The sequence below is a fragment of the Papio anubis genome, chromosome 18 (genome assembly GCF_008728515.1).
Source record: "Papio anubis isolate 15944 chromosome 18, Panubis1.0, whole genome shotgun sequence".
In the NCBI taxonomy this organism is placed as follows: domain Eukaryota; kingdom Metazoa; phylum Chordata; class Mammalia; order Primates; family Cercopithecidae; genus Papio; species Papio anubis.
The window spans coordinates 5,232,431-5,375,182 of record NC_044993.1 but is presented as its reverse complement, the minus strand read 5'-3'; the positions used below and the strand labels follow the sequence as shown (position 1 = coordinate 5,375,182).

Below are 142,752 nucleotides of genomic sequence, written 5' to 3'. Positions count from 1 at the left end.
CTCTATTGTAACCCTCACCTCACAGAGGAGGAAAGGGAGACACAGAGAGGCTTTGTAACTTGCCCAAGGCCACACAGCTGGCAAGCAGCAGAAGCAAGGGTCGATCTCAGACCGTCTTTACACCGTGTGTCATTCCAGCATGCTGTACTGAACAAATGACTGAATGAATGCAACCAGAAACGCCAAAATGATGCAAGATCTAGAGAGAAGAGAGCCCTACTGAGCCAGTTCCTGCAGCAGGAGAGAAGGTCCCGGATGGGCAGTTAAAGGGTCTGGCTGCAGATGGAGATGGCAGTCCAGGGTGGGCACCCCCTGTGGGAAGCAGGTTCCCAGGGCCCTGTAGTTCTTCCTCCCTTGGGTTCCCATGGCCAAGGGCCAGCCTCTGCCCTCCTGTATCTCACGATACTGCAATTGCATGTTCATGCGCCTGCCTCTCCCACCTCAGACACAGGGCCAGGATTCCACTTAACCTTTTCAGCCAGGACTGTGCCTCGCCTAGAGACAATCCATCTTTCTTTCTTCCTCCCTCCCTCCTTCCTCTCTTTCTCTCTTTCTCTCTTTCTTCTTTCTTGATGGAGTCTCGCTCTTGTCACCCAGGCTGGAAAGCAATGGTGCGATCTCGGCTGACTGCAACGACCACCTCCCAGGCTCAAGCGATTCTACTGCCTCAGTCTCCCAAGTAGTTGGGATTATGGGTACCTGCCACCATGCCCAGCTAATTTTTGTATTTTTAGTAGAAACGGAGTTTCACCATGTTGGCCAGGCTGGTCTCGAACTCCTGACCTCAGGCAATCCACCTGCTGCGGCCTCCCAAAGTGTGGGATTACAGGCATGAGACACCATGCTGGGCCCCATTTCTCTTTTGTGACTTTTCTTTTTTTTTTTTTTTGAGACAGAGTCTCACTCTGTTGCACAGGCTGGAGTGCAGTGGCATGATCTCGGCTCACTGCAACCTCCACCTCCCGAGTAGCTGGGATTACAGGCATGCACCACCATGCGCAGCTAATTTTTTTTTTTTTTTGTATTTTTAGTAGAGATGGGGTTTCACCATGTTGGTCAGGCTGGTCTTGAACTCCTGGCCTTGTGATCTGCCCACCTCGGCCTCCCAAAGTGTTGGGATTACGGGCATGAGCCACCGTGCCTGGCCCCCATTTTTCTTAAATAAAGGAGAGAACAGGATTCAAGATTTTAGGAGCTCTGGTGAGAACACAGCCAGATCCACTCCAGAGGCAGCCGAGCGAGAAGCCACTTCCTGGCAGCAGGTCAACGTGAGGGCAGCTTCTCAAGAAAGCTGATGAGGAACTGACCATGCCCTTGCTATTTCCCCAAGAAGAGGTAGGCCTGGCCTGGAGTTCCAGCTTGAACTCTGCAGACAGGACCTAAGGGGTCCCAGCCTCCAGAGTTGTGTGGGACAGGCAGCTTGTCAGGGAAGGTGATACAGGAGGTGACGGTGAAGAGGGTGACTGTGAGTTCTGAGAGGATGTGTCTGTTAGTGCTGCCTGCTGCTCTGCTCCTAGAATCCCCTGGGGATCTCTGAGCTTGGGGGCTGCTGTGATCAACTAGCAATGGCTTCCATGGGCATGGGATGGACAGTGAAGGCATGCATGTTAACTGTCCCCCGTCCTGAGTAGCAGAGCCGCGGGAGAAGGGAGCTGGGCAAATTACTAGCAATCAGCAGCTTATTAAGCACTTAGAATATGCTAGGCACCATGTTAAATGCTTTTCCTGCTCTATCTCATTTAATCCTTAAACTAACCCTAGCAGAGAAATGCTATTGTTATTCCTCCTTTAGAAGGTCAGCACCATGAGGGCCATAATTTTCTAATCTGCACTGATGAATGCTGTGTCAGCACCTAAAATAGTTCCTAGCACATGGCAGACACTCAGGCAGTATTTGCTGGCAAGTAGATTAACTCTCATTTTGCAGATGAGGAAACTGAGGCCCAGAGTGGTAAGTAACTTACTATCTCAGAGCAAAACCGAAAAGTCTCCAGGATACAGAGACGTGTGTGTAGCTGACAGTGGCAGCAAGTAACCGGAATGAATCTGCAAGCAGCTGCGTGTGTGCCCTTCCTACTGCCACAATGCTGGGAGCGCTTTGATCCCAGTTGCCTTGTTTTATATATGAGAGATCTGATGGGTGCAAAGGAAACGTGGCTCCCACAGGGTTACCTGCTGAGCCTGGAGTCCAGCCAGGTTTGCAACCTTGAAATGTGAAGTCCCTGAGCCACTTCATTTCCACAGTTGACAGAAAGAGAGACACGCAGTCAGGTCCAGCGTGCCTCGGAGGAACAGGCTGTGGGCAATGCCAGCTGGCTGGACACCTCAGTGGCCATTCTGTCTGACCCAACAGACCCCACGACAAGAGTCAGCTCAGGTGAAACTGATGCACAGGGAGCCTCCTACCTGTTTCCCTCCCTCCTTCTCCAGCGCTCTGTCTAGGGGGCTACTATCTTCCTTTCATTCCAATCAAAACACAGTCTCTAAAAAGTGCCTGAACCTGATGGACGCTATGGTCTAAGTGACTAGGAAAAGCTATTCATTTCTGAATGATTTCTATTTTAACAGGAATCAAAGGCTCAAGACAAAGAACATCTCTCTAAATGGCAGCGTGTCCACCACCATCAGCACAAGCTACCATGTGCAGGGCTTTACGCACCAGGCACTGATCAGAGTAGTCAGCGTGTATTCATTCATGTAATTCTCACGGCAGCTCCATGAGACAGGAATAAGGGCTTCATTTAGAGATGGAGAAACTGAGGCACAAAGGAGCTAAGTTGCTGGCCCAGTTCACACGGCTGGGGAGTAGCCAGGTCAGGACTCCAATCCAGGCAGAGCGAAGAGAAAAATACTGGTGAGGAGGAGGGAGGAGGAAGTGGGACGTTCCAACTGAGGGGAGGTCTTTTTTCCTTAATCTGATGTTAGGGGCCACCCAAGCACTGGGCCCAGATGCCCGCCGTGGCTCTGTGCATTTGCTGGTCTGATGATCTGAGGACATCTGTTGCTTCTTGTCCTCTGCTCTAACAGTCAGAGGCATACAGGAGCGTGTGGGCCAAGCATCCCGCGTGTGGACGTGATCCGGCTTGGCCTGCAGGCCTGCTCTTTCATGCCAGGCTGCAATTTTTTGAGATTACTCAACCTTTGGAAGGGAAGCTGGGCCAAGGACAGACCTTCGGTAAGAAGCACGGGGCGTTTAGAGAATCAGCCCTCCTCCTCCTCCTCCTCCTCCCAGCCTCCTTCCCCAGGAGACTCGGACATGGAAACCCCCACAGGGAAAATTGCTGCAGCAGCAGGTAGCAGTTATTATGGAACCTGGACCGCCCCTTCCAGGCCCAGCTGTTCTCTGGGGAAGCCTGGAGACAGCTCTCACACCTCCTTCCAAATGGTCTTCAGAGGGAGACAGAGATGCTCCTCGCCCCGCCTGTTAGTAAACACTGCAACCTCCAGTGTCCCAGGCGTGGTCAGCTTGCCGCCCCCGGGGGCGGCTTCCGGTGTGCTAGTGAACTGGTTAACTGGGCACTGGCATAGACAACCTGAGTTTCTCATCCTGGTTCACATGCTTACCAGCTGTGTGATATTGGGTGAGTCACCTAATCATTCAGAACCTCAGTTTCCTCATCTGTAAAGTGGGGAGAACAATAGCACTGACCATAGGTTACTGTGAGGATTAGACAGGGGAGGGAGCAGAGCAGTTAGCACAGGGCCTGAACGTGAATTACCATCAAACTAGGCCTAACTTGCCCAGGCCCTGCCCCATGTTTTTGACATTCTGGGCTTCCAGATGGCGTGCCTCTTTCACTGGGTACTCTTCTGTGACATTTGTTTCTGGACAGAGGTATTGAGGATGAAGATAACCTGAGCCTGCAGTCATCGTCTTTGGTGACAGTGGCAATTGTTCCACCCAGGAAAGAAAGAGAGAGAGAGAGACAAGGAGGGAGGGAACAGAAAGAAAGGCACCATGTTGGGGAGAGAGTCTGCAGAAGAAAGGAACAAGCTTTTCTCCTGCTTTTGGGACAAGAGGTGGCCCACATTTTCATTCTGCCCTGGGCCGTGCAAAACATGTAGCTAGCTGGCTCCATTGGATGGTGCCTGAATCTCAGAAGTGACAGTGTTGAGCCACTGTTGGGGGCACCAATTAGGACAGGCTTTCAGGGGAGAGGCATGGTTTGGGGTCTTACAAATATGCAGTCCTTCAGAGCCAGCAATTCCCCTTCACTGTCAGAGATGTGCACATGGGTGTGTGTGGAAGGATGTTCACCATGGCATGGTTCATCATAGAGACGCCAGATGGATGCCCAACAATGCGGGGAGGTCAAGGGCACAATCCATGCTGAAGGATCAGGCACAGCCATTAAACATCGTATCATAGATGAGAACTTACTGACATGTGAAAAACTCATGACATTTGCAAAATGGGGAAAAAGTCAGCTAAAAAGGAGCGTGCACCACAGGATCTCATTTGCATAGACATGCAGGGAATATACGCAGGAGAAAAATATTGAGCTGGTTTATCCTTAAATGCCAACAGCTGTTCTCCTCAGGTGGGTGATACTTTCCTTTTCTGGGCCTGTTTTCCAGCTCTCTGCACTGAGCACACATTACTGTCATCAGTGCACTGAGGTACTGTGGGGCAGTGGCCAAGGCTAGGGCTGCAGACACTGGAGGCAGACTCCCTGGGTTCAAAGCCTAGCTCTGCTCCTTACGAGTTCTGGCACCTTGAGCAAGGGATTTAACTTCTCCAGGACTCAGCTTCCCCATCTGCAAACAGGGAAGGTAGTGATACCTTCCTTAAAGATCAAGGTATTAACTCACCACGATAGGGTCATCGCTGATTGACTTGTTTGACTCTCTTCCTAAAACCCCTGAAAAGTTTCTTCTTAATATCCCTGGCACCTACCACAGTGCCAAGCACACAGCAGGTGTTCCTGAAAAGTCTGCTGAATGAATGAAGGAGGGAATGTATGAATGCATGTAAGGACGGAGATCCACATCCCAGGGTACAGAGATAGTATCAAATGAGTTAATACATGCAGAGGGCTTAGAGCACTGTCTAGTTCATTATGGCAAAGAAATGATGTAAGAGGAAAATATCAAGAGAAAAATATGAACCAATTTTTTGAATGATGTAGAAATGAGTGTTTGTTTTGTTTTGTTTTGTTTTTGAGACAAGGTCTTGCTCCGTCACCCAGGCTGGAGTACAGCGGCACAACCACAGCCCACTGCAGCCTTGACCTCGTGGGCTCAAGCGATCCTCACACCTTAGCCTCCCAAGTAGCTGGGACTAAAGACGCATGCAGCCATGACTGGCTAATTTTTAATTTTTTTGTACAGACGAGGGTCTTGCTATGTTGCCGAGGATGGTCTCGAACTCCTGAACTCAAGTGATCCTTCTTCCTCCCAAAGTGCTGGAATTACTGGCGTGAGCCACTACACTCGGCTGTTTGAACTTCTCTGTATTGAGAGTAGTTGAGTAAAGTATGCATTACTTTTATAATTTGGGAGGACAAAAACGTTACTGAAAGAAAAAGAGTGAGAGGGTGATTCACAAAGTACCGTTGGGGAACGCAGGGTGAAGCCAAGTTAGCCAAGTCCACACCCTTTTCATGTCAAGGTCATGTGTGGATGAGCTTGTCTTAGGCGCTTACTCTGGCCCCCATACACCAGGTTGCACGTCTTCTCATTCATAATGAACACAACACCCGGAAGGCCGATGTCGATGCTGAGTTATACGCTCTTAAAATATCTACAGAGAAATCTCTTGTTAGATAGATAACATAGATACCCATATATAGAGGCGCATGTATCTATTTATCTATGTAAGAGTTATAGGCTCTTAAAATACAGCTAAATCTCTTGTTAGATAGATAAAGAGATATGATAGATACCCATATATACAGGAGCATGTATCTGTTTATCTACCTGTATCTATCTATCAAGAGAATCTTTAGCTGTAAAAACGAATATGTACAACTCATGGTGCTCCATGTATCGCCCCAACACAGGACTCACCATGATAGGACCATCGCTGATTGACTTGTTTCCCTCTCTTCCTAAAAGCCCTGAAAGTTTCTTCTTTGTATCCCTTGCACCTACCACAGTGCCGGCCACACAGCAGGTGTTCCTGAAAAGTCTGTTGGATGAAGGAGAGGCAGTGCCTGAATTCATGTTGGAACAGAGATCCACATGTCAGGGAACAGAGATAGAACAACATGAGGATTAGCTTTGTCTGTGGTGGGGACAGGTCCAGGAAGGGTCAAAGATGGGCAAGTAAGGCTTGGAAGGGTGAATGTGTACAGTCCCCAAAGAAAAGGGGAGAGAGAGAGATGGGGGATAGCAATCCAGTGAGAACATCATTTAAAGGTCCTTGGCTCACACCTGTAATCCCAGCACCTTGGGAGGCTGAGGCAGGCAGATCACCTGAGGTCAGGAGTTTGAGACCATCCTGGCCAACATGATGAACCCCATCTCTGCTAAAACTACAAAAATTAGCCAGGCGTGTGGTGGGTGCCTGTAACCCCAGCTACTCAGGAGGCTGAGGCAGGAGAATCACTTGAACCCAGGAAGTGGAGATTGCAGTGAGCTGAGATTGAGCCATTGCACTCCAGCCTGGGTGATAGAGAGACTCTGTCTCAAAAAATAAATAAAATCAATAACTAAAAAACAAAGATCCTGTAAGTGGGCTGGGTGTGCTGGCTCACACATGTCATCCCAGCACTTTGGGAGACCGAGGGAGGAGGATCGCTTGCGCCTAGGGGTTCAAGACCAGCTCGGACAACAAACTGAAACCCTGTCTCTATAAAAATCAAAGAAAAAAAATAGCCAAAAAATAGCCGGTTGTGGCAGCCGGCACCTGTGATCCCAGCTGCATGAGAGACTGAGGCAGGAGGATCACTTGAGCCTGGGAGGTGGAGGCTGTAGTGAGTACTACACAAAAGAAATTGCTGATCCTTCAGCAGCCATTTCCCACTCCAGCAACTCCCCGCCCCTGGCAACCACTCATCTACTTTCTGTCTCTATGGATTGGCTTCTTCTGGATATTTCACATGCACGGAATCATGCAATGTGTGGTCTTTCGTGTCGGGCTTCTTTCTCTAAGTATTACATCCTCAAGGGTTATCTCGCTGTAGCATGAGCGAAGTGTGACGATAGATTGATCGATGAAGGTTACGTTCATTCATTCCACACGTATTTACTGAGCACCTACTGTGTGCCAGTCTGGGGGGTCCAGTCAGGAATAGAACTGACAGTAAACCCTGCCCTGGGGGTTTCTGATAGGAAGGAGAGACAATAAACCGAATAAACCAGTACATTCTTTGGAATATTAGACGCTGATAAAAGCTCAAGTGAAGCGTGGGGTTGGAAGTTGGGGTGGAGAGAGAGGGGGGATGTGACTTTAAGCAGAGTGGTTAGCAAAGGCCTCCCCACAGGGTGGCCGCAGGGACGCTCCAGCTCAGCCCGGAAGGAGGCGAGAGGCGCGGTGCCCGTCCCGGCGACTCCGGGCCAGCAAGGAGGTCCCAGCGCACGCGTCGGTGCCTCGAGGCCCGGGACCCTGCGTGTCCCGTCCCCGCCGTGGCCCTGCGTCCGTGACGGTGGGTGGCACCAGGGCGCATTTCGCGCGGCGGGGCTGCGGCCTGCCCTTGAAGGGACGGAATCGGGCGTCGTGGTGGGGTGGACACCGGGGATCCCCGGGGCGCGGACGAGGGGCGCGTCCACCCCGCGAGCTCACCCCACGGCCCCCGCGCCCCGCCCTCGGCCGCAGGCCCCGCCCCGCGCCGCCCGGCCCCGCCTCCCCGCGGCCGCCGCCATTGGCCACGCGCGCCGCCTCCGCCCTCGGCCTCGCACTTCCTGGCGGAGCCATGGCTGCGCAGCGGGCCGGCCGGGGGGCTCCTGAACCCGGGCCCCGCAGCCCCGACCGCCCGGCCCCGCCGCCGGGGCTGTCCCCGCCGCGATCGTAGCGCGTCCTGCCAGGTGGGCCTACGCGCGCGCCCACCCTTCAGCCCGGGACCGCCGGGAAGCCGCGCCCGGCAGGGGCGGGGGGCGGGCGGCGATCGGAAGGGTCCCCGGCCCCCGCTAGCCGCGAGCCCCCTGCGCCCCTTGGTGCCCGGGGCGGGCGGGCGGGTGGGTGAGTGGGGCGCCGCGACTGGGGGAAGAGGCCAGGGGAGGGGCCGCCGCCCCCGCAAGTGACACAGGTGCGGCCTGTGCGTTCCGCCCCGCGCGTGGCAGGTGAGTGGCCCCCGCCCCGGGCGGTCCCGACTCCGCCTCCGCCTCCTCGCCTCCGGCTGGAGCCTGCCTGGGCGGCCGTTGCGCTGAGTTCCGCCTGGGCTGCGGGGTCCGAGTGAACGACAGCGGCGTCCCCGGAGACCCCGCGGGCGAGCCGGTGTCAGCAGCGTCGCTTTCTCCAACGCTGAGGTCGGGAGGGAGCTTGGGAAGGAGGCTCCCTGGGAGCCCCCCCCCCCCCCCGTCCGGACGGGGCCTGCGTTCCCATGTTTACTGGAAGACCTTTTCCAGTGACTTGGGATTGTCACTGTGTGTGTGGGTGGCCTTGACCCTTCACCTGCTTCCAAAAAGCGTCGGAGGCCGCTGACATCCAACATGCGTGGAAGTCAGCCCCCACCTCCACGCACTTGCAGGAGACAGCAGGGAGCCTCCGCCCCGGGAACTCTCTAGGTATCTTGGCCTAGAAAAGAAAGCGTTGAGCGTTAGAGGGCCTGGCTGAGCCCGGGCAGGCTGCCTGGGGCGGTGGAGAGAGAGGCACCTGCTGCTTGCTGCTCTGTGACCTTGGGCAACCCCCCCGGGGCACCCGAGCGCCGGGTCTCACTGTGGGAACGACGGTGGCACCTGTCTCAAAGGGTGAAGGTGGAATGAAGTCGGGTCCGCGGTGGGCACTGCCCGAAAGCTGCGTTTCTTCTCTTCCCTCTCTGGGCTCTCCAGCATCCTAGGGGTAGTCAGGAGGGCCGGGAATGGGAACAGCTTGTCGTTGTCACAAAGTTTCTAGTTTGTCAAGAGGAATCTTGTTGTCCCTTCTCTCCCTAGGGGAGTTGCACAGGACGGACGGTGCCCGAATTCATTCCTTCCATGGGAACACTGGAGTGCCCTGCCTGTGTCCCCAATTATCTAAGAACAGTGCTGACTTCTTGTCACTTTGTTCTTTATTAGTAAAGACAGTGTGTTCAATAGGTAACAAACTCTTCTCCTGAACTCAAATAGCAGGGGGAAAAATCCTCTTTAAAACCTTAGTCTCAGTGTGTCACTTGTACTAATATTAGTTGGCAAAGTCCCTTCTCTGTGTTCCCCTCCATCCTTGAAGCATCTGCCCACTGCGCCCCGCCCCCCCCCCCCCCCCCCCCCCCCCCCCCCCCCCACCCCCATCCCCCACCACACCAAAGCCTAACACTGCCTGCAGTGATCCCCCCTCCAAGAGCCAGGCAGTGTAGCCTAAGAGTTAAGAGCATGGACTTTTCCCTGACCTGGAATCCCATTTCTGCCAGTTCCCGCTGTGTGACACGGAGCAGGTTATTTCACCTCACTGCTGTCAGCATCCTCCAGTCACAGTGCTGGCCTCATGGGGTTGCAATGGGGACTAAGTGAGTGAAGCCACAGAGAAGCACTTGGGGACAGTGTGTCTGGAATGTACTGTGTACATGGTAGTCATCACTGTACCACATCCTCACCTGTATCATATTTTCAAAGTGTGATGCTCTCGAACCCCGGGCCTCATTCAGCATCGTGTCATGGTGATGGATCCAGGTTTTGAAGCTGGACAGACCCAGGTGTGATTCTCAGCCACTTACTAGCTTTGTGACCATGAGATCAGTATCCTCATGTGTGAAATGGGATAAGCAATATCAGCCTGGCCAAGTGTAATCTTTGTGGGGGTTAAATGAGATGGCACATGTAAGTCCCTTAGTTTGGTTCTAGGACTGTAGTCTGGGCTCCGAAATTATAACTTATCATTTTAACCTCGGTGTAGCCAAAAGGTAATTATTTGTAGGAAGTGAACTAAATGACATGATGTCAGATTTTAGATGATAAAGGAATGCAAGTTACATGTTCTGTCCAATTCTAACAACCCGATGAGCTCTCAACTCAGTGTAAAAGAGTTCTTTGTAGCGCACGGTCCTCCCTCCCTCCTTCCTCCGTGTGACTGTTTTCACTGTCGTCCTTGGTATCTGCTAGCAGAGCCTGAAATTAATGAATGAGCTAGAGTTATGACTGCATGCTCAGAAATCCTGTTCTTCTCCTAGGGCTGAGATCTCTTTAATGATGGAGGGAAGCAGGCAGACGCGAGTGTCTCGGCCATACAAGATCAGCGAATCATCCAAGGTCTGTGAATGTTCACTCACCACCTGTGCAAATTGCCTAAGAAGTGTGATCCTTTTTCTGATTCACTCATTTCTAATCACAGACTGATTTTTTTGTCATTGGTGTTGTCAGTCTCCTTAATGACAAGTAAAGGTGGAAATGGGCAAGGAGCGGAAATTGTCATAAAATCAGAGAGTGGGAAGTGTGAGGGATGTTAGAGACACTGTGGCCAGACGTCTTCGTTTTTCAGTGTGACATCCCAGAGCTTTCTCTTTGTGACAGCTTGACCCATTCATCAACCCAAGGAGGTGGATGGGACAGGAAGAAAACTGGGGTTCCCATGCCCGCTTTAGGGCTCAAAAACTCCAAGGACAGGTGCATTGAGAACTCAGCCTTCTATCTTAGGGTGAGGGCAACACATTGTGTACCTGTACCCCAAGGGCCTGGAGTCCTCTTCCCTGGTCATGATTCCCTGGAACCCAAGAGCAAGTGAGGGTGAGTTCCCCAGAGCCAGGCTGCTGTGGGAATTCTAATTAGAAATATGTAGCCTGTTCCCATCTGCCACATTAAAATCCAAGAGCAAGACCCGGCTGCTATACTTTCCACAAACTCCTGTCCCCACAGCTGCTGTTGGTAAAGATGGGGGGAGCCATTGGTTCAAGGTTCCTGGTAACCTGTCTCCTCATTGTAGATACTCGTAATGCCCTCAGTTCTTTAGAGGTGTCACTTTTGGAGGTTAAATCTTATGGTTACCTCAGATCATGGATTCTCAATGAGTATGATACTGCCCTGAAGTGGGAGAAAATTGGTTCTTGGGAGGGTGGAAGGAATTTTACTCCTTTTGTGCATAAGACACAATTATACATACAGTCCATGAGCAGACATACAATGCATCTGTGATGTTAAAATTTTGCTGGGGAGGCTATGAGTGAAAAAAATCTTAAAAAGCCTTCTTGGGGGGCAATAATGAAAAAGGTACAGAAACGCTTCTTTAGATGAAGGGAGCTGGGAGCAGCCTATAGAGTTGAGACAAAGGAGGAAAAGAGATTCTACAGATTCTAAAAGAAAAACCAGCTGTCATTTTCAAGAGAGGTTGGTTCTCCTGAGAAATGACCTCCTATTCTCACGTGAGTTCCCCAGGAAGGTTCCTGCCAAGCCCAGCTTCATCGAATGTGAAAACCCGGCGAGGTCTCGCCGCTTGCTCAAAAGGGCTTTGTTTTGGAGCTTGGCTTGGGAGACACTGCTGCTTTCTAAGTTTGACAGCACTGGAAATCTTTGTCCCCTAACGCCAGGACCCTGAGTTTGTTTTTCTCTGAACTGAATCTCTTAGGACTAGGGTTCTGTATCACTGGATTATGTTTCTAACTCTTTTTTTTCTTTTTCTTTTTCTTTTTCTTTTTTTTTTTTTTTTTTTTTTTTTTTTGAGACAGAGTCTCGCTCTGTTGCCCAGGCTGGAGTGCAGTGGTGTGATCTTGGCTCGCTACAACCTCTGCCTCCCAGGTTCAAGTGATTCTGCTGCCTCAGCTTCCCGAGCAGCTGGGACTACAGGTGCGTGCCACCACGCCCAGCTAATTTTTGTATTTTTAATAGAGACGGGGTTTCACCATGTTGGCCAGGATGGTCTTGATCTCTTGACCTCGTGACCTGCCCGCCTCAGCCTCCCAAAGTGCTGGGATTACAGGGGTGAGCCACCATGATTGGCCTGTTTCTAACTTTTTATTTTTAAAAAGTGTACCCATGAATTTCTAGACATTAAACACACCTATGTCACCAGCACCCAGATGGGCAAGAAACAATACTACCAAACCCTCCCAGTTGTTACACTCAAGATAGTCACTGTCGCAACCCCACCGCTGTGGTTTGGTCTGCTTTAGAACTTTATCTAAATGGGATCCGAGGTTGGGTACTCTCCTGTGTGGTTTCTTTTGCACGACGTTGTGCCTGTGAGCCTCACCCGTGTTGCTGCTTTAGTTTGTAGAGGTAGACTGTGTATTCCAGCATGTTGGCGTCTTCCCACTGTGTGACCACACTGTTCACCTGTCTGCCCTAAGACGTGTTGCTCAGCCAGGCACAGTGGCTCACGCCTGGAATCCCAGCACCTTGGGAGGCCAAGGCGGGAGGATCTCATAAGCTCAGGAGTTTGAGACCAGCTTGGACAACATGGCTAAACCCCATCTCTACAAAAGATACAAAAATTAGCCGGGCCTGGTGGCATACACCTGTAGTCTCAGCTCTTCAGGAGGCTGAGGTGGGAGGCTCACTTGAGCCCAGGAGGTAGAGGTTGCAGTGAGCTATGATCGCACCACTGTACTCCAACCTAAGTGACAGAGCAAGACCCTGTCTCAAAAAAAAAAAGTGTTGTTCCATGTTAATACTAAATTCTTTTTCCACATCTAATACCCTGTACCTGCTGCCTCCTCCCAGGTATAAGCCCCTGACAACCTGAGTTTCTCCCTCTGCTCGGCCTTGCATTTGATTAAGGCACTAAAATAGGAAATAGAGAAATGAACAGGACTCATATCATCAGAGAATGCTGTAGGTTGGAGCTTCTAAGTTACCTGAAATGCGGAAACTTTGTTACCAATGTCCCTTTAAAATTGATACACTGGCCAGGCGCAGTGGCTCATGCCTGGAATCCTAGAACTTTGGGAGGCTGAGGTGGGTGGATCACTTGAGGTCAGGAGTTCGAGACCAACCTGGCCAACATGGTGAAACCCCGTCTCTACTGAAATAAATAAATATATGTACGCTGGGAGCAGCGGCTCATGCCCGTAATCCCAGCACTTTGGGAGGCCGAGGCAGGCAGATCACCTGAGGTCAGGAGTTAAAGACCAGCCTGGCCAAAATGGCAAAACCCTGTCTCTGCTAAAAATACAAAATTAGCCAGGTATGGTGGTATATGCCGGTAGTCCTAGCTACTCAGGAGGCTGAGGCAGGAGAATCGCCTGAACCTGGGAGGCGGAGGTTGCAGTGAGCCGAGATCACACCATTGCACTCCAGCCTGGGCAACAAGAGTGAAACTCTGTCTAAAAAAAAATTAAAAATTAGCCGGGGGTGGCATGTGCCTGTAATCCTAGCTACTTGAGAGGCTGAGGCAGGAGAATCGCTTGAACTCGGGAGGTGGAGGTTGCAGTGAGCTGAGATCGAGCCACTGCACTCCAGCCTGGGCAACAGAGGGAGTCTCTGTATCCCCCCCGAAAAAAAATAAAAATAAAAAAATAAAGGAAATCATGTGCCTTTGTTTTTGGAAAGTTGTCATCTATGCAGCTGTGCTAAAACACCAGAAGCAGATTGCAGCTGATTGTACCCGGGTGCAGCATCATTCCAGCCCACTTAGAACAGAAACCCAGTTTTGGAAATAACACTGCTCTTGCCCCCTGCCCCAGCTAACTGGAGCTGGTGGCTCCCCGCCGCAGCCATTAACTGGGGCTGTCGCCAGTCCCACCCTCTGGGCTCTTTCCCTTTTTACACTGCAGTCTGGGGTTGTGCGTATCTCCATCTAAGCGTGGTAGGTCAGCACTCTCACCAGCGTGGAGACAGCCAGGGGCCCCGGGTGGCAGATAGCCGCCTCATGCCCTCACTTGCGTCTCTCAGGCCACTAAGCCTGTACTGTGACTTGATCACCAGCCACTGTAGTACTTTTTAATTTCCTTCCTTCAGCTCGCACCCAAGAGGGGCCTCCGTCAGTGTCTGTAGAAGCACAGACCATTCCTGCATAATTAGAAGCTGAGACCTGGCACGCTGGCTTATACCTGGAATCCCAGAACATTGGGAGGCTGAGGCAGGAGGATTGTTTGAACTCAGGAGCTCAAGACCAGCCTGGGCAATGTAGTGAGATCCCATTTCTACAAAAAATAAAAGTAAAAAGTAGCTGGACATGGCGGCACATACCTGTAGTCCCAGCTGCCAAGGAGGCTGAAGCGGAGGGATTGCTTGAGACTAGGAGTTTTTTTGTTTTGTTTTGTTTTGTTTTGTTTTGCTTTTGAGATAGCGTTTTGCTCTTGTTGCCCAGGCTGGAGTGCAATGGCTCATTGCAACCTCCGCCTCTGGAATTCAAGCGATTCTTCTGCCTCAGCCTCCCGAGTAACTGGGATGACAGGCGCCCACCACCACACTCAGCTAATTTTGTATTTTTGGTAGAGACGGGGTTTCACCATGTTGGTCAGGCTAGTCTCGAACTCCTGACCTCAGGTGACCCGCCCATCCCGGCCTCCCAAAGTGCTGGAATTCCAGGCATGACCACCATGCCCGGCCAAGCCTAGGAGTTTCAGGCTGCAGTGATCTCTGATCTACTGTTGCATGCCAGCCTGGGCAACAGAGCAAGACCCTGTTTCTAAAAATGAGAAAGACTTTAAAAACCCGGTGTAGGCCAGCCTGGCTGTCTCTGCGAGTAACCAGGATAAATAGAGATCTCCATGCATGTGACCTATGAACAGAAAAGCCAGCCTAGAGTGGAAGAGCGGGTCAGCCTGGCCCTCTGAACTCGGAAGGAAATGCCAGGTCGTATCTGTGTAGCATCCTCTACAGGTTGTGAGAACGTGGCCTGCTCCTGTAACATGGACGGAGACGTTGCTGTTTGAATTGACTGGACGTGGAAATAACCACAGGGAAATAAAGGGTCTCAGTGACAAATGTATGCATGGCAACAAAAAGAAGATTAGAAAGAGAAGAAAAAAATAAAACCCACTGCTGTAGGACACATGCTAAGAAGTAACTTTTAAGAATTCAGAGCCTGGGCAGCTTAGGGAGACCCTGTCCCTCCAAATTATAAAAATCAGACGGGCGTGGGAGTGTGTGCCTGTAGTCCTAGTTACTCAGGAGGCTAAGGCGGAAGGATCACTTGAGCCCAGGAGGTCAAGGGCAACATAGTGAGACCTCGTCTCTACAAAAAATTTTTTTGATTAGCCAGGCGTGGTGGCACACACCTGTAGTCCCAGCTATTCAGGAGGCTGAGGTGGGGGAATCACCTGAGCCCAGGAGGTCCAGGGTGCAGTGAGCTGTGATCGTGCCACTGCACTCCAGCCTGGGCAACAGAGTGAGACCCCATCTCAAAAAAATAAATAAATAAGTTGAACCACATAGTTGCTAATACCTAATAGCCCTCGGTCAATTTTCCTCCTCCCACCACATTTCCCGTCTTCAGGCTTAGTGCCCAGCCAGTCCTTTACCTCAGTCACCCTGGAATAGACCGGCTAACTATCTATGTGATAGTTTTCAGTTATCTGTTTCTCCCTATGTTGAATTAATTAATTAATTAATTTAGAGACAGGATTTGTTTTTGTTGCCCAGGCTGGAGTACAGTGGTGCAATCATGACTCACTGCAGCCTCAAGCTCCTGGGCTTGAGCGATCCTTCTGCCTCAGCCTCCTGAGTAGCTGGGTCTACAGACAAATGCCACCATGCCCGGCTAATTTTAAAATATTTTGTAAAGACAGGAATCTCGCTATGTTGCCCAGGGGGGTCTTGAACTTCCTGGCCTCAAGCGATTCTCCCATCTCAGCCTCACAAAGCGTTGAGATCACAGGCAGGAGCCACCATGCCTGGCTTGAATTGTTGTCTTGTTTGGTTTTGGGGTTTTGTTTGTTTGTTTGTTGGTTTGTTTTGTTTGTTGTTTGTTTGTTTTGTTTTTTGGTTTTTCGTTTTTGAGATGGAGTTCTTGCTCTGTCTCCCAGGCTGGAGTGTAGTGGTGTGATCTCGGCTCACTGCAACCTCCACCTCCTGGGTTCAAGCAATTCTCCTGCCTCAGCTTCCTGAGTAGCCAGGATTACAGGCACATGCCACCATGCCTGGCTAAATTTTGTATTTTTAGTAGGACAAGGTTTCACCATGTTGGCCAGGCTGGTCTCAAACCCGGAGCCGGGCACAGTGGCTCACACCTGTAATCCCAGCACTTTGGGAGGTCAAGGCGGGCGGATCACGAGGTCAGGAGATTGAGACCATCCTGGCTAACACAGTGAAACCCCGTCTCTACTAAAAATACAAAAAAATTAGCGGGGCGTGGTGGCGGGCGCCTGTAGTCCCAGCTACTCAAGAGGCTGAGGCAGGAGAATGGCATGAACCCGGGAGGTGGAGTGAGCTTGCAGTGAACCGAGACTGCACGGTACCGCACTGCCGCCTGGGCGACAGAGCCAGACTCCGTCTCAAAAAAAAAAAAAAAAAAAAAAGAAACACCTGTACTTCCTGCAATGCCCTCTGATGCAGCATTTTATTTCTTGTTTTCTTCAATTTCATTTTGTTGAAAATACTGGTCAGGACCCACTGGGTTGGAACAGGGCTGAGCAGGCTGCTGTGCCCTTTCTGATGTGTCTTCTCTGGCCAGGTATACCGCTGGGCCGACCACTCAAGCACGGTGCTGCAGCGGCTGAACGAGCAGCGACTCCGCGGCCTCTTCTGCGACATTGTCCTGGTGGCCGATGAGCAGCGTGTGCCAGCCCACCGCAACCTGCTGGCCGTGTGCAGCGACTACTTCAACTCCATGTTCACCATTGGCATGCGGGAAGCTTTCCAGAAGGAGGTGGAGCTGATCGGCGCCTCCTACATCGGGCTCAAAGCCGTGGTGGACTTCCTGTATGGCGGGGAGCTGGTGCTGGATGGCGGCAACATTGACTACGTCCTGGAGACGGCCCACCTGCTGCAGATCTGGACGGTGGTAGATTTCTGCTGTGAGTACCTGGAGCAGGAGGTGAGCGAGGACAACTACCTGTACCTGCAGGAGCTGGCCTCCATCTACAGCCTCAAGCGGCTTGACGCCTTCATCGATGGCTTCATCCTGAACCACTTCGGCACGCTGTCCTTCACGCCCGACTTCCTGCAGAACGTCTCCATGCAGAAGCTGTGTGTCTACCTGAGCAGCAGCGAGGTGCAGCGGGAGTGTGAGCACGACCTCCTGCAGGCCGCCCTGCAGTGGCTGACGCAGCAGCCCGAGCGCGAGGCCCACGCCCGCCAGGTGCTGGAGAACATCCACTTCCCGCTCATCCCCAAGAACGACCTGCTGCACCGCGTCAAGCCAGCCGTGTGCTCGCTGCTGCCCAAGGAGGCCAACTGCGAGGGCTTCATCGAGGAGGCCGTGCGCTACCACAACAACCTGGCGGCCCAGCCCGTCATGCAGACCAAGCGCACGGCGCTGCGCACCAACCAGGAGCGCCTGCTGTTCGTGGGCGGCGAGGTCTCCGAGCGGTGTCTGGAGCTCAGTGACGACACCTGCTACCTGGACGCCAAGAGCGAGCAGTGGGTCAAAGAGACGCCGCTGCCCGCCCGGCGGAGCCACCACTGTGTCGCGGTGCTGGGGGGCTTCATCTTCATCGCCGGCGGCAGCTTCTCACGGGACAACGGAGGGGACGCGGCCTCCAATCTTCTTTATAGGTATGACCCCCGCTGTAAACAGTGGATCAAGGTGAGATTAAAGCCGGATTATTTCTTTTCTCTTGAGGACTCTCTCGGTTTCCTTAACCTAGCCTTGACTTTCCTTACCTCTCTGGGGCCTTGACAGCCACTATCCTGCTTCTGAATGAGGTGTGACGATAAAGTGGCGAGCAGCATACCGTGGGCCTACACCCTGGACAGGGAGAGGGAGAGCTGACCCACGCCCTTCGAGGGGTCCGTCGTGGTTCAGAGCTGCGCTGCCTGGTGGGGCTTTCTGTGCAGATGGAAGGGTCTGTGTCTGTACTTCCCCATATGGTAGCCACAGCCACATGTGGCGACTGAGCGCTTGAAATGTGGCCAGTGCGACTGAAGAAGCCAATTTTCAATTTCATTTCACTTTACCTGATTGGTGTGCAAGTGTGTGTGGCCACACGAGGCGTGGCTACTCTGTTGGACAGTAGCATGGGTCTAGATGTTTGATCCGTGGTTCAAGGTCCCCGGGTCCTGGAGTCTCTGGGGGGCTCCTCTGGAAGCATTTTGGGAGATAGTTTAAGGAGGCCACCAGGGCTCACACCTGGCCCTTGGGCATGCATTGTGGCCTGATTCTGGGAAGAGCGTGGGCCTTGATGTCAGACCTGAGATCTCATCCCAGCCTGGCTAAGTCATAGCTAGGATATTTTAGATTCTTGTCCTCTCCACATTTTGGATTCCCCTTCTGGGAATACATGGGGGACAGGGAGTGCAGTAGCTCATGTTGATTGGCAAGCCCCTGGCATAGGGAAGGTGTCTCCTTTCTGCTGGGAGCACTCTCCAGCCACCCGCTCCCCCGGGACAGTCGTGTCAGCCTTTATTCTCACACCTCAGCGTCGCGCCCAACTCAGTGCTGTTCTTAGCTCAAAACACAGTCAGGATGGACTCCAGCTGACCTTTTGATTTTACTCTCAGAAATCTGAGACCGCCCTCCAAGGTCGAAGTCTCACCACTGGACAGGGTCCCTGGCTTTGGACCCTCCTCCCCGAGGCCTGGCAGCAGCGGCGGCCTGAACCTCGCCTCCCGCGGGGACTTGTTCTTGCTCCCTGTGTGTTTGGCTTGGATTCGTTTAAAAAAAAAAAAAAAGTTTCTACTTTTATTTATTTATTTATTTTTGAGACAGAGTTGTTCCGTTGCCCAGGCTGGAGTGCAGTGGCACAGTCGGCTCATTGCAACCTCCGCCTCCCAGGTTCAAACAATTCTGGTGCCTCAACCTACCTAGTAGCTGGAGTTACAACCTACCACCACGCCTGCCTAATTTTTATATTTTTAGTAGAGACAGGGTTTCACCCTGTTGGCCAGGCTGGTCTCAAACTCCATGACCTCAGGTGATCCATCCACCTCGGCCTCCCAAAGTGCCAGGATTACAGGTGTGAGCCACTGCACCTGGCCTCTTCTGTTTAATTTCCTGTGGAATGCCACATCCTGCTCTGTTAACACAGAGTGGCAGAGCAGCACTAACTTTACAGATCTGATGCCGGGGGGGGGGGAAAGATGAATTTTTATTTCAGAAAGCCACTAGATCAGCAATTCTGACCCGTGACCCACAGAGTTCCCGTCCACGAGGCTGACCATATGACAAGTGTGGGGGTTCAGAGCGTCTCCATCCCACTTTTGGGGATTCAGAGCATCTTGGGGAAACTTCAGGGGCTCAGAGCTCCCGCCTGAAGAAGCCCCCTTTATTCAGGTGCAGTTCCCTTTCCCAAACATTCTCCGGGACTGTGTGTTCCGCAGACACATTTGGGAAACGCAGCGCCAGATGTTGATGCTGTCCCGGGTTCGGGGAAGGGAAGGTACAGGTATCTCACCTCCACAGGTGGCCTCCATGAACCAGCGCCGTGTGGATTTCTACCTTGCTTCCATCGAAGACATGCTGGTGGCCGTCGGCGGCCGGAATGAGAACGGAGCACTCTCTTCGGTAGAGACGTACAGTCCGAAGACCGACTCCTGGTCCTATGTGGCGGGCTTGCCAAGGTGATCTGGGGTTTGGTGGAAGGCTCTCCAAATGGGATGTTTTTATGGGACATAGTTCAGTCCACGTGCCTCACTTTCTGGGCATGTCGGCCTCCAATTCCAGGAGCGAAATCTTCTGGCTTGTCAGGAAGAGTGGGTACACCGTGAGGGGCAGAGGGCGTGGTGGAGCACAGTCTGGGCTCCGGTTTCAGACTTAGGGCAAGGGTCAGCTCTGCCGCCACGACGGACATCACTCCGTGGCTGAGTCTGTGCAGTCGCTGAGTTTCAGAGGGTGAGGGCCTGACCTGAGGATCTCCCTGAGCTTGGGCAAGAGGAGCTCGAAGAGATAGGGGTATCTGCTAGATCTAAGCCGCAAGCACGGGTCTTCACCCCTCTCAGCCTTTAGTTCCTCATCTGTAGAGGGAGACGATAATCGTACCCACCCCACAGCACTGTTTGCAGAGCAGATGTGGTGCTGCTCGGAAAACCTGCGCCCACATGCAGGGAGTGCCCCAGGGTGGCCGCCTCACCCTCCTCAGTCTCACCTGCCTTCCGGTGTGCATGTATCGAGCATTTATTATCTCCATGGGATTAGCAGCAGGTGCACACCATTTTTTCCACCAGTTCCCTGTTGCCACACCCAGCAGTGCACTTTCTGAACCAGTCTTTGCTGTGGAATACATCCAGGTGCCCCCAAGAGTTAGAAGTGTGCAGGGTAAGCGCTCGTGTTTTTGTTTTTCTAAGACGGAGTCTCTCTCTGTCGCCCAGACTGGAGTGCAGTGGCACAGTCTCGACTCACTGCAATCTCCGCCTCCTGAGCTCAAGCAATTCTCCTGCCTCAGCCTCCTGAGTAGCTAGGACTGCAGGCGCCCGCCACCACACTGAGCTAATTTTTGTATTTTTAGCAGAGACAGGATTTCACCATGTTCGCCAGGCTGGTCTCGAACTTCTGGCCTCAAGTGATCCACCTGCCTAGGCCTCACAAAGCACTGGGATTGCAGGCGTGAGCCACTGCACCTGGCCATATTGATCCTTTCTTATTCACTAAAGGCCCTGGTTTACATCAGGGTTCCCACTTCCTGGCACAGTTCTGTGGATTTTGAGGAACACAAAGCAACATGAATCCACCATTACAGCCTCACACAGAATCATTTCACTGCCCTAAACCCCCTCTGTGCACGCCCTGTCCATCCCTCCCTCCCCTCTCCCCACAGCCCCTGGCAGCCACTGATTTTGCTGTCTCTACGGTTTTAAGCAAAACTTTTCCTGAGTGCCAGCGCAGTTAGAATTGGACTGTATGTCATTATTCCTCTTTGATGTGCGATTCATTGGGTGCGTGTGTGCCTGCTGGCTCATTGCTCTAGTCATTTCCAGCCATTGTGAAAGGGGTGATGGTCCTGTGATTATTCCCATTTCCCAGATGGGGCAAGGGAGATTCAGAGAGAGTGGAGCTGGGTTCTGGCCCAGGCGGCCTGACTGCAAAGCTGTCCGCTTCCCCGCCCTGCCCGCCATTTCTTTGCTAGTGACGTCTGCTGTCTATAGAGTGTTCGTGGGGTGCCCACTGCCTGTGTTCTTAAATCCTCATGGCTCCCTAAGACGGCAGGCTGTTCCCTGGCTCGGGGAGGGTAAGCCTGGCACAGCCCTGAGCTCTCTCTCTGTCTCCGCCCGTCGACCCTGCAGGTTCACATACGGCCACGCGGGCACCATCTACAAAGACTTCGTGTACATCTCTGGGGGCCACGACTACCAAATCGGCCCCTACCGCAAGAACCTGCTGTGCTACGACCACCGGACAGACGTGTGGGAGGAGCGGCGGCCCATGACCACGGCGCGCGGCTGGCACAGCATGTGCAGCCTGGGCGACAGCATCTACTCCATCGGGGGCAGCGACGACAACATTGAGTCCATGGAGCGCTTCGACGTGCTGGGCGTGGAGGCCTACAGCCCGCAGTGCAACCAGTGGACCCGCGTGGCGCCGCTGCTGCACGCCAACAGCGAGTCGGGCGTGGCAGTGTGGGAGGGCCGCATCTACATCCTGGGCGGCTACAGCTGGGAGAACACCGCCTTCTCCAAGACCGTGCAGGTGTACGACCGAGAGGCCGACAAGTGGAGCAGGGGCGTCGACCTGCCCAAGGCCATCGCTGGCGGGTCCGCCTGTGTCTGCGCCCTGGAGCCGAGGCCAGAGGACAAAAAGAAGAAAGGCAAAGGCAAGAGGCACCAGGACCGGGGCCAGTGACCCCAGCTGCGCCTCCTGGGACCATCCTCACCATCATATCCCAGGGCTCTGTAGACCAGCAGCAACTTCTTAGTATTCCGGAAACATTATGTACAACTTAGCAGCTTTTTTTACTTTTATGATTCTTGGTATTTCTATGATATCACAGTAACCAATTAAATACTCTCTGTAACTTTACATATCTTGCTCGAATAACTAACCCAGGCAGTGAGCAACCCCTTGTATCTTTGCAGTTCTTTGCCCCATGTTACAATTCCTCATGGGTCCTTGCTAACCGTCTCCCTGAGAGTAGCTGGCATGGGGGTTACACAGAAATTTCTGTAGTGAAGCTTGGGGCCTCAAAGGGATCTCTTAGATCACCTAGTCCAAGCCTCCCCAAACCTGGCTGAGCTTTTAAGAATACAGATTCCTGAGCCCGCTCAGAATTATGGAATCCAAAACCACCAGGAACGGGGATGAGGTGGTGCCCAGAAACTGTATTCTAACTGGTTCTTGGAATTCTGGGCTTCAGCCACATCTGGGAATGACTGGCAAGGTCGAATGTGTTTGTTTTATAAATGACTGCACAGAGACCCCCACGAGGGTGAATGAGTGAGTGACCAGGGGCCACGCAGCTCGCTGGACTGTCAGGTGAGACGTGGTGACTTCCTACTGGGGAGCTGTTCTCCGTATCCGGTGAACGTTGTTTCTGAATAATTCCATCTTTCCTCATTGGAAACCTTCTTGAATTGTAAAACATTACAGGTAACCAAAAACGAAAAAAGGTGTGAAGCTCGTTATGAATATTTTTCTGTAATTTGTGCATTTTTTTTCCTTTTCTTTTCTGAACCCACTGTCTTTTATATTACTGATGTACTCAGCTCCCAAATCTGTTTATTTATCAGGAAAGAAAAAGCGAGTGCTGTGGAATTTGCCGTTGTTCTCTATGACTCTATCTTGAGGAGCTGTTGAAAGCTCCTGCTCAGAGGACAACGTGTGGATCCCTGAGAAGGCAGTGGAGGTCTCCCTGACTCCCATGCCAGGTCCTGCCCCAGTTTTCTGCTTCTAAGGAGTTTTGTGCTGCTGGGAAAATTCTCGAACAAATCCATGTGTTCCCTCATCCCCCCTCCCCCCGGCTTTAGCCACAGGGTTAGATGGAATACCCTCCAGGCTCCTCCCGGGTGATAGGGCCATTCAGCCTCTGAGCTGTTCATACCTGGATGGCATCCCCTTCAGGATGCGGAGCTGGCCTGCACTGACTCCTGCAAACAGTTCCTAGAGCAGGTATCAGGGTCGCTTGCCCTTTAAGAGGGCTCCTAGCTGCCCGAGCGGATGAGAAATGCGCAGAACTATGGGAGGATAGGAGTGTGATGGGCTTTAAGCATGAGCCAAGGAAGGCATGAATGAGCTGTACCTCACCCAAGATCTGACGGCAGAGATCAGTAAACTTCACGATGTGCTTAATCTCAAACCCTAGTCTAACGCCAGTCTTCCTGCAGACAGTTCCGAGAGCAGGTCTCGACGTCGCTTGCCCTTTAAGAGGGCTCTCGGCTGCTCGAGTGGGTGAGGATCAGTGTGTTAAGATTGACATTAGACTAGGAAAACAAACCTTAGTTAACTTTTATTTTCATTTCTGCTGCTGCTTTGCTGCACCTCCTTTCTCTTCCCTTCAGGGTTTACCGTGGTTCTCACTGGTCTGTTTCTGTAGCCTTCCAGGAGAGAGGAGAGCATTTTGGGGACTGAAAGCTTCAAGTTCCTGCCAAGGAACTGGTTCCTGCCCTCCGTGGTTGGTGAGGAGGGTAGTCTGCATATTTAGCTAGCTAGTTATTTGCATGTGAAGTCCCCGGAGGCTTACAGACTGTTGAGAGGTTCTGCAAGGCATGCAAACAAACAGACCAACAGGCTGCAAAGTTCTTGGAGCTCTGCAGCATTCCGGTGTGTGAAAGGCTCTGAGAAGTCTCATCCCAGCATTTCCAAACTTCTTTGAGCCTAAAACTCTTTTCTCTCATACCTGGTCCCAGACCCCCACAAAACATGTTTTGCAGAACTTCTGCCAACTTTGGGATAGCTTACCCCCTTCCTATTCTGGGAAAGGTTTTATTGCTTGTAGACCCCTCAGAAGCTAGCGTGTGGTGTACGTGGGCTGTTTTCCCCAGCTCAGCCTGGGTCATGAACAAATGGGCAGTTTGGCCTGAATCTTGGGGCAGGTTGGGGAGAGCACATAGACTCTGTGATTTGGGGAGTGGGAGAGCTTTGACCTTGGGGAGAGGAGAGCCATTGGTTTTTAGCCTAAGCCAGCTCTTTTACGTTTTGCTTCTGGGACTTGTCCCTGGAAATGTGTGAGCTACTGGCCTCTATTCTGATTTTCTTGTGCCTCGTGAGTTACATACGACATCCTGCGCCTAATATTTTGTGATGTCTCTCCCGATACTATTAAGGTGGTTTTGTAATTTACATGGCTTAAAATCTAATGTTACTAAGGTTGGGAGCACTCCTTTGAAGGGAGGATAAACAAGTTTCATCTTGTGAGCCAATTTCTAATATTTGATGGTGGCTACACTGTGACAAGAAAGGTTTTTGAGCTTGTTTGGGGTCAATGGATGGGCACAAGAGTGCCCAGTGGCGGTACCTGGGACAGGTTTTTGTTACTTGTCTTTTTAAGTTGAAAATTCACCCTTCTGTGCAGTCTAACTGAAAATGAAAGAGACCGCGCCTGGGCAACATGGCAAAAACCCATCTCTACAAAAAAACTACAAAAGATTAGCCAGGGATGGTGGGGCATGCAGTAGTCCCAGCTACTTGGGAGGCTGAGGTGGGAGAATCACCTGAGCCTGGCAGGTTGAGGCTGCAGTGAGCTATGATCACACCACTGCACTCTAACCTGGGTAACAGAGTGAGACCCTGTCTCAAAAGAAAAAAAAATGGTTTTTAACTCAAATGGGCAGAGTTTGGGCTGTACCTCTGCAGTGGCCATTTGAACCTCACAACAGTGGGGTTTTAAACTAGTGACAAAGGCACAGGTGCTTGCAGGCTGCCATGTTGAGATGGAAACGGCCATATGTGTCATCATGTTAAACTGTCAAGTGTTTCAAGCTGTTCTGCTTGAATTTTGAAGACACCTGGATCTTTTTTTTTTTTTTCAATATTTCAAAATAAGCATGGCAGGCTTCTATTGAGGTTTGAACTTTTCTCATTTCTAAAGAATTAGAGTTGTAACTTCGTGTTAGTTGTAAGTTTGGAGTTTGGTCGTCACCCAATTTGGAAAGCTGTTTGCTTAAGACATAACTGTATTATAATAATAGAAGGGAGGGAGTAGAAAGCTGATGAACCCTTGTTGCTTATAGCAAACTTCCTGCTGTTTAAAATGCACAGAGACTATTTTATCAACTGACTGTACTTAGCACGCAATTGGTATTTTCATTGTTCTACCATTTTATTGAGGCTATCAAGTGGGACTTCAGACCTTGCTCTGAGCGGAACCACGTGTGTATTTATACCTACGGGATATTCAGCTTTGAGATGGGCACCCAAATGCTGAGGGGAAGTGGGGTCCATCCTCTGAGGTCCAGGGTCCTACTTCGTGAGCTCAGGTGTGTTCACCTGTGGTTCAGTGTACCTCGACCCCTAAGCCAAGTGATCGTTCAGTGACTTGCAGCAATGTGGGAAGTGAGGGGACCCCTGCCATACCCCCCAACATCCGCTGTAGAGCACCGACCTTCATCCCTCACCCTGGTCCTCCATGGTGCAGCAGCATCTCATGGGCCTTGCGGCTCTCAGAGCTCGTGGTTGGAACCCTGTCCACTTGTCCCAAACCTGGCGGGGCAGCTGCAGATAAGGTTTGGACCCCCTGGTGTCTCTATGGATTCTGAGTGCCCGGGAGGGGAGGGGAGTGGGAAGGGTGGCATCCTGGCCTCCAGGATAAATGCCTGGAATATAGGGCAGCGCCACGGGCACTTGGAGACCCTGTCCTGCGCATCTGCCAAGCCTGGCAATTTTTAGAGTTTTTTGAAATGTTTTGATACTTTTTGATACAATTTGCTAATAACTGTTTTATAGAATGCCTGACGGGGGTTTTCCACCTCATCCCCTTCCTCCGGCCCCTTGATTTGTGCTGGACAACAGATGGCCAGTGGTCAGCACCAGGACCTCGCCTCGTGTGGCTTTGTCTTGGATCTTGCCCTTCTCCGTCGCTGATGCGATGCAGCTCTAGAATTTCGTGAAGCTGCATGCAAAGTTGCACGCAGCCCATGGGTATGACTGTCTCAGGCCCCCAGCTGATTTGCCAAGAGGAAACCTTAACTCCCTTGAGAGGGTCTGCATTTCTTCCAGAGCTCCTACCTCAGTGGTGTGCACAGAGTTGGAGAGACACCTGAGGGCCGGTCCACGTCTCACCTTTGCCATACGGGTCATTTCTTGATCAAATATATGACTGAGGTCCTGGTTTACTCCCGTCCACCCTTTCTTTTAAAGTATTCTTAACATGAAATCCACAAAAGCAGAAACAATGAACCATTCTTGCACTTTACAGAATCATTGTCCTTAGCTTTAGAGGTTGTTAATTTCTTGTTGTTTTTAACATGAATAGAATGTGTGGTTCTGAAGGTGTGTGGGGGTCTCAAGAAATTGTCCTTTGGGGCTGGGCACGGTGGCTCACACCTGTAATCCCAGCACTTTGGGAGGCCAAGGGGGGCGGATCACCTGAGGCCAAGAGTTCGAGACCATCCTGACCAACATGGTGAAACCCCATCTCTCCTAAAATACAAAAATTAGACAGTCGTGGTCACCTGTAATCTCAGCTCTTCGGGAGGCTGAGGCAGGAGAATCATTTGAACCCAGGAGGCAGAGGTTACAGTGAGCCGAGATTGCACCACTGCAGTCCAGCCTGGGTGACAGAGTAAGACTCTGTCTCAAAAAAAGAAAAGAAAAGAAATTGTCCTTTGGTTGCCTAAGTTACCAGAGTTGAATGAATGTACACATTTCGGTAGTTGGGGGGAGGGCAGAGCGGATAACGCCTTCCTTGTCTATTTCCTTTGAGAAAAGACGCTCCACCTTTTCTCAGTTACTTAAAGCCATCTTTACAGATTGCTTGTAATGTAAGGAAAGAGTCCTGTCCTTTGGATTGATTGAGGTTAAGTCATCAACCACTAGCCCCCTTTCAAAATCAGCGAGATATTTGATGATTAAGTGATTCATTGGGTATGTTCTGGCTACTGATGTTACTGAAATCTGCAATTGTGTATGTTTTTTAATTTGTTGCTTTTGTATTTGTAATTTTATGACATTCGAAGTTTCTGTGTCTTAACTCTTTTTAATTAATTTTCTGCACGTTGCTTTTTTCTCTGTTTTTAATTCCATACAGAGTATTCAATTCTTGAAACACATTAAAATAATTTGCTTGCTAGGGTATGGTTTATTTTATAATTACATTCCTAGTCTTGTGTGGTTATTGTAATGATCTCTGGTCCTAATTTCTCTGCCCGTATGAAAAAGAACCCCTTGCATGTTGATCCTAAATATAATTTGGAAATTAACCAGACTTCCTTTTAGTGTTGTGGGGAGGCTGGGACATTTCAATTCTGCTTTCATTGTGTGTCTAATTACTGTATTTTGCCAGGAATTTCATTCAGATCCTTGATTGCAGCGCTAAGTCCCCGTGACCTGAAATGAAACTATTTGCTTAAATGTGTGTCAACTGGGGTAATTTGATTAGAAAAGAAACACAGAAAGCAAGGAAAACAGCTTATGACAAAAGGTGTGCTATCTTTATCAGAAAAAATGCAATCACTATACTATAAGAACCAGCTCTGTTTTCCTTCGGGTGCTTCCCTGTCTTGCTGGGGTTTTGCAAGGCCACCAGCAGACAAGCCAAGGCACGGCTGTGCACCCTTTCCTTGTCCCTTCGGCAGGTCAGCATCGGGAGGGTGTAGGAGGGGTACCTACGCAGCCATAACACCTGGTAAGGTAACGGTTAGAATTTGCCTCTGAGCCAGTGAGCCCCAAACAGGACCCACTGCCAGGTGCTGACTTCCTCACCTGGATTCTTTCGCATCCGCTTCAGAAGCATCTCAGGTTAGGTTGATAGTCTCCCGATTTTCCAGGTGAAGAATCCTAAGCTCAGGTTAATTACCTTACCCCAGCTGAATTGTCTTCCCCAACACCCGCCAGCCAGTCAGTCGTTGCCTTGGTTTGGGTTCTCTTCAATGCAGAACCTTAGACAAGGACTTGGACACAGGTAGGGTGGAGAGGTGGTCGCCTGGAAGCCAGAATGTCACGAGGAAGGGAAGAAGGCCCACGAGAAGGTGATTTATTGTGAAGTAACAAACCCCAAGCCACAGCTCCCAACAATATTTATCATTGCGGATGACTCTGTGGGTTGACTGGGCTTGGCTCAGAGGCTCTCCACTGAGGCTCCTGCACGGTCACATGGTCATGGACGGGTAGTGGCTCTTGAAGGCGTGAGTGAGAACACACAGCTCCTCCAGCATCTCCCTCTCCCTTTCTTCTCTCTCCCTCTCTCCCTGCCTTCTCACTTCCCCTTCTCTTCCCCGCCCCCCAATCTCTTTCTCTCTCTTTTTCTCCTTGTTCACTTTGGTCTTGCTCTCTCTGGTCTCTTCACTTGACCTCACCTAGATTTCTTACATGGCAGCCAAAGGCTCCCAGAGCAAACGTGACAGGTGTAATGAGCAGAGGCCACGTGGCTTCTTCCAGCACCTCCTGGGAAGTCAGGGACTCAGGTTTGCTGCATTTCACCCCTTGAGGCCATCAGAAAGAGTCCCCCAGGTTCAGGTTGCTGGCCCTGCGAGAGGTGTCAGCTGTGTCTCCTCCCTGACCCTGGAACCCTGTCTGCAAACCACGGGAGGAGCTGGGTGCAATGGCTCGCGCCTGTAATTCCAGCACTTGTGGAGATCTAGGTAGGTGGATCACTTGGGCCCAGGAGTTTGAGACCAGCCTGGGCAACACAGGGAGACCTCTGACTCTATTTTTTTAAAAAAATTATTTTTTTGAGACAGTCTTGCTGTGTCACCCAGGCTGGAATACAGTGGCAGGATCTCAGCTCGCTACAACCTCCACCTCCTGGATTCAAGCGATTCTCCTGTCTCAGCCTCCTGAGTAGCTGAGATTACAGGCACGTGCCACCACACCCAGCTAATTTTTGTATTTTCTTAGTAGGGATGGGTTTTCACCATGTTGGCCAGGCTGGTCTTGAACTCCTGACCTCAGGTGATCTGCCCATATCAGCCTCCCAAAGTGTTAAGATTACAGGCATGAGCCACCGCGCCTGGCCCTTTTTTTTTTTTTTTTTTGAAACGGAGTCTAGCTCTGTCACCCAGGCTGGAGTGCAGTGGCGCGATCTTGGCTCACTGCAAGCTCCACCTCCCAGGTTCAAGTGATTCTCGTGCCTCAGCCTCCCGAGTTGCTGGGATTACAGGCGCCGACACCACACCTGGCTAATTTTTGTATTTTTAGTAGAAACGGGGTTTCACCATGTTGGCCAGGATGGTGTCAAACTCCTGACCTCAAGTGATCCACCCCCCTCAGCCTCCCAAAGTGCTGGGATTACAGGTGTGAGCCTCAGTGCCCAACCTACGTTGTATACTTTCAGTGTATACAAGTCAGTGGGTTTTAGTACATTCATTTGTGAAATATCTCAAAATACAACTTTTTTGAAAAAGCTCTGCAGGGGAAGGATGTGCAGCAAGTTAGAGGAGCAAAGTGCTGAGAATGTGGTGAGAAATGGGAGCTGGCATATCACAGAAGTCTGTGAGCTCAGGAAGGAGGTGATCTGATTCATTTTCAAAGGAGAGCTTTGGCAGCTGCTGCGTGTGCGTGTGTGTGTGTTCACGTCTATGAATTTTAACAAATAACCAATTATTCACAGAAATCAAAGCCCATTAATGGATGCATGGATAAACACAATGTGGTCTGTCCATGCAACGGACTATTATCCAGTCCATAATACAGAATTAAATTCTGATCCACGCTACAACATAGATGAACCTTGGAAACGTGATGCTGAGTGAAAGAAGCCAGACACAAAAGGTCACATGATGTATGATTCCATTTCTGTGAACTGTCCAGAATTTGTCAGAACAGGCAAATTCAGAGACAAAGTAGATTCGTGGTTGCTTAGGGCTGGCATGGGGACGAGGATGGATGGGGAGCAACAGCTCAAGGGCACGGTATTTATCTCTGTGATGATGAAAATGTTCTAAAACTAGGTGATGGTTGCACACATCTGTGACTGTACAAAAAATTGAATCGTACACTTTGGGTGAAATGTATAGTATGCGAATGATATCTCAATAAAGTTGTTTAAAAAGCAATATTTCCCTCCATTCTCGGAATTCTGTGTATTGGTCTCCTAGATAGCTACAGGGTGAGAGGCAGAATTCAACTTCCCTGCTTAGATTCTAAAACTGGGATTAAAACGGTGAGATGAGACTAGAAGGCAACTTTCATCTCAGGTCTGCGTGAGAGCAGAGCTCAGGGCATCCTCTAGGGGGCGCCCTAGAGCAGCAGTCCTGAAAATGTGGTCCCTAGAACAGTAGCTAAGTACCGGTGGGAACTTAGCAATGCAAACTGTCAGGTCCACCCCACACCAGCTGAATCAGCCGCTCCTGGGGTGGGGGCCTGGCAATGTGTGTGTTTAGAAGCCCTCCTGGTGATTCTTGTTTTTTTTTTTCTTTTTCTTTTTGAGATGGAGTCTTGCCCTGTTGCCCAGGCTGGAGTGCAGTGGCGTGACTTCTGCTCCCTGCAACCTCCACCTCCCAGGTTCAAGTGATTCTCCTGCTTCAGCCTTCCAAATAGCTAGGATTACAGGCGTGCGCCACCGCGCCCAGCCAATTTTCATATTTTTAGTAGAGACAGGGGATTTCACCAAGTTGGACAGGCTGGTCTTGAACTCCTGACCTCAAGTGATCCACCCACCTTTGCCTCCCAAAGTGCTGGCATTACAGGTGTGAACCACCTTGCTTGGTCATCTCCTGGTGATTCTGATGGCTGCTCAAGTCTGAGAACCACTGTTCTCCAAAGGTATCTGTCTCCATTCTCTACCCACAGACCTTCCTAAGCTAGGAGTCCCTGCCCATAGCCAACAGCTGTGCCTGGCTTGCTCTGGCCGAAACCTGAACCATGGGGCTGCTTTCAGATTAAGCACAGCCTGGTCTGAATCTTCTGCCTTGGGAAGCCTGGGAAAGGCCTTGGAGTCAGCCTCTGCAGGGGCACGCACCTGTTGCCTCCCTGAGAAAGTCACCTCCTCTGTGCCCCTCCTGTTGATGGCAGCAGGAAGCCTGGGGTGTGGCCCAACTCTTTAACTAGTCTCTAGCATCCGCTGGCTGTGTGCTCAGAGCATGCTCTGAGCATGGCCTCATGCTCTATTCAGATGGGATCCTTTTACCAGGCATGCTGCAATAGTGTGATTCATGCCCCAGGGGCCCCGGCCCCACTCTTGCAGGCATCCAAAGGTGCTAAAAATATGTAACTCCTAAATGTGGTTCTGTATTTCTGACTGTACCAGTGTTGTGGGCCTTTTTATGCTCCAAGCTGAAATTCAAGAGGCCTGGATTCCAATATAAGGCCCATGATTAATGGGCCTCCAGCAAGGCCTCACTCAGCATCTCCTGTATTTAGATGAGGCCTAAATCAAGTCTCTGTGATGTGGACCGAGCACGGGGCTGTGAGTCAGGGAGTGTGAGTTGTAGCCTTGGCTCTGTCACATGCACCTGGGCCAGGGCTTCATCTCATTCAATTTCAGTTCCTCACACTACGGGATAAGATGGTTGGAGATTAGTGTTCCTCTGGGTGTGATCTGCAGAGCCCTGGTCCACCAAGCAGCTGCCTAAAGGAGTTTGTGGTAAGGCAACATTTGGGGAGCTCTGGAGATACTTTCCCCCTCTGGGAGACTCACATTAGAGAACACATTCACATTTCTTTTTTGTTTTTTTGTTTTGTTTTGTTTTGAGATGGAGTCCTGCTCTGTCACTCAGGCTAGAGTGTACTGCAACCTCCGCCTCCTGGGTTCAAGTGATTCTCCTGCCTCAACCTCCCAAATAGCTGGGACTATAGGTGCCTGCCACCATGCCAGGCTTATTTTTGTATTTTTAGTAAAGATGAGATTTCACCATGTTGGCCAGGCTGGTCTCAAATTCCTGACCTCAAGTGATCAGCCCTCCTCGGCCTCCCAAAGTGCTGGGATTACAGGTGTGAGCCATCGTGCCCCGACCAACACATTTGTATTTCACAGCCTCTAAACGTCCCATCAAAGACACCTATTTCACTTTTCTTAAACCAGGATTTCTCAAGCTTGTTTGGCCCTGGCTCCCTGCCCATGTTTTCCTCTGTCAATGAATACAGAGATTGTGTATCTATGTACATAAAACTCTAGGAAATCAGCCAGGCACGGTGGCTCACGCCTGTAATCCCAGCACTTTGGGAGGCCAAGGTGGGCAGATTACCTGAGGTTAGGAGTTTGAGAACAGCCTGGCCAACGTGGCGAAACCCCGTCTCTACTAAAGGTACAAAAAAATTAGCCAGGCATGGTGGTGCGCACTTATAGTCCCAGCTACTCGGGAGGCTGGGGCAGGACAGTCACTTGAACCGGAGGCAGAGGTTGCAGTGAGCCAAGATCGTGCCACTGCACTCCAGCCTGGGCGACAGAGCAAGACTCTGTCTCAAGAAAAAAGAAAGAAAAAAAAACCTCTGGGAAATCAGAAGCTAAGAGGTTTCTGTGTCCCACCAACACTGACCACCAAAGATTCAGTGATTGTCCTGCCACTGAAAGATGCCATGAGCGTATCATACAGCATGGCCAGCTGGCTTTTCGGTGTCCATTCCCCCTGGAGGACAGTGGCATGATATGCTTGCTATGTTTCAAGGCCTGACTTTTTTTTTTCTTTTGAGACAGAGTCTTGCTTTGCTGCCCAGGCTGGAGTTCAGTGGCGTGATCTCTGCTCACTGCAACCTACACCTCCCGGGTTCAAGCGATTCTCCTGCCTCAGTCTCCCGAGTGGCTGGGATTCCAGGCACGTGCCACCACACCCAGCTAAATTTTGTATTTTTAGTGGAGACAGCCAACACTATGTTGGCCAGGCTGGTCTCGAACTTCTGACCTCAGGTGATCTTCCCACCTCAGCTCCCAAAGTGCTGAGATTACAGGCATGAACCACAGCGCCTAGCCCAAGGCCTGGCTTTTGATTTTGCAGATCTAAAATCTCGATTTGGTTCGTGCATCTGTAGTGATTAAGTTGCGTGTAACTTGGCTGGGCCATGGCACACAGCTCTGTGTTTGGACATTATTGTAGATGTTTCTGTGAAAGCGTTTTTGGATGTGATTAACATTGAAATAGATGGATTTTGAGATTGCCCTCCAGTATGTGGGTGGGCCTTTTCCAATCGGTTGTAGGCAGTAAGAGAAAAAAGTCTGAGCTTCCTGAGCAAGAGGGAGCAGCAGACAGCCTTCAGACATCAACTGCAGCATCAGCTCTTCCCTGGGTCTCTAGCCTGCCAGCTGACTTAAAGTCAGTCTCTCTATCTCTCCCTCTCACTGTGTGTGTGTGTGCATACGTGTGAGTGTGTGCATCTGGCCATGATGGTCAATGCCTATAATCCTAGCTACTCCAGAGGCTGAGGTGGAAGGTTCGCTTGAGTCCAGGAGTTAAAGTCTATAGTGAGCTTTGATTGAGTCACTGCACTCCAGCTTGTACAACAGAGCAAGTTTCCATCTCTCAACTATCTATCTGTATATAAACACACACACAATTGATCCTTGAACAATATGGGTATGAACTGCGTGGTCCACTTTTACATGAATTTTCTTTTGTTTCTGTCGCCCCCGAGACAGCAAAACCAACCTCTCCTCTTCATTCTTCTCCTCAGTCTATGCAACATGAAGGCAACCAAGACGAAGACCTTTATGATGATCCATTTCTACTTAATGAATAATAAATATAGTTTCTCTTTCTTTTTTTTAAGAGATAGAGTCAGGCTGCAGTGCAGTGGTGTAATCATAGCTCACTGTAGCTGCAAACTCCTAGGCTTAAGTGATCCTCCTACCTCAGTCTCCCAAGTGCCTGGGACTACAGGCACACAACATCACACCTGGCTAATTAAAAAAAAAATTTTGTAGAGATGGGATCTCACTATGTTGCCCAGACTGGTCTCAGACTCCTGGACTCAAGCGATCCTCCCACCCTGGCCTTCCAAAGCATTGGGATGACAGGCATGAGCCACCATCATGCATTATGATTTTCTTAATAACATTTCTTTTCTTTGGGTCACATTATTGTAAGAATACAGTATATAATACATGTTACATACAAAACATGTGTTAATCGACTGTTGATGTTATTGGTAAGACTTCCGGTCAACAGTAGGCTATCAGTAGTTAAGTTTTGGGGGAGCCAAAAGTTATACTAAAATTTTTGACGGTGTGGGGGGTCAACGCCCAACCCCTGCATCGTTCAAGAGTTAACTGTCCACATGCACACTCATGCACACACAAACACGCATGCACACACACATGCACACATACACACATGCACACACACGCACACATACCCACACATGCACGCACATGCACACATGCACACATACATGCACACACATTCTACTGGTCTGTTTCTCTGGAGAAATCTGACTAGTACAAACTTCCACAGAACAGACTCACAAACTTCCACCCAGGAACTGGACCAAACCCTAGAAGACAGCAGTAAGGGCAGCTCCTCCCAAGAGGCAGGGCTTTGCCTCATGCACCTGCTCACCCACTTTACATGGAGAGACAAGTGGGTTGAGATTAGAACATACATTTACATGTACATATACATATGCACATGCATATGCATACACACATACATACACACATATACATATACATATATACATATGCATACAGATGTACATATACATTCACATATGCATATACATACACATATGCATGCACATATATAAATACATGCACACATACACATATCCATATCTACACACATATCCATACACATACACATATGCATGCACATATACATAAATCCATGCACACATACACATATGCATAGAGATACACATATATATGTACATAGATCCTTGGGCAGGGCCAGTGGCTTGTCTGCTTGGTAAGAAACTGGAAGACTGTGTCCAGGACAGGGAGGACTGGGGAAGAGACACGTGGATGGGCTCACTCACACGGCCTGGAGTGTGAAGGTCTTTCAATCCATGTTAATGTTCGCTAGAGAGCAGTCACCACGCAGGAGGCACTCAGTGGCTAAGCAAGCAGAATGACTGCCCGCAGATGTCAGCCAGCCTCTGAAATTACCACCCTGCCGCTGGTACAGTGGGCACATGAACAGAATAGCCGAGGTGGCAGGGATGGGGGCTGTGCCCGGGCTCAGCAGCACACACACCACAGCTCACCTAACTGCTCCCACCCACAACACAGCAATGCTGAGCTGCCCATACGGCACCATTCCTCGAGACCCACCTACCACTCAGTGGCCAATTGGTTCCACTGAGCCCCTTCTACCCTGCAAGGCTCAGCAGATCCTGTTGCCCCGAACCGACGCTGTTCCAGATCGTGTTGCCCCCAACCAACGCTGTTCCAGATCGTGTTGCCCTGAACCGACGCTGTTCCAGAACCGAGGCTGTTCCAGATGATGTTGCCCCGAACCGATGCTGTTCCAGCACCGACGCTGTTTCAGATCGTGTTGCCCCAAACCGACGCTGTTCCGGATCGTGTTGCCCCGAACCCACGCTGCTCCATACCCACAGGCTCTCTGCGGAACCTCTAGCCCATGACTTTCACAGCGTTTAATTCACTGAGGTGGGATCCTGCATAGCAACACCTTGGACCAAGAGACCCACTTTACAGAAGAGCAGGTATGGCCGGGTGCTCCTGGCTCACGTCTATGATCCCAGCACTTCGGGAGGCTGAGGCAGGAGGATCCCTTGAGCCCAGTCTGGGCTGAGTTCAAGCCCAGCCTGGACAACATGGTGAAACCCCGTCTATACAGAAAAACAAAAAACAAAAACAAAAAACAGCAGCAGAAGAGAAGGAGATAAGGAGGTAATCATATAACCCTGGGATTCCCAGTCCCATCACCTTTACCGCCTGGAAGCTGCCAGTGTGATAAGGCGATAGAAAGATCTTTTGAAAGCACGGTAAAGGTGGCAGCCTAGAGACATTCCAGCTTGTACAACAGATCAAAGCCCCATCTCTAAACTATCTATCTATATATAAACACACACACAACTGAACCTTAAACAATGTGGGTGTGAACTGCGTGGTCTACTTTTACACGAGTTTTCTTTTGTTTCTGAGACTTTGGGGCACCACCTCCTGGAGTGTAACATACCCCCTAAATCAACAACCAAGGTAGCATGCAGTGTTCCTAAAATGGAGAACGCATTAGTCCAGGAACGAAGGGATGGCCGGAGGTACGGCCCTGCTGAGCGTGTTCTCGGTGACCGTCTAAGGGGTGTGCCTCCCACTCCTGCCACCTTCACTCTGGAGGTCTAAAGATGCAGTTTCTCTGAAGAGTTCATGTTTCCACCAGGGGATATAGAGAGGTCCCATTCAACTTGAAGCTCTGCTTCCTCCTGGTCACTTCGGGCTCCTCATGAAGCAGTCTGCAGGCTGGGACGGAGTGGCAGGAGGCAGCAGGGCTGCTATTACACACAGAGCGGGTGAGGCTCTCTCAGACCTCCTCTGCTTAGCTTCCATAGAGATTGCAACAGCAGCAGCCACAGCCTGCAAAAGGCATGACGGCCAGGAGCTCAGACCCTCCAAGGATGAGAATCTGAGTCACCTCCTGGTTCCAGGTTACCCTAGGAACCAGGTTACGCTAGGACCAACACAGGGCCTGGGGCAGGGTGAGGGGTCCCTAGCAGAGGATGGAGAAGAACATCAGCTGTGGCCCCCAGACAGCTGGGTTGGTTCTATGAACTTTCTTTCCTCTAGTAAATTTCCCAGCCAGAATCCTGGAGGGACTCTGTATTCGTTTCCCGGGGCTGCCATAACAAAGCACGACAGACTGCAAGGCTTAAACAACGGAAACCTGTTTTCTCACATTTCTGGAGGCTGGGCGTGTGAGATCAAGGTCGGCGTGGTTGGTTTCTCTCCTTGGCTTGCAGATGGCCGTCTTCTCCCTGTGTCCTCACGTGGTCTTCCCTCTGTGTGTGTCTGCGTCCTAATCGCCTCTTCTTGTAAGGACACCAGTTGTATTGGATTAGGGCTCATGTGACCTCATTCTCATTTAATCACCTCCTTAAAGACCCTATGTTCAAATGCAGGCTCATTTCTGAGGTCCTGGGAGTTAGAACTTCATTTGAAATGTGCAGGGAACAAAAACAAAATTCAGCTCATAACAAGCTGTTTCCATGCAGGGTGAACTTAGTACATTCAACAAGCGATCTCACAGTGCAAGGGGTGGACAGTACAGAACAGAAGCCAGAGGCATCGTCCCTGCCCCCACCCTTCAAGACTGCAGTGCACGGCCAGGCACGGTGGCTTATGCCTGTAATCCTGGCACTTCGGGAGGCTGAAGTTGGCGGATCATTTGAGGTCAGGAGTTCGAGACCAGCCTGGCCAACATGGTGAAACCCCGTCTCTACTAAAAATACAAAAATTAGCCAGGCCTGGCAGCTCATGACTGTAGTCCCAGCAACTCAGGAGGCTGAGGCACAAGAATCACTTGAACCCAGGAGGCAGAGGTTGCAGTGAGCCGAGATTGCACCACTGCACTCCAGCCTAGGCAACAGAGGGAGACTCTGGCTCCAAGAAAAAAAAAAAAAGACTACAGTGCTCATTCTCTCAGCTGCTGGGAACATTGCCCCTGACAGTTTGTGGCTGAGTCCCTCACTGGGCATTTTCCTTGGTCAAAGAAACTGCCTTACCCACGGATGCCCTCCTCCCAGGGAGAGCTCCCATGCCATCTCTGGCCAACACAGGAGTTCAGAGCCCAGCCTCCTTCCTCCAATGTGTGACACCTCTGAGGGCCATCCCAGGTTCAGGGCTGTCCACAAAACCTCAGTTCACCTTCTCCCTCTGCTCAAACCTGTTCCCTGCAGCCCTGGCAGGTGTTGATTCTCAGAGCACATTCCCCAACAAATTCCGTGCATGCAATCTCATAGTCTGTTTTTGGGAGACCCAATTCTATGGTCTAAAAGTTTGGTCCTCCCCCAAATTCCTAGGTTGAAATCCTAATCCCCAAGGTGATGGTGTAAAGAGGTGGAGCCTTGGCCAGGTGATTAGGGCATGCGATTGGAGCCCTCATCATGGGATTAGTGCCCTTACAAGAAAGGCCTAAGGGCCGGGCGCAGTGGTTCAGGCCTGTAATCCCAGCATTTTGGGAGGCTGAGGTGGGAGGATGGCTTGAGCCCAGGAGTTTGAGACCAACTTGGGCAATACAGCAAGACCCCAATTCTAATATATATACACACACACACACATATATATACACACACACACACACACATATATATATTTCAATTGGTTGGGTGTGGCTGGGTGCAGCAGCTCACGCCTATAATCCCAGAACTTTGGGAAGCTGAGGCAGTTAGATCACCTGAGATCAGGAGTTTGAGACCAGCCTCGCCAACATGGTGAAACCCCATCTGTACTAAAAATACAAAAATTAGCCAGATATTGTGGCAGGCACCTATAACCCCAGCTACTCAGGAGCCTGAGGCAGAAGGATCGCTTGAACCCAGGAGGCAGAGGTTGTAGTGAGCTGAGATTTCGCCACTGTACCACAGCCTGGGCAACAAAAGGGAAACTCTGACTCAAAAAATAAAAAATAAATAAAGAAGAAAGAAAATTAGTTGGGTGTGGTGGCACATGCCTGCAGTCCCAGTAGTCCCAGCTACTCGGAAGCCAGAGACTGGAGGATTGCTTGAGCCTGGGAGGCCAGGGCGGCAGTGAGCCATGTTTGTGCCCATCTGGGCTGCAGAGCAAGACTTTCTCTCGCTCTCTCTCTCTCTCTCTCTCTCTCTCTCTCTGTATATATATGCCTCAGAGAGACCCCTTAACCTCCTACCATGTGAGGACATAGAAAGAAGGAGCCATCTATGAACCAGAAAGCCCTCACCTGAATTTCCTGGAGCCTTGATCTTGGACTTCCAGCCTCCAGAGCTGTGAGTAATGAATTTCTGTTGTTTATAAGCTACTCAGCTCACGGTGTTTTGTTGCAGACACCAGTCTAGGGTAAATCCTTGTGCACTGAAGTCACTAGGGCCAGATTCTCAATATTGGCTATGCACAAAAGCCAGCACATACACATAAACCGAGACTCACATGCAGAGTTTTATCCCAACTTTAGCCACCACCAGCCGGGAAAAGGAAAAATCCCAGGCTGTTATTAGAGAAAGGCAAATAAAACCACAGTGAGAGACCACGTCAGAGGGACTAGGAGAGCTAAAACCAAAGATAGATAACAGCAAGTGTTGGTGAGGATGTGGAGAAATTGGAACCCTTCTTCTCTGTTTATCGGAGTGTAATGGGAACAGTGGTGCGGCCGCTGGGGAAGACAGTCTGGCAGCTCCTCAAAAAGGCCAAAAATGAGTTACCCTACCACCCAGTTATTCCACTCCTAGGGATATGTTCAAGGGAAATGAAAACGCACGTCCACAAAGAAAAAAAAAAAAAAGTACACAAATGTTCATAACAGCATTATTCATAATAGACAAAAGTGGAAAAAAACAAAATGTCCATCAATTGATGAATAAACAACAAAAATGTGTCTCTCCATACAATAAAATGTTATTGCATCATGAGAAGGAATGAAGTTCTGATACATGCTACAAACCAGGAACCTTGCAAATATCACATTAAGCGAAAGAAGCCGGACACAAAAGAACACATATTGTATGATTCCAGTTGTATGAAATGTCCAGAACAGGTAAATCCGTATAGACAGAAAGTAGATTTGTGGCTGCCGGGGACTGGGAGATGGAAGAATGGGGAGTGACTGCTATTGGGTGCAGAGTTTTTTGGGGGGATGATGAAAATGTTTTGGAATTGGATAGTACTGATGGTTGAACAACTCCATTAATATACTAAAAGCTACTGAATGTATAATGGAAAACGCTAAGCATGCAGTCTTTATGGTATGTGAATTATAGCTCAATAAAGTTGGAAGCTCAGAGACTGTGCAGGACATTGTTTTGCTGACAGAGCATCCTTGTCTCCAACATCTAGAGGCAGGATTCACACTTTTACTGGTGGAATTTCATTTACTCTATGGACCCAAGCCCAGGCATCAAAGCGTTAAATCCTTCTAGCAGGAAGAATGGTCTAGACCTGGACATAACTCAGATCAGTCTACGTGAGCCTTTGTTTTGGGTCATCTATTTGTATAATTGGTGAAAGAAATGCTGTTTCCACTGGGGATGCCACGAAAAGAATGCAGTTAGACTGCTTCTAACACTGTCTTATCACCGTGCAAGAAGAGCTGGCGTACGAATGGAGCCAACCCAAAAGAAAGCAAGGATGTGAGAAGGAGAAAGTACCATGCAGTCCCATTGACATCAGTTGAACCCTGGATCCCGCCATGCCTGAAACCCTAGACTTCTAGGTCCAACAGACAATAACATTTATTTTTCCTTACACTAGAGATGCATTTCTGTCAATTGCAACCAAACAGTCCAATCTAGACTATTTCATTTAAATATTTTTGAACCATACTGTCAGACTCCCAGAAGAGTTAAACCAACTCATGCTTCCACCAGAGTATGCGTGTCCCCACAGTTGAAGTAGACATTGAGTCCTGCAGCTCTATTATAGGTTCCAACCAGACTTCCAGAAAGGGTCCTACATCTCAGAATCCTCAATTTGCTTTGTTTTGTTTTGAGATAGGGTCACCTCTGTCACCCAGGCTGGAGTGCAATGGCACGATCATAGCTCACTACAGCCTCAAGCTCCTAAGTTCAAGTGATCCTCCTACCTCAGGTTCCTGAGTAGCTGAGCCTACAGGCATGAATTGCCACACCTGGCTTTTTTCGTACTTTTTGTAAAGATGGAGTCTCACCATGTTGCCCATGGCTGGTCTCAATCCTCAATTTCAGAACTGGACAAGAGTGCAAGGAATCATGTGTACAATGGTTAATTTCACTTGTCAACTTGACTGAATCAAGATGCCGAAATGTCTGGACGCAGCTTACTCTGGGTGTGTCTGCGAGGGCATTTCTGGACGAGAGGAACACCTGAGTCAGTGGACTCTGGAAAGCAGACTGTCCTCCTAATGTGGGTGGGCCTCATCCAATCAGTGGGAGGCCTAAATAGAACAAAAGGGAGAATTTTCTCTCCCCACCTGTCTTTGAGGTGGGACATTGGTCTTCTCTTGCACTTGGACTGTAACTTACATCTTTGGCTCTCCTGACATCATCGGCTCTCCTGACATCATCGGCTCTCCTAACATCATTTGCTGTCCTGATTTTTGAGCCTTTAGACTGGAATAGGAACTACACCACATGCTTTTCTGGCTCTCCAGCTTGCAGATGGCAGATCCTGGAACTTCTCAGCCTCTGTAATCATGTGAGCCAATTCCTTATGGTCAATCTCTCTCTTTCTCTTTTTTTTTTTTTGAGACAGAGTCTCACTCTGTCGCCCAGGCTGGAGTACAGTGGTACTGTCACCTCGGCTCACTACAGCCTCATCCTCACAAGCTCAAGTGATCCTCCCACCTCAGCCTCCCAACTAGCTGGGACTACAGGCGTGCACCACCACGCCTGGCTATTTTTTAAACATTTTTTTTTGTAAAGATGGGGGTCCCCCTATGTTGCCTAGGCTGGTCTCAAAATCCTGGGCTCAAGCAATCCTCCTTTCCTTGGTCTCCCAATGTGCTGGGATTACAGGCATGAGTCCCCACTTTTCTATACCCATGTCTCCTAATGGTTCTGTTTCTCTGGAGAACCCTGACTAATATAATGTGATAACTTGAACATAGAAAAGACCTTGTGCATAAAGATGTTCATTAATATTCATAAGAGCAAACAATTTGAAATAATTTATATGCATGAAACTTGTATGGAACAGAATATGGTACAACCACTTAAAATAATGCTTATGAGGGCTTTTTCATTTTAATCAAACGGAAAAATTATTGCAGTTGTGCCATACAAAGGCCAGAATACAAAAATCAGATATCCTGTAATAATAATAACAATAATAATAATAATAACAACACTTTCATTTCCTGAGCAGGAACTAAGCGCCAGACACTGCCTTGGGTATATCATGTGCATCATTGAACTAAATGACATTCTCACCATTACATTCCAAATATCAAGAAAAAAGATTTGGAGCTTATATGTTATACCAAAAAGCCAACAGTGTTTGTCTTTTTAAAAAATCTTTTTTTTCCTTCTTTCCACCTTGTTTTACCCTCTTTACCACACTGAGTGTGTATTGCTTCTATATTTGGACAGAATTAAAACAAACTGAATTTTTTAAAGTCAGATGAAGCCTCAGTCCCATGTCTCAACCCTTCCTCCAATTTGTACAAGATCATGGTACTCATGGTGGCAGCTGACGACAGGTGGTAGGATGCCCCTCCCCCTCTCCCAGGAGGCTGTCATCCCTAGAATCTTGCCATGAAGTTAAATCTAAAATTACTGTGTAACTAATGTATCAGTAGTGCTACCAGCAGCAACATGATCTTCTATGCAAATCAGTTGTATTGAATTGTAGCACAAGCCCAGCATAGTAATTACCTATCAAGTGGTAATTACGCTTTTATTATTTTTTTAAACTTTCATTAAAAGAAAGCATTTTAAATTGGAAGGAAACAATCCATGTCACAAGCCAGTTAGTCCAAAAATGTTTGTCTGTTTGGAGGCCCAAGAATGAGCATCATAGTATCCACCCCTGATTAAACACTTACCATGTAGCAGGCATCTGGAAAAGCACTTTGCATTTAATATCTCAATATGTATTCCTCACGACCGTGCTGGGAGGTGCGGCTTGTTATCACAAAATTACAGATAAAGAAACAGAGACTCAGAGAAATTTCAATAGCTTGTCAAGGGGACAGAGCCAGAATTTAAGGCGAGGAGCATTGAACACAGAAGCCAGGGGAGGTCGGGAGCAGCGGTTTGCACCTGCAATCACAGCACCTTGGGAGGCTGAGGCAGGAGGATCGCTTGAGCCCAAGAGTTCAAGACCAGCCTGGGCAACATAATGAGACCTCATCTCCACTAAAATAAATAAATAGAAATTTAAAAAACTAGCTGGGTGTGGTGGCATACGCCTGTAGTCTCAGCTATGGGGAGGAGGCTGAGGTGGGAGGATTGCTTGAGCCCTCAAGGCTGCAGTGAGCTACAATCACACCACTACACTCCAGCCGGGGGGACAAATGAGACCCTGTCTCAAAATTATAGATAGATAGACCGATAGATAGATAGACAGATAGATAGAGTATCGATCTGACTTTGTGATCAAGTGATGCAATGTAGGATGTGTGAAAGGGAAGAAGGATCTGATAGTCATCTGTGGGTGCCTCAGAAGTTCTTTGACTTGCATATTTAAAGTTCCTAAAGGAAGCCAGGGGAATTTACCCACTGTGCTGCTTTGCCAGGAGGGGTGTGGGCTTCACCTCCTTGCTATACTTTCCACAAAGGCATGCAGATGGAAACGAAGGAGAGGAAAGGCACACCCGTGGTGCCCATGGAAGAGCAGTCCTTCCCGTGGCTGGGGGTCATTTGTGTGTCTCTCTGTCTCCTATCAGGCTGAGAGCAGTGAGAGATGAGGTTCTCCGTGGAGTTAGGCGCTCCTCTTAGACTGTCCCTTTCTACCCAATCCAACAAATCAGAGATATACCTTTGGGATAACATTTCCTGTCTCTCACCATTCACATCATTTGGCAGATCCTGTGACCTTAATATCTTTCCATGCCTTCCCCTGTTACTGGTCTCCACTGCCGCATTCTGTTCTGGATGGCTTCATCGGGAAGTCTATGCATTTTCTCTAGCTTAAGGCATAGCTGTATCTAGGAGTTCACAAAGTATGTCCAGCCTGGATTCAGGGTTTCAGGTACAAACTCTTCACTAGATACAAACCTTCCCATCTTTTTGTGCTCCTCTAACCTCACCATCTTCCCACCCTTAGTTCTGACTGGTTTACATCCCAATGGATGTAAACAGAGAGGTCTTTCTAAAATGAAAATCTGATCACCATTCCTGTGCCAAAGCCATCAGTGGAAAGATGACAGCTGAACTTCCTGCCTTGGCATGATCTGCCATCGGCCTAGCTCCTCAATCTCACTACCCGCCATTTCCCCCATGTGCCATATAAAGAAAAAAAAATTTTTTTTTTTTGAGACGGAGTCTCACTCTGTCGCCCAGGCTGGAGTGCAGTGGCCAGATCTCAGCTCACTGCAAGCTCCGCCTCCCGGGTTTACGCCATTCTCCTGCCTCAGCCTCCCGAAGAGCTGGGACTACAGGCGCCCGCCACCTCGCCCGGCTAGATTTTTGTATTTGTTAGTAGAGACGGGGTTTCACCGTGTTAGCCAGGATGGTCTCGATCTCCTGACCTCGTGATCCGCCCATCTCAGCCTCCCAAAGTGCTGGGATTACAGGCTTGAGCCACCGTGCCCGGCCATAAAGAAAATTTATACCAAACTTGGGATGCTGAGTGCCCTTTGGATGTCATACAAAATTACTGCATTGTCCTCAAGTCAGCCCAAAGGTCATCTGACTCTCAAGGCAGAGTTTCTCAAACTTGAGTGCAAATCAAGACCCCAGGAGAATGTGCTAAACCCAGAGTGCTGGTCCGCTCCTGGTGTATCCGATTCAGTGGGTCTGGAGTCAGCCCCAATATTTACCTTTCTCATAGCTCTTGGGGGCTAATGCTGCTGATCCAGGGACAACACTTTAAGAACCACAGCTCGGAGGTCTTCTGGGGCAAGGGTCAGAAAACTTCCTGAAAAGGGTCAGATGGTTAAGATTTTAGACTTTGTGGGCAAGACTGTTGCAATGACTTGACTCGGCTATTGTAGTAAAAAAGCAGCTTTGGGCAATATATAAACAAATGGGTATGCCTGTGTTCCCACTTCATTTATAACAACAGGTAGAGGACTAGATTTGGCCCACAGGCCATAGTACTTTGCTGCTCTAGAGAAATGTATTATTATTATTATTATTATTTGAGATGGAGCCTTGCTCTGTTACCTAGACTGGAGTGCAGTGGTGCAATCTCGGCTCACTGCAACCTCCGCCACCTGGGTTCAAACGACTCTCCTGCCTCAGCCTCCCGAGTAGCTTGGATTACAGGCACCCACCACCACACCCGGCTAATTTTTGTATTTTTAGTAGAGATGGGGTTTCGCCATATTGGCCAGGCTGGTCTCGAACTCCTAACCTCAGGTGATCCGCCCACCTTGGCCTCCCAAAGTGCTGGGATTACAGGCATGAGGCACCACGCCCAGTCAAGAAATGTAATTTTTTAAACTTACTATTTACTGTTAGGGCCTAGACTCTGCAAAGTTAGATGTTAGCTCATAGAATATTTTTTGTTCCATAGAAATGGAAATTATTTCCATCTGGAAGAAAAGATAATTTCCAATGTTGTCATTTTATTGCCTTGTAGGGTGTTAACCTTCTTGTGTTATACTTCACAATTTTATTCCAGCATTCCTTCTTTCATTAACTGTACAGATGACCTCTGACTTACGACAGTTTGACTTAACAAATCTTCGAATTTACGGTGGAGTTATTGGGGCATTAAATGCATTTTTGACTTAAGATATTTTCAGCTTACCATTGGCTTTTTGGAACATAACCCTATTGTAAGTCAAGGAGCATCTGTGTATATTTCAGTCTCTCGCATCTTCCTTTAGACCAGCTTGACTGCCCTGGTGGGTCCCTCATTAACGAGGTAAGTGAATGTCTGTCATGTGTTCACTATATATTGGCATGAATTTTTTTTATTTTTTTGAGTTGGGGTCTCACTCTGTTGCCCAGGCTGGAGTGAGATGGTGTGATCATGGCTCACTGTAGCCTCAACCTTCCAGGCTCAAGGGATCCTTCTACCTCAGCTGCCCCAGTAGCTGGGAACACAGGTGCATACCATCATACCTGGCAAACTTTTAAATTTTTTGTAGAGACAAGGTTTTGCTATGTTGCTCAGGCTGGTCTTGAACTCCTGGGCTCAAGCAATTCTCCTACCCCGGCTTCTCAAAATGCTGGGATTACAGATGTGAGCCACAGTGACCTGGCTACAACCACCATTTATTATCCGTCACAATATTGTGGGGTGGCTAGGTTCAACTGGGCAGTTCTTTTCTCTGGAGACAGCTGGGGTTGCCATCATCTGCGGTCGTGACCAGGCTGAGCACCTTGGTTCTCCTCTACATGGCCTCTCCATGCAGCTGAGGGCTGGGTTCCACGAGGGAACATCCTGAGCATACAAGACAAAGGCGAGCCCTGGAGTTGACACAGCATCACCTCCACTGCATGCTATTGGCCAAAGCAAGTCACAGGACTGGCTCAACTTCTAGGGGACAGGAAATAGACTCCACCTCTCAATGCCAAGAGTGTCAGAGTACAGGCAGCCACTTCTAATCTCTCAGAGACAGATCGGGGCTGTTAAACTCAGGAAGAAATCTCCAAAGTGACTATGAGTGGGTTGGGATCATAATCCCAAAAGACGCAATCCAGAATGCCATAATCCCAAATGTTGAAATACCGAAAGATCAAATCCCCAAAGTCTAAAATCCCTAATGTCTAAACAAATTGCCAAACCATGACAGATTGGAATTAGGTGCAATCGAGGCTTCTAAAAATGAATTTCAAGGTGTTACCAATAAAGTTTATTTTTTTCCATTCAACCCAATGTATTTGGCAGAAAATTCAGATGTATGGATTGGCCACGTGATACAATAACAACAAAAACCTTCATTTAAAAAATGTATCATGTGGTGGCGTGTGCCTGTAATCCCAGTGCTTTAGAAGGCTGAGGCAGCAGGATCGCTTGAGCCTAGGAAGTTGAGGCTGTAGTGAGCCACGATTGTGACATGCACTCCAGCCTGGGTAACAGAGTGAGACCCCAACTCTAATGAAAAAGAAAAAAAGAAAAAAAATGTGCCTATTTGACTACATTGGCATTCCTTCCGGCTGATGACACTCTGGGAACTTTTTTTTTGTTGTTGTTTTTTGAGATGGAGTTTAATTCTTGTTGCCCAAGCTGGAGTGCAATGGTGTGATCTCAGCTCATTACAGCCTCCATCTCCTCGGTTCAAGTGATTCTCCTGCCTCAGCCACCCAAGTAGCCGGGGTTACATGCCTATGCCACCATGCCCAGCTAATTTTTTTTTTTTTTTTTTTTTGAGACAGAGTCTTGCTCTTGTTGCCCAGGCTGGGCAACCTCCATCTCCTAGGTTCAAGCAATTCTCCTGCCTCAGCCTCCCGAGTAGCTGGGATTACAGGCATGCGCCACCATGCCCGGCTAATTTTGTATTTTTAGTAGAGACAAGGTTTCACCACATTGGTCAGGCTGGTCTTGAACTCCTGACCTCAGGTGATCCACCTGCCTCGGCCACCCAAAGTGCTGGGATTACAGGTGTAAGCCACCACACCCAGCCCTAGGGAGTTCTTAATGAATTAAAGCCACATTTGCCTGAAGAAGCCAACAAAGTTGCTGACTGGTTCAAAAATATAATGTGCATGGTAGGCTGAGATGCTTGCACAATGGTGTTGCTGTTTAAACCTCGGCATCCACCAGATCTGTGGTGTCTGAGTGCATGAGGAATAGAATTTTGCTACCCAAAACAACACAGAAGCATGGCACAGAAGATGGGAAAATTTAATAGGAAATGCTCATGTTGGTGTACATCAAATCATAGAAAAGTTTCAAAAAGAACAACGCCACATGGAAAACGAATGTGAACATGTTCTCCGAAGAGACTCTTGTCCTAAAAGAAGAAAAGCAGCTGTTCATTGTGATACGAGACTTCAAAATATAGTTCATGATGGTAAAAGTCAGCCAACTCATATGGACTATCTCCACCCATTTGCCCATAACTATCTTTTTTTTTCTTTTTTTTATTTTGAGACGGAGTTTCACTCTTATTGCCCAGGCTGTAGTGCAATGGCACGATCTTGGCTCACTGCAACCTCCACCTCCCGGGTTCAAGTGATTCTCCTGCCTCAGCCTCCGGAGTAGCTGTGATCACAGGCTCCCGCCATCACACCTGGCTAATTTTTGTATTTTTAGTAGAGACGGAGTTTCACCATGTGGGCCAGGCTGATCTTGAACTCCTGACCTCAGGTGATCCACCCGCCTTGGCCTCCCAAAGTGCTGGGATTATAGGTGTGAGCCACCGCGCCCGGCACTTTTTTTTGTTTTGTTTTGAGGTAGGGTCTTACCCTGTCACCCAGGCTGGAGAGCAGTTGTGCGACCATAGCTCACTGTAGCCTCAAACGCCTGGGTTCAACCGATCCTCCTACCTCAGCCTCCCGAGTAGCAGGGACTTCAGGTACACATCACCAGGCCCAGCTGATTTTTAAATTTTTTCAGAAATGGGGTCTCACTGTGTTGCCCAAGCTGGTCTTGAACTCCTGGGCTCAAGCAGTTCTCCCACTTCGGCCTCCAAAAATACTGGAATTACATGCATGAGCCACTGTGCCTGGCCACAAAAACATGTATTTTATAATTGTCTGTTTTATTGTATAAAGTGACATACGAAGTGATGTGCTGTGTTTTCATATGTTTCTCAAATAAATGTGACTAAAGGCCGGGTATGGTGGCTCACGCCTGTAATCCCAGGATTTTGGGAGGCTGAGGTGGCCAGATCACCTCAGGTCAGAAGTTCAAGACCAGCCTGGCCAACATGGCAAAACCACGTGTCTACTAAGAGTACAAAAATTAGGCCAGCAGCGATGGCTCACGCCTGTAATCCCAGCACTTTGGGAGGCCAAGGCGGGTGGTCATCTGAGCTCAGGAGTTTGAGACCAGCCTGACCAATATGGTGAAATCTCATCTCCACTAAAATTACAAAAATTAGCCGGGTGTGGGGCTGTGTGCCTGTAGTCCCAGCTACTCGGAGGCTGAGGCAGGAGAATTGCTTGAACCCAGGAGGCGGAGGTTGCAATGAGCTGAGATCATGCCACTGCACTCTCCAGCCTGGGTGACAGAGCGAGATTTCCTCTCAAAAAAGAAAAAAAAAAAAAAAAAAGAGGCCAGGCGCCGTGGCTCACGCCTGTAATCCCAGCACTTTGGGAGGCCGAGGTGGGCAGATCACCTGAGGTCAGGAGTTCAAGACCTGCCTGGCCAACATGGTGAATCCCCATCTCTACTAAAAATACAAAAATTAGCCAGGTGTGGTGGCGGGCGCGTGTAATCCCAGCTACTCGGGGGGCTGAGTCAGGAGAATTGCTTGAACCCAGGAGGCGGAGGTTGCAGTGAACCAAGATTGCACCATTGCACTCTAGCCTGGGGGACAAGAGCAAGTCTTCATCTCAAAAAAAAAAAAAAAGAGGCCGGGCGCGGGGGCTCATGCCTATAATCCCAGCTCTTTGGAAGGCCGAGATGGGCGGATCACGAGGTCAGGCAATCAAGACCATCCTGGCTAACACGGTGAAACCCCATCTCTACTTTAATATGAAGAATTAGCCGGGTGTGGTGGCGGGTGCCTGTAGGCCCAGCTACTCGGGAGGCTGAGACAGGAGAATGGCGTGAACCCGGCAGGCGGAGCTTGCAGTGAGCCGAGATCGCGCCACCGCATTCCAGCCTGGGGGACAGAGTGAGACTCCGTCTCAAAAAATAAAAAGAATAAAAGAATACAAAAATTAGCTGGGCGTGGTGGCACATGCCTGTAATCCCAGCTACTTGGAGCCTGAGGCAGGAGAATGTCTTGAACCAGGGAGGTGGAGGTTGCAGTGAGTGGAGATCACACCATTGCTCTCCAGCTTGGGTGGCAGAGTGAGACCCTGTCTTACAAAAAAAAAAGAAAAAGGAAATGGTAACATCTGCCCCATAACACTGCTTATCCTCACTCTTGCTTTATCTTTTCGCATTAGAATTTCTCACCAACATATCATCCATTTTGCTGATTTCCTTCAATGCCCGTCTTTCCTGCTGATGTGGAAGCCCCTGCGAAAGCGGAGCTGTTTGTTTTGTTTCCTCTATCGTCCTCTAAGCCTCAACAGTGCCTGTCACAGGAGCGCTCAATAAATGTGTGCTGAATTAACTCAGCGGTTAATTAATGAACCAGAGTTGGGGGGGGGTCTCCTGAGAGCCAGGACAAGTCACTGCCTTTATCTGGGGTCTTCTCCAGTGATACATGGAGGATGACCCCAAATCTCCAGGATCTCTGCTACCTCTAACAACCAGGATGTTCAAACATCAAGATTTGGACTATTCATCCCTTGGTTCCAAAATGTTATTATTTAACTTGCAATGTGTTCCAAAGCATACTAGTCCATAGCTTCACTATGTTCAAAGGGAAACTGATCATAATCCCAGAAGACACCATTCTGAATGCTATAATCCCAAATGTTGAAATCCCAGAATATCAAAATCTTGAAAATATAATTCTGAAAAAAATAATAAAACATTAGGCCAGGTGCGGTGGCTCACAACTGTAATCCCAACACTTTGGGAGGCTGAGACGGGCAGATCACCTGAGGTCAGGAGTTCAAGACCAGCCTGACCAATATGATGAAACCCTGTCTCGACTAAAAATATGAAAAATTAGGCCGGGCATGGTGGCGGGTGCCTGTAATTTCAGCTACTAGGGAGGCTGAGGTGGGAGAATCACTTGAACCCAGGAAGTGGAAGCTGCAGTGTGGTGAGATTGCACCATTGCACTTCAGTCTGGGTGACAGAGACTGTCTAAAAAAAAAAAAATAGTAGGATATCACACTTAGTAGGATGTTTCTAGGATCCACGAAAGATTCAAGGTGTCTCTCACTAGCTGGGTAATCTCTTCAATCTGGAAAACCTACTATGTCATGGGGTAGGAAAAGGGAATCTCTACTTAGGAGAAAACATAAAGATGGTTTTTGAGGGCATGAAGCCTGTTCACCTCCTTGTCCAGAGACTTTAGCTACCATTCAAATGTTCTTTGGGGCCTCAGCTCATGATTAATAAATCAAGTATTAGTTGAGCTTTCATCACATATCCGGGATCATGCCTTGTGTTGGGGCTGCAATGGAAAGCAAGAACTACAAGAGCAAGATCATGGTCATTAGGGCAGATCCAGGAAACCTTGTGGCTTTGACTCACCAGCATGCAATGGGACAAAAAAAAAAAATCATCTCCTGCCCAATTTCATTAGCATTAAGTGGCCTCCTTTCTGAAGAGTGACAGCTGTTGGGAAACCCTTGGGGGGTAAGATATAAAATGCTCACCATCCACCAAGTCATTGCTTATTTACTTACTTAATATAATAAAATCAGGGAAAGATCCGTTAAGAAATAAACACTTCACGGCAGTGCTGTCAATGATGGTGAGATGATGGAAACAAGTTACTTGTCTAACAGTATGTGCTGAGAGCAAACGTGTATATATGTGCATTGACATGGTTTAGCTGTGTCCCCACCCAAATCCCATCTTGAATTGTACCTCCCATAATTCGCATGTGTCATGGGAGGGATGCAGTGGGAGGTAATTGAATCATGGGGTTGGGTTTTTCCTGCGCTGTTCTCATCATAGTGAATAAGTTTCCTGAGATCTGATGGTTTTATAAAGTGCAGTTCCCCTGCACATGCTCTCTTGCCTGTCACCATGTAAGATGTGCCTTTGCTCCTCCTTCAGCTTTCACATGATTATGAGGCCTCCCCACCGATATGGAACTGTGAGTCCATTAAACCTTCCATTAAACCTGTTTTTCTTTCTTTCTTTTTTTTTTTTTTTTTTTTTGAGATGACATCTCACTCTGTGGCCCAGGCTGGAGTGCAGTGGCACAATCTCTGCTCACTGCAACCTCTGCCTCCTGGGTTCAAGCGATTCTCCTGCCTCAGTCTCCTAAGTAGCTGAGATTACAGGTGTGTGTCACCATACCTGGCTGATTTTTGTGTTTTCAGTAGAAACAGAGTTTCGCCATTTTGGCCAGGCTGGTCTCGAACTCCTGACCTCAGGTGATCCACCCACCTCTGCCTCCAAAAGTGCTGAGATTACAGGTGTGAGCCACCACACCCAGTTTAAACTTCCTTTTCTTAATAAATTACCCAGTCTTAGGCATTTCTTCATAGCAGTATGAAAATGGACTAAAACACGCATACAGAATCTGAATACGTCCACATTTATAAGTACATTCTTAGTTGACCGGCAGAGATTCTAGTAACATCCTACTAAGTGCAATATCCTATTATTTCACCCTTATCCCTCCCAGGCTACAGCAGCCAGAGAGATCCTGTTCAAACCTATGTCTACTCCTGTCCCTCGTTGTTTCTTAGTTTATAGGCAGGGATCTATGTTCCCTCCATGTGCCCTCCCTCCCTCCTAGGGCAGGTTGCTGAGCTGAGTTCGATGTTGGTGTTTAATGATAAACAGGTTTCAGATAACACATCTGCACAGAGTGAACCGTAATTCAGGGCTCAGATGGACCACCTGAAATCTGATTCAGCTCTAGAGGAAAAATTGTCTGTGCTGGTTTTATGACATGACGTAGAGACAGACCCAAACAGGAAAGAAGGCACTTGACAATGGAGACAGATTGAAGCAGTGACGTGACAACACAGGCATTTTGTTCAACTTACCCTCATATCTTTGGCATCTAATATTTCCATACAGTAGGAACTCACCATGCTTTTTAATTTTTACTTATTATTATTTTTTTGAGACTGCGTCTCACTCTGTCTCCCAGGCTGGAGTGTAGTGGCATGATCTCAGCTCACTGCAACCTCCGCCTCCCGGGTTCAAGTGATTCTCATGCCTCAGCCTCCTGAGTAGCTGGGATTACAGGCATGCACCACCAGGCCCGGCTATTGTTTTGTGTTTTTAGTAGAGATGGAGTTTCACCATGCTGATCAGGCTGGTCTTGAACTGCTGACCTCAAGCGATCCTCCCACTTCAGCCTCCCAAAGTGCTGGGATTACAGGCATGAGTCCCCACTCCCGGCCTGTTCACCACGCTTTTGTCAAATGAATAAATACACGAGAAAATGAATTAGTGATGCATACAAAGGGTTCAATCTGAGTGCTTGACACACGGTGCTCAGTAAATGGTTCACATAATTATATGACCAGACCCTTGTCCAATTCTCCAGCGCCATCTCTGCCAAGACTCCCTCGCTCTCCCAGGAAACTCAGCTGCAAATCCACCCCGGCACCTTGGAGGTGCTGGGTGAACTACCCTGGTTTTTCCTGGATCACTGTTCTCTCCATTCCTCTATGCCACACCCTTTGGAGGGTCCCTCGGTATCGGCTTCTTGGGTTAGCTTTGCTGATGCTTCTCCACGTACCTCAGTTTACCCTACCATAGCTGATGTACACCGTCTCACTTAGTCCTGGCAATGACCTGTGTGAAAGGCATCGTTACCCCCAAATGAAGAAAAAGGCTTCCAGGAGCAGCCTTGCCCACAGCTTCCTGCCGCTAAGTGGGAGAGCTGGGAACTGAGCTTGGACCCTGGGACTCCAGAGTCTACTTTGTAGATTCCCATCACATCCATGTTAACAACAAGCTTTAAAAAATCAAACAATCAGTGTTTGTGCTAGAATGCTGAGGTCACGGATTATTTTTTCTTCAAAATTGTAGAATTCTGTTAAAATAATCAATCTTGCCTTTAGAGTAGAAAAATATACATTTTTTGTAGGCTAAAGGAGATTGAAAGAATGCTTTTATTCTCTGGGTGGTCTGGCAAAGAAGCAAAAACCTACATCACATGAAAATTGGTGAAAAATAAGAAATTCTTGGATGAGTGGAAAAAGGAAGGGTTTGTAAGGGTGACTGGATCAAGAAAAATGAAGGAGCATTAAATAATAATGACACCACTTCAACTCACTGATACTATGAACACATTGCAGCTAATGTATCATTTCACATGACTGAAGTCGCCACCACCTTCATCATCTCCATTGATCTCAGGGTCTACTCAACGAAGCATGCAGGACAAACAGTGCTTTCTTCCTTGTGTAGGAAATAAGTTACAGAAAATTAGCGATTTCTCCAAGGTCTTAGAGTGACTTGGGGGGGCTGAATTAAGAATGAACCCAGGCCAGGCATAGTGACTCATGCCTGTAATCCCAGCACTTTGGGAGGCCTAGGTACGTGGATCACTTGAGCCCAGGAGTTCAAGACCAGCCTGGGCAACATAGGGAGACCCTGTCTCTACAAAAAGTAAACAAAATTAACTGGGTGTGGTTCTATGTGCCTGTAGTCCCAGCTACTCTGGAGGTTGAGGCATGAGAATTGCTTGAGCCCAGGAGGCAGAGATTGCAGTGAGCAGCTGAGATGGCACCATTTCACTCCAGCCTGGGTGATAGAGTGAGAACCTGTCCAAAAAAAAAAAGGAAGAATGGAATCTAGATCAAGAATGTGTGTTTTATTTTTTCTTACTCCCTTTCTTTAGCAGTTTTTTCTCCTGGCCAAAGTCTTTGAAGACGGCGGTGCCTAAATTTGGCAACTGTCTGGGGAGAGGCAGAGACAAGGGAAATGAGTATAATGTTTAAGTGAGGAACTGCATTATATACATCCTCACTTAAGAAGAGACGTCAGCTATGTGAGTTCTGCCACCAAAAATGAAAGAGTAACATAATTAGAAAAAAAAAAAAGGCCGGGCGCGGTGGCTCAAGCCTGTAATCCCAGCACTTTGGGAGGCCGAGACGGGCGGATCATGAGGTCAGGAGATCGAGACCATCCTGGCTAATACGGTGAAACCCCGTCTCTACTAAAAAATACAAAAACTAGCCGGGCGGCGGGTGGGTGCCTGTAGTCCCAGCCACGGGGAGGCTGGGAGGCAGGAGAATGGCGAACCTGAGAGGAGGAGGCTTGCAGTGAGCTGAGATCCGCCACTGCACTCCAGCCTGGGTGACAGAGCAAGACTCCATCTCAAAAAAAAAAAAAAAAAAAAAAAAAAAAGGATGTTCTAGTCCATTCAACATGCCATCAACAAGCAAAGAGATCTGAGTGAGGTTCAGATGAAAGGCAGGGCTCTGTGCTCCCTCCACAGGTCCTCCCTCCCTCCTAGGGCAGATTGCTGAGCTGACTTCGATGCTGGTGTTTAACAATAAACAGATTTCAGATAACATGGCCTGCAGAGCAAGCTGTAATTCAGGGCTCCAGTGGACCACCTGAAATTTGATCCAGCTTTGGAGGAAAAATTGTCTGTGTTGGTTTTATTACATGACAGAGACAGAGCCAAACAGAAAAGAAGGCAGGTGATGACGGAGACAGAGACTGGAGCCATGGCGCTACCAGCTGAGGATCGTCAAGGGTGGCCGACTGCTCCAGAAGCTGGGACACAGGCCTGCAGCAGTGTCCTCCTCGGAACCTCCAGAGGGAGCGTGGCCCTGCCAACACCTGGGTTTTGGACTCTGACCTCCAGAGCTGTGAGAATACATTTGTGTTGCTTTAAGCCTTCCAGTTTGTGGTTGTTACAGCAGCCACAGGAAACAGCGACTAGGCTGGTTCTTTTCTGGGACGTATGGGACTTCTCTTACGTGCAGTTGTGTCCCAAGGACTCCTGATGGCCTTGCTGAAACTTTTAGAAAACTGCCCTACAGTGAAAGGCTCTTCTTCCCAGCCCTCTGCCTTCCCGCTCTCCTCTGCAGGGGCCAGCCCCACAGCCTGCTAGACGATCTCCCATCTCTGCCCACCCCTCCTCTTTTCCTCCTGGGCCTTTTCCTTCTTCCACCTCTTGGTCCCTGTTTCTCAAAGGACCAGGACTAACAAAGACATCCATATATCAGGTTTAACAGCTACCAAGATTTTGCAACGTTTGCTTCGTTGCTTCCTTTTTCCTTTCTGTTTTGTCCTTAGATATTTTAAAGCAAATCCCATACCTCATGCCATTTCATTCTCTACATATTTCAGTGCACGTCTCTTAAAACCAGGAGTATTTTCTTATATAAATCACAATTATCATGACCATACCTAACACATGTATTGGTAAATAGTTTCTTGGTATTTTCCAGGCCTCATCTACGTACTCTAAATTGTCTCAAAAATGTCTTTTCATAGTACTTGATTTGACTCAGTTTTGAACTCTGCGTTTGGCAAATCCTTTCGATCCCAATCTTCCCCACCTATAAGTGACATGACATTAGGCAAGTCACTTGACTTTTTTCCATTTTCCCCACCCTAAAACGGGGAAACCAATAGTATCTGCCTCACTGGGTTTTCCGAGAATTAAATGAGGTCATTCCTTCATTCATTCATTCAACAAATGTTTTGTGAGCAGCTGCCTAAACTGCCTGGAACTGTGCTAGGTCCTGCGAAAATATCAGAAAACAAGACCAAGTACCTGGCTTCATGGAGCTTATATTTTTTATTTTATTTTATTATTATCATTATTTTTTGAGACAGTTGCTCTGTTGCCCATACTGGAGTGGAGTGATATGATCTTGGCTCATTGCAACCTCCACCCGCCAGGTTCAAGCAATCCTCCTGCCTCAGCCTCCTGACTAGCTGGAATTACAGGCACCTGCCACCATGTCCAGTGGATTTTTGTATTTTTTAGTAGAGACGGATGGTGTTTTGCCATGTTAACCAGGCTGGTCTCGAACTCCTGGGCTTAAGTGATCCATCTGCCTTAGCCTCCCCAAGTATTGGGATTACAGGCATGAGCCACCGCGCCTGGCCTGATGCTAGTGGAGGAGAAAGACAATAAACTCAAAAAATAAATATACCATAGAATGTCAGCTAGTTTCCCCAAATGTCAGCTACAAGTTTCCCCAAATTCTGATTTTTCTTTGAAAGAAAGTATGTGAATGCTGTGGGAAAATAACCTGGATTGCAGGAGGGCACGGGGTGGGGCTCCCGTTATGGGCAAAGGAGTGAGGAGGGTCCTTTGGGAAGAGATGACTATGAACAGAAACCTGAGGGAGTGAAGGATTGAGCCTCCCTGGGGAAAAAATGTTCCGGGAAGACAGAGGGCACATTTAAAGTGGGTGCTTGCTGGCACGGGAGAGCTGGAGTTCTCAAATATCTTGGTCACTGATCTCTTTACATTCTTAAAAATTATTGTTGGCTGACCTCCTGTTGGCAAGGATAAATAATTAAATGAAAAAAAAAAAAAGGAGCCAGCGCAGTGATTCACGCCTGTCATTCCAGCACTTTGAGAGGCTGAGGTGGGAGGATCACTAGGTCAGGAGTTCAAGACCAGCCTAACCAACATGGTGAAACCTTGTCTCTACTAAAAATACAAAAATTAGCTGGGCGTGGTGGCACGCACCTGTAATCCCAGCTACTCAGGAGGCCGAGGCAGGAGAATAACTTGAACCCAGGAGGCGGAGGTTGCAGTGAGTCGAGATTGAGCCACTGCACTCCAGCCTGGGTGATAGAGTGAGACTCTGTCTCAAAAAAAAAAAAAGAAAAAATTATAGCTGTTTTTGTGAGTGAGTTGCATCTGTTGTGGTTGACCATATTAGAAGTAAAACTAAAACATCACAAAATAATAACAATTTATGTAAAATATAATACATTCATTAAATGTTGACATAAATAACATCATTTTAATGAAAAACAACTATACTCCAAAAAAAAAAAAAAAAAAAAAAAAACATTTTGGTGAGAGGAGTGGCATTATTTTGTATTTTTACAAATTTTTTAAAAGTCTGGGCCAGGAGCAGTGGCTCACACCTGTAATCCCAGCACTGTGGGAGACTGAGGGAAAAGGATTGCTTGAGCTCAGGAGTTTGAGACCAGCCTGGGATTACAAGCATTAGCCACTGTGCCTGGCCCCACTGTACTTGTACTTTGAATGGATCTTTTACTCATGTGCAATTTTATAACATCAGTCATTTGGAAAACATTGATTCACTGAGTTACGCAGATCTTCCAAATGTTGAAGCATTCTATTCTATTTTTTTTTAATTACAGACATAAAGATGGCAACAATAGACACAAGGGACTACTAGAGGGGGAAGGGAGGGAGAGGGGCAAGGGTTGAACAACTAACAGTTGGGTACTATGCTCAGTACCTGGGTGGCGAGATCATTCCTACCCCAAACCTCAGCATCAGGCAACATACCCAGGTAACAAATCTACACATGAACCTCCTGAATCTAAAAGCTGAAAAAAAGTTACATTTGTTACTATCATCACCAATCTGATCAGAAAAGTCTTTAAGAATTGGGTAGTGCCGGGCGCGATGGCTCATGCCTGTAATCCCAGCACTTTGTGAGGCCAAGGCGGGTGGATCACCTGAGGTCTGGAGTTTGAGACCAGCCTGGCCAACAGAGTAAAATGCTGTCTCTACTAAAAATACAAAAATTAGCTGGGCATGGTGGAGCATGCCTGTAATCCCAGCTACTTGGGAGGTTGAGGCAGGAGAATTGTTTGAACCCTGGAGGCGGAGGTTGCAGTGAGCTGATACCTTGCCACTGTACTCCAGCCTGGGCAACAGAGTGAAACTCTATCTCAAAAAAATAAATAAATAAAAAGAAAAAAATAAAAGCATCAGGCAGCACACTCCATGTGCTAGCTCCATTACTTCATCTCCTCCCAGCAACAGGCTTATAGAACAGGTGGTATTGCTTCCCCGACATAGTTTCCTATTGTTGCTGGAACAAATCACAAAATTTACTGGCTTAAATCAACACAAGTTTTTTGTTTTAAAGTTCTGTAGCTCAGAAGACTCACGGGGCTAAATCAAGGGGTAAGCAAGGCTATGTTCCTTCTGGAAGCTCTAGGAGAAAATGTTTGCCCTTTTCCAGCTCCTAGAGGCCACCCACATTCCTTGGCTCATGGCACCTCCCTCCATTTTCAAAGTCAGCAGCGTGGTATCTTCAAATCTCTCCCTCTCTCTTTCTGCTTCTATTTTCACATCTCCTTGTGACCTGACTCTCTTGCCCCTCCTTCTTTCCCTCATAAGGACCCTGAGATTACATGGGACCCACCAGTCATGTCATAATTAGATTATTTCCCAGCATAATCCATCTCAAAGCCCGTAACATTATCACATCTGCAATGTTCCTTTTGCCATGCAAAGTAATATATTCACAGGTTCTGAGGTTGGGGCATGGACATCTTTGAGGGGAGGGGCATTATTCTGCCCATGACACCACCTCCTACAAAAGATTCACAGAAAATTTAGGTAACTTGCCCAGGTTCACACAGCCAGTGAGTGGGGGATTCCAGATTTGAACTTGGGCCTGTCTTGACTCCAGGTTTAGACCACTGTCCCTAGACTCATGGGAGATACCAGGTGTATTAGTCTGTTTTCACACTGCTAATAAGGACATACCCAAACTGGGTAATTTATAAAACAAAGAGGTTTAATTGACTCACAGTTCCACATGGCAGGGGAGGCCTCACAATCATGGCAGAAGGTGAATGAGGAGCAAAGTCACATCCAATATGGCAGCAAGCAAGAGAGCTTGTGCAGGGGAACTCTCATTTGTAAAACCATTAGAGTCTGGGTGCGGTGGCTCATGCCTGTAATCCCAGCACTTTGGGAGGTTGACGTGGGCAGATCGCTTGAGGTCAGGAGTTCAAGACCAGCCTGGCCATCATGGTGAAACCCCCATCTCTACTAAAACTACAAAAATTAGCTGGGCGTGGTGTCACATGCCTGTAGTCCCAGCTACCAGAGGCTGAGGCAGGAGAATTACTTGAACCTAGGAGGCGTTGTGGTGAGCTGAGATCCCGCCACTGCACTCCAGCCTGGGTGAGCAAGACTTTCTCAAAAAAACAAAAAACAACCAAACAAAAAAACCAACCAAACAAAAAAACCATACAGACACACACACAAACATTAGATTTAGTGAGACTTACTCACTACCAAGAGAACAGCATGGGGAAAACCACACCAATGATTCGGTTATCTCCACCTGGCCCCACTCTTGACATGTGGGGATTATGAGAATTCAAGGTGAGATTTGGGTGGGGACACAGCCAAAGTACATCCCCAAGGTCTGCTAAGCACTGTAGGCTATAGTGCTTGTTCATATCTTCCTTTTAACATCTATTTCCTTATACTGAAGATACATGTTAATATCTATGTGAATTATTTGAAAATGAAGACTGTGATCTTTCTTATTTTATTTTTATTTACTTATTTATTTATTTTTTTGAGAAGAAGTCTCGCTTTTGTCTCCCAGGCTGGAGTGCAATGGCATGATCTTGGCTCACTGCAACCTTCGCCTCCCAGGTTCAAGCAATTCTCCTGCCTCGGTCCCCCAAGTAGCTGGGATTACAGGTGCCTGCCACCATGCCCGGCTAATTTTTGTATTTTTAGCAGAGACGGGGTTTCACCATGTTGGCCAGGCTGGTCTCGAACTCTTGAGCTCAGGTGATCCACCCGCCTCAGCTTCCTAAAGTGCTGGGCCTATAGGCATGAGCCACCACGCCCGGCCTGGGATCTTTTGTTTATTATCACTTTTATTTGTTATTCAAGCAACTGTATGATAAAAATCAGACAAACAACCATATATATATATATATATATTTTTTTTAGACAGAATTTCACTCTTGTTGTCCAGGCTGGAGTGCAATGGTACCATCTCGGCTCCCTGCAACCTCTGCCTCCCGGGTTCAAGTGATTCTTCTGCCTCAGCCTCCTGAGTAGCTGGGATTACAAGCACCTGCCACAACGCCTGACTAATTTTTGTAATTTTAGTAGAGACGGGGTTTCACCATGTTGATGAGGCTGGTCTTGAACTCCTGACTTCAGGCAATCCACCCGTCTCAGCCTCCCAAAGTGCTGAGATTACAGGTGTGAGCCACCACCCCCAGCCAGAGAGACAACCATAAATCACCCGTGAGTTTTCACGTCCCCCAGTTTCTATCCATGTGCAGATGTCGCTTTTCCATGGTTAAAATCATAGCATAGACACTATATTGTATTGTTTTCCTCAACTGTTATAAAAATTTTCAAACAGGCCGGGCGCGGTGGCTCAAGCCTGTAATCCCAGCACTTTGGGAGGCCGAGACGGGCGGATCACGAGGTCAGGAGATCGAGACCATCCTGACTAACACGGTGAAACCCCGTCTCTACTAAAAAATACAAAAAACTAGCCGGGCGAGGCGGCGGGCTCCTGTAGTCCCAGCTACTCGGGAGGCTGAGGCAGGAGAATGGCGGGAACCCGGGAGGCGGAGCTTGCAGTGAGCCGAGATCGCGCCACTGCACTCCAGCCTGGGGGACAGAGCGAGACTGTCTCAAAAAAAAAAAAAAAAAAAAAATTTCAAACATAGAGAAAAGCTGAAATATATAGCACTACTTAGAGCCTACAATTGTAAACATTTTGCCATATTTGCTGTCTCTCCCTGAATGTTTATGTGTGTATATGATTTTATCTTTTGTTGAACCATTAAACAATAGTTTACAGGCATTATGGCCTTCACTCCTAAATTATTCAGAATGCATCACCTCACAATAAGGACATTCTCTCAAGGAGTGCAGTATCATTATTACACTATAAAATTACCAATAATTCACAAAGATCACCTATATCCAATCCATATTAAAATGTCTTCAATTGTCAACAAATAAACAGTAAAATCAGCTTAAAAGACATATCAGGATCCAAGCAAGATTGATTGGATCAATCACTACATTGGATCACTACAACCCGCCAATTTCTGTATTTTTAGTACAGACAGGGTTTCATCATATTGGCCAGACTGGTCTCCAACTCTTCACTGTGATCCGCCCGCCTCGGCCTCCCAATGTGTGGGATTCCAGGCGTGAGCCACCGCGCCTGGCCCACTTATATGTTTCATGGCATCCCACTTATGAAGAGATCAGGCTCCCTATTTTATGTAACGTGGGAATGGATCTTCCTGTTAATCTCCTCTGCTTAGCGTAGGGTCTAGCAAGAGCAGACTCTCTGTAGGTGTTTGTTGAACAAATGAAAGCAATGATAATGGTTATTAGTAACAATCCCAGTAGCCAATTTTTATTGACTGTTCTCTTGGCCAGTGTGCTCACATTAATCTAATTTGAACTTCACAGAAAGCTTACGCTTTACGACATATTTGTCTTATTCACAGGTGAGGAGACCAACGCTTAGTGAAGTGAAGTCGCTTGTCTGAAATCACAGCTAGAAAAGGGGCCAAAACCCGAGGGTGGGCCCACTGGCTGGAAAACGGTGCAGTCAGGCAGGGGCGCCTGCTTCTCAATAATGAATGGACCAACGACCCCCAAGGCTGGTTTGCCGTGCACACGCACGCACGTGTGCAACACGTAGCACTTGCTGAGTGCTTTCATGTCAAGCACTTTGCGCGTGCTTTTATGCCCTATGTTTTGTTTCTGTTTTCCTTTTTTCCCCTAATGCCTAGCAAAAGGCGTGGCCCAGGCGCCCAGGCAGGACTTGGGGAGTGAATGAAGAGTGAACGAATGAATGAATGGGCGGCAACGGGATCTTCATAAACCTGACCCTCCTCGGAGATCTAATGCGAACACTGCCGAGGCCCGGGCCCAGGGACGCCGAGGGCGGCTCGTGGGCCCCAGGCCGACCAAAGGCCGCGGCTCCCGAGCTCCGGGGGCCCAGGTGCCAGTAGGTGAGGAGCTGGGGCCCGCCGGCGCCTCGGCGTTGCCACCTCCACCTGCCTGCTGCCTCCCCTTCCGGCTTCGCAGGCGGGACCCGGCGGGCTCTTAGAATGCAGCCGCCCGGCATCTTCCGCCCGAGGGTCGCGGGGCTCAGAGTCCGGCCGGTTCCAGGCGGGGCAGGGAAGGTCCGCGGCCCGGCAGACGCACGCCCACCTGTCGGCCGCGCAGGCGCAGCAGCACGCCGGCCTCCCCGCGCCCCGCGGCGCGCGGCCAGTGCGCAGGCGCGGCGGCCGATGCGAGTGTGTATGTGCGGGCGAGAAGATGGCGGCGGCGGGGGAAGCAGCGTGAGCAGCCGGAGGAACGCCGAGTCTCATTGAAACGGGCAGCCATGGCCCTCCACAGCCCGCAGGTAGCCGCCGGTCCGCGCCTTCGGCCGGAAGGGGCCCGAGCCCGGGGCGGGCGGACGCCGCAGCGGGCGGGCGCCCGCGCCCTGCCCGGAGCGAGCGTGTGGGAGTGGGGGAGGGCGCCGGGACACGCTGCCCGGGCCTAGGCCGGAGCCACCCGCCGCCTCCGCGCCCGTCGCGCCTTCGTCCCCCTGAGCCACCCAGGCCCCCTAGTCCCGGAGAGGCCGAGGGACTGGGGCTCCGGTCTCCGCCTGGGGAGGGCGTGGGGGGCGCCGAAGGGGTTAACCTCCCTGGGGCTGGACCGCGGGGCGAGCCCGGGGTGTGGAGTGGGGCCCTCCCCGCCGCGCCGGCCCGGGGAGGCGGCCCGGGGGCTCCGGGAGTCCCCTGGAGCGGCAGGAGCCCCAGAGCAGCTCAGGTTGCTGCCTCTACCCAGAGCGAGCGTCAAAGATTTAGGGGTGCCCTGTTGCCCCTTTGCCCCCAAAGCTTCCTTTTTCAGCTTGATTGATGACGCGGGGGCTGCTGATTTTCTGGTTTTTAGATAGAAGTCGCTGAGTAGCGGCGTTAGGCTACTGTTGCAAAGAAAACTCGAAATAAGTCGCAAGGACCGTACTTTCACTTGCATTTGAGTGACATCCCTTGCACGAATCCATCCCAGCCAGGCTGACACTAACGCACCCTGCCTGAACAGTATCTAAAGCTTAGGGGCCCTTTACAATAATCCCGTAGTGGAAAGAAAGAGCTCTTTTTGGGAGATGTGCGTGTAGAGTTAAGCTCTTATTCACCTCTCCCACCCCTTCTCCCACCCCATGTCCCCCCTCCGCCATTGTAATTATTCTGGACAAAAATCGGCGTGATGTTATTATTTGTCAGTCTTGCTTTAGACTGCTAATTTGTTGACATCTGGTCCCTATAAATTGTTGCACACTTTTTAACCATCTCATTGTGTATTTGTATTAAATATGGGGAAATGAAACAAAGTAGCCATTCGGAAAACTGGTGGCGGGTAAAATCATAACCCTTCATAAGCAGTTGGGTTTTGTTGCCGTTCTGCAGATGAAGTCAATCTGACTAGACCTCTTTTGAAACATGATTTTCGTAACTATTGTAATGAATGCGTGTTGTGGAATCTAAAATGCGAAAACTTTTTAAAAAATTAGATGTTACGACAAGCTTCAATTGTGTTAAATTAGCTGTAGTTTAGTTTGCATCAGAACTTCCCCCTTTAACGTTTTGTTCCTTTGTACATTTACTTTTGTAAGTAGTATAGGTCTTTGCACGAAAGAAGGCATCAGCAGTTGAATAGTTTTTACAAATGTATAACACAAAGATTTTAAGAGATTTGGTGTATTTAGCTTTGTTTAGACCTTTCTATTTTAAACAAAAAAAGATTTGATATTTGCTTTTCCTCAACTTAAATACTAATTAGCCTATTTAAATTGGTATGAACAAGTATAAGTCTCATTATGAATTAATGTGTAATATTCCTTGTGATTTTGACATGAAGAAAGCATCTTTAGGCATAACTCACTTCCTTTATTTAATAAGCATCAATCACAATTAAAGGTTGATTGAAATGTTAATTAATGGGGATGGATAATATGTAAACTTAATTGTAAATTCGTTGTCCCAGTATTTACATTTTATACAACAGTCTAAAGCGTCGTTATATACATCTTTAGAAAATTGGAGTAGCAAAAGTTGGCGAACAGAAATGTTAGCAACACTTTGGGTTTATTCTTTTAAAGTATGATTTAAATGCTTTTAAGTTGTAGCATGGAGAAAGTAGCAAAGGAAATAGTTTGATTTCTCATAATTTTCTTTTCTTTTTTTTTTTTTTTTGAGATGGAATTTTGCTCTTGTTGCCTAGGCTGGAGTGCAGTGGCGCCATCTTGGCCCACTGCAACCTCTGCCTCTGAGGTTCAAGCGATTCTTCTGCCTCAGCCTACCAAGTAGCTGGGGTTACAGGCGCCCGCCACCACGCCCGGCTAATTTTTTGTATTTTTATTAGAGACGCATTTCACCATGTTGATCAGGTTGGTCTCAAACTCCTGACCTCAGGTGATCCACCTGCCTCGGCCTCCCGAAGTGCTGGGATTATAGGTGTGAGCCACTGCCCCTGGCCGATTTCTAATAATTTTCAATAAAAAAAATAGTAATGGAAACAAGTAATGGAATCATATATGACAGGATTTAGTTACTGGTTCCTGCTCGAGTCATTCTGAGCGTTTTAATAAATTTGTTTTATTTGTTTGCCTACTGTTCTAAGAGTCTTGCAGCCTTAATGGCCATTCATTCATTCAGCAAATACTGATTGTTTATCAGGTGTTAAGCGACATGATATGCATATTACTTGTTTCTGTTGGGAATAACAACTGCAAATTAAAGGTCTTATTTTAAATTTGACTTGTCTGGGGCGGGGCGCGGTGGCTCACACCTGTAATTCCAGCACTTTGGGAGGCTGAGGGGGGTGGATCACCTGAGTCTGAGCTGGAGACCAGCCTGACCAACATGGAGAAATCCCGTCTCTACTAAAAATACAAAATTAGCGGGGCGTCGTGGCATGTGCCTATAATCCCAGCTACTCGGAGGCTGAGGGAGGAGAATCGCTTGAACTCGGAAGGTGGAGGTTGCAGTGAGCTGAGATCGCGCCATTGCACTGCAGCTTGGGCAACAAGAGCAAAACTCTGTCTCAAAAAAAAAAAAATTTGACTTGTTAAAGTTAAATTTGTCACTGAGAATAATGGTACGTGGAAAAAGTTACAATTTAAAAATGTTTACAGGTCAGCGCCGTGGCTCGTGCGTGTAATCCCAGCACTTTGGGAGGCCCAGGCGGGTGGATCACTTGAGGTCGGGAGTTTGAGACCAGTCTGACCAACATGGTGAAACCCCGTCTCTATGAAAAATACAAAAATTAGCCGAGTGTGGTGAAGCTCGCCTATAGTCCCAGCTACTTGGGAGGCTGGGGCGGGAGAATCACTTGAACCCAGGTGGCGGAGGTTGCAGTGAGCCGAGATCATGCCGCTGCACTCCAACCTGGGTGACAGAGCAAGACTCTATCTCAAAAAAAAAAAAAAGCATGAAACTCCAACTCAAAATAAATAATAAATTAAAAAGTTTTTAGGTTCGTAACCCTATTTCCAATTATTAGAAGGTGTTGGTTGATCCCTGTTACCTGTATTGAAGTGTAATAGTGAAGAATTTGGAAACATTTTGAGACCAGTGACTGTCAACATTTTAGCAAATACAAATGAACTTCAGCAGTTGAAGTGTAAGTCCAAGTGAACTCTTTGTCACCAAGGGCACCAATTAAATGATTTGCGGTAATTAATTTGAAGCTGTTAGTTTTGCCTTACACCTGAAAAAATATTTGTGATTATTGATGTCATTTGTAGTGAAATCTCCACAATAATGCTTCCTACACCCAATTCGAATGTCATGCAGTTGGGTTCTGTCCTTGTCTGCATAGACTCACCCCAGTCTCTTTTTTTTTTTTTTTACCTTGTGATAACAGGGCCCCCAAATTTTACATGATGGAAACTCTTGGTTTCCACCTCTAGCGTATGGCTGAATGTTACTGTATTGCTGAATATCTGTTTCTAGCTGACAGCTGGATTAGTGTTAGTTCTTGAAAGAGATAGATTTTTATTAGAGTCTCACGTAATGAGCAGCTGAAGTAAATACAATTATTTGAAATGTTGACAGGGCATTTGGAGATAACAGTTTTCCTTTTCTTAGTGACAGCAAGCTATTTAAACATGTCCTAAGAGTAGATGTTTTAAGTTTGTGAGCCTGTGGTCGCCTGAATGGTTTGTACAGATGATCTGAGCAGCCGCCCTGTACCAGGACCTCACCTTCATGCTCTTGAGCCCATCTCGTTGAGAGGGCAGTGCACTGAAATTCCGGTGAATACTAAGCGGGCCTACCACATTCTAAATTCCTCACTAAAGCAAAAGTTAGGACATGTATTCTAGTGTTCTGTTACGTGGAACTGATAGGATTTAAGCAGTGATTCACATAGGAAAACTTAAAGGAGAAAAGGATTACCAAGCTTAATGATTGCTGTTTAATGCCAAGCCTAAGCGGCACATTCATAGCGCTGTGCTCAGAATATAACATTCAAGTAGTTGAGAAAAGTGGTATCATCTCCAGTTGAATTAGTTACATCAGGGTTTTTGTTTCTGTTTTTTTGTTTGTTTGTTTTTAAAGATATAATTTCAGACATGTCGGTACTTCCTGTTAATGGTTGCTGGTATTCAAGTGATACATTAAATGTGGTTGCTGAGGGCACTTCTTACGGATGATATACCAAAATATGAAACATAGTGGGAAGAGCTTGCTTTTGAATTTGTAATTAGGCTGTTACTTATCTATTTACTGCCACACATGCAAGAATCACCATCGCACAAAACAGATAAATCTGTTTGCAATGGAATTTGCTGGCCTTGGGCCATTGGATTACTGTCATTTGTCACTTTAGTGCCACTTCAGCAGTGTAGATGTTCATTTCCAAAGACTTACATGTGCTTGGACTGCAGTTTTCCTGTTTATTGAAGTGTTCTCCCAAAAGGTCTTTCTGTGACCATTTCTGTCAATACAGGCTGGATGAAGAGTTAGTGTAGGAAAATAAAGGTAGCCCATGGGATTTGTGTATAGTATTTGTTTCAAGGACCAGAAAATGTAGAATTTATCGTAAACCTTGATGTAGAATCTTCAGATCGTAGACTTTTTCTGAAGTGGCTATTTTCTGGCTATTTGAAAGCTCCTGGGCCATGATCCCATTTTCATCAGATGACTTGAGAACCCGGAAGCTCTACCAGCACTGCCATTCTGCCCTGTCTTGAAACATCATGCCCTGGTTGCCCTCTCCTGGAATAGGGCGGGTAAGGTGTTGAGATAGAACTGTGGTTTGGGGCTATTAAAGCCTGAATTCCTCGACTTTCCCTTTTGGGCTCACATGAAAATTGTTAGGAGAGTGTACATGTGGAGTACGGGCCCAGCACCTGCCACCGTCTGCACTGTAATGATGGCTACTCCTAAGAGTCCTCAGTCTCCTCCAGGTTGGGCTTGTGTCTACAGCCTTATCGGTTGTCATTCTTCAGATCCATTCTCTGTTTATTTTTCTGGCATCAGCTGGAGGGACATCTCCTTAAGCCTGTACTGTATGGCTCAGGAGTCTCAAAACCAGTCCCTTTTGAAGTGAGAGCATCTGTGGTAACAAACTGAGGGTCCCCATTCTTGTGCCTTTTTTTTTTCTTTTTCTTTTTTTTTTTTTGAGATGGAGTCTCACTCTCGCCCAGGCTGGAGTGCAGTGGCGTGATCTCATCTCACTGCAACCTCTGCCTCCCGTGTTCAAGCGATTCTCCTGCCTCAGCCTCCCGAGTAGCTGGGACTACAAGGGCCCGCCACCACGCCCAGCTAATTTTTTGTATTTTTAGTAGAGATGGGGTTTCACTGTGTTAGCCAGGATGGTCTCGATCTCCTGACCTCATGATCCGCCCGCCTCCCTAAGTGGTGGGATTAAAGGTGTGAGCCACCACACCCAGCCACTCCTGTGCCTTTTGTACCTGATTTTTACTTCTAGCTGACTCCTCCCTCCTTCCTTCCCTTTCTCTCTCTTCGTGATCTGATGGTGCTAGATTTTTGTTTCCCATTTGTCTTTGTTTTATGAAGATGGGCTCCTTTTCATTTGTGTATATTGAGTACAGACATGTTATGCCCTTGGTTTTTTTTTTTTTTTGAGACAGTCTCACTCTCTTGCCCAGTCTGGAGTACAATGGTACGATCTCGGTTCACTACAACCTCTACCTCCCAGATTCAAGCGATTCTCCTGCCTCAGCCTCTTGAGTAGCTGGGATTACAGGCGCCTGCCACCGTGCCCAGCTAATTTTTTTGTATTTTTAGTAGAGATGGGGTTTCACCATGTTAGGCTGATCTCGAACTCCTGACCTCAGGTGATCCAGCTGCCTCAGCCTCCCAAAGTGCTGGGATTACAGGCATGAGCTACCGCACCTGGCCCAGTTTTTGTACTTTTAGTAGACACAGGTTTCAACATGTTGGTCAGGCTGCTCTTGATCTCGTAACCTTAGGTGATCTGCCCCCCTTGGCCTCTCAAAGTGCTGGGATTACAGGTTTGAGCCACCATGCCCAGCTAATTTTTTTTTTGTATTTTTAGTAGAGACGGGGTTTCACCATGATGGTCAGGCTGGTGTCGAACTCCTGACCTCAGGTGATCCACCTACCTTGGCCTCCCAAGGTGCTGGGATTACAGGCGGGAGCCACTGCACCCAGCCTCCCTACTCATTCTTTGAAAAAACAATTTGTTGTTGTTTTGTAGAGACAGGGATTCCTGTGTTTCCCAGACTGGTCTCGAACTCCTGGCCTCAAGGGATCCTCCTGCCTCAATTTACTAAAGTACTGGGATTATAGGTGTGAGCTACCACGCCCAGCCTCCCTGTTCATTCTGAAAGTATCAGTCTTTTTACTTTTGATAGGACATGTTGAAGTTTTGGTTAAAAGTAGAAGAGAATTTCAAAATGAAGTTCAATTCTAGAGGTTTTTGAGATTCCTGCCCAATATAAAAAACTTCTGGTGCATTGAAACAATTTTTTTATACTTAATTTTTTTAGAGCAGTTTTAGGTTCACAGCAAAATTGAGAAGAAAGTACGGAGAGTTCCTATATACCCCTTCTCTTGATATCTTAAGTAATAATTTCCCTTAGATAGCTGCAAAGACTATATATATATTCATTTAAGACCTCACGTAGGCTTTCTGGGTAGATGTGATCATTGGACAAGGAGGAACATATTTATTACAAAATACTAAGCATTGCAGGAGTCATCACTTGAAGCCTATAAACTCTATGAACTGCATAGTTTAGAAAGTGCCGTAGCTTGTTTGAGCCTTTACAGCAACTCTGTCCTGTATTATTATAACCATTTTACAGATGAGTAAGATAAGACCCAGAGAGGTTGTGACTTGAGGTCACATGGCTGCTGGCCCTCAGGACCTTTTGAAAGCAGGTGTTTTGACTCCTGAATCCTTTGCTTTTTCTACTTTGCCAAACTGGTTTTCTGGAAGAGACTGATGAAGGCATAATCTTTCACATTGTGACTTCCCCTTAGTAGTTCCTCCATAAGCATTTACAGAATGAATGAATGAAATGCGTGTTTAAAAACTTTAATGTTACTAATTACAAAATCTGTTACTATAATGTGTTACTATCCACTAAATATTGTGTGTGGTACAATGAAGTTCTTTATTTTGCTTTCTATTATAATGACATGCTATTTTTAAGACACGAAAACAGCACAGAAGTATTTAAAGTGAAAAGTAGAAGTCATTCCCTTCCTCTTTGATCCTTCATCGTCAGTTTGGTGTGTGTCTTCTATGCTTTTTTCCATTGGAGTATTTCTGTTCTGCCTAGTCACTGAACTGAGCTTTATTGAGCAAACCTTGTTTTCAAAATTATTGAAAACATCTACTGAAGTCAGTTTTCTTATTTTTACCTAATTTTGCCAGGGAATGAAGCAGATATTCGGGAGATTAAAGTGGCTTATCAGGATCCAGTATGCGGGGGATTGTGGAAGTGCTGTCAAAACTTATAACATGTTGTCCAAACAATTTTTTTTTTTCTTAAGAAATATTTTAGGCCAGGTGCAGTGACTCACGCCTGTAATTCCAGCACTTTGGGAGGCTGAGGCAGGTGAATCACTCAAGCTCAGGAGTTTGGGACCAGCCTGGGCAACATAGCAAAACTCTTTCTCTACAAAAAATACAAAAATTAGCTGGGCATGGTGGTGCTCTTCTGTAGTCCCAGCTACTTGGGAGGTTGAGGTGGGAGGATCGCTTGAACCTGGGAGGTGCAGATTGTAGTGAGTTGAGATTGTGCCACTGCACTTCAGCTTGGGTGACAGAGCGAGACTCATGTCAAGAAAGAAAAGAAAAGAAATATTTTGAAGACTTCCACGCCCTTAATAGCAGTCATGCTGTCCGGTGTTCATATTGTAAAAAGAAGTCTGGGCTGGGCATGGTGGCTCACGCCTATAATCCCAGCACTTTGGGAGGCCGAGGCGGGTGGATCACCTGAGGTCAGGAGTTTGAGACCATCCTGGCCTACATGGTGAAACCCCATCTCTGCTAAAAATAAAAAAATTTAGTCGGGCATGGTGGTGGGCACCTATATTCCCAGCTGCTTGGGAGTCTGAGGCAGGAGAATAGCTTGAACCCGTAGGGGCAGAGGTTGCTGTGAGCTGAAATCACGCCACTTCACTCCAGCCTGGGTGAAAGAGTGAAACTCTGTCTCAAAAAACAATAAAGGAGGTCTGATTCACATTCAGATTCTTGTCCATCCATTGCCTTTGCACTAGATTTATGAGGACAAACTTTTTATTAGTTGGAGATTGGTAAGTCACCTGCCCTAGGGAATAATGAGAAACCGGGTAATTAACCTGAATTTTTCTCCATCTTCTTCAAAGTCATATTTTTGTCTTCTGTCACTTTGTTTCATCAGAGCACTGCAATGGCAAAAAACAAAACACTCCCCAGCTCAGGCCCACTCCTGAGAAAGAACCACATCGAACTACTTCTGACTTGTAATAAAATGCAAAATCAGGGCTTCCAAGTGTGGTTTACTGTTTTGTTTAGAATGAATTTGCAGAATATTAGACACTTTTTTCAGAACCACATATGAAGGACTTTATATCTTTTGTGATTATTCAGAGATGTTGGTGGCCGGATGTTAGGAGTATAGAGCTGAAGAGAGAATTCCTGTGCTTTACAGGTTCACTGGGTAGCGAGGGAGAGAAGCAGGCTGATGACTGGGTGCATCCAGTTTTAGGGTGGTAATTCTTGTAACACAAGTGTGAACAACATAGTCAAGAACATTCATTCGTTCGTTTCTTCATTCATTCAGCAAATAGTTACTGAGTGGCCGCTGTGTACCAGGCACTGAGGAGGGAGTAATGAGCAAAAACAGGCATTGTTTCTCCCACCGAGGAGTTTATGGGTCCAGTGAGGAAGACAGTTTGTTAATCAGATAATCACAGTTAAATACATGTCACTCCAAACTGAGAGATGTTTCCCAAAGGAAGGGAACACGATCTGAAGTGAGAGAATGGTTCCCGTGGAAGTGATGCGTTAACAGCATGAGGCAGTGGGGACAGCATGTGCGGTGGACCTTCAGCTGGAGGGAATTTGGAGCACTGCAGAGAACTCAGCAAGGACCTATGTGTCTTGGGCACAGAGCTGGAGGGGAAGGACAGACGCACCGTCCAGTTTTGCAGTCTTTGTTAGATGTCTTTATCCTGAGAAAAGTGTGGAAGAGGGGATGGTACAACATTTTTTTTTTTTTTTTTTGAAGACGGAGTCTCGCTCTGTCACCCAGGCTGGAGTGCGGTGGCGCGATCTTGGCTTACTGCAAGCTCCGCCTCCTGGGTTCACGCCATTCTCCTGCCTCAGCCTCCTGAGCAGCTGGGACTACTGTCGCCTGCCAACGTGCCGATAATTTTTTGTATTTTTAGTAGAGATGGGGTTTCACTGTGTTAGCCAGGATGGTCTCGATCTCCTGACCTCGTGATCCACCCACCTCGGCCTCCCAAAGTGCTGGGATTACAGGTGTGAGCCACCGCGCCCGGCTGGGATGGTACAACATTTGACCATGGAACCTCATAATCAGATTGCCGTTTGGGATCATACTCTGCCCAGTGAAGAATGGACTCACGGGGTTGCAGTGGCAGTGAGGAGATCATTTAGAGCAGGGTCCTTGGACTTTTGACTCAGAACGTGCAATGGAGGTGGAGAGAAGTTGCATGACTCAGGAGTTAGGTATAAGGTGTTTCGAAAAAGGAAGAGAGTGGGACTGAATGTCAGGCAAAGCTGGGAAGACGTCTCTTCTAGAATGGTGACATTTGAGCTGGAGTTTTCCAGGCAGAGAAGCACACGGACAAGGGCATGTGGAGGAGAATGTGCAGAGGAACAGTCTCAAAGCCTGCAGCCTGTTTGGGAAGCAGATAAATTTGTGGCTGAAGTGGTGTGTAGGGTGAAGTGGTTAGCCGGGAGTCTGGAGAGGAGAAGTAAAGAATTTGATAATCCAAGCTCAGGACTGAGTTAAGTTGGTAGCAACGCTCTGTGTTAAGATTGCTGGTTGAGGCCGGGTGCAAGGCTCACGCTTGTAATCCCAGCACTTTGGGAGACTGAAGTAGGTGGATCACTTGAGGTAAGGAGTTTGAGACCAGTCTGGCCAACATGGTGAAACCCCATCTCTACTAAAAATACAAAAACTAGCTGGGCGTGGTGGCACATGTCTGTAATCCCAGCTACTGGAGAGGCTGAGGCAGGAGAATCTCTTGAAGCCGGGAGGCAGAGGTTTCAGTGAGCCAGATTGTGCCACTGCACTATATCCCGTGCAACAGAGCAAGACTTGCATCTCAAAAAAAAAAAAAAGAGTTTGCTGGGTTGAGATGATTGTGCAGGGGTCTTCCTGAGATGCTTTGAGAGTTGTCAGGGATTTGATTCTTTAGGCTCTCCTGCATAACTGGGACTCGACTCTCTGCTCACCTTGGCATCTTAAGCCTCATAACTTTGAGGGGAAATAAGTAGGGCATTTCTTTTGGGGACTTCTGAGACAGATTAATGTAAGGCAAGTAGCCCTTCGGTGTCGTCAGTGATAATTGGATAGAGTAGGTAGGGAAGGTCGTTTAGGGGCGTATTCCGTTTATTTTGAGGGGGAGGCACCTTTAAACACAAACATCTGTCCCGATGATGTTTGTAGAAACTAAAGAAGATATTAAGAAAAACTTAGCTGACTTCTGTTACCTTATTTTAAATGTTTCCTTTAGTACTTTTGGCAGTAAACTTGAGAAATTTGGAATCATTGGGTTTAACAGCGTTTTTAGGTTTGTGATCCTTAAATGCCCTCTTCTAACACCAGAATCACCTGGCACCCTGGGTGCCACTCAAAGACACTGAGTAAGGATCCCTGTGAGCAGGTCCCCAGGCTGTCCCAGCCAGGCTCAGGTTGCAGATCCTCTGCATGGGTTTGTGTACAGCTTTTTTCCTTTTAACTTGTTGAGCACTTTCCCATGAATAGCAATAACGAAATCATATTTCGGACAAAGTGTTACATCTCCAGTCTAGGTTAGTTGTGAACAACAACGAAGATACGGATTGTGCCCCTCACTCTGAGTGTGATACTAACTTATTTTAGTGCTAAGTGGAATTGTGGAACAGTTCTGAGCAGCTGAGAAACCTGACATTTTGCCACTTTGAAGATCTGTCATGTTGTGTCTTCAGAATGAGATTTCAGTTTGATTTGGCATTCATTAAGTAAATAATTAATGCCTTTTAAACAAGCATTTGCCCAGCACTTGCTCTGTGCCAGGGCCTGTGTTGGGATTTGTAAGTTGCAAAAAACATATGTTTTTAAAAATATAAGTACAGATGTGTTCCCCAAAGCCTTAAGAGCTGCTCTGGCTGGTGCTCTGCACCCCACATCTTGAAATAGGACCCCTGTGGACAGCATGGGATCAGCACACTCCCCCACAGCTCAGTGTAACTGTGAGCACCTGATGTCCCAGAGAATTGGAACTGTCTAATTCATCCTGAAGCCTGTTGTCAGCGTCTCCGAGGATGTGTGCGTAGCAGTAAGCCAATTCGCCATCAGGAATTCCTGCTCTGTTTTGCTGTTGTTGGTCACGGATTTGTCAGGTGAGGAAGTTCTAGTCTCTAGTTTTTCCCAAACTGGTGCTGAAATAATTACGCTTGGTTCTCTCTAGCTTCTTACCTCTTTATTCTTCTGTGCCATAACGATGTATTGTAAGTTAGGTGCCAGCAGCACAAACTTTTCTTCCACCTGTAACTAGAGTTTTAGGCGGTGAGAAAGGGCTAGCTTTTTTTTTTTTTTGTCTTAGATGGAGTCTTGTTCTGTCACCCAGGCAGTGGCAAGATCTCAGCTGACTGCAATGTCTGCCTCCTGGGCTCAAGCGATTCTCTGCCTCAGCCTCCCGAGTAGCTGGGATTACAGGTGCACATCACCATGCCTGGCTGATTTTTGTATTTTTAGCAGAAGTGGAGTTTCACCGTGTTGGCCAGGCTGGTCTTGAACTCCTGACCTCAAATGATCCACCTGGCACCGCATCCCGTGGCTTTTGCTTTTTTAAGGTGGACAGAAACACCTTGCAGCTGTGCTTCTTTGCCCTTGCTGCTTTTGGGTGGAAACATAGACTTAAGTTAGCATATCATCAGTTGATCTCTTCTCTATGAGAAGGGAAACAAATTGCAGTATTTTGTGTGCACGGCAGGCTTTGAGGGCCCTTATACTTTGATTCTGTAGATGCCCTGTCCTTCCTCTGAAGGTAGTCAGCTGTGTAGAGAGGCCTGTGTGGGCCCTGTCCTGAGAGTAGCAGAAGGAAGGCATGACTGTGTCTGTGGAGATTGTGCCTTATGCAGAGGCGAACACCACATGGATGAGCCGGAAGCAGCCGCCGGCCTGGCTGCTCTGTCGGTCGGGAAGGCTTTTTTGAGTCTGGTGTGGTCTGGCTCCCCCAGTGTCCCCACTGCCTAGCACAGTGGGCACTCAGGTGTTTGTCCAATGAATAGGTTAATTGACAGGGACCAGATGAAGAAAACAGAGAACAGCTGGTTGTCATTCACTGTTTTCAGGACTGCTTCTGGTTGTTTTGGGTGTTTCTGTAATAGTTCTAGGCATGAAGTTCAGGACCACAGCCTGCAAGACCACGAGGGACAGATTTGCCTTCTGTAGAAATAGTAATGAGAGCTGAAGAAGAGGTGGCTGCTTCCCAAAGTATCAGATTGATTGTCATTTCTGCATTTAGAATGCATGTGTGACCCCTAAGCTTCTCTTCTGGTTCTTCGGTGCTCTCTTTACCTCTGTTGTGATCGTTTCTTGAATCCAGGTGACTGACTCGCACGTCACATATAAGTTATTTTGTTTTATTCCTTGGTCTTTTCTCAACAAGTGTAGTCTGGAGATCATAGGACACTTGGCAATGCAGAGAGAATGCCTTCACCAGCGTTACTGGCAAGCACTTGGCTGTGGGGGCTCTTTGGACATGCTGATGATCCTCGCAGGCCTGCTTAGAGCAAATGCAGCTGTCGCCCAAATCCAAGATCCGTGGAGCAGCCGAACTTTCCAGTACAGGGCCCAATTATGTGTCACCGGTAAACATGGAAAGAGCTTTTCAGTTGGTTTGCTGCAGTTAGTTGATCTTTTCTCCCACCTTTGTGACTTGAGGTGTCTCAGCCAAAGCCATCGTTCACCCGCTAGTTATTGAGCTCAGCTGTGTGGCAGGCATTGTCTGTACAGAAATGGAGGGGAATACGTTGTCTCTCCCCGAGACCCTCTGTCTGTAGACAGGCTCGCCCCCTCTGTCCCTGTGGCTTGCTCCCCCACTTTCAGTGAGTCTCTGTGCCTGTGCCATCGTCTTAGGCCCACTTTACCCACCTGTAAAATCGCGCCCTCCTTCACACTTGTCCCCCTGTCTCCTTGCTCCCTCTCCAGAGCACTTCACACCTAATACCTGCATATCCGGTATCCTGACATACGTGTCTCAGGGTCACTCTCTTCTCCTCCCCCAGTGTAAGCTCCGTGAGAGCAGGGGTTTTTGTTTGCTTTGTTCACTGCTAGGGCCCCTAGTCCTAGAACGTGGTGAGTGCTTAGGAAATATTTATTAACAAACACATTCATGAAAGCATACCACATTGGACATATTCCGAAGCCCACGGTCTAGTGTGGTAAAGAAGCTAGAGAATCAACTGTTAGGTTCCAGAGTTAGAGAGGCGGTCACAGGAGAGTCCCCGGGGACACCTTGGCTCATGTTTGTGAGGAAAATAGTTCACAAAGATGAGCCTTTGGAACTGAGTTCTGTAATGTGCGCAGTCATCCAGGCCAGCAGGGGCCCAAGAGAACGGCGCCCAAAGCAGAAAGACGTGGTGTGTGCCTTGTCGCTGAAGTGCATTTGGGGCGTGGAGAGTTATGGGGCTGCGGCACTGGGGGTTGGCTGGGAAGGTGCATGGTGCGTCTTGTAGTCTCTGCTAGAGCCTTTTCGTCTGAAAAGTTCTGGGAGACTTGAAAGGCTTTCTCTGGGCACCAGAACAGTAAGGTTGAGTTGAGAGACAGCTCTGTGGTGGCCACATGCAGTTTGGAGGGTGAGGGGTGAGCACAGAGGTGGAGGTAGTTTGTTGCAGAGACCCAGTTGAGAAGTGTGGAAGGCCTGAATGGTGCCTAGAGGAGGGGGAGGCCTTAGGGTGGCCAGTGGCTGGCGGGAGGTGGGTGGCTGGCGGGATCCAGCTCGTTGTGGGGTGTTCATGGTATAGTATTTTCCTTCTTAAAATGTGGAATGATACTTGTTTAGTAAGAAGTTTTTCCTACTTCTTCCTCTTTTTTAGAGATGGGGTCTGGGTCTATCATCCAGGCTGGAGTGAGTGGCCCGATCATAGCTCACCCACTGCAGCGTCCAACTCCCAGGCTCAGGCCATCCTCCCTCCTCAGCCACCCAAAACGCTGGGACTACAGACGTGAGCCACCATGCGTGGCTTTCCATTTCTTACATTGTGAATGTTTTTCCATTAAATATTTTCCTTTGCGGTTGTTGTTTTATATCTCAAGAGCCTTAACTTAATCTTCAGCGTTGTTTTTTAAGGACTGCCGTGTATTCACAAGTTATAGTATATGCATACTAAAAAATGGTAATGTTTGGCAGGTTTTTTTGGGTCCAGTTTTTAGTTGTTGTGAATTATCTTATTTTCTAGAGCAAATAAAGCACATTATTGTAACCTGAAATATGAACATCCCTAATTCATGGATTATTTTTGGGACAAAGGGAGAGGTATGTTTTGCTAAGGGGTATTAAGGAGATATTTAAAACATGTATTTTTTTAAATTTTAAAAGTAATATCAAAAACAAGTTCTACATATGAAATGTTTGAAAAATATTTTAAAGATATGTTTATTATTGTTAGTTTTTTTTTTTTTTTTTTTTGAGACAGAGTCTTGCTCTGTCGCCCAGGCTGGAGTGCAGTGTGCAATCTTGGCTCACTGCAACCTCCACCTCTCGTGCTAAAGTGATTCTCTTGCCTCAACCTCCTGAGTAGCTGGGAGTACAGGCATGCACCACCACGCCCAGCTACTTTTTGTATTTTTTAGTAGAGATGGTGTTTCACCATATTGGTGAGTCTGGTCTCGATCTCCTGACCTCAAGTGATCCAGGATCGCCTGCCTCGGCCTCCCAAAGTGCTTGGATTACAGGCGTGAGCCACCACTCCCGGCCCATTTATAAAATATTTATCAATAAGCTGGCTTAAGTTTGGTGAAGGCCAACTATTTTAGCTACTGCTGTAGATATCCAGGAAGATAAACAAAGTATCCTTACCCTTGTGTATAATGGATAGCTAAGGCATAAGAAACAACTGGGCATATTACAGGATGTGTAATTAAGTGTTGAATTGTGTGGTGCATGTGGCAGGTTCTTTTGTAGTAATTCAGAGAATGAAGATGGGTAATGAGCTAGTCTTGAGAAGGAATAGGGTCTCCGCCTCCCAAAGCACTGGGATTATAGGCATGAGCCAGTGAGCCCAGCTGGGTGATCTTACTGTTTTATAGAAATTCTCTGGTCACTGCTGCCCAGCTATCCTTTTATCTCCTTTTTTGCTTACCCTATTCATGTGTTAGGGTGCCCTCCCTTTAAAAAAAAAAAAAAAAAGTAGAGCTCAGCTTTCTAACTGGTTTACACCATAAACTAGAGATTTAGTGGCTCATATAACTAGAAATTCCAGAGGTAGATCAGGCTTCAGAGTTTAATTCAGCCATTCAGTTAGAGTTTTGAGGACTTGACTTCATTTTTTGACTTTGCATTTCTTCATCTTTTCATTCTGCATGTCAGTATTATCCCAGGGCTAGTTTCCCCCAAGATGGCGGAATGGCCACAGCAGTTGCAGGCTTCACATTTGGGCGCAGCCTCCGTCACACCAGCCTGACCAAGAGAGTGAGTGTGCATCCCAGAATTTTAGGCAGTGTCCTGAGCTTCATGCCCTTTGGGTCGTCCCTGAACCAGAGCACTGTGGCGAGGAGGGTGGTATGCCAGGCAGGGCTCCCATCTGGCCTGGGGGTGGGTGTGTGTTGATCTCTGAACTGGGTGACCACTCTCCCACAGGGTAGGAAGGGGAGCCGGCCAGTTCGCTTCTGTCCCACATGAGCGTAATGTCTCTCCCCCCTCTCCTTTTCCAGATATGCCAGTTCCTCCTGGACTCCTCAGACTGGAAGATTGTCTTTTCTCCCTGACAAATCATCTGTACTGTCTGATTGCATCTTACAGTCTTCTTTAAACATTATTGTTCCCTAACTGTTAATGTGTCTGTGCCATGAGGTCAGCCCCAGGTTCCAATCCTGTTCCATTTTCTGTTTGTGAAATCTCAGGCATGGTTGGTTTCTCTGAACTTTTAAAGTGTTTTCGTCTTCATCATTCAGCAAATCTTTTTTTTTTTTTTTTTTTTTTTGAGACGGAGTCTTGCTCTGTTGCCCAGGCTGGAGTGCAGTGGCCGGATCTCAGCTCACTGCAAGCTCCGCCTCCCGGGTTTACGCCTCAGCCTCCCGAGTAGCTGGGACTACAGGCGCCCACCACTTCGCCCGGCTAGTTTTTTGTATTTTTTAGTAGAGACGGGGTTTCACCGGGTTAGCCAGGATGGTCTCGATCTCCTGACCTCGTGATCCACCCGTCTCGGCCTCCCAAAGTGCTGGGATTACAGGCTTGAGCCACCGCACCCGGCCCATTCAGCAAATCTTTATTAGGTTCTCAGTATCGTGCTTCAGTCGACGAAATACAGACTGACACAAGGAGATAACAGTTCGTTCACAGAGACATAGGTAAATGAGAATTACTGTGAAATGTGAACAGTGCTTTGGCCAAAATAGGGTTTAGAAACACTTTTTGAGGAGGTGGATACCTGCGTTGAGCCTTGAAGGACAAGTAAGACTTCTTCAGCATAGGGGATGAGGGAGCTGCCTGCATGAAGGCTTATCAGCAGAGTAATGAATAAATGCAGAGTTACTGAGTTACTAGGATCTTAGGTGCACAGCCTTCAGCAAGGTTGGTAGGCAGAGACACCCATTACACCAAGTTGAAGAGTTAAGATTCTACCTTTATATACACCTTACAATTAGAGGAGTGACCACATGTCCTGGTCTAAACTTATCCCAGCATAATTCATCATAATGATCCTTTCACTCTGAAATATGCCTCTAATTTGGATGATAAATGGTTACCCAACTTAAAATAGAAGTCCAGAGCCATAGCCATAGGGACAGTCACTGTGATAGCAGTGTGCTTGCTTCATAGTAGAGGCTTGGGATTACATAAGATAGAGCATGGCAGTGCTTCTCAAACTTGAAAGTCCATTGAAAATCAGCTGGCTTGTGAATATGCACATTTGGATTCAGTACACCTGGGGTGGGCCCTGAGCACTGTCTGAGCTCCTGGGTAATTCCTAGGCTCCTGGCCTGGTGACCTCACTTTGAGTCGCAGGTAATATTGGGCTTTGGGAGCTTCAGAGGGTCTGTGAAGTTCTTAAATCATAGGCAGAAATGTGTGTACATGCATTCTTTAGGAGGTGGGCCTAATTCCCTTACATCAGTTTCTCAGGAGGTCTGCTGCCACCCAAAAAAGATTAGAAATCCCTTTTAGAAATTTTGTGCAGATTAAATGAAATATGTTGATTAAATGCCTTTAACATTATCTGGAGCTTAATGAACATTAGTACACACTAGCTGTATGTCCTCCTTCCCTTCCCTGGCCCCAGTTCTTTGAAGGCAGGACACGTTGCTTAAACATCTTAAACTGCTTTTTAATGTCCTTTTTATGTCATTGGTGCTCAATAAGTGTCGATTTAGCTTGGTGACCAGCTGTTCGATGACTGTGAGCCATTCTCTCAGCATTTGTGAGTCTCTTAGGTGCCAAGCATTTTACTAGGTAGATAGGAGGAGGCCACCACCTAGGTTATTACAGATACCCAGGCACAGGTGGGGTCATCAGGGCCTGTGCTGGATAGTAACTGTAGAAATGAAGAGGAGATGAATCACTTAGTAATCTTCCTGAGTTGTGTGTGTTCAGGAAAGTGCTTCTGCTGCTTTCGATTCATTGAGGTCCTGTTCTCTGGTTCTCAGTTGTGTGTGATTTCAGTATGGATTAATTAATTGTAATGCTTAATTTAATACATTCAGTTGCTGTTCTTGCCAAATGCAGTTTTTCTGAACATTTTGATGTTTTGTTGAGATGGTCCCAGAAATTTGGGATTCATGATCACCTTAGAGTATTTGTGATGGAAAGGGTATATAATTTCTGGTATTTTCAGTTTCTTACCGAAGAGATTGGGAGAACAATGATGAGAGAGAGAGTGGAAGATTAGTTGTCTTGTAGAGTTCTAGATGCTTCAGAGAACTTGACTACATTGAGAAGGGGAAATCTTGGATTGGAAGGTTATTTCTGAGAAAGTGGAGTGTTGGTAGTGAAAGTTAGATTTCAGAGAATTAAAAGAGCAAATGAGAGATGAGTTTAATTACAAAAGAAGCGTCTTTTGTTCAAAAGACATTTCTGAAGAGTTGCTTGTGAGTTTAATTTATTTTATTGAGACAGGATTGTACTCTGTGACCCAAGATAGAGTGCAGTGGTGCAATCATGGCTTACTGCAGCCTCAAAGTTATTGGCTCAAGGGATCCTCCCACCTCAGCCTCTTGAGGAGCTGGGACTGCAGGTGTGGGCCACTGTGTTTGGCAGGAGTTTAATTTTTTCTGTCATATTACTTCTACTTTAGTTGCATTATAGTTTTTCTTCTGGCTGGGTGTGGTGGCTCACGCCTGTAATCCCAGCACTTTGGGAGGCTGAGGCAGGTGGATTACCTGTCAGGAGTTCGAGACCAACCTGGCCAACATGGTGAAACCCCGTCTCTACTAAAAATACAAAAATTAGCCCAGGCATTGTGGCACATGCCTGTAATCCCAGCTACTCGGGAGGCTGAGGCAGGAGAATTGCTTGAATCTGGGAGGCAGAGGTTGCAGTGAACTGAGATTGTGCCACTGCACTCCAGCTTGGGCAACACAATGAGACTGTCTCACCAAAAAAAAAAAAAAAAAGTTTTTCTTCTGACTTTTAGTTTTGTTGTTGTTGTTGTTTTTGAGGAGTCTCTCTCTGTCACCCAGGCTGGAGTGCAGTGGCACAATCTTGGCTCACTGCAGCCTCCACGTCCTGGGTTCAAGTGATTTTCCTGCCTCAGCCTCCTAAGTACCTGAGATTATAGGCGCCCGCCACCACACCTGGCTAATTTTTGTATTTTAGTAGAGACAGGGTTTCACTATGTAGGTCAAGCTGGTCTCAAACTCCTGACCTCAAATGATCCGCCCGCCTCGGCCTCCCAAAGTGCTGGGATTACAGGCATGAGCCACCGCGCCCAGCCAGTTTTGTTGTTGTTGTTGTTGTTGTTGTTTTTGCCTTTATTAAGTCGTTAATGATCAGTAAACCCTTAAAAGCACTAAAAGAGTTCCCATTTTAAAGACATCTGTTCTGGATGTTGTTCATCAACTTTTTATAGTGAGTAATTACCTCAAATTATTTTATAATTTCTTTTTTAATTAGGAGGCATGGCTGAATGGAGAAGTAGCTCTGTTCATCCTCCTGTTTTCTGCTTAGTGTCTCCCACCTTCTTAGTTGCTTGTAGTGATAGAGCTTTTTCTTGGATCACGGGAATGCCCCTACACAGTGATTCTAAACTCCCAGCTGTAAAGCCAGAATCACACAGGAAGTGTTTAAAATGCTGAATGAGGCCTGGACTCCACCCTAGACCACTGAAGCCAGAATTGTTGCAGGTATGGCCTGAGGATACTCTGAGTCTGAGGTGTGGCCAGGTTCGAGGACTGTTGTCTTAGGCCTTTGTCCAGTATGGTTTATGCTGCTCCCCTGCTAGGTGAGTACCACCGCAGGTGGGTTATCTGCTTTTATGTGGAAAATAGCGTAGAGGAAGCCGATTGGGTGGAAAACATTTCTTCCAGGGGATGCAGGTCTCATAAGGGGGACTTTGAAGTCTGGAGTTAACAGTTTTCTAATAAAAGATTTCAGACCATATCCATGAACTTAAATACATAATTAAGGAGTGGAATGCAAACTATTAGGATTTGTGCTGGTAAAGCAAGCTATACTTGCATAATTTAAATCTTTGGAGGGCACGTTTCGACAGATCATTAGGTGAAGGTAAAACTGAGAAAGTAAATAGTGGACTCCTTCCTTAGCTAGCATACCTCTTTTTGCGGTCTTTTATTTTCAGCAGATAGTAATTTTGCAGCTTTTTACTTCTTCAACCAAACCTTCTAAGTAACTTTGCTTTCCATTGACAACAAAGAGGTCATTAAGGGGGGAGTTCTGTACTTAATCTTAAAACTGGAAGGAGAGGAGTCTGTTTACCAGCTGATATAAGTACTTCTCATTAGGCAGTCCTCGATTTTCTAGGATATTTGAAGAGTCTGTTGACACTGGCCAGCAAATCAGAGGAAAATCATTTCTGTAGTTAGGCTTCTTTTTTCATGGATGTCCTTTAAAACGAAGCTCTGCTGTAGCGATGTGCTTTCCTTCCTGGCAGGTGGCCTTCAGTAGCTGGCCTTTTGTTGGTCTGGTTCCAGCATATTTTATTAAGTGAAAAATCCTGTAGAACAGATGGCACTTACAAACTTCTGCCCATGTAGCATTCTGTTTAATGGAAACACTATAGATTTGCTTCATTGTTTTTGGCAGTAATTGTCTTTGTGTGGAGTTTGAGTACATGGTCCGAGAAGCTCGGCAGTAATAAAGGTTGAGCCAGGCAAGAATAATCTGAAGTGATTGAGTAATGATGGGACAGAGGCTTCCGAGTGGAGCACAGTTACATTGAAAACAGATGCAGAATAAAAAGACGATGCACAATTTTTTTTTTCTTTTTTTGAGACGGAGCCTTGCTCTGTCGCTGAGGCTGTAGTGCAGTGGCACGATCTCGGCTCACTGCAAGCTCCACCTCCCGGGTTCACGCCATTCTCCTGCCTCAACCTCAGTAGCTGGGACTACAGGGTTCTGCCACCACACTCAGCTAATTTTTTGTACTTTTTAATAGAAATGGGGTTTCACCGTGTTAGCCAGGATTGTCTCGATCTCCTGACCTCGTGATACGCCCGCCTCGGCTTCCCAAAGTGCTGGGATTACAGGCTGATGATGGCCAATTTTTGTTGTTGTTGTTGTTGTTGTTTTTTGAGAAGGAATCTCGCTCTTTTGCCCAGGCTAGAGTGCAATGGCGCAGTCTTGGCTCACTGCAACCTCCGCCTCCTGTGTTCAAGCGATTCACCTGCCTCAGCTTCCCAAGTAGCTGGGATTACAGACACATGCCACCTTGCCTGGCTAATTTGTAGTATTTTTAGTAGAGATGGAGTTTCACCGTGTTACCCAGGATGGTCTTGATCTCCTGACCTTGTGATCCTCCCACCTCGGCCTCCCAAAGTGCTGGGATTACAGGTGTGAGCCACCACGCCCAGTGATGATGCACAGTTTTTAAGGTGGTGTTGTGTAGCACAGGGAAGTCTTTGGACCAAGGAATGTGAAACTAAAAATCCCAGCGTGTGGATGCCTACAAATTGAGTGTACTGAGGAATTCTTCTGTAAATGAGAGATTAACAAATAGAGTGTACTGAGGAATTCTTCTGTAAATGAAAGATTATAGCTGTGGCCCTTGGTCTTCAAGAGCTTTGATTATGGTACTGCTTCATCTTCCTTACATAGATTGTGCATAACAATTTTTAAAAAGTCAGCCTTATTGAAGTGTAATTTAATACAATAAATGTACCCATTTTAAGTTTGCAGTTTGAGGTTTTTTGTATATTTTTTTAGGCAAGGTTGGAGTGCAGTGGTGTGATAATAGCTCACTGCAGCCTTGACCTCCCAGGTTCAAGCCATCCTCCTGCGTCAGCCCTCCCAAGTAACTTGGGACTACAGGCATGTGCCACAAAGTCTGGCTGTTTTTTTTTTTTTAAGAGATGGAGTCTCGCTCTGTTGCCAGTCTGGAGTGTAGTGGCGCGATCATGGCTCACTGCAACCTCTGACTCCCAGGTTCAAGCAGTTCTGCTGCCTCAGCCTCCCGAGTAGCTGGAACTACAGGCACACACTGCCATGCCTGGCTAATTTTTTGTGTTTTAGTAGAGACGGGGTTTCACCGTGTTGCCCAGGCTGGTCTCGAACTCTTCTCAAGTGATCCTCTCACCTTGACCTCCCAAAATGCTGGAATTACAGGCGGGAGCCATCACGCCCAGCCCAGTTTGAGTTTTGGTAGACATATACAACGAAGTAGTAACTACCACGACAATCAAGATACAGAACATTTCCATTGCCCAGAAAGTTTCTTCATGCCCCTTTTACCATGAATCCCCACCTTGTCCAAGCAACTAGTGGTCTGCTTCTGTCACTGTAGGCTAAGAAAGTTTGCCTTTTCTAGAATTATATTGATGCAAAATTACACAAACTGTACTCTTTTGTTTGGTTTCTTTCACCTGACCCAACTTTTTAAATTTAGCCATGTTGAGTGTTGATTCCAGCCTTTTCAGTACTGGGTAGTATTCCTTTATGGATGTCCCACAGTTTGCTTGTCTCTTCACTTCTTGATAGACATTTTTGTTGTTCCCACTGTTTGAATCTGCTGTTCACATTCACGTAGAAGTGTCTCTGTGGACATAGGTTTTGATTTCTTGGGGGTAAAATGTGGTAAGCGTATATTCTATTTTATAAGAAACTGCAAGGCTTTTTCAAAGCAGCCATGCCATTTTCTATCTGCACCAGCAGTGTGTGAGAACGCAACTTCTCTGTCCTCACCAATATTTGATATTGTCAGTCTTCTTTTTTTAAGACAGAGTCTCACTCCGTCGCCCAGGCTGGAGTGCAGTGGTGTGATCTTGGCTCACTGAAACCTTTGCCTCCCAGGTTTAAGCAGTTCTGCCTCAGCCTCCCGAGTAACTGGGATTACAGGGGGACTCCATCATGCCCAGCTAATTTTTGTATTTTTAGTAGAGATGGAGTTTCACCATGTTGGCCAGTCTTGAATTCCCTACCTCAAGTGGTTCATCTGCCTTGGCCTCCCAAAATACTGGGATTACAGGCGTGAGCCACTGTGCCCGGCTCAGTCATCTTAACTTTATAGTACATCAATTTAAAAGATAATTTTTTGTCTGTAGGAACATGAGTTCCTGTCATTGACAGCAAAGTGAAACTGAGTACGAATACGTGGTTCTTATTGAAATGTACCCAGAAAGACAGTTTGAGCAGAAGGGAGGGGCCAAGAAATACGGGATGCATGCCTGCTTCACACTGGACGCAGGTGGTCTTATTTGAGGGTCAAAGACGGGGGATGGGGAATAAAAGTCAATTTTAAAAGGATTGACCTGCCCCAATACCTTCTGATCACATCCAAGGGTTTTTGTGACCCTTTTTTCCCCCTTATAAACTTAAGATTATGAAAAGTGGTTTCTCTTTAGCTTGGGAAATGGATCACATGGTAGTTGTTAATGATTTTTCTCTAGGTCAAAATAGGTTTTCCTTTAAAGTGTTCTGTAAAGCTTAATTCACTTATCTTGAATACATGTTATATTTTAAAATATAAGTTTAAGTGTTATACTTTAAAAGTAAGTGTTATTTCTTGATTATATTTATTTGAAGATTATATTTGAGAATGAAAGATGTACTCCTCGCTGGAGCATCTCTGGTGATAATAAAAACATGAGAATAAAAACCATTCAGCGTGGTCAAGTTAAGACTGTCAGCCCACTGACATCTGGGAAGTCGCAATGATTGCTATGTAGTATGGAGAAGTTATTCCTTGTCCTTAGAGCTTTTTGTGTGGGTTTTTTCATCTTCCTCTTCCTGAATTCATTTGTTCAATAAAGCTGTTTTGAGCACCTCCTCTATGCCAAGTGTACTGCATTAACTTCTGGCTAGACAAAGATGGAGCTAACTCGATTCTTGTACTTAAAAGAAATCAGCTTTATGGAGGTATAGCATATGTGCAGTGAATTTCACTCATTTAAAGTGTATATTTCCATGAGTTTTAACAGGCATATATATTTGTGTAATCACCTCCATAATCAAGATACCAGTTCTGTCATTCCCCAGAATGACATTGAGCCCCCTTGCAGCCTCTTCTTTTGTTTATCCTTGGCCTCAGCAAAGATAAAACTGCTGTTACAGTTTCTTTTTTGTTGGTTTCTTCTTCCATTTCTTTTTTTCTTAAGGTCAGCACCAAGGTGATTGTAATGAATATGAAAGTAGGTAGAATCTTGAACTTGTGCTAGGGCTATCCCAGATAAAGTTGACTGAATTTACTCCCTAATTTATCTGCTCTGTTTCATACAATAGCAATTTTACACAGCAGGTTATTCAATAATGAGGGCTATCTATATTACCTTGGTGTTTAGTACTAGTTAGAGCAAAGCGAGTTAAAATTTAACGGCCTTTTTGTAATACAGTTCTATTATAGACACAGGACTGGAAAGTTGGTAAAAGTGGGTTTCTGTTAAGTGAATCATGTTTTCTAATTTGGCGATTCCATCTGAATTCAATCTAAAATTTCTGAATGAAATTTTAGCTCGGAATCTCCATGAAAACACTTAATATATAGCCAACCTGTTGAAAACCATACTTTGAAAGGTAAAATGATTACTTTTTGATAGCACTTTAATAGTAAAAATAGAATATACAGACAGGCAGAGAAGTAGACACTCAGTTGCAGTACTTTGACGTTTGAATTTCAAGGAAAGAGGTTGCCTGTGAGGGTGACTTTCTGATAGTTTGTCTGCTCTGTTCCCTTCTCAGGACCTCTCTGCCCCGAGAAAGTAAAGCAGAATTTTGCTGTAGCCCTGTTAGTGGGGGAACAAAACTTATCTTCCTCCCTCTTCCTTTGTCGGCTTCTGCCATTTGTGACACTTAGTGCAGCTTGCAGTTGGCTTGCACTGTAATAAAACTGTAAATGTCACCCTGCCCAGACCCCTGTGTGTGTTGTATTCAAAGTTTTACTCTCATAGTCTTGCATAGTTCCCGTGTGGATAGTTGATGCTCAGTGCATGTTGTTAAATCAGTGAAATTCCTGCTGTGCATTCACTATTTGATGACAGTGTCATCTCCAGATGTCCTCAGAACCACCCACACCACCTTCTGAAGTTGAAAGTACACAGTGATTGTTCAGTAGATATCAGCTAGCACCCATTACTTACTGGGCTTTGATTCCTAAAGCCTAGTAAAGAAATGAAAATTTTTCTTTTGATACAAGTACTGACCTTTCTTTAAAACTTTATTTTATTGAGATATAATTCACATGCTGTGGAATTTCTGTATTTCAGTATGCATATCAGTGGTTTTTAGTATATTCACAGAGTTGTGCAGCTCACACCGTAGTCAATTTTAGCACGTTTCATCATCCCTAAAAGAAAGCCCATGTTCATTAGCAACCCCGCCTCCTGCTCCCCCATTCTCTTCTCCTCCCAGCCCTTGGCAACCATGATCTTTCTGTGTCTGGTAATTTGCCTATTCTGGGCATTTCATATGAATGGAAGAAACAATTTATGGCTCTTTGTGTCTGGCTTTAACTTAATATAATGTTTTCAAAGTCATCCTGTTGTAGCATGCATTATTAGTCTGATGACTTTTTCTTTTTTTTTGAGATGGAGTTTTGCTCTTTACCCAGGCTGGAGTGCAAATGGCACGATTTCCACTCACTGCAACCTCTGCCTCCTGGGTTCAAGCAATTCTCCTGCCTCAGCCTCCCGAGTAGCTGAGATTAGAGGGGCCTGCCACCACGCCCAGCTAATTTTTTTTGTATTTTTAGTAGAGACAGGGTTTCACCATGTTGGCCAGTCTGTTCTCTAACTCCTGACCTCAGGTGATCCAGCTGCCTCAGCCCGCAAAGTGCTGGGATTACAGGTGTGAGCCACCGTGCTGATGACATTTTCAAACCTGTGTTTCTTAATCCTTTTTAGATCCAAGAGATCCTTTTGGAGATGGGAAGAGTTTTAGAGGTTGTCTGGTCCAACATGCCTTCATTTTATAGTTGAGATTAAGGCTTTAATCACTCAAAACAGTCCATTGCTCTTTTCATGTTTCCCCAAAATCAGCTTATTTGGATGAGGAGGAGAGAGAGAAGACTTTATACTTCTCAGCTTCTTGTGTATTTTACTGTGACCTGGTTATACCGTTTGCCCCTGTGAGGCTTAGCTGTGCATCTGAATGGGAGATTGTTCTTGGAGATTGGTCATAGTTGTCCACCTGCCTCGGAAACTGCAAAGTACAAATGCAGCAGCAAAGTATTTATGTTCTTACCTCAGGGCTGATCTCCTATTTCCATCAGTCCTTTTGAAGGCAGAGAATGTTAATGTGGAGTAACCTACATATTTATTCAAATTTCCAGAGATGAGACTTTCAGAATACTGTGCTGCAGCGCCCCCTAGTGCCATGCTGTGCTGATAGTCCCCAGTGTCTCCCGAAGCCGAAAGTGGTGTTTCCCGCAGTTCCCACAGGAGAGCTGTAGCCCGAAGGTTGTGCAAGTGAACATTAGATGTCTTTCCTCCTTCTCACCTTCCTTGGGCTGAGATGGAGGAATGTATCTTTATTTCTGAGGGCAAGGTCTTTGTTTTTCCTTTAGCGGGAACACTGGATTTTCCCACTTTGTCTAAACCTTTGCCCAGGGTTTCTAAACTCAGGCCCTCTGAGGGCCGTGGTGGCCTCCACACCCCTCCAGAAGGTAAACTGAGCCAACTCAGCCAACAGGCTGTGCTCCAGGAAGTAAGGTGTCTTTTGTTCCCATCCCTACTGTGCCATGGGCTTGCACCCCTTTTCTTGAAGTGTTTCTTGTATATTTTTTTCCCACATCCTCTTGAGAAAGGATCAGAAAGTAAAGATGTGAACAGCGAGAGTTTTGAAAGCCTGGGATGGAGGCTGGGTGGGATATGAGGGGAAATGGTGGAGGGGAATAGCTGCTAGAGCTCACAGTCTTACTTCCCCTAAAAAGGGGAAGAAATGCCTAAAGCCCTTGTAGTTTGCTCCCCCAAATCGCAGGCATTTCTGTACTGTCCCGCCCCTGGGCATTTCCTATGCAACCTCAGGACGCGGTGGTTACTGCTTTCTGGTTCCTCCTTTTGACCCCAGTGTTGTGGCTCTGGCGGGGTTGCTGAAACCTTAGGTGACTTTGCAGTCTTTCCTTAATGTATTTGGTGTAGCTGTGGGAAGGGCAGAGTTAGTTGCTGCAGTGTCACATTTTCTGTAGTGTGGCATGGCTGACAGGGCCTCCAGTTACCTGCTTTTATTTTAGTTTTATGACAGCTACCAATATGTCCTAGGCTCTGCACTTTCTTTGAAATTACAAGAAAGAATAACTTATTCCTGCTTTTTAGTCTCCCATGTGAACTGAATTGTTCTGTATTTTATATGCCTCTCTTATGGGCAAAACTAATTCATGTCATCAGTGGCATTTCCTTCTCCACTAGATTGTAAACCCTGTGAAGTCAGACACTGAGTTATTTTCATCTTTATTTTACCCAAACACCTACAATTTTTCCCGCTCATGTAACATCCTTTGAAATAAGTTAATCTTCCGGAGGAGAGAAAACACTAAACAGTCAAACATAAGGAGAGGGTAAAGGTTTTCCTCGTAACCTCACAATTTTCAGTGTTAGCTTTAAAAAAAAAACAACTCTTTATTTGGAAAGTTTCAAACTTGAAAAGTTGTGGAAAGAAAAGTAGTACAAAGAACCCCGAGCTAGTCCTTTACCCAGATCCACCTGTTGTTAAGATTAAACCCGTTTGCTTAATCATTTGTGTGTGCTCGAGTTCTCTGTCTCTGCACATACACACTCATACTGATACACAAGCTTACAGACACGCAGACGTGGGCTAACACATGCAAATATACAGACATAAAATCTTTTTCTGAACCCTTTGAGATTTGAGGGAAGATTACATACACCCTAGCCCCTTGCTCCTAAATTCTTGAATATGTATTTCCTAAGAATAGGCATATTCTCTTAAATAACCACAGTAAAACGTTACCACTTTTACAAATTTACATTGATGCAATACTTTTTTCTAACCTACTGTCCGTATTCTAATTTTGGGAGTTGACCATGTTAACGTCCTTTCTAGAATTTTCCCTTCTAGCACAGGATACAGTCTAGGGTCCGGAAATGCATTTAGTTGTCGTGTCTCTAGCTTTTTGTAGTCTGGAAGTTTCCCACAACCTTTCAGGGTATTGACTTCTTTCATCAGCATTTCTTCTCCCCTCTTTTGGTAACATTCCTCATTTTACCAAACACCTAAAATAACTTGATTGGAAATTAGGAAGGCTTTTGGAGAAGGAGATGGTGAAACCAGAACATTTTAGTAGCAATTGGCTGTCCTGAATTTCTGTGATAAACTTTTTGGTGTCACAAACATGCCTTGCTTCAACATTTAGTCAGATGTCATTTTAGTTAAATAATTGTCACTCACTGGTATTTGCTATAAATATACTGAATAAATTGCATAAATAATTGAAATATATTGAGTAAATATTTGGCCTTTTTTCCTTTTTTTTTTTCTCGCTGTCGCCCAGGCTGGCGTGATCTTGGCTTACTGCAACCTGTGCCTCTCCGGTTCAAGCGATTCCCCTGCCTCAGCCTCCCGAGTAGCTGGGACTACAAGCATGTGCCACCACGGCTGGCTAATTTTTTGTATTTTTAGTAGAGAGGGGGTTTCACCGTGTTGGTCAGGATGGTCTCGATCTCCTGATCTCGTGATCTGCCCACCTCGGCCTCCCAAAGTGCTGGGATTTACAGGCGTGAGCCACTGTGCCCGGCCTCCTTTTGTAGTTTTATCAAAGTTTTAATTTATGTCCACTCACTGGTATTTGCTATTGAATAAATATTTGGCCATTTTTCCTTTTGTAATTTTATCAGCATATCAAAAAATTAGCTTTTTTCCTCCCAATAAAGTTGTCATATTCTATTTTATAAGCAACACCTTTTTTCTTTTTTTTGAGACAGAGTCTTCCTCTGTCATTCAGGCTAGAGTAGTGGCACGATCTTGGCTCATTGCAACCTCCGCCTTCCAGGTTCACGTAATTCTTCTGCGTCAGCCTCCCAAGTAGCTGGGATTACAGGCACCCGCCACCATGCCCGGCTAATTTTTGTATTTTTAGTAGAGGGGGGGTTTCACCATTTTGGCTAGGCTGGTCTTGAACTCCTCAAGTCAAGTGATCTGCTCGCCTCGGCTTCCGGAAGTGATGAGATTACAAGCGTGAGCCCCCGTGTCTGGCCAAGCAACACTTTGTCTTCTGGAATAGTGTTGACAATAAATGCTGCTTCCATTGTACGGCTTTGACTGATGCATAAGATTTTGTTAAATAAGAAAATGTCTTAACCTTCACATATATATGGATTATTTTATCATTCATAATCCGTGTTTGAATGGTTACCATGCCAGCTTACTTTGCTTAGAAAGAAATATTTATCATTTTTCAAAATGTGCATTGCAATTCTAAGAAATTCCGTTTTATTCTTAGGATTCCCCTAGCTTGTAATATCAATGACTTGTCTTTTACTGACATTTGATAGTTCACTCCCCAAATAGGGGATTCCTTTATGTGTAGTTATTGGGTTGTATCAGAATTCCTGCTTGAGTATAAGTTATATATGTATTGGCACATAGGAAAAAGATACATGTTGTTTATCTGCTATGAGCATATGGGGAATACTCATTGTACAGGAGATGGAAATTCTAACCAAGGTTCCCCGGGATGCTGAAGGCCTTGCAGAGATGCTCTTAAACCCGTGGCACGGACTTCTTAGCAAGTTCCTTTGTTCTTTCAGTTACCAAATCGAAAGGACAGGTTTTCAATATTGGTGTAGTGTAACTGCTCACTTTTAAGAGCTCATGCATTTAAGGATTAAAATATGATTCACGTGTATTTTGATGGAGTCGTTTATTGAGCTGTGTGAGCCAGTGTTAAGGAAATCAAGCTGGAGTTCAGAACAGCTGTGGCTAGCCATTTGTCAGGTGTTAAATGATAGTTTAGGGTTGCATCATTGGTAGTCAGCAGTTACTTGCGGTGTAGTTTTTAGGTGACACATTTTCATCAAGTCCTAACCTGTTGTCAATGAGATCTTGAAACTAACATGCTTATGAAATTATGTCTGTGCAAAATGGGTGTGTTTGAAGAGTTGTAAGGTGCTGCTGTTTGTGTTTACTTTTTATGATTAATGTTTTGAATAAAGTATACAGTTCAAAAAAAAAAAAACCTCCAAAAGACATGCTAGGAAATCCCCTCCGCTCCTGTCTGCATCCACTCAGCGCTCCTGCCCCGGAGGTGAAGGGTCACATTTCTTCTTGTTGATCTTTCCAGTGTCTCTTTATGCAGACACAAATATCTATATTATTAACAAACACAAATATGTTATTAATAGCAATACAAATAAATATTCTATTTTCCTACCTTTTTTACACTGAGAGTGTTTTCTTCTTTTAATAGTATTTTGAAAATCTCTCGGTGTCTATACCTAAAGTTCTTCCTCATTTTCCCCCAGTTAATTTCGTAATTAGGTTGAAGGTACATATCTGTGGAGAAATTATTGACATGAAGTTATAATAAAAACACACTTAAAATCTATAACAAATTTTCTCAGATACTTTAAAAATAAAGACTTAAGTAAAACTAATATATTTGAAAATAATAGGAGAAAAAAAATTCACTGAACCATTTCTGAGCATTCCAGCTCATGTCTTAAGGGCGTTTGCCGCTGACTCATGCTGAAGCCGCTTGGTGTCTGCATTTGAAACAGGAAGTGTGTGTTAGTGGCTTGGAATCCTGTTTTCTCCTCCTCTCCTCCTTTGCTGCCAAGATTTTTATCAATTCATTTGGATTTTTAGTTTTCTTACTGGATTGACCAGATCTAAAGACTTTAGACTGTATATGAACTCAAATAAGAAAATGTCCTTAGAAGTATGATTTGAATAAACATGAAATGTTTATTATTTTCCATTGTCTAGGAAGAAAACCTTCCTAAAGAAAATACCTAATAATCCTGCAGAACATTTTGATTTCTTATCCTTAGGTATCTTCCGCACATTCTGAAGTAAAAAACCTTTCTTATTAGTCATAAGATAAAATGGATAACTTTTAAGATAGCATTTCTACTTTTTTTTTTTTTTTGAGGCAGAGTTTCTGTCGCCAGGCTGGAGTGCAGTGGCTCGATCTCAGCTCGCTGCAACCTACACCTCCTGGGTTCAGGTGATTCTCCTGCCTCAGCCTCCTGAGTAGCTGGGATTACAGGCTCACGCCACCATGCCTGGCTAATTTTTTGTATTTTTGGTGGAGACAGGGTTTCACCATGTTAGCCAGGACAGTCTTGAACTCCTGACCTCACCATCCACCTGCCTCGGCCTCCCAAAGTTCTGGGATTACAGGCGTGAGCCACCGCGCCTGGCCTCTACTTTTTTTGTTTTTTAACTGCTCCTTGCAGAGCAGGACTACTCCCCATAGGCAATGTGCACTGAGTAGCCTCGTTTCTACTATTGATATTAAACAAAACAGCATGATTCTAGTTTATTTATTCTTAATATTTGCATTAAACTTCACAGCTGCCATATGTTTCTTGGATTTTACTTCTATTTCTCGAATTCATTTTCTGGAATTCTTAAGCAGTTTTCTTCCCTCCCCACAAGAAAAAGGTGTATGTTAAAGAAAATGTTCTTTCTCTTTTGCACTTGAAAAGTAATTTCTAGAATTCTATGAAAAAATACTTGGGCATTCTAGGAGCAAAATCCTTTTTTCTCGGAACTTTCAAAATGTTGCCCCATTGCCTTATATAGATAGCCTTGTTAATTTTGCTATTAAGACATTCTGTCGAGTTTTTTAATTTAGTGATTTAAAATTAGTAATCTAATTTCCGTGAATACTTTCATGATCTCTGATAGCTCCTTTTTTTTTGTGATCGTCTGTGCTAATTTTTTCTGCTTCCTTTTAGCCTATAGAATTTTCCCTTCCATTGCTTTGAGGGTTTCTTAGTGAGATTCATATCGTCTTTTCCCAGTGTTGGTGACGAGAAGAAGGTGTAACCTTTCAGTGACAGTATTTCAGAAGATAATTTCTGAACCATTTTGAGGCTCTGTTTATTTTCACTACTACCATCAGTAATTTCTTTGTAGACTTTTGCAAGTATGTGTAAATATTATATGAAAATTTTTTTGTTCTTAATGTATATTTATAGTTTTGGTAGATGTTGTCAAAGAGCTCTCCAGAAATGTTTCCCCTGTGCATTCTTACGAGTAGGGTATTGCATTTAGTGGCCATTTATTCACATTTACAATAATAATGAGTGTTACTCATTTATGTAATATTTAGTTACTGGTTATTTTTGAATCACTTGGCTTGTAAATTTCCCTGCAAGTTACTAGACTGTTTAGTTCCATTAGAACAGAGGAACCACACTCTGCTTACCATTTTTATACCCAATACTGATAATACGTGGGCATTTAGTAGGTTCTAAATAATTATTGATTAAATGAATGAATCAGTGCTTCTCCATTGTGGAAATCTAGTCATGCTAAATCTTCTCAGTGACTTCTTTTTTTTTTTTTTGAGATGCGAGTCTGGCTCTGTCGCCCAGGCTGGAGTGCGGTGGCACGATCTCAGCTCACTGCAACCTCCGCCTTCCGAGTTCAAGCGATTCTCCTTTCTCAGCCTCTGGAGCAGCAGGGACTACAGGTGCATGCCACCATGCCCGGCTAATTTTTGTATTTTTAGTAAAGATGGGAGTTTCACCATGTTGACCAGGCTGGTCTCGAATTCCTGACCCTAAGTGATTCGCCTATGTCAGCCTCCCGGAGTGCTGGGATTACAGGCGTGAGCTCCTGCGCCAGGCCTCAGTGATTTGTTTCTTGGAGCTCCATGGAGAATATGAACTGGTAGGCACTTGCCAGACTCACATCCATGCAGTTTAACCACTTCGTTTTCCAGAAAGTCACATTCTGAATTCTGTGACATCAGGGCTTGCAACAAGGGCTTTGTCTGTCTGATAATACGTGTATCTGTGTGTCCTGTGGAAATGCATTTTTAAACTAAAAAGTTATATAGATATTTTTAAAGATCATTAATCAGGATCATTAACATTTTCCTTTTTTGGATTTCCTTGTCTTCCCATTTGAACCACGTTTTCTGCTTTTCTTTAGTATGTTTGGCAGAGAAAACGGAAATGGAGGTAGTGGCATGAGTCAGCAGAAAGGTAAATGGAACAACTGGCAGTGTTTGTGAACCAATAAAACTCTCCTGCAAGCAGGACTCGACAAGTTTGGCATACAAAATTGACTTGTTTCAAAATAAGCTTTATCAGTTTCATAGTGTTCTTGGACAATTTGTAGGAAAGGTTCAGAAGTATTTCTTTCATATAAATAACCTAGAACTCTTGAGTTGCAGATCCTCTGTTTAATTGAGAAAGGATCTTGGGGGTTATGGCCCAAATATTGCATAGGATTGTTAAAATATGTAGCATTTTTTCTGAAAGTATATAATTTGTATATTTTATGTGATCAGTGACTCTCTTGTTTTTTTCAGTATATTTTTGGAGATTTTAGCCCTGATGAATTCAATCAGTTCTTTGTGACTCCTCGATCTTCAGTTGAGGTAAGACAAAACTGTGTTTCAGTGAGTACATGGGTAGATACAATTAATAGTTATGTTTCTATTTTAATTTTTTAAATAAAGAATTCCAATGTAGAGAAAAATATGGAGACTAATATGAGAAATGCCTCAACCTACCAGCTAGATTTGGCTGACATTTGATTTGGCATTTTGCTGTATTTACTTTATTAGAGTTTGAAAAGCAAATAAAGCATGACAGATGCAATTGAAGCCTCCTTTGGACGTCTCTCCCATCACTCCCCGGAAGTAACTACTCTGCTGAAGTTGGGAAATATTGGTCCTGACTGGTTTTCACCTTTTATCATATACGTGTATATCACCATAATCAATTGTAGTGTTTTATGTGCTTTAAAATGTTACATAAATGGTATACTGTGTTCATCATTTTGTCGTTTATTTTAAGCTAACGTTGTATTCTTTATGCTGCGAAATGTGTTCTTGTTCTTTGATTTGCGTTGCTCAGTACCACTTATTGAACACACCGCAATTTGCTTACGTATTTTCCTGTCGAGGGCCATTTAGGTCTCTAGTTCAGTCGTTAAAGATATTGCAGTCAATGTATTTTACCATGTCTCCTTGTGCCCCTCTGTGGGCTCCTCCGGGACATAGACCTGGGAATGGAATTACTGGGTTTGTGGACTGAGCCTCTTTAGTTTTACTAGAGACTGCTAGTTTGCTATCTAGGATTTTAACAGTCTGCATTCCTATCATCAGTGCATGGGAGTTTTCTTGTTCGTATTAAAAAAAAAAAATCTTGCTAACTCGTGGTGTTGGTATATTTAAAATTTTTGTGAATCTGATGTGTAGTAAATGGATTCTCATTGTTTTAATCTACATCTCCCAGATTACAGACAGCTGGGCACTATTTCATTATCTTCACATGTCTACTGGCAATATGGATGTCCTCTTCTGTGAATTACTTGATTTTATATCCCTTGTCCATATTTTTAAATCAAGTAGCTTGTCTTTTTCTTACTGATTTTAGGATTAATCTTTGGTTTTACAAGCGTCTGTTCCTAACATGAGGGCTTTAAGCTTCACATGTTAGGCACCTTTTTGGGGTTGGATTTTTTTGTTTTGTTTTGTTTTGGTTTTTTTGCTGGATAAGAGGAGTACACTTTTAACTTTAATGTCAACTGAATTGATTTTTTTCCCTTATAGTTTGTGGATTTTTAGTTTTAAAAATATCTTTAGGAAATTCTTCCCATCCTTGAGATAATGAAGACATTTGTCTGTTTTCTTCGAAAAGTTTTCAGGTTTTGTTTTCACGCTTCAGTGAGTATCGAGCACTGAACTCTGCATACATGTGAGGTGGCATCGAACTCCCTGTCCCTGTGGCCCTGGCAGGTGCCTCCGCACCATTCAATGGGAACTCAGCGCTTAGCTGTCCCGTCAGCCCTGTTGGGCAGCGCATCTCCCCTGGTTCCCAGTGTGCCGTTCTGTGGGCCTGTTGCTTATCTCTATATAAACACCACACGTTTTATTTTATTTTTTTATTTCTATTTTTTTTCTTTCTTTCGAGACAGGGTCTCACTCTGCCCAGGCTGGAGTGCAGAGTGCAGTGGTGCAATCACAATTCACTGCAGCCTTGACCCCCGCCCTGCCTCAGGGGGGTCCTCACACTTCGGTCCCTGAGTAGCTAGGACTACAGGTGTGTGCCACCAGGCACGGGTCATTTGTGTGTGTGTGTGTGGTTTTTTTTTTTAGTAAGGGGGTTTCGCATTTTTTCCCACATCACACTGATGTAACCATACATTTTAGTTGCTACTGGTTTTCTCAAGTGTGTGTGCATGTGGATGGGTGTGTGTCTCTTTGCAAGTGAGTAGACAAAACTTGAGTTTTCATGGGATAGGAGAGTGAAAAGTGCACCGTATTTCAGGTCTGAAGGCCTGGGGTCGCTTCAGCTCTGCCACTTCCACAGGCTCGGAGGGCTTGGGCACGTTCTTTCCTTTCAGGCCTCCCATTTTTTCCTCTCTCTTTTGTTTTTTAAATTGAAAAAATGCAGAATGCTTATTCACGTCACGGAAATGTTGGGAAATCAGCTAATGTATGGTCCGATAGCTAGTGAGTAACAGATGGTAGTAGAAATGGATGAAAAGGGCACAGATGGTCAGTTATGCCAAACCTTTTATTCGCAGTAGACATGACTGTGTCTCATGAAAATGAGTTCGAGCTTCAGAACTCGGAGTGTGTCTGGGCTTATCTGGACTCTTCTGTTTTTCTTATTTTTGAGCATACGGTGAAATTTGGAGGGGTATGAAAAGAGTTTATCAAAATCACAGTAACCTGAGAAAGGGAAATGCAGACTAACATAATTGGATTGAGTTACTTTTCCCAATCTTCAGGAGTCTGAATTGTAATAGCACATAATTACACAGGAACTCGCTTTCCTGGGGCGGCATGTGGTTAGGCCTGTGGGTGTGTGAGTGGCGAGGGCGTGTCAGTTGGGCCTGTGGGTGTGTGAGTGGCGAGGGCGTGTCACTTGAACCTGTGGGTTTGTGAGTGGCAAGGGTGTGTCACTTGGATCTGTGGGTGTGTGAGTGGTGAGGGCGTGTCACTTGTGCCTGTGGGTGTGTGAGTGGCCAGGGCATGTCACTTCCACAGCACAGTTTGGCCTTTTGTCTCTCAGGTAACATAATTGCTGCTCAGACATGCAGTGTTACTACCATGTGGCCATGGCATAAGTTACAATCTAGCCGAATTCTTCATATGCTTTTTCTCGGCTATTAGGAGCTTGATCAAACATTGTTTTCTGTACGTGGGGCCATGAATTGAAAAACCAAATTAAGAAATGTGGGGTGTTAAAATCAAAGTGCGTTCTCCCTTCCTGCAGAAGCGCCACTCCTGCCCACAGAGGGCTGCTTTGTCTTTTAGTTTGCTTGCTTGGCAGCTTGCCACCGACAAGATAAGGTAGCTAGTAATTCAGTGGGATCAGGAGAAGCAAATTCAGGTGAAAGGTAGCTGGTATCTTTTCTAGAGCTGGGCTCCAGTGATTTAGAAATGGTTTTCTCCAGTGGAAAAAATGCAGTCAACTTATTTAATAAGCATATTTAAACCTCAGTCATAATCCTGTTAGTTATGTTCAGAAAGAGGACATGCTCACCGTTCTTTACGGTTTCCAGAATCTCAGTTTTGGAAGTAGCACACACCCCAACCATGGCTGAGTAAATAAGCTCCCGATGACGTAGTGTTGGCAGTGGGCAGTGTGTGTGGTGTGGGCGTGTGTAGAGAGTAGAGACAGTTCTTAATTTGGTGTCTTAATGGGATTTTAAAGGAGGGCTTTGTGGTTCAGGAGAGTCTTTGGGACGGAAAGCAGAACACACAGGTAGCCCCAGAGGGAGGCTTCAGAACATGACCTTCCTAGCCACAGGCCCAAGTATCCTTTTCACAAGGCTGCAGCGCTGTTTTCAGACCGCGTGTTAAGATGACTATTCATAGATTTCAGACTGTGTTAACATAACTCTTCATAGATGACAGTTTTTCCCCTTGCTCGTTTTGCATTTGTGTAGGGAATTTTATGTCTTTGCTTTGATTTTTGAACTTTGTATTCTTACAAATAGTTACATAGTTAACGAATGAACTTCGAACCATCCTTGCACTTTTCTTCTGTTGTGTATTTAGATATCCAGTTACCACAGACTAAGGGCATCTGATGTGTGAGGGAGGTTTGTTGAAAGAAAGGTGCTTTGTGCCTGTAGAGTAAAACACACACATTTCTACAGTGCCACAACCCACCTGGCATTCCTGCAGGTGCACTTTTTTATCAGCTTAGCAAATCAAAGTAAGTGTGTTGAGCACGCTTACGGAAGGTGGCAGTGTCATCCGGAGTTTGATGGTGGTCATCTCACCAGATCCCTGCAGTGCCTTTTACTAGCAGTGTCGCCCGACTTCCTCATCTGTCAGAGGGCCACAATAACAGGACCTCCTCCCCAGAGTTGTTGAGGAGGAGCAGGGTGTGTGCCACCTGGTGTCACTGGTACAGCCTCTCCGCCCTCAGTCAGCGCCACCTGGCATCACTGGCCCCACCTCTCCACTTGCTTGTCCTCAGCATCGTCTGTGTATTGTTCCCGATTGCTGGGGTTTTCTTCTGCGTGTTGTGGGAGTGGCTGGGAGTTGAGTGAGTGTGCACACCCCGTGGTTGAATGTTGAGGAAGGGACAGCCGGAAGATGGTGAGCAGGGTTCCCACAGCTCTCTGCCTTGCACTGGCGTTTGAAGTGGATGGGTGAAGAGGTCCCTTCTCCAAATTGTGCGTCTTCCCGGCCTGCTGCCCTTTCGGATCTGGAGGTTTTCTTCAGCATTCTGTCTTCCCTGAGCAGAACAGAATACCGGAAGTGTGAAGAGAACATTGATAGAATAGTGATAGAACTGTTTTGACTCCGGCAAAGATGGTTTCTTGATGTTACCATGATTTTGTGTAGAGAGAGTGATTCAGAACACTTTTCATGCCTCAAAATAATACAGCTTTCTGTCACCAGGGGGCATCCTAATGTCATTAACAGAAAAAGAGAGGGCATTCTGTGTGTCATTTCCAAACTGTCTTTTGTGACCACAGAGGGTTTTGAACGAGATTGGAGGCTTCCTGAGACACACATGGCAGCTGTGTCCACTGCCCATATAGACCCACCTTTCTCCTCCAGGTGCCTGCCGGCATCAATGCTGGTGTGTGGAATGATTTTTGCATTGCGGGTGCCAAGACTAGTGTAGCCCTCAGCACACAGAATGCTTTCTCCTCGGTGTCAATGTGATGGGTACTATGTTGCCCCCTGGTGGTGGAGATAAGTGCAGCTGCCAACTCCTGAAGGCTTCTTTTGAATTGCCCTGTGTTTTCCTGTTTGTCATAATTCTCTGGGAAGAGAACTTAACTGGGTTACTTGCAGAGAGAAGCTTTTATTGCTGTGATTATTGAATTGGTGTGCTGAGATTTCATGGGAGAAATCGGCTGAGGAAGCCAATCAAGCAGCAGCTCTCATACAGTATTGGGCATGAGACTTACCCAGGAGCCTCTGAACTTTGCGGCCCTGCGGGCATTCCTGCACTGGCCATTGTACTGCAGTGAACAGACTTTGGGAAGTGCTGCACCAGAATACCTTCTTGTCCTTTTGTTCTGCGCTCAGGTAGCAGTTTGTCTCTGCTTACCTTACCCCTTTTCTTCCTAAACTTTTTTTTTTTTTTTTTGGAGACAGAGTCTTGCTCTGTTTCCCAGGTTGGAGTGCAGTGGCGTGATCTCGGCTCCCTGCAACCTCCATCCCCCAGGTTCAAATGATTCTCCTGCCTTAACTTCCCAAGTAGCTGGGATTACAGGTGCCTGCCACCACGCCCAACTGATTTTTTGTATTTTTAGTAGAGATGGGGTTTCACCATATTGGCTAGACTGGTCTTGAGCTCCTGACCTCAAGTGATTCACCCACCTTAGCCTCCCTAAGTGCTGGGATTACAGGCATGAGCCACCATGCCTGGCCCCTTCCTAAACTTTATTACACCCAGTGTGTCCATTGGAAGCATTTCCAACTCTTCAATAAATGTTATGGAATAGCTAGGAAGAAGAAAAATTTAAGTTGTTTTTGGGATACCTTTTCAGCTTTTTACAAAGAGATCAGACAGTTCCCATTCTGCTTTCTGTCTTCCAAACAAGGAATGTGACTTCTAGCTGTTAATTTCGTTAATTAAGGCACAGTGTTAAAAAGGGAGCCGCAGTCACCAGGCTTTTTGTTTTTAGTGGGCTTTCCACTGCTCTCCGACTGTGGACCTGGTCCCAGCCTCTGCTGACTGTGTTGCAATGTAGTGATCATGAATAAGAGGTGCAGTCAGGAAGACCCATCTTCGCTAGTGTGTGAACAAAAGTGTCTGTGGTCTGAATGGTCAGTCATTAACATCCTGTGGAAAGAAGGATGTATCATAAGCATTTTATTGTAGCTGATTTACATGTCCATTGGAGTTCATTTTTATTCCCTTTGGCTTCATTTTTGGATCTGTTTAATGGTGATAAATATTTGAAAGTATTTCTGTTGCGTTTTTTTCCTTAAATGAAGATGATTTAGATTGCACGGACTCTTCATGTATGTTATTCTGCCAAAAGTAATGGCATGCAAAGTTGTATGGATAAAGAGTTTTAATGAATTGTTGCCTTAATTAAATGTTATGTGTTGGTTTTAACATTTTGTTGAATTAAAATTTGTTTTCTGATTCCTTGTGCAGCTTCCTCCGTACAGTGGAACAGTTCTGTGTGGCACACAGGCTGTGGATAAACTACCTGATGGTAAGCTAGTTCTCTCCTTATTTCCCTGAAGGGAATTTTGGCCATACGTGCTGGGTGGGCAGGCTACCTGTAAACATTGTTTTCCCATTTGAATAAACATTTCTTTGCAGCTTGAACTTTTTGCTGTAAACTGTAATGTATTTAATTGCTGAATCACTTTGACTAGTGAATTAGTTTTAAAGCGTATCCTGTGCTTCGGAGTGCCAGCCATTTAGTTTAGGAAATGGTTGTTGAGTAATTTTTTTCCTAACAGTTCTGAGTGCAGCAGGTACGTTACTCTTCATCAGCACATGCCCGGGTTGAAGGAGCTTTGGGTCTTGTTGCTAAGCAGCCTGCTGTCTCCAGTGCTGGCTAGCTTCTGAGCCTGTGTTCTTTGTAAACTAAGGGGCAGCTTGCATCTATTGTTCTTGCAGTTTACATTCATGTCCTGGTCTGTTGCTGACTCTTGGGAACTCAGGTCACCTCTTTACCTCCTGGTCTGTTACGTTTTTGGGTCTCCATCACAGACACTGAGCTGATTATCAGAGATGGTGCTTATGGAGATGCAGTGATTTTGTATTGCTTAAGTACCCAGTGTTTTGATACCAACAAGGTCATTTAATTATTGCAGGCTGCCCTTGCACAGTTGAAACCTGTCTGGATCGTTTTTCAATCTGAATCACTTTAAAGGCCCTTGCTGGCCTCCAGGAAACTGATGCCAAACTTTTTCTTTGAGAGTTAGGGGTTCGGATTCCCTGTTTAGTTAGCATGGTCAGACTTATGAAAGGGGTTTTAGTTACAGTTTAGGCCTCAGTATAAACCTTGAAAAGACTAACCAAATGTTTTATCTCCGGTAACATCAGGGAGTGATTATATCTAAAATGTTAGATTTATAAGAAATGTGAGAGACTGTAAGGGAAAGAGCAGATCTAACAATAGCTTAGGACAAGTAATAAAATAAATGAAGCTCAAGGGACCCGAAAGCCGGGCTGCTCAGCCTCCTGAGCCACCTTTTAATCGGCTGATGTCAGCCTCTCAGGCATCTGAGTCAGTGGGACTTCCTGTCACTGTGTGCTTTGAACGTAGTGAGCACGCTGCTTGTGTTGATCCAGTGCTTGCAAACGCGCCATAATTTTCCCATGCACATCACTTCTTTGAGTTCACCCTCCTCCCTGTGCGGTAGGCACCACCAGCTCCCCCAGCCTCTGGAGTTCTGCTTCCCGCTCTCTCCTTCCAGCCTGCCTGCCCTTTTCGGTGACTGCTTCTTGGCCCTTTTTCTCCATTTTTTGCTCTCTTCCCTCTAAGTCCTGCTTTTTTTCTGCCAGAAGCACGACTGGAATCTTGCCACCAGCTTGCACAGTTAGTGACAGGCCCGCTTTTTTCTGCAGCCTTTTCTGGGTCTCTTGTGTTTCCATGACATTAGTTTCTCTTCCAGTGTCTATTCGACTGTACAGAGCCTGTGGGTACTGTCATGGACCTGCTTCCCTTTCCAGACTGCTCAGCTGCTGATGGCAGGGTCCATTTCTCTCTGTCTGTCACTGTGCCTGTAGTATCTGGAATGTTGTAAGCCCTCAGTACATTTGTTGGATGAATGGTTTGGGATACTTTATTCTGCTCCCTTCTACCACCTCTAGCTGCAGCAAGCCCTTTGCAGAGGCACCTCATCGTGGTTTCCCTTTTACACCTCGGCCTTTTCTATTTTTGTGTTTTTAAATTTTTTTATATTTTAATTTTTGTAGGTACATAGTAGGTATGTATATGTATGAGATACATGAGATATTTTCATACAGGCACATGACAAGTATTAATCACATCAAGGTGAATGGGTGTCCTTCACCTTAAGCACTGCCTGTTTTAGATGTTCGTAAAGCCTGAGATACCACTCCTTCACCCCGCCCTTACCAATTCAGTGATCCATCAAGTTCCACTGACCTCTCTAGTTTCTGATGGAAGTTGATCACTGTTTCCTGCATCCAGAAGAATCCTTTTTCTAGAGCTGTTCACAGCCTTCTGTCCCCTCCCTCCATGTTTTCATTCTCAGTTGTTTGTATTTGTCTCCCTAATAAATGTGAATTCTCTGAGCAGGGCCCTTGTGTTACTAATCTCTGTATATTTCCCTCCTTCACCCTCTGCCTTGTAGTCCAGACCACTCTACTGCATGTACTGCAGTGAGCAGCCTTGGAGAAACGCTGTGTTAGGATTCGTGGTTTTATGACCCTCTGCCTGCATTACCTGAGTGTTGAGTTTCCATCTTCCTAATGTGTTGATTGGGTTGTTGAAGCCAAACATGCAGGCCTTCCTGCACTTCATCTGCCTGGCAGATTGGGCTCCGAACTCTCTGCCATGCGTCCATTGTGAGTGTTCCTCGATAAGAGGAACTGTGCTGGCTTGGAATCCGCCTTCTAGTGAGATGATCAAACATGGTATTGAGTAAATGTTTGATACTAACTGTGACATACTGAAATAGTTCTGTTCACATTACATCACGTTCCAGAATGTTTTATGTTCTGATAAGATTGAGAATTGAGATGTGGACAGCACATCTGTGTCTTAGAAATAATCAGTCTTGCGTAAGCAGAATGACACAACACATTCTAGTTTCGAATGTGATTTCACAGCCTTCAAAGGGCAGGCTCCACGTGGAGTGTTCTTCCCCAGGCACACCTGTTTCAATCCAGGGAGTCTTGAGAGCCCCAGAACATCTAGGAGTAGGGGATGCCTGGAACCAAAATGGACAGTCAACCCCTAGGTATGATAATAAATTCAGTTCCCCTGGATAATTCTTTTCAAAGTAAGGAAACAAAATTTAAATAGTAGCCAAAGGAATTAGATGGTCATGACTTTATACGTAAACTTGCTGTTAGGTGTAATCGTCATCAGTGTTCTTTTCCAGGAACTTGCTGTTGTTGGGGCAGGATTGTGCTGCCACCACCCCCACCCCCCACAGTGGGGGGCTGTGATTCCAAAGCATACCAAGATTCAGGAGACCTCAGGAGGCTGTTTCGCTCCAGCCTCCTGCCCACTCACTTGCACGTAACTGGCCCTTCTCAGGGTCTGTATTTTTTCTTCTACAAAAAGACTTCTAGGGGTCCTTCCAAGGTAAAATATATTCATTTCTCTGCAGTAGAACACCGTTCTTTGGGTATTAGTTTCTTTTCTTGAGATACATGCCTTGAAAAAAAAATTGGCCCCTTAATGCTAGCCTGGAAGAAATCTTTAGCTATGCATTAAAGATGAAATAGAAGGCATGTGTCCTTCCCTTAACTTCAAAATGTGTAACTTTTTATCAAATACAAGGTGACATCGATGCTTGATGTCTGTTGAAAGACAAAATTGATTCTAAAAACCTAATTTCAGAGATGTAAACTGTAAAAATACATCTGTCTTAGCATGAATGAAATATGTGGATTGTGGTTACCTGGGAAGGAAGTATTGAAGGCTTCCCAAGAGATATTGAAAAGTTCACAATTCTAACTTTTTCTTTTGGTATTTTCGGAAGGCTTTACCACCCATGGAGTTAATCCAGTGTGGCTTTATTTAGAGGACATTCGCGTGTGTTCGTGTCAGGGCCACTTTTCAGACTTAATGGAAGGTTACCAGTGGAGGAGACCAAGAGATGAAGAATTCAAAAGAGTGCTCTGAAGTGCGCCTTTATATATACGATTCTCTCCTGTTGTTGTTGTTGAATCTTTTTTTGGCATCTTTTTTTGTTTCTAAATTTATACTTTCTAATTTCTCCTATCCAGAATATATAGGGTTCTTTGCGTAGTTCATATTTTTGGAATTAATCAAATCACGTTAACTAGAGAAGCTGATTTAACCATGTTTTAAGTCCTTAAGTTAGTTGTCATGATCCTTTAAAATTTAAATTGTCCAAAATACATATTCCTTTATCTTAGGCATAAGGCAGCTGTAAGAAAGTCAGATTCCATTGAGGGATATTTTTAAACTGGCAAAATATTACTTGCTTTTTATTACAAATGTATTTTAATTTCTACCTTCTGAAAGCCTTCCTTAGCTAGGAAGATAAGTACAGGCTTCTGCTTTTCATATCCCCAAATTAAATAATTTTATGGTTTCATTTTCAGTAAATTGTTCCACATAAGTAAAGGACGTAATAGGTTTGTTGATTAGGAAGAGAATTTAAGGTTTTCATTTTCAAAGAGAAAGTGAGTAATTACTGGTACTTAGAGTTTGTAGAACTGTATTCTTAACTAATAGTTTGTTTTCTAAACAGGACAAGAATATCAGAGAATTGAGTTTGGTGTCAATGAAGTCATCGAACCCAGTGACACTTTGCCGAGAACCCCCAGCTACAGTATTTCAAGCACACTGAACCCTCAGGCCCCTGAATTTATTCTCGGTTGTACAACTTCCAAAACAACCCCTGATGGTATCACTAAAGAAGCAAACTATGGCTCCATCGACTGCCAGTACCCAGGCTCTGCCCTCGCTTTGGATGGAAGTTCTAATGTGGAGGCGGAAGTTTTGGAAAATGATGGTGTCTCAGGTGGTCTTGGACAAAGGGAGCGTAAAAAGAAGAAAAAGCGGCCACCTGGATATTACAGCTATTTGAAAGATGGTGGTGATGATAGTATTTCCACAGAAGCCCTGGTCAATGGCCATGCCAGTTCAGCAGTCCCGAACAGTGTCAGTGCAGAGGATGCAGAATTTATGGGTGACATGCCCCCGTCAGTTACGCCCAGGACTTGTAACAGCCCCCAGAACTCCACAGACTCTGTCAGTGACACTGTGCCTGACAGTCCTTTCCCCGGAGCACTCAGCAGTGACACCAGGACTGCAGGGCAGCCAGAGGGGAGCCCCGGGGCTGATTTTGGTCAGTCCTGCTTCCCTGCAGAGGCTGGCAGAGACACCCTGTCAAGGACAGCTGGGGCTCAGCCCTGCATTGGTACTGATACTACTGAAAACCTTGGAGTTGCTAATGGACAAATACTTGAATCCTCGGGTGAGGGCACAGCTACCAATGGGGTGGAGTTGCACACCACGGAAAGCATAGACTTGGACCCAACCAAACCCGAGAATACATCACCTCCGGCTGACGGCACAGGCTCTGCATCAGGCACCCTTCCTGTCAGCCAGCCCAAGTCCTGGGCCAGTCTCTTTCACGATTCTAAGCCCTCTTCCTCCTCGCCGATGGCCTATGTGGAAACTAAGTATTCCCCTCCCGCCATATCTCCCCTGGTTTCTGAAAAGCAGGTTGAAGTCAAAGAAGGGCTTGTTCCAGTTTCAGAGGATCCCGTAGCCATAAAGATTGCAGGTATAGTTGAAAAGATACAAATCTAGAGTGAAGATGGGAACAGACCTCATCAACTGGTCTTATAGACTGTGGTGTTAGAGTGTTACCCATAACAATGGTAGATTACCTGTGTGTTAATAGCAGTGTCTGAAGAATGCCTATGTCTTAAATGTTCTCTAGAAGTAAGACAATATAGAAACAAATGGGAGGAGAGGGTTGTCAAAACTTTAAGTTAAGTGAAAGATCCATGCCTGTTAGCAGTTCTTTTCTGTTGACAAGTTACATTTCCATTTCTTGCCTTTTGTTCAAGTAATTCTGCTCCACGGTGTGAATGTATAATGGACTTTTTCTGTGATATACCTTTGGTGTGATAATCCTGATTTGTACTCACTGTGTGCTCCTTCCTTTTTATATTTCTTAAGATATAAGAAAGCATTTTGTGAAATAACATGTTTTTGTTTTTATGCCTATTTTGCATTGAGTAAATGGATTTTATTCAGAATTTTGATAAATCAACGTCAGCTCTTGAAAGGAAGAGAATAATGTTAAGAGTTCAGCCCAAAGTTAATATTTTATTTTGAAGTGCTAAGGCTCCAAGGTAGAAACAATTACAATAAAAATAGAAAGCTGCATAATTCACAGGTTGTTTTTAAAAAGTTACAGTAGGAAGTCAGAAATGCAGCACGGTATGAAAGAGGTCTGTGTGCTCACACAGCCACATGTGTCACGATGGATGTGTGCTCTGAGATGTGCGTGTTAACATCAGAGAGTACTACACAAATACAGATGCTAGAGCCTTCGGCTAGTGGTGCAGCCTATTGCTCCGTGTCCAGCATGTCACTACGGAGTACTGTAGGCAGTTGTAACACAGTGCTAAGTATTTGTGTGCCTGAACACATTTAGACATAGAAAAGATACAGTACAGATAGGGTATAAAAGATGAAAAATGCTTCACCTGTACAGAGCACTCATCATGAATGGAGCTTGCAAGACTGGAGTGACTCTGGGTGAGTGAGTCTGTGATGAGTGCTGAGTGAATGTGAAGGCCTAGGACAGTACTGAGCAAAGCCGAGCTTTATAAACACCGTACACTTAGGCTGTACTACGTTGATTTACACATTTTTCCTCAATAAGAAATAAATCTTAGCTTACTGTAACCTTTTTACTGTTTATTTTACTTTTAAATTAAAAATTCTAAACTTTTTGACTCATGAGAACACTTAGCTTGAAACACACTGTACAGCTATACAAAAATGTGTTCTTCCTTTTTATTCTTATTCTATAAGCTTTTTTCTATTAAAATTAGTTTTTAACTTTTTAAACTTAAGAACTAAGACACAAACATCAGCCTGGGCCTGAACAGGGTCAGGAGCATCAAGACGTCACTAGGCAACAGGGCATTTTCAGCTCCATTAGAATCTTGTGGGACCATCATCTGTGCAGTCCATTGTTGACCGAAACATTGTTACGCTGCCCATGGCTGTACCTGCCTAAGAAGCAGAAGCTCGGTCATCAGGTTGGATTCTACTAAGCTTGGTAGCCGGCTCTTCAGATTCTTACCCTAGCAGCCAAGTTAAAATAAGCTGTTTCGTTTAGGCTCTCTGTAATACTTTCTGATGTGACCTTTTGGAACACTTGACAACCTTCTTTTTTTTTTTTTTTTTTTTTGAGATGGAGTCTCACTCTGTCACCCAGGCTGGAGTACAGTGGCCGGATCTCAGCTCACTGCAAGCTCCGCCTCCCGGGTTTACGCCATTCTCCTGCCTCAGCCTCCTGAGTAGCTGGGACTGCAGGTGCCCGCCACCTTGCCCGGCTAGTTTTTTTGTATTTTTTAGTACAGACGGGGTTTCACCTTGTTAGCCAGGATGGTCTCGATTTCCTGACCTTGTGATCCGCCCGTCTCAGCCTCCCAAAGTGCTGGGATTACAGGCTTGAGCCACCGCGCCCGACCTGACAACTTTCATTACCAGGATGTAGCAGCAAGCTGCCAAATGCACACCCTTCTGTGGAGGGTCAGAATTGTGTAAAAAATAAAACACATTCTTTGGATGGCAGTAGGATGATAGCAAGCAATGTATACATTTTTTTAAGAGTATTTTATTCCTTATACAAAATACGTTATCTCAGGTACTCTTGTTACTCTGAAGTTCTCTTAAAATGAAGAAATAATAGGCCATACATCGTTATTTTGGGCTTCATATATGTTTTTTAAAGCCAGGTGATTTTTTTTTTTTTTTTTTTTTTGAGATGCGGCCTCACTCTGTTGCTCAGGCTATAGTGCAAGAGGCTCAGTCTTGGCTCACTACAAGTCCGCCTCCTGGGTGCAAGTGATTCTCCTGCTTCGGCCTCCCAAGTAGCTGGGATTACAGGCACATGCCACAACGTCCAGCTATATTTTTTTTTTGGATTTTTAGTAGAAATGGCGTTTCACCGTGCTGGCCAGGCTGGCCTCAAACTCCTGACCTCAAATGATCTGCTTGCCTCAGCCTCCCAAAGTGTTGGGATTCCAGGCGTGAGCCGCTGCACTCAGGCCAGGCAAGTTCTTTAACACAGCTTTCAGGATGTATTTATTGCAAGGACTGATATTGTAAGATAGATTGTGTAAGCCTTTTGTATAGATTACTAAGTGAAAAGTTTATTTTTAACCTATAATGAGAAATGCACAGCGGGGTGCTCTTAAAAATGCATTCTAAGTTCGAAGTCATGAGCTTTTTTTTTTTTTTTTTTTGAGAGGGGGTCTCACTCTGTCACCCAGGCTGGAGTGCAGTGGTGTAATCTCAACTCACTGCAACCTTCTCTTCCTGGGTTCAGGCAATTCTTCTGCCTCAGCCTCCCGAGTAGCTGGGACTATAGGCGCCCGCCACCACGCCCAGCTAGCTTTTGTATTTTTAGTAGAGGCGGGGTTTCACCATGTTGGCCAGGCTGGTCCCGAACTCCTGACCTCAAGTGATCCTTCCGCCTCCGCCTCTCGAAGTGCTGAAATTTCACACGTGAGCCACTGCGCCCAGCCGAGAACATTATAGTTCTGTTTCTAAAATAGCTCCACAAAGGAAAACCTCCCATCCTAGGGAGGTTTTCTCAATCTTTATTTAAAATAAGAAAGGAAAGCTTCATTTTAAATGTTTTAAAACATTCTGCTTAGTCATATGACTTTAAATATAGTTTGATAAATAGTTATGTTCTGTTTATGTTAAAGTCTAGTTGAAGTAGCTTTGTCAAACACTGAAGAGCCTCTTAATGACTGGTAGAGGAAAGCCTTGCCACACACAGTCCACGTAATTATTTTTGTATGGACATAGTGTAAACCCCTCCCCAACAGATTATTTTTTTAATCCTATTTTGGTTAGATCAATTATGAAGATGTTTTAATTTTCTGAGTGAAAGTGTAGCTTCTTTAAAAGTACGTAATTCTTTTCAGCCTGTTTGTTGAGCCTTCAATATGCAGCATGTAATTGCTGACAGTTTCAGGATTCTCGTAAAATATAGAGCAGTAGAGTCACATTAAATAACTCTTGGGATCATATAGGGCTTAGGGAGAATGGCATTGTTTGAACTTTTTGTTGTTGTTTTATTCTCCTACTTAGGGATTTACTTTATAAAAGTACCAAAATATACTCAATTTGTTACAAGTCAGATCCACTACCACAAATTCCCTTTAGTGGGCATACTTTTTTTTTTTTTGAGATGGAGTCTCGCTCTGTCCTCCAGGCTGGAGTGCAGTGGCACTATCTCGGCTCACTGCAAGCTCCGCCCCCCGGGTTCACGCCATTCTCCTGTCTCAGCCTCCTGAGTGGCTGGGACTACAGGCGCCCGCCACCACGCCTGGCTAAATTTTTTTTTTTTTTGTATTTTCAGTAGAGACGAGATTTCACCGAGTTAGCCAGGATGGTCTCCATCTCCTGACCTTGTGATCCGCCCGCTTCGGCTTCCCAAAGTGCTGGGATTACAGGCGTGAGCCACCGCGCCCGGCCTAGTGGGCATACTTTTTTTAAGTGTAGGCCCACTTATTTTAAGCAGCGTTTAACTGAGTGAAAGTCTAGTTTCATTAAAAGATCTCTTGATGTTAGTTATAATAGAATTTGACTTGCATTAGTATCTGTTTCTACTGAGACAGTGGTATTTGTGTTACTAACTTTTGGGAAAGAGGGAGTGGGGAATGATTTAGACATTAAATGTATTCCTTTCTGCCAGGCATGATAGTGTGGAGATTGAGGCTTGAGGATTGCTTGAGCCTAGGAGTTTGAGGCCAGCCTGGGCAACATACTGAGACCCCTGTCTCTTAAAAAAAAAAAAAAAAAATTTATACACAAAATGCTTAGAATAATTTGTGTATTTTTTGTCTCAAGTTTATTTGTTTCAAATACCCACATTTCTGGACTATTTCCCCTATTGTTAAGCCTGCTTAATAAATGCCAACTAATTTTTATGCTATCAGAAGTGAAATTAAGAAGGCAGATCAACTAAAAGAAAAAGAATCACATGTAAGGCATTTGGAAGTGAAATACATTAAACTCTTGATTACTCTTAAACTATCCACTTCAATGGGTTCTACTTGGATCTTCTTGGTGGCAAGGCCATCTCCTGGGTGTAGGTTATGTGTCAACATTTTCTTCCATTGGCTGTTTTTTAAGTGTAAACTGTTCTTTAGTTTTTTAAGTGTAAACTGTTCTTTAAGAGGAGAAGGACACGCCAGGGGAAAGCAAGTGAACTGAACACTCAGTGACTTCCTTTAGCCTCAAGGGAAGGATGAATCTAAACACAAAAGACCAGTCCTGCGGAGGGTTGGAGAGGGATGTGTGTTTCAGTGACTGGTCTGAGAGGAGATGATTGCCGTTTTTCAGGAGTCAACAAAAGGAAACTTGAAAGTCTTAATACAGCCCGGCATAGTGGCTCACGCCTGTAATCCCAGCACTTTGGGGAGGCTGAAGTGGGCAGATCACTTGAGGCCGGGAGTTCAAGACCAGCCTGGCCAACATAGCGAAATCCCATCTTTACAAAAAATATAAAAATTAGATGGTTGTGGTGGCTCGTGGCTGTAATCCCAGCTACTGAGGAGCCTGAGGAGGGAGAATAGCTTGAACCTGGGAGTTGGAGGTTGCAGTGAGCCAAGATTGTACCGCTGCACTCCAGCCTGGGCAACAGAGTGAGACTGCCTCAAGAAAACCCCAAAACCTAATAGCTTGTATTTGAAAGTAGTTGCAAAACATGACACCCTTGTTTTAAGAGTGAGTATGGCGGACACATGGGGAGCGCCTTTGCTGCTGCTTCCCTCATTAGCACAGATACTTTGGAATTGACCGAACATGTGATGTTTGAAATTGAACATATGCTTTTAGTGAAGGTTGTACTTTTCCTGAGTCTTTACTAAGGAACATTCCTCATATACTAGACTGAATTGTATCAGATGCTTTCACATCACAAGTAGAGCAATTTTGTATTTGATGTTTTGCTTTCAAATATATGCAACAGTGTATTTCGTTTTAACAGAATATAAATAATGGTGGGTAAGGAGAGTGGCCAACTGCCCGATAAAATAAGTTAAAATTCCAGTGACAGAGAACTAGAAAAACTGAACTCTTGAACAGCTCTGAAAACATTGCGTTGAAGTATCTAGCAATGTCATTTATTATGAATTGTTAGTCAAAACCTGTTTATATGATTTTGCACAGTGGTTTTATACCTAAAAGGTATTGGATCAAGAAACAAAGTTATTACAATTTGGGTCTTCTGGAATGAATTACCCTATCCGTGTTTATTTAAGTATAAATGAAAATACAGTTATGTGCTGCTTCAATGATGTTTCAGTCAACAACAGACCGCATGTACGACGGTGGTCCCATAAGATTATAATGGAGCTAAACAATTTCTAGTGACCAGTGAGTTGTGTTACAGTTGCCTACGATATTCAGTACACAACATCCTGTACGGGTTTGTAGCTTAGGAGCAATAGGCTCTAGCATATAGCCTAGGTGTGTAGTTGGCTATACCGTTTAGGCGTTTGATCCCACAATGATAAAATTGCCTAATGCCACATTTCTCAGAACATACTCCCATCATTAAGCATGGCTGTGTATCCTAAAACTGATCTTTATTTTGGCAGTTTATAAATCACGCATGTACTTTCACCCCCTCCTTGGGGGAAATTGTTTCTCAGATATTTTGCATTCCTCTTCAAACTCGGAAGTACACAGGCAGGGGTCATGCGTCATGATCTAAGTTAAAAAGGCATGGCATCCGTTTACAGGGATCCACCCTTGTGGATTGAGAGTTTAGTCCACATCTGATTCGATGTTTGTATCCTCACATTTATTATATGTCTTTCCACTTCAGAAACATAAGTTGATCTGCAGCCAATGGGTAGTGGTACATTTTGGTCACTTTGCTGCCCTCCATCTGGTTAGGTAACCAAGATAGTGTGTGTTCTTCCAAATTGATGAAGAAAAGCACTTGGAGAATGTTCTGGACAGTTAGGAAGATGACAGAAAAGCAGGTCAACAACACCAGAATGTCGATTACGGACCAGTTATTGAGCCCTAAGAATCAGAGTTCTGCACCTTGCGTTTTCATGGATTTTTTGATGGCAACATGACCTCCAAGTCCTAACTTTAGAAAACAGAATTTGATGTATAAAATATGTGTAAGAATAATCATAGCTTATAATGACATAAAAGTTTACGATGCTGGTATTGCCTTTGAGTTGATAAACAATTTCAGTGGGCTGATTTGTGGCAGCCCTTGTGAGCTACCATCTACCATGTATGTCTTAAAATTAAAAAAAAAAAAAAAGACTGTTAAGCAATTCCATTTTTCTGTATGTCAGCAGATTTCATAAGAGTGAAATTTCAGTTCAGCCTTTTAATGTGAGTTATTACAAAAGTGAACTACGGGTTTCAATTTCGTGTCTTCTGTGAGTCATTCTGGCATTTTGTGCCTTTTCACACACACTGTTCTAGGCAGCCCCACTGACTGCTGTGACAAAGATGGGTTTGGGAGGCCATCTTCCTAAAGTTGCTGTCTGAACAGCTAAGTAGTAAATTATACCAACCATGATGAATTGAAAAGAAGGCTTCTGGGGAAAGTTTGTTATTACAGCCGACTTCTGATTATATGCCCTAAAAGAAGGTAAAATAGATACACCAATGACAATGACTTGGGAATGCAGGTCAGACTTAAAGTTTCAACCTACAAATTCCCTGCCCCCTATCCTTGGTGGCCCGCCTTCCTCGTTTTGATTCTTTTAGCCTCCATAATTAGAGTGTGTATTGGACTTTAGGCTAGGAATAAAATGGTAAATGAAAATGTTGATGTTGAAAGAGGAATTTAATTAAGTGGAGCGAAGAATGATATTAGACATTTGAAAGTGGTATTAGTTCTGGCTTGTCCATAAGACCTGACGTTTGAATGATAACAGTAGGATTCATTCACTTGAACATAATTCAGCCCAGTCTTAGGAGGAATTAGAACTGCTTTTGCCCCCCTTTTCTTTCACTGCGAGGGAGAAGAGGAACTCATGAACTTCATAAAGCGTTAGTGTCTCCTCCAGTTTATGGTTATTGAAATGAGTCAGGATGGAAGGCTTGATGTACATGTGATATGTTACAAAACTGGACCTTAACTGGTTCTTGAGTGTTTGGATCTTAAGAGAACACCTTTGACAATAAATATTTAATCTTCATTTCTTACAATCATTCCTCTTAAAATGGAGCTTTATTTAATTTTTTTTTTTTTTTTTTTTTTTTTTCTGTCACTCAGGCTGGAGTGCTGTGGCATGATCATAGCTCACTGCAGCCTTGAACTCCTGGGCACAGGTGGTCTTCCTGCCCCAGCTTCCTGAGTAGCTGGGACTACAGGCAGACACCACCATGTCCAGCTAATTAAAACAAATTTTTTTGTAGCAACAGAGTCTCACTGTGTTGTCCAGGCTGGTCTTGGAATTCCTGGACTCAAGTGATCTTCCTGCCACAGCCTCCCAAAGTGTTGCGATTACAGGCATGAGCTACCACACCAGGCCTGAAATAGAACTTTGTTAATACATCTTTAATATGTCAAGATATTTAAAACTTGTCCAGATTTTAAGGAAGTTGGGCTAACATTTCCTCTTGAAATGCTGAAAGTTGTTGGTTTTCTCAAACGCTTACATAAATTAATTTGCTTTTCCCTTCTCCTTCCACCTCTATTAGCTCTTTATTTTCTAGGGGGTATTCTGACGTCTGTAATGAGCTGACCGTCATACCGGGAGTGGTCTGCCCATGTATTTACACGCGTGCTTATCTTTGCCATAGCTGAGCACGGTGCAGCTCCTTATCTGTTCCGGGTGAGGAGTGATCTGCCGCAGGTTGCAAAATGAATGAAGTGGCAGAGGGGTGTGAACCCCATCTTCCTGGTTTGTGTGCCTGGGCCCTTGCCCTTTACTGTGCGTCTTCTCAGGAGCTGTCATTTAGACTTTTCTGAACCAGGAGCTAAATGACCTTTAAAGTCTGTTGAGTCATTTCTAACAAATATGAATGGAGTCATTTGCCATAACCAACAACTTTAATCTCCAGATGTTTAATTCATCCTGTATTACTGTCTAATGAGAACTTACTGTATGCCACGCACTGTCTAGTTGGGAGTAATGGTTGGCCTTGCCTTCAGGGTAGTCTGAGGCATAAGATCAGAAAGGAACAGATGGCAGCTGCTTGTAGAGAGAAGTGATCGTTGGCAGAGGGGTGTTGAGGGGAGAAAGCAAGGAGGGGAGGCCTCATGCAGCTAGTAGGGATGGCAGTAACAGGCTGAGGACACAGAAGGCCATCAAGTCCTGTTACCTTAGATGGGGCAGACTTTGTGGAGCAGCACACCACTTATGTCAGGTAGGCGGTGATGAGGTCGGCTACTGTGGAGACAGTGTGGAGAATCTTGAGTGCCTTCTGTCGGTCTTACTCTGAGACTAGGATGTAGGATCATTATAAGAGACTAATAACAGAATGATACGGTATTTTAGTTTATGAAAGACTTGCCACTAGATAAAATTTTTCTAGAATAACGGAATAATCATTAAGAAAAATCTAGGTTGTGCCGGGCGCGGTGGCTCAAGCCCGTAATCCCAGCACTTTGGGAGGCCGAGACGGGCGGATCACGAGGTCAGGAGATCGAGACCATCCTGGCTAACACGGTGAAACCCCGTCTCTACTAAAAATACAAAAAACTAGCCGGGTGAGGTGGCGGGCGCCTGTAGTCCCAGCTACTCGGGAGGCTGAGGCAGGAGAATGGCATAAACCCAGGAGGCGGAGCTTGCAGTGAGCTGAGATCTGGCCACTGCACTCCAGCCTGGGCGACAGAGCCAGACTCCGTCTCAAAAAAAAAAAAAAAAGAAAGAAAAAAAAGAGAAAAATCTAGGTTGTTCAGTGTCTCTTCTATATTTTCCAAGTCTGTAAAGGTTTGTTCTACGTTTAACAACATTGTACCAGAATGGCCTTTCAAAGACTGTCAAAGGCTTGAAGAAAAGCTGGTGGAGTACATTCCCTTGTACATCTCCTGAGGGTCCATTTGTTCTGCTGTTTCAGAGGTGGTGCTCATTGACTTTTGTAGGTGTGTGTCTGAAATGTTGTTCCTTGCAGTTATTGAACAAACCACTGGGTGATGCTAGAAGACTTGATTTTAATACTGTGGAAGAAAAACAGTGAAACTGCTTTTTAACCTGCCTGCGCCTCAAAATAAGCAAACTGGAAGCTGGCGTCGATTTAAGGGAATGGTTGAGGTAGAAACTAAAGGTTTCTGTCTGACCAGTTCACACTGTTTCACAAATAAATGCTGGAAAAAAGTCGGTTTATAGTTTATTTATATATCCTCTGATTGCATGGAGATTGAATGGTCAAGCTTCCATGCCATGCAGATTATTCTGGGCACGTAACTCAGTTAAGAACATGAAAGGAGGCCAGGCACAGTGGCTCACACCTGTAATCCCACTACTTTGGGAGTCCAAGGCGGGCAGATTGCTTGAGGCCAGGAGTTCAAGACCAGTCTGGTCAATGTGGCAAAAACCCTGTCTCTCGACTTTGTCTCAAAAAAAAAAAAAGCTATGTTTTCAGACAGAGCTGAGTGCAGCCAGTTCTTGATTGCTCTGTACCTGCTTTCCTTTTAAGAGTGAAGTTAGCCTCCACTCTTAAAGCATGTTTTTGAGTCTGTTCGAATGGGTCAACAAGGAAGGGAAGTTTCAGGCAGATCTTGTATGCCTGGCCCTGGTGGCTTCCTTCATTTCCTTCCAGTATCAGTGCTAAACAGGAGTGAATGTCTTCAAGCCCTGTCTCACCCACCTCTGGCATCTTCACCCTGACTCTGCCCTAGAAGACCTTTCCTCCCATATCGTCAAGAAAACCAAAGTTGGTGTTTCACTTCTTCTCCCACCCAGAAACTTTGCTGCTGCATCTTCCTGGATCCCTGGCTCCTTGCGCCCCATGATCCTGTCTCCTTCCTCAGCCCAGCTTCTGGCTGAGCACCCTCCACTTACTGTCTTCACTCCTACACGCTGCCCCTGCACGCTTCTCGCTTTTCTACCCTTCCAGCCCTGTACTCTGGGGACCTGTGCGTATGTTTGTGTAATTATCAATCTGTCGAACCAGGGAGATTGAGGCTGCAGTGAGCCATGATCTTGCCACTGCATGCCAGTCTGAGTAACAAAGCAAGATCCTGTCTCTAAAATAATAGTTATAGTTGGTGACACACATCTGTAGTCCCAGCTACTTGGGAAGCTGAGGCACAAGAATTGCTTGAGACCCAGAGGCGGAGGTTGGAGTGAGCCAGGATGGTGCCACTGCACTCCAGCCTGGGCGACAGAGTGAGACTGTTTCAAAAAAAAATCAGTCACTTGCTGGTCTTTGGATATAAATATACCATTTACTGGTGTCATCTGGGTACCTTTTACTAACATCTCTAAAACTGAACTCATCACTACATGAAACAAAAAATAACCTGCTCATCCTGTTGTATTCCTGCTCTAGCTGGATAGCACCGCTGCCCCAGCCAGTGAGAACCTTCTAGTATCTCTCTTCTTCCTCAGCTTCCATTTGGTGTCTTCAGCCCCTGACCTTTCCAGAGTTTCTGCAGCCCTTGGACTCGGCTAAGCATCCTTCCCCCATCCCCCATCCCCCAAAACCCCTTCAGCTTAGCCTGTACAGTGTGTGTTTGGAGCCAGGGACATCACAGTTTGTCCCTTCACTGGTCTGCGAGCTCGCCTAGGGGAGGACCATCTCGCATTCATCTCTGTGCCTTGCTTACCCGGTGCCCACGCCATGGCTCACGCCTGTAATCCAAGCACTTTGGGAGGCCAAGGCAGGTGGATCACTTGAGCTCAGGAGTTCCAGGACCAGCCTGGCCAACATGGTGAAACCCTGTCTCTCCTAAAGATACAAAAATTAGCCGGGCGTGGTGGTGCACATCTGTAATCCCAGCTACACGGGAGGCTGAGGCAGGGGAATCACTTGAACCCAGGACACAGAGGTTGCAGTGAGCCGAGATCGCACCACTGCACTCCATCCTGGGTGATAGAGCAAGACTCGTCTCAAAAAAAACAAAAGTTTCTATGTTAGAAAGATAGCAGGTTTTGAGTCTTAAGGTTAGGTTAAAAAAAAATGTCATTTGATACAAAAATACTATGGCGAAGACTTGGAATCATGCTAGAGTTTTTATTTGAGACACTATGCCTTTACGTCATTGATGGTTATTTGAAAATGCACATTTTTAACACTGCGATTATATTAGTAGCTGTTCTGTGGCACACACTAGAAATGATAGACTGTTGTGATGATATGGTTTAAAGACAAATGTAAAAATCTACTGTAAATAGACTTTACGCCTGTGGGGAAAAGTAAGTATCTGAAACCTTGGAATAAAAGGGATTGTTAAGTGAAGCCTCTCATATATTGAGGAAAGGGCTCAACCTCTTGAGTCAGGTAGACCCAGGTTCACAGGTCATTTCAGCTGTTATGTGACTTCAGTTTTCTCGTCTGTAAAATGGGGGTGGTAGCTATCTCTGACAGTAGGGTTTTTATGATAATTATGGATAATATACACAAAGCTTCTAGCACAGTGTCCCCCACATGACAGGCGCTGTCTCTGCTGGGTGTCGTCACATGCAGGCTTGGGGTTCAGTTCGTAACTGATCCATTATTCATTTATTTCAAGGCCCAGTTCTGTATTCCATATTAAGAGAGAGAGGAGCTTTGCATACTTAGTCTAACTGAACACATTCCACAGAATCTGTAATGTTTTCCTTTCTACAGAAGAAGAGCTATGCAGAAATGATGCCCTACGCTTCTTCAGTTAGAAGGAAGAGGACATTTACTCTCATAGGAAGGAAGGAATGAGAGGGTGTGTGTGTGTGTGTGTGTGTGTGTGTTGAATTTTGCAAATTAATTTCTTCATTTGATTAGTGCCGAAGTTTGGGATCTGCCAGTACAATGTAGTTTAGAAAAGAAAAGCTTATTTTTGAGCTATGCCTTACATGGATGCTAGTATCAAGTGTATGCCATTTTGGTTTTTCTTTCCTATATACAATTCGTTTATTTATTGTACTTTATTTTTAAATGAATTTTTTATTTTTGTTGGTACATAGTAGGTGTATCTATTTGTGGGTTCTATGATTAGTGTACAATTGGCTACAGATTGTGTTGAGGCCCTGGCTATGCTACCTGGCTCCTGTGTGATCACAGGTAAGTTAGTTAGTCTTTGGGAGCCTCAGTTTCTTTTTTGGTGAAAGGGGCAAGGTGGTGGTACTCCTAGATTACTAAGGATTAAGTCCAGCCAATTAACATTTGTAAATTGTAAAGAATGTGCTAAGTGTGGAAGGGTTTATAAATTGTAGCCATCACCATTAGAAGATTCATAGTGGGACAGGGGGAGACCTTGTTTTAAAGCATTTCTGATGGTTAATTCTATAAAGATGACATTCGCAGCTGTTTTAATACAGAAAAAGAGTGATGTCCACTCAGGGTGAACCCGAGGCTAAGCAGCGTGTTTGTGAATGGAATAAGGGAATTACAGTGTATAAAACAGTTGCTAAATTGGATTTCTAGTGGACAGTTTAATTGGTAGGAGACTGTTGTCTCTGAAAGGAATATCTTGACTCCCTGAACAGCCAGTGAACATGCACAGTGATGTGTAGGGTCAGCATTAGATGCTGGCGATGCAGAGAGGACCGAGACACGGATTCTGCCCAGACATCTTTCTGTCTAGTGTGAGACGCCTTGCTGCTAATGAGACACACCTGGCTAACAGTGTTTAAGGAGAAAAGGCTGTATCTCTCAAATCTAGTCTCTAATAATGATACTGTGTTCACATTTTTTTGTTTCTCATTAAAATAGGTAGTTCTTGTGTTCCCTAATTCTGTTCCCCCCAGGAAGATTAAATGTTGCTGTTTGAGGGAAAAGATTAATTTCAGAAAAGTTGTAATTAAATAGTGTACTTGATGTTGAACTGAATGAAGCCTTAACAGTATGCATTTTCTTTGGATGTGTGCTTTATTGAAGGGATTTTAAATGCTCTCCCAGAGTAGAGCATATGAAATGATTTGAATATTCTTCACTAGATGTCGTTGATTTCTGAACTATGCTTCTTCCCTCTTTCAGAGTTACTGGAGAATGTAACCCTAATCCATAAACCAGTGTCGTTGCAACCCCGCGGGCTGATCAATAAAGGGAACTGGTGCTACATTAATGCTGTATCCTTCCTGGACGCCGTCCGCAAGGCCAGCGTGTTGCAGCTCTCCCTCCTTTGGGTGCATGGGACTTAGTTCAGCCTCCGTGGGCCATCTAGCCCTACATTTGAATCCCCAAGCCTGGTTTATTATGACTCGGTCCGCCTACCTTGCTTATAAACAGGGTTATTCCTGGCCGCAGTCCGTCTCCCTCTAAAAGAGAGGATCTGTTGGCATATGAATGAGGGCTGCACACAAGCTGACTCTCATTCGAGTGGTTACAGATCATAGGGCAGAGTAGCCACTTACAACTGGAAATTTGGTTTTAACTCATTGAACTATCTTGGATAAGTCAAGTTCTTGAATACAAACGATTGACTGCTCCGTAGATCCTCCTACGGACATCACAGGAAAGTTACCCTAGTAATGATTTGGTTTATTCCTTTTTGTGGTGACGTGTCTAAGTAGTTCAATGTCCTTAGCTTACTTAGGTTTTCAGAGATGTTCTTGTGCTAAACGTGCCTTTAGGAAATGTGGTGTGTCTGTTTCATTCCTTTACGCTTCCTTACTGCCACTATGTAGACACTGCAGGCACTGGTTGCTTGCCCGCCGATGTACCACCTGATGAAGTTCATTCCTCTGTATTCCAAAGTGCAAAGGCCTTGTACGTCAACACCCATGATAGACAGCTTGTAAGTAAGGTGGTGAAAGATGTGTTACGTGGTGGGGTTTTTTCCCCTCTGATAATTAGAATTGGAATAGTTTAGTAAAGCTCTTGATTTCCTGCCAGTGAGTCCTATAATTCTGTCTTTTATAAAAAATAGATTGTTCATGATTTTATACGAAAGTTAACCAGAAATGGAATTGGAGCATTATCTGTGTTCTTTAGATTCAGTAGAAAATATTTTTAGTGTTTACCAGCATATATCACTTAAAATAGACCAAAAATGCATATAGAAAAGACTTGAGTTCACTAGCTATTACAGCATTGGTTACCTAAAATCTACTATACTCGTATAGCTGATATTCTACTTAGCCATCAAAGGTCTTTAGTAAAAGTATATATATACTGTTTAAAACTGCACTATTTAATGTTTTTTCCCCATGTTTAGTGTTCGGCTAATGAATGAGTTTACGAATATGCCAGTACCTCCAAAACCCCGACAAGGTTAGTAAAAATGAGTTTTGTTGATGCTCTTACATATTGGGAGTTATGGAGACAGATGACTTAAATTTGGTAAATTCATTCATGGTGGGAAGAAAATGTCTGTACACCTGTGCCATTCTCAGCATTCAGCCGGGTGGGGGGTGGGGGATTTTGATAAGGTTGCTTTTTTCATCATTTGTGACTTCATTGTCGTTAGGAAAACCTGTGTCCTGTTTCCATTGCAGCTCTTGGAGATAAAATCGTGAGGGACATTCGCCCGGGAGCTGCCTTTGAGCCCACATATATTTACAGACTCCTGACAGTTAACAAGTCAAGCCTGTCTGAAAAGGTTTGAGACTTCTCTCATGTCGCTAGGATCAAGTGTTACCTTTTTTTCCAGTATTTATGTGGTAACTGTTGCTTATTCGATATTTGCCCTCTGTCTCCAGCGCTGTAAGTAGATATAGGTTTATAATAGAGTCCATTGCTTGGATGAATTGAAGAGTGGCCTTGCTCACACTCTTCATCATCTGACCTTGCTCAGATAACTTCTATGGCGCACCAAGCACTGCTGTCAGTACTTTACGTATATTAACTTAGTTGACTCTGTGAATAAAGTATGATTATGGTCTCCTTGTTACAATTAAGAGAAGTGAATCCACTGTCTGAAGTCATATAGCTAATGTGCATGGCAGAACCCAGCTTTCAAGACAGCTCTCTTAACCACTGCACTATATGCCACTGGGGTAGAGTGGAGTGCATTGGGCCTGGAATGATGGCAGTATTCAGAAGGGCTTATGTCTTCATCATACTTACACGCTTTAGTAGCTATTTGATGTACTTGATTCCTTTACCTAAATTTTTTTTAAAATCATGTATTTTGTTACTACAGGAATGGGACCAAGGGGCCAAGGCGCCCTTATAAAAGGCCCTGGGGCTGTTGAGAGTGAATTGAGCCACCCTTAGCACAGTTTACTGTAGCATTTCTTTCCTCCCAGACTGAGTTGGTGATGACTGAGTACAAGCAGTTGAAATGATGCTTAGGGAGATGTATTCAGAGAGAAAACTGGTTGAGAAAATGCCATTTAAGTCAAGTTTACTTGAAGCTTCCTTGCTTTGAAGAAGAGTAAATGTCGAGGGCATCGTAGCAGGATGCCACCAGGGGCAGCATAGATTTTTAAGCTCTTTAAATGCTTATAATGCAGCTTTTGGTATTGGCTTGGAATTATTTCCCAAGTAATGGGAACATGGTATTAGGGATGCAGAAATGGAATAAAGTGTGCCCTCTGCCCTCAGTGAGGGAATGAGATAAATGAATAGTCAACAAGAGAAGTACAAAGATACAGAGATGCCTTAGAATCCAGATGGGGCCACCTAGCTCAGGTGGAGGCAAAATAAAGTGGGTGCTCAGGAAGCCCTCTAGGATCATACACAGAGATAATGCTATGAACAAAAGCATCTTTTAAAGGTGACATTAATATGGGATGTGTTGGGCTCCCCAAGGCCACCCTGAGGTTTGGGTGACTCACAGGAAGAACTCAGAAAATGCAGAAGCTGGTACACCTGTGGCTATGGTTTATGACAGCAAAAGCATGCAAAGCAGAGTCAGGAAGGGAAAGGACAGATGAGGCAGGGCCTAAAGGAAACCTCCAGACTCCTCTCCCAGTGCAGCCAGAAGGCTGCGCCTAACTACTCCAGCACGAGGCTGTGAGCACACATGTGAAATGCCGCCTCCCAAGGAAGCTCATTACAGACTCCGGGTCCAGAGTTTTTACTGAGGGCTGGTCCCATAGGTACCATCTGCCTAGCTTGAACCAAAAGTCCAAACTCCCAAAACAAAAGCAAAAGTGTTAGCAGAAAGCACATTGCTTGCACAAACAGGTTTAGGCAGAATCCCGTATCAGTTATTGGACTGATGGGGACCTTGCTGAAAACCAAGTTCCCAGACACCAGCCAACGTTGCAAGCAGGCCTTTCCAAGGAGAGCCACCCAGGCCTGCTGTGAAAAGTCTTCAGCACACTTTGGCTGTGCCAATTTTTACCCTTTGCTGCACATGTGCAGAGCATGCACTCACGTGAACAGCTGCTGTCCACATCTACTATTTGGAGAGGGCAAGTAAACTTGAATGCAGTAGATGCTTCAGACAGAACAATTTGCAGGGCCTTGGAACAGGCAGTTGTGCTGTGAAGAATGAAATATGAACTGATGATAAGTAACAGAATCAAACACTCCTCATGTGGGATTATTAAACTCTTGGGTGACTCATCTGTGAATGATTTTGCTGATGTATGTGTAAAACAGCTAACGCTTTAAATCAGTGGAGTTTTTCCACATATAGTTTGAGTTCTTTCCCGTGTAGTTGTCCATCATCAAAGACGGACAGAAGCAGACATAGGGCTGCTTAGTTCACTGCTTGAGTGGTAACAGTAGTTGAACAGTGAACTGGCCCTAGACATCTAGTTCTTCGTCTTCTATTTTGTTTACCCAAGACAGAATTTTTTTTTTTTTTTAGTAACTTTTTTGTGATAAAGTCAATGTGGCAGGGTGTGGTGGCTCATGTCTGTAATCCCAGCACTTTGGGAGGCCAAGGCAGGCAGGTCGCCTGAGGTCAGGAGTTGGAGACCAGCCTGGCTGACATGACGAAACCCCGTCTCTACTAAAAATACGAAGATTAGCCAGATATGGTGGCACACACTTGTAGTCCCAGCTACTCGGGAGGCTGAGGCAGGAGAATCGCTTGAACCCGGGAGCTGGAGGTTGCACTGAGCCGAGGTTGCACCACTGCACTCCAGCCTGGGTGAGAGAGTGAGACTTTGTCTCAAAAAAAAAAAAAAAGTAATATATATTTATTGAAGAAAATTTCGAAAATATAGAAAAGTATAAATAATAAAAATCCCCATTTAGAGATATGTGTTTAATCTGTTTCTCCTTTTCTTCCCACTCTTGGGATTTCAGCTATGCAAGGAAAACCCATGTCATCATGTCATTGTTTGGAAATACTTTACATCTTCCATTTCAGAGGTGGCATGATTTGACTTTGCAAGTACTGTATGTCCTGCAGGCCTTGGACAGTGATCGGTTCACACTAAAGTGATTATATTTGACCTTTTCAGGGTCGACAAGAAGATGCTGAGGAATACTTAGGCTTCATTCTAAATGGACTTCATGAGGAAATGTTGAACCTAAAGAAGCTTCTCTCACCAAATAATGAAAGTAGGTTATGGTCCACTTGCCCCACAGAGTTGTGCAAGAGTTCGCTGTAAACAAGCGTTGCATGCTCATATGTTATGTTGCTTCCCTGCCCCTCAGTTGTTTTCCCTTAAAATAGCATTTATTCCTTACGATAACTTACACCATCGAGAAGGTTATATTTAGGTAAATTACAGTTTATCCCGAACTTCTGCCATCTTCCTTCAACTTTTAATTAGGAAAATGATCAAGCATATAGAAAAGCTGAAAGAATCGTTTGATGAATACCTTTATAATTGCTGAGTGTCCTTGTAAGCATATTTTCTGATGCTGTACACACACTGTATATATATGTACTATATCTGTCCTATCTATCCGTCCATATATACATACATACGCATACATTTTCCCTGAATGATTCAAAGTTAAGTTGCAGCTAACAGTCTAGTTCATCCCAGGTGCTAAAGCATCCCCTGAGAATCCGCTCCTGCATAACCACAGTCCCTTATCTAACTGAGAAAACCAACTGTAATGACATGGTAATATCGACTTTGCAGAGCATCTTCACATTTCTCCAGTCAATCCCAGGAGTGTCTTTTCTAGAAGTTTATATAAGCAAGGATCCCGTGGTGGTGCGCCTGTTGGCGATTGGTTGCCGTGGATCCAGCGGCGTTGCGCCTGTTGCGATTGGTTGCCGTGGATCCAGCGGCGTTGCGTCTGTTGCGATTGGTTGCCGTGGATCCAGCGTTAGGTCTATTGCGATTGGTTGCGCGATGGATCAAGCGGTTCTTCTCGATGCGATTGGTTGCCGTGGCTCTTAATGTAGAACACACCCTGATTTCATTTTGAAAGCTACAGTTGACAGATCTGTGCCTTTTTATTTTTTGCTATTCTTGTTGTAAATAGTAGTCTAAGTAGATGCTCTCCTTTTCAGAACTGACGATTTCCAATGGCCCCCAAAACCACTCAGTCACTGAAGAAGAGCAGGAAGAACAAGGTGAAGGAAGCGAGGACGAGTGGGAGCAAGTGGGCCCCCGGAACAAGACTTCCGTCACCCGCCAGGCGGATTTTGTTCAGACTCCAATCACTGGCATTTTTGGTGGACACATTAGGTTTGTGCTTTTCTAGAATAACTTAATATTTGCCTTTTCCGGGGTTTCGCCACGTTGGTGAAGGGGGGAAGGTGTGAGGCTTGTCTTGAGACTTCTTGGACATGATGTTTTGCATCTTGCTCCCCTGCCTGCTCTTCTCTTGCACTTCCTGATGCCTCCCGAGTCAGCCCCCACGGCCCATTCTCTGCCTGCTGGCGCATGTCTGCAAGGGACAGGGAGCTCCTCACTTCTGCTCCGTCAAGTTCAGCTGCTCATTGCTAGGGAGTAAGAGAAAAGCCAGCTAATTGGCCGTACGCCGTGGCTCTTGCCTGTAATCCCAGCACTTTGGGAGGCCAAGGAGGGTGGATCACCTGAGGTCAGAAGTTCGAGGCAAGCTTGACCAACATGGTGAAACCCCGTCTCTACTAAAATACAAAAATCAACCAGGTATGGTGATGGGCACCTGTAATCCCAGCTACTCGGGAGGCTGAGGCAGGAGAATCGCTTGAACCCAGGAGACAGAGGTTGCAGTGAGCCCAGATTGTGCCATTGCACTCCAGCCTGGGTGACAGAGTGAGACTCTGTCTCAAGAAAAAAATAAAGATATAGGAGAATATCATCATGACTTGGGGGTAGGCAAAGGTTTCATAAGTTAGGTCATAAAAAAGTAATAACCATAAGAGAAAAAAATATATATATATTTATTAGACTTCATCAACATTTAAAACTTGCAACATTAAAACTGTCTCCAGTAGGCAGAGGTTGCAGTGAGCCAAGATTACACCACTGCACTCCAGCCTGGGTGACAAAGCGAAACTGTGTCAAAAAAAAAAAAAAAAAACCCAGCTAGTCAAACCATGTGTTTTGGTAAGAGCAGAAATTAATGTATCTGGAGGAATTTCATTTATTTATGTTAATAAATTGTGTATATTTAAAGTATACACAAGATATTACGAAATAGAGATAGTAAAATAGTTGCTAGAGTGAAGCAGATAAACATTCCCCATCACAGTTACCCTTGTGTGTGTGTGTGCACATGGCAGGAGCAGCTGTTTACCCATTTCACAAAAGTCCCAAATACGGTGCACTATGAGGAGCTCTTGTCCGATGTTCCACATCAGATCTCTAGGCGTGTTCACCTGTGTCGCTACCACTTGGTGTCCTTCGACCTACATCTCCCATTCCCACTCCCCACCCCTAGGAACCACTGTTTTCCCTATCTCTGTAGTTTTGTCTTTTTTTTTTTTTTTTTTTTTTTTTTAAGATTCCATGTATAAGTGAGACCATGCAATATTTTTCTTTCTGTGTCTGGTTTATTTAACTTAGTATAACATTCCCCAGGTTCATTCATGTTGCGGCAAATGGCAGGGTCTTTTTTACAGCTGAATAGTATTCCCTTGTATATATATACGCCAGTTTCTTTATCCATTGGCCCATCCACAGACAGTTGTTTCCCTTTTCGGCTGTTGTGAACTGATTGGAACCGGGTGAGCTAGAGAGTGAAGGGAGTCTGAAGGGAGGTCTTTTTTACACGGACGGACACGTGACTGGGCTGGAGGCCCCGGCACCTGGCTGTGTGCCAGTTCCCTTAACCAGCTTTTTGCCCATTCACAAAGTCCTTGGGAAAGGTTTTTCTTTATTTACCTGAGAGCTTTTTAGTACCACTGTGATGTGGAATTCAGCAAAACTTGTACCATCTCCAAGCAGGTTTATCCATCGAATTGCAGTCTGATTTCCTTTCTGAGGCCTCGCAGCATAACCCCCAGGCTGGCATTTCAGTGACACTCTTAGTCTTGCTGTCCCAAATGCTGTGTACCTGGAAGAAATACCACCCCTTTTAAGGCATCAAGACTTGATTCAGTCTCTCAGTTCTGAGATTGAATCAGCAACTTTCAACAGGTGAATAATAAGAACCTCAGAAACCTGCACTGACTCCCTCAGAAGCTGGGTTCTGGTCCTCCGTGGAGCTGGATTTGGAAGCCAGTTGAGCAGCCATGTGACCTTGAACAAGTCACTTCTGTGTTCTGCGCTGTGAGCTCCATTCCACCGGCCCCTTTCTATTCTGGTGCTCTGTGGGGTGTCCACGGCAGCTGTGTGGTCAGTTGTCGCCTGGGAAACGCCTAGCCCCGACCACTGCCTGTGGTTCCTTGGGACATGTGGTGTTGGCAGGGAGGCACCAAGGTCCAGGTTAGTGTGCAGCAGTGAGGGGCGGCTGTGCCTTTTGCTCCTTCAGCCCAGCAGCCTGGTTTAGGATTGTGGGAACACCCCCTCGGGATGGGAGAGAAGGATGAAGGGACAGCTCAAATGGAGGCATCAGGAACATGGTTTTCGTGCAGAGGTCGGGTATCAGAATTTCAAGGCCGCAGAGGGTCAGCATACTCAAAGATCCCAAATTTGTCTAAGAGTAACCAGTGGAAAATACCAGCTTGCACTTTGGAGGACTTGCTGGCTCAGATCGAATGGCTCTGTCATGGCTGCTAGCTACATCCTCTGAGGGTTCTCTGTGTTGAAATTGGATGTTGATGTTTCTTTTTGAAAAACAGTAAAGCAAAGATAAAGAATTCTTACAACATAGGAACTTCTTTTCAGCCATTATGAAGCATGATTCTTTATTCACACCAATTGAAAGATTTTCTTCTAAAACTCAGCCTCTTCAGATGTTATTCAGTTTCCCCAGGAAGACCTTTCTTCCCCGGTGCCACCTTTGCCAAAACACAGGACCACTGAGTCAAGAGGGCTTCTTGTTGATTTCTCTACCAGCTCTCACGAGAGCTTTCCCCACTACTGTATCCCTCTCTGGAACCAGGAGAACTGTTGTCACTGAAGTCTTCATACTGTAAAGGAGCATGGAGATGCCTAATTAAACCCTGGACAGAAAAGCTTTTAGCGAGCTCTTCACCACATCTGTTCTGGAAAGCCTGAGTACCTGTCCACACCCATTTTATTCCGTTTAGAAACTAGGTCACTGAGACTGCAGAAATAGAAGCCCTTGTTGAACCCCTGGCATGTTCCCTTGCTGAGACTAAATGAGAGATGGGCCGAACACACAATTTTTACTCAGAAAAACTTAGAAAAAGAAAAAAAAATGAAGTGAAAAACCAGCTAAGAAAACAGGTCAAATTGGCGCCCTTCTTGGAAGGGTGGCAGCCTTTTTTCCTGGAATGTTGACTTGTTTTTTATTCTACACACCCTACTCCCCTTCTTCTTTTTGTAAGACACTTTTATAGGAGGAAAATGCCATTAAAAATCCTCTGTTTACCTTGGGATTTCCTCTGTTTTATTAGAACAGGCTATGATACTTGGAGAAAATGGAAAGCATCGGCATTTTGAGGCCATGGCAGGGTAGCTGCGTTTGTGAACTGGTGCAGTAAATAACAGTGTGGAGAGGAGGTGAAAGAATTTGGAAAATGAAATATGTTTTCTTCCAGAGCACTGGCGCTGGGAACATTTATCAACTGGTAGATTTAGTTGTTAGAAATACTAAGGAGGTGCTATTCAGCAGAATTATTTTTAAATTCAGTATATTTTTGGCTTTTCTCTGTGGTCTTTTGAAAGTGATACTGAATAATCTTATTTTCAGTGTTTATTCCTCTTGGTTAATCTTAAGGGAAAGTGGCAAGGAGTGGTCTCTTAATTTTTTTGTTTTTGCTTTCAATTCTTAGGTCTGTGGTTTACCAGCAGAGTTCAAAAGAATCTGCCACTTTGCAGCCATTTTTCACGTTGCAGTTGGATATCCAGTCTGACAAGATACGCACAGTCCAGGATGCCCTGGAGAGCTTGGTGGCAAGAGAATCTGTCCAAGGTTATACCACAAAAACCAAACAAGAGGTATGTTCACACTTGATTTTGAACCTTTCTACTGAGGTGCTCTGGTTTGGTGGAAAGAACACAGCATTAGGAATGAGGGGAAATGGATCTGAGTTTCGCCTCTCAAATCAGTTGCTTAACCGTTTTGTACTGAAAGTTTTTATGCTTTTACAATGAAATGGTTGAAACATGATCCTAAGGGCCTCTTTTAGCTCTAAATCATATTACACAAGGTAATGATCTCCTTTTGGATTGTTTATCTTGAGCTACATTTAATTTTCTGACAATCTAATCATATCACAACATCAATACTACCTCTGACAGAGGCCAAGTAGCTTATTTATGTTCATGATACCGTAGGGTACAACTTTCATTAGATTAGTTAGGATGTCAAAGAGATTCCAAACACATCTGTTTTGCATTTGATTGTAGATCTTCCAGGTCATTGTAAAAATAATATAGTCCTTGTTCTGATGCTTGTTACTTTGATTTGATCTGGAAAAGATAAGATCCTGAGTCTTTCAGTCTTCATGAATTTAAGACTATCAGATCATAGCTTGGTAGAGTCCTTGTCAACTCAGTCAGGCGAGACAGATAACATTCTGCCCTGTGAGAGCTGATTAGTTCCTGGCTATCCAGATGTGCCGGCTTATGACTGTTTTCTACTCTGCCGCAGAGAGTGTCTTCTCTGTTATGTATCTTAGGTTGTGGCAGTGAATTCATAAAAATGCGCTGGGGAGATGAATGCAGGCTGATAATTATGGACAATCCATAGCATTCCTGCAAAGCGATATTTGAATAATGAGCAGGGGATGGCAGCTGCAAGGTAAAATAAGATGCCTCAGCGTAGAAGACTTGTCATCACATTGTATGAATGGGATGGATCTATCCTTGGCTTATCTTGCATGCTCTGAGTCAAAAAGAGCAAAGTAGGACATCGGGACCCTTAGCACCTCAGGGGTGTCCTGCTGTGGACTGGTCCACCCAGGCTCTGGGGGAGACCTGTAGAAGTTATGCTTAATCTTCTGCCGTATTTGCAGACTTGCATCGCATGGGCGATTTTGTTTAAAAAATAGAAGCAGTAGGAGCCTGAGGCAGAAATTTGGTAGTTGACTTCAGTGAATGAGCTAAGAAGAGTCTGGCGGTGGACCTCGTGGAAGAGAGAGAGGGAAGAAGTGGTATTTGTGTTGGGGAAGTTGGTTGGGTGGTTCAGTTGTGCATTGAGTCTGGATGACTGTCGGCTAGGCTCTCTTCTGTGGCAGCTGCAACTCCAGAGATGGCTCCCTGGCCCTGGCTGCTATTCCACTCTGCTTACGCTGTTTCTTGAGCCAATTATGGGAGTCTTTGGCCACCCACGCTGTTGGGGAGGTGGTCAGCCTTTCTGTGGGCTACCTAGGGAAGACCCTTTTGTAATGTGTCTGTTTTTCTCTTTTGCTTCTGCTGCAATTACAGTTTGACTTTGCTGGGGTGGGCTGGTAGGGGTGGTGGTGTGAGGGCAGGGATTGAGGCATAGGCAGTTGTCAGCCTGTTGTTAGATGCTAGTGAAGAAAGAATGGTTTGTCCTAAATAGCAGGTTTGAAGAAAGGCTTCAAGAAAGACAGTGGGCCAGGTGTGGTGGCTCATGCCCATAGTCCTAGCACTTTAGGAGGCTGAGGCAGGAGGATTGCCTGAGCCCAGCAGTTTGAGGCTACGGTGAGCTATGATCGCACCACTGCAGTCCAGCCTGTGCGATAGTGAAACCTTGTCTCTAAAACTTAAAAATAAATAAAAATAAAGGAAAGCTGGCATTTTGGTGGACTCCTGAAGATAAAAAAAGAATGCTGCTAGCTGTTCTGGCTGCACAGTTGTTGTAGTGTGTCATCAGATGAGATCAGGACCACTCTGAACAACAGATGTTCGAGGAAGGTTTTGGACAGCCTGTATGGAAGTATCTGTAAGGAGCACATTACGTATTTTCTTGCATGTGATTTTTTTTTTAAGTTTTTAAAATACCAACTTTATTATGTTTTAGATTAGAAGTGTTTTTCTGTGGGAACATGTGAAGGTTTTGGGGAAAATAAGATTATATGAAATATTTGCTGTATAGAAAATGTCTGCCTTTGTTGAGTGATTAGAAATTAAGCCTCAGTTTGTCTGGAAACCCAAAATACACATTTAATAATTTTGGATTAACCATTTAGTGAATCAACTGAGAGTGTTAACGTGAAAATCACAGATCAGTAAGCACTGAAAAGCATCCTAGAGATAATTCAGCCCTGCTCTCTTAATTCACAAGTGAGGAGACTAGGTCTTACAGTCCCCATCTCTGCTTATAACTGTTGAGCTGTGTTCACACCCTTCATTCACTCAGAAGTGCTTGTTGGCTGTGGAGACACTAGAACATAAAGATGCATGGGAATGTGGAGCTGTGCGAGGTGGTTTTTGCTCCTATGACCTTAGTCTAGGTGGGAAGACAGGCATGGAAGGGTCTGGAAGGTTAATAAACCCAACCAGTGATGACTTATGAGCTTGCCTAATACCCTTGAAAATGCTTTCAACTAGATGTGAATCTAGTTCTCTGACAGTTTTTTAATTGTGTTATATATGCTGCTATCTTTTGTATTGTTATTTTTAAATTACTCACACAAAAAGTATTCTCCAGGCCAGACGCAGTGGCTCACGCCTGTAATCCCAGCACTTTGGGAGGCTGAGGCAGGCAGATCACGAAGTCAAGAGATCGAGACCATCCTGGGCAACATGTTGAAACCCCATCTCTACTAAAAATACAAAAAGTAACTGGGCATGGTGGTGTGCACCTGTAGTCCCAGCTACTCAGGAGGCTGAGGCAGGAGAATCACTTGAGCCTGGGAGATGGAGGTTGCAGTGAGCTGAGATCACACCACTGCACTCCAACCTGGGTGACAGAGTGAGACTCCATCTCAAAAAAAAAAGTATTATCCAAATGAATATGGGAAGCATCAAAAAGTTTGTAAGTACAGAGAATGATAGGTAAAGGGATTAAGTGTTATTTGTAAAGATGCATCTTAATAACAACCTGACTTTATTTAAAAGCAGCATTCATTAGACCTGTGAAAGTGCTTCAGGAACAGATTAAACTAATAAAACTCATTATTAGAATAAATAGCTTTAAAGGTTATTTAAAACATCTGATTGGCCTGGAATCCCAGCACTCTGGGAGGCTGAGGTGTGTGGATCACCTGAAGTCAGGAGTTCAAGACCAGCCTTGACAACATGGTGAAGCCCCTTCTTTACTAAAAATACAAAAATTAGCCAGATGTAGTGGTGGGAGCCTATAATCCCAGCTGCTCAGGAGGCTGAGGCAGGAGAATCGTTTGAACTCGGGAGACGGAGATTGCAGTGAGCCGAGATTGCACCACTGCACTCCAGCCTGGGTGACAGCGTGAGAACTCCCTCCCAAAACAAAAGGTGGAGGAGTCAGTACATAAATAAGGTGGTACTAAGTTAGCTTTTTAATTCTTATGCTAATTCGTCGGTAATGCCACAGAGTAAAGTTCTTAAGAGTTTACAGCTGGACTTCAGGGACCCAAGAGACTCTCTGCAGTTGTGCTTACAGGAATGTGTGCATTTCTCTTCCTCTTCTTTTTTCTTTTTTCTTTTTCTCTGAGACAAGGTCTCATGGTGTTGCCCAGGCTGGAGTACAGTGGCGCGAACTCAGCTCACTGCAACCTCCACTTCTCAAGCGATTCTCTTGCCTCTGCTACCCAAGTAGCTGGGGTTACAGGCGCCCACCACCACGCCTGGCTAATTTTGTATTTTTAGTAGAGACAGGGTTTCACCATGTTGACCAGGCTGGTCTCGAACTCCTGACCTCAGGTGATCTGCGTGTCTCAGCCTCCCAAAGTGCTGGGATTAATAGGCGTGAGCCACTGCACCTGGCCATGTGCATTTTCTTAAGAGGAGCATTGGTAGTCTCAGAGCTTCTGCGAGGCAGGAAAAGCCATGAAGCCCTGCCAGAGTACTCTCAGGCCTCAGCCCTCAGAGGACATCTTTGAGCGGAAGGTGGATGTGTTGTCAGCTGTTGCAAGTAAGACAGGGACGGTGTGTCCTGGTGTGCTTTGTGTCTTAGGTTGAGATAAGTCGAAGAGTGACTCTGGAAAAACTCCCTCCTGTCCTCGTGCTACACCTGAAACGATTCGTTTATGAGAAGACTGGTGGGTGCCAGAAGCTTATCAAAAATATTGAATATCCTGTGGACTTGGAAATTAGTAAAGGTAATGCACACATGAGGTCGGGAGTGTTCGTGGTGATACACTCCTGCAAATCAGTAGCTCAACCCTGTAGCATTTCTTTATGATGCCAAGAGTGAGGACATTCTCTTGCTGGACTTGGACTTGTTTTAAGTTTCTTAACTTGTAATAGACCTTAATACTAAAATTCTCATGAAAATGGCCTGTTAAAAACAGAGGCAAAAATAACTAAACTTTATAATCTTACTAGATTAGAAAAATAGGAGCTTTTGTCTATTAAAAAGAACATCACTTTTCTGTGAACATTTCAGGGATGAATGGTACATAATTTGCCTTACACTGAGTGTTAACAGCTGTGTTGACTAGCCCGGTTAGGTGGCTTTTTAGTGAAGTAAGAATGATTTCTCATAGGCGGTGAGAGTCCCTTCTAACCTCTAGTTGTGGTGGCGCACAAGTAGGACATGTGGCACTTACCAGCCTCAAGTCTCTGTCAGGTCATGGGCTCAGCACTTTTTGGAAGCAGTTTTAAAGAGCCCCGGGTTAAAGGCATCTTGGTAAAAGCACAGCTTCAAGAAGACTTTTCTTGAAAGCTTCAGAATTTGTGAAAATGTATAGTACAACACTGAGGTTTGATTGGGACTGTGATTAGCTAGAGAGGATTCTCAGAATATCGAGGTATCTGGGAAGCAGAAAAGAGGACGCTGGACCTCCCTCCTGGGTCTTGTAGAGGAACAAGCCTGAACCGAGAAGCCCTGTTCCCCTTCCTCCCCCGGCACAGCAACCCCACCTCACACCTCCTTCCATGTAGATGATCGAGGAACTGTGGGCATGGCTGGTTTCTAGCCGGCTTCCTCTCTACCCTAGGGGAGCCCTATACCTTCCCTTGAAGACTCAGACACTGTCTCTCCCAGGCCTCTACACAAGAGCTGTGCTCCCTGCTGACAGACTTGGCTGCTGTGCTGGGTTTAGTGTCCATTGCTCCTCTCACACTTCCAGCTGCTTTATCACTCATCAGCGGATTGCTTTTTAATCCCATTTGAGGACCAGCAAGAGGAAGAAAGATGCCAGTGAGAATCATGTAACAGATCCTCCTCCCCATTTTATTCTGTCCATCTGGAAACCTAGAATGCTGGCTGAGTCAAAGAAGGCATCCTCGACCTCTGCTCCTGCATCTTCACTCGCCTCCAGATCAGCTGTCTGAGCTGACTTGGATATTTTTCTACAGTGATTTTACTTTTATATCTTTTCTTGCTTGCTGTATTTTTATATCAGCTGCTGCCTCTAATACGTTATCAAAGTATGACATAAATGGGTGCTGGGCGCAGTGGCTCACGCCTGTAATCTCAGCACTTTGGGAGGCCGAGGCAGGCGGATCACCTGAGGTCAGGAGTTCAAGACCAGCCTGACCAATGTGGTGAAACCCTGTCTCTTCTAGAAACACAAAAATTAGCCTGGCATGGTGGCGGGCGCCTGTAATCCCAGCTACTTGGGAGGCTGAGGCAGGAAAATCGCTTTAACCCGGGAAGCAGAGGTTGCAGTGAACTGAGATCATGCCACTGCACTCCAGCCTGGGCAGCAGAGCAAGATTCCATCTCAAAAAAAAAAAAAAATTACAGAAATGGGGACAAGAGGATCTCACTTAGGTCATTGGGTAGGCAGTAGAGAAGGAACCACTGATGGCTGCCTCGAACAGCGCACCATCGATGGACACTCGTGTCCATGTAAGTGGTACTTCTGCATGCAGTAAGAGCAGGGAGTTCGCACCTCGTAGTAGCTGGTAGACTGGTTCCTATTTGGAGAAATCGTGTTGCTGTTCTTTAATTGAAGTTTTTTTGTTTGTTTTTTGTTTTTCTTCAAGACGGAGTCTTGCTCTGTCACCCAGACTGGAGTGCAGTGGCGTGATCTCAGCTCGCTGCAGTGTCCGCCTCCCATGTTCAGGTGATTCTCCTGCCTCAGCCTCCTGAGTAGCTGAGACAACAGCCACGCGCCACCACGCCTGGCTAATTTTTTTTGTATTTTTAGTAGAGATGGGGTTTCACTCTGTTAGCCAGGATGGCCTCGATCTCCTGACCTCGTGATCTGCCCGCCTCAGCCTCCCAAAGTGCTGGGATTACAGGCGTAAGCCACCGTGCCCAGCCTATAATTGAAGTTTTATGATCTGACTCATGTAAAATATTTTAATTATTGGATGTTTCATAACTGTTTTGTTTTTAAGTCAGCAGCGTTTTTCTTTTCCATTTTGTGGAGCACCTGCTTTTAAGGGGCCTTCCGCAGGAGCATCACAGCCTCGACCATTGCTCCTGTTTCTTCAGAGGCTGGCTGCGCATTTTGTGTCCTGCTACATCACATGGCTCATCTTCCTCATGAGTCAATTTTTATGCAACTAAAGGGATGAAGTGTTGTTTTGTTCCTGGTCTGACAGGCGGTTTCCTTGCTGGGGAGAATGTCGTTAGCCATTTTTTGCTGCTGTTACCCTGAGCCTTTCTAAAAGTGCTTCAAGCCATTGATATTTTGTTTTCCAGAACTGCTTTCTCCAGGGGTTAAAAATAAGAATTTTAAATGCCACAGAACCTATCGGCTCTTTGCAGGTGAGTAAATTTGTACAACATTACTTCTTCAATAAAACACTGATGAAAGGGATTATATGTGGGCACAATTTTGCTGAAACACAACTTAGCATAGCGACCAGATGCTCTACTTAGGTATCCTGTGGCCTTGTGAGTCAGGGAGTCGTGTGAGAGTTTTACCTGAAACTCTGCGTAGATGACGGATTATCGTCTTGGCCCTGAGGAGAGATAGCAGAAGACCTTGCTCAAAGTGAACATTTCTGTCTTTGAGTCAGAGGAGGGAGTTTCAGGCTCCCAGGCTGGCTGTTTGAGAATGTGACCTCTCCCTGCTGTGCTTGTGGCGCCTGTGGGTGGCAGTGCTGTGGAGTTTCCACGACACCTGGTCTCCCGGCCAGGTTAGGCGAGCGCGCCCCCAGCCAGTGATCCCTGCGTCCTCCTCCATAGATATTGTTAGGGCCGCTTGAGAGGGTGGGCCCAATTACACAAGCCCCTCGGCGGCCAGGCCCCCCAGTCGCTCATGAGAAATCTCCCAAGAGGGCGAATGGCACCCCCTGTTCCCTCATGGGTGGGCTTTGAGACCTCTTCTGTCTCCTGGCTTAGGCTCCCTGCAGTATCAGCTTTTCTTCCACACCTTCCCTTTCCATTCTGTCTTCCCTTCTATCCTCCTCTCTCTTTTATAGCCTCGTTTTTTATGCCTCTGAGTCTTTGCCTCTTTGGATCGTTGCTGTTTGCAGCACTTCTGTTGGCTTCCCAGGCTGTTTTGATTACATGTTTCTGGCTTCTGTGTCTTTCCTCCTCTGGTGTGGCCTTTGGTGAGCTGTTTGTATCGTAACATAACACTGCCATTTATTGACCTTCACACATGTGTGGAACCTCTTCCCAAGATATCATTCTTTTATTCCTTACATGTGTCCTCGAAGATGGAAGGTGGGATCCCCATTTTATAAAAGAATCAACCAGAACTCAAGGAAAAAACTCACCACTCTGGCCTGCAGTGGCAGAGCAGGGCTTCAAGCTCCTTTCTGCCTCAGCTCACACCCAGTGTTTTAGGAAGTTTGGCCAGGGGTGAGGGCCCCAGGAGTGAGGGCCCCAGGGGTGGGGGCCAGGGGTGAGGGCCTAGGGGTGGGGGCCGGGGGTGAGGGGCCCATGGGTGAGGGCCCCAGGGGTGAGGGGCCAGGGGTGAGGGCCGCAGGGGTGAGGGCCCAGTGGGTGAGGCTCAGGGCCACACTAGAAGGGGCCAGGCTTCTCTCTCTTTCTCTCACTATTCACTCTTCCTTTTGACTCTCTTTCCTTTTCTCCCCCGATCACAATTCCTCCTCAACTTGCTGGGCCTCAGACAGGATGGCCATGGGCACCACGCGCTCCTGGGTGTCTCCAGCCCTGTCCGTCCGCTGCCTAGAATGGAAAGTCTGAGTCCTCAGACTCTGCAGCCAGCCAGTATCCAGCCTGGCTCCCTCGAGTCTGGCACCCAGGTCCCAGTGGGTGGCCAGCAGTTTCTCTGCCTTCTCCCTGCACCTCTTCCCCTGGGGGCTCTTGTGGGGAACATCACTGGGCAGGGGCAGGGGCTGGGGATTGCTCGTCTCCTGGTCAGGGCCCCAGTGTGAGCACACACACCCCGCTCCCCCACTCTGCAACCTGCCATGCCCCAGGACCCCAGGACCTCAGGACCTGGGCCTGGGTTGCTCTCCCCTGCCATCCTGAATCCTCAACCCCAACCCATTCTTTTTTGAGATGCAGTTTCACTCCGTTGCCCAGGCTGGAATGCAGTGGCACAATCTCCATTCACTGTAACCTCCGCCTCCCGGATTCAAGTGATTCTTGTGCCTCAGCCTCCCCAGTAGCCGGATTACACCACATCCAGCCAATTTTTGTATTTTGAATAAAGACGGGGTTTTGCCCTATTGGCCAGGCTGGAAGCATATTCTGATCTTGGAAATGAGGTCACTGGACTGGTTAGAATTACCTGTAGAATGAGCAGAGGAACACTTTTTAAGAACTGCTATGATGGTGACGCTTAGGAGAAGCAATCTCGCACACAAACTTCTCAGCCGGTTCTCAGCGCTCCTGTCAGGTGTGAATGACACATGGCTTAGCCCAGGCTAGTTATCTGGGCTGCTGCTTACGAAACTAGAATGGTGACATGCAGTCCCCCCTTGAAATTTTAGAATGGAGATGTCTTGTGGGAAAGACAAATTAGTAAAACCCCCAAGTCCGGCAAATTCTACTGACAGTTGCTTTGAAATAAAACTCTTAGCCCAGTCAGTTAGGTCTGTGAGGTGAAGATCCAGGACGGAAGTCTCAAAGTGAACTTGGGATCTGGGGGACATGCTGCTGTCATGAGTGCTTCCTGCCCTTTCACAGGATGGCTGTGACTTGTGCAGTACGGGATGAAGCTGTGCCCTTGGATTGACTGTGTCGCTGGCTTTCCACTGTATAGGCCCCACAGTCTTGCTCTCCCTGTGCTATTCCGTGTCCTCCGGGGTCCCTGCACAGCGGATTTCTTTGTGCAGAGCCCAGGAGTCTGACTGGTGGCCTCAGTCGTAAGCACTGTCCTCTAGCCAGCCAAGGTCCCTGCCCCAGAGAGGACTCAGGCCTCCTGCCGTCATTTAGCCCCTCCACGTGACAGCTGCAACTAGGACCTGGTGATGTTTGACCTTGTTTTAGTGCTGAAATTTCCTAGCAGCGAAGTCTTACACCTCTCCTGGTTCCTGTTCTTTTGTGCCACTGATGTTGGACACAGCTTAGCAGGCTTCCCTGTCATTCCTCCTGAAATGCCACCGGACTGCTGCCTTCCCCAGGCTGATGTCTGCTGCTGGCCAGGCAGACCTCAGCCCCTCTGCTCCATAGAAGTGGAGGATGTGGCTGTCTTTTAATGTTTTCATGACATCTTCTAACGGATTTTTTTTTAGGCCTTTGACTAAGGCTTCTTGGTTATAGGATCTTTTTTTAAAGTAAATAGCAAGTTGTGTGTGTGTGTTCTGTTAAAACATTATTATAGAAAAATGGAAAAATTTTTTAAAGGTAAATGCGTAACTACCAGCACTATCTCCACAGTGCCCCACCACAGCTCCACGCCCAAGCGACCGTGATTAGCAGTCCCAGTGTCCCTCCTGCCGTGTGGGCCCGCACAGGGAGATTGTGTCTCATGTCGTTGGGATAAATGGGCCACGGAAGGCCTAAGGACCTTGTTTTCTCATTTAATGTACCACAAGTATATTCCTGCATCACCATTCTTAATCTATTCCATGAAAAAATAAATCGTGTTATTTTAATATAATTTACTCCTCAGTCATTTCTTCTAGTGGCCATTAAGGTTTTCCATTTTTTCACTGTTATAAATGACATCGTAATCTCTGTCCAAGATTCAGATAATCTCTTCAGGACAGTCTAGAATTAGATCAGCCGGATCCAAGGGCATGAACCAGATCTCTAAGTCTGTACAGCTGATGGCTGTGTAGGAGTGTCTTTCTGAGGTGTGGGACATTTTAAATATGTCGTTAATACGTGTGCATGCACACATGTGTATCTCTCTGACTTACCCTTACCTTGCAGTTACAGAAAAGTTTTTCTGATGGATTGCTTGCATGTTTGAATTGAAATAGCATCGGTTTGTGTGATGACGTCTCTCTGTCCCACCTGCTTTGGAGAGGGGCTTCACACATAAGATGCATCCCTGGAGGGAAGTCGGCAGAGACCTGTGGTGATGTGTGTGCAGTGCTGTTCTCACTCTGCCGCCTGCTGGGCTCTCTTGCAGTGGTCTACCATCACGGCAACAGTGCGACGGGCGGCCATTACACTACAGACGTCTTCCAGATCGGTCTGAATGGCTGGCTGCGCATCGATGACCAGACAGTCAAGGTGATCAGCCAGTACCAGGTGGTGAAACCAACTGCTGAACGCACAGCCTACCTCCTGTATTACCGCCGAGTGGACCTGCTCTAAACCCTCTGTGCGCTGTGTGTGCGCCCAGTGCCCGCCTCGTAGGACGCCACCTCACACTCACTTCCCGCCTCTCTTTAGTGGCTCTTTAGAGAGAAACTCTGTCTCCCTTTGCAAAAGTGGGCTAGAATGAAAAGGAGATGCCTTGGGGTTCGTGCACAACATAGTTTCTGTTGACTCTAACTTCCAAATCAAAATCACTTGGTTGAAACAGACTGTCGCTTGATTTTAGAAAATCCACAAAAACCCATATTTCTGAAATAATGCTGATTCCTGAGATAAGAAAGGGATTTGATCCCCAGTCTCATTGCTTAGTAGAATAAATCCTGCACCAGCAACAACACTTGTAAATTTGTGAAAATGAATTTTATCTTTCCTTAAAAAAGAAATTTTTTAATCCATCACACTTTTCTTCCCTACCCTTTAGTTTTTGATAAATGATAAAAATGAGCCAGTTATCAAAGAAGAACTAGTTCTTACTTCAAAAGAAAAATAAACATAAAAAATAAGTTGCTGGTTCCTAACAGGAAAAATTTTAATAATTGTGTGGAGAGAAACTGCTTACATACACATTGCAGATCAAATATTTGGAGTTAAAATGTTAGTCTACATAGATGGGTGATTGTAACTTTATTGCCATTAAAAGATTTCAAATCGCATTCATGCTTCTGTGTACACATAATGAAAACTGGGCAAATAATGAAGATCTCTCCTTCAGTCTGCTCTGTTTAATTCTGCTGTCTGCTCTTCTCTGATGCTGCGTCCCTAATTGTACACAGTTTAGTGATATCTAGGAGTATAAAGTTGTCGCCCATCAATAAAAATCACAAAGTTGGTTTAAAGGTGTGCGTGTTTCTTTGCATGCGAATGCCTTTTCGGGTAACTGGAATTCACGGGGGCACGAGTTTGCCTCCAGAATTAAAACCCACCCTTCAGTCAGCTCGACGTGTTTGTGGAAGCTGAACCACCACTCGGGTTATGTTTGTTTATTGTTTTCTTTTTTTTTTTTTTTTTTGAGACGGAGTCTTGCTCTGTCGCCCAGGCTGGAGTGCAGTGGCACAATCTCGGCTCACTGCAAGCT

General features: G+C 45.9%; 3 protein-coding genes across 9 annotated transcripts; all 3 read left to right on the top strand.

Annotated features, from left to right (window-relative positions):
* Positions 1-7,813: 7,813 nt before the first annotated feature.
* KLHL36 (kelch like family member 36) lies at positions 7,814-22,060 on the top strand. Of its 2 annotated transcripts, none has more exons than XM_003917256.3 (5): positions 7,814-7,968; positions 10,245-10,323; positions 16,622-17,695; positions 19,511-19,668; positions 21,328-22,060. In XM_003917256.3, exons 2-5 carry the CDS (start codon positions 10,261-10,263, stop codon positions 21,881-21,883), a joined length of 1,851 nt encoding a protein of 616 aa, XP_003917305.1. In that variant the 5' UTR covers positions 7,814-7,968; positions 10,245-10,260; the 3' UTR covers positions 21,884-22,060. The 2 variants fall into 2 exon arrangements, with proteins under 2 accessions (XP_003917305.1, XP_031513910.1); XM_031658050.1 differs by lacking the exon at positions 7,814-7,968 and adding an exon at positions 8,205-8,223.
* Positions 22,061-23,717: 1,657 nt separating this feature from the next.
* LOC103880590 lies at positions 23,718-27,393 on the top strand. The gene is made up of 2 exons (XM_031658627.1): positions 23,718-24,201; positions 25,510-27,393. The coding sequence occupies exons 1-2, from the start codon at positions 23,897-23,899 to the stop codon at positions 25,859-25,861; spliced, it is 657 nt and encodes a 218-aa protein (XP_031514487.1). The 5' UTR covers positions 23,718-23,896; the 3' UTR covers positions 25,862-27,393.
* Positions 27,394-62,687: 35,294 nt separating this feature from the next.
* Positions 62,688-142,513, top strand: USP10 (ubiquitin specific peptidase 10). 6 transcript variants are annotated; one of them, XM_021932236.2, is made up of 14 exons: positions 62,688-62,845; positions 96,475-96,543; positions 102,758-102,818; positions 107,035-108,075; positions 121,656-121,747; positions 122,306-122,415; positions 122,836-122,891; positions 123,116-123,219; positions 125,984-126,083; positions 126,994-127,171; positions 130,813-130,978; positions 135,045-135,189; positions 137,688-137,753; positions 141,487-142,507. In XM_021932236.2, exons 1-14 carry the CDS (start codon positions 62,825-62,827, stop codon positions 141,672-141,674), a joined length of 2,397 nt encoding a protein of 798 aa, XP_021787928.2. In that variant the 5' UTR covers positions 62,688-62,824; the 3' UTR covers positions 141,675-142,507. The 6 variants fall into 6 exon arrangements, with proteins under 6 accessions (XP_021787928.2, XP_021787922.2, XP_021787921.2 ...); XM_021932230.2 differs by lacking the exon at positions 141,487-142,507 and adding an exon at positions 141,285-141,480 and having other exon boundaries at positions 62,689-62,845; XM_021932229.2 differs by lacking the exon at positions 141,487-142,507 and adding an exon at positions 140,787-141,278 and having other exon boundaries at positions 62,689-62,845.
* The last annotated feature ends 239 nt before the right edge of the window (positions 142,514-142,752 follow it).

Coding starts and splice junctions, on each gene's coding strand:
- KLHL36 (XM_003917256.3), top strand. CDS start 10,261: ATGATGGAGGGAAGCAGGCAGACGCGAGTGTCTCGGCCATACAAGATC. Junction 10,324..16,621: donor AGATCAGCGAATCATCCAAG/GTCTGTGAATGT, acceptor TTCTCTGGCCAG/GTATACCGCTGGGCCGACCA. Junction 19,669..21,327: donor TATGTGGCGGGCTTGCCAAG/GTGATCTGGGGT, acceptor TCGACCCTGCAG/GTTCACATACGGCCACGCGG.
- LOC103880590 (XM_031658627.1), top strand. CDS start 23,897: ATGTTTTGCAGAACTTCTGCCAACTTTGGGATAGCTTACCCCCTTCCT. Junction 24,202..25,509: donor GGACTTGTCCCTGGAAATGT/GTGAGCTACTGG, acceptor GATCGTTCAGTG/ACTTGCAGCAATGTGGGAAG.
- USP10 (XM_021932236.2), top strand. CDS start 62,825: ATGGCCCTCCACAGCCCGCAG. Junction 62,846..96,474: donor TGGCCCTCCACAGCCCGCAG/GTAGCCGCCGGT, acceptor TGTTTTTTTCAG/TATATTTTTGGAGATTTTAG. Junction 127,172..130,812: donor ATTTTTGGTGGACACATTAG/GTTTGTGCTTTT, acceptor TTCAATTCTTAG/GTCTGTGGTTTACCAGCAGA.